We start from the raw sequence: 143,064 nt of genomic DNA on the forward strand, positions 1-143,064 counted from the left end.
AGATCAGACAGACGGTGGAAACATGCTGGAAGTAGCTCCTTTTTCATAGGCACATTATTTCCCTGCATTCTTTCTAAACCACATTTTCTACTAAAGCATCATGGCATCAGATAGAGGCAAATATTAAAAAATATCGTGAAAATTTGTAATTAAAAACAAAAAATATCTATTCAAAATGGTGGAATTACACAATCTAACTGAGAAAGCACACATATTGATGACTTGAAGAGCCACAACATGCCAAAGTCACAATATTACACTGGTAGTCATGACGAACAATCGCTTATTTACAATTTCTCTTTGAAAGAGAATACAAAATTATGATAAACAAGAGATTATGTATGATATATCATACATCAATCATGCTTTTATCATTCTTCTACCCCGCAACCCTGAACTGTATAAGCGGGATAGAAGATGGATGGAAGGATTATTCTACTATAGTATAATTATAAAACTAACGTGAAACCAGGCAATATTCAATAGAAAACACATTTAAAAAAAATTCCAAAACAGCAGAGCAGTTGCTTGTGTCAGCGCGAGTCTGAATTATAAAGAAACTGAATGTTGACTTGAAGATGAAATTACTCCATTTTAATATTTGCGAGTTTGGAGATGAGCGTGAGCTTTGTGTGTGTGTGTGTGTGTGTGTGTGTGTGTGTGTGTGTGTGTGTGTGTCAAGACGGCCGCTTTACAGAGGAGTGCTCTACAAGCTATAATTACATCACACATGATCAAACATCAGAAGGACTGTCATGTTAACGCAGGTGAAGAAGGATGAGCGATTTGACTTTATGTTGTAACTTACTAACATACCATTAAGAAGATCAGAGGAAACAGATATACCCAAATATTTAGTTTAGAAACCTGCTCTAGAGCTGTAGTGATAGGAGGGGAGGAACCATCTGAAAAATGTCTTAAATGTAGGAAAACATCCCCTCCCCATGGTGTTTATCTCTGTATTACATAACCGATTTAGGCTTGGTACTAAGTTATGTATCCTGTTCCCAAAACCGAGAGGACAGGATTTCCTTCACTGTCTGCACATTCTCCCACATTGTTTTTATTTTGGCAGAAAAAAGAAAAACATTAGGTGCTCAAAAATACTAAAATCAATCATGCCGTCATTGCAGACGCACACTTTCCTTCAGACAAGAACACACACCGATGCTACAGAGACCGTATATGCCCCCAGAGGTTTTCCCCTTTCTTGAAAGCGTTAATCTTATTGGCAGGCCACAACCATCATTTATAGTAATTATACAAATGGCTCCGTTTTCTCCCACTTAACCAGATTACTTAGTATTGGAAATGGCTCCGTGTGGAAACAGGAAAACTATGAATCCATTGTTTTGTAAGTCATATATTTAGCCTTTGACTCAGTATATCTAGTGAAGACGGAGATGCTGTAAACACCAGAGAAAGTTCCAGAATTTGAATCCACATCTGTTCCAGGTTTGTTAAGTGGTCTGAATGAAATGTATTCAATTGGATGCAATGAGTAAATAATACTGAACCATGTAGTAGTCCATCCTCTGACTGAAATTACTCAAGTTAAGCACTTCAGCTCTGACATAGTGTATTGGGCAAACATATTAACATGGGATTTAAAGTCATCTATTAATTTAAACACGTGTACTTTCTGAAAATCGAATCAGATTTGATTTTTCTCAAATAGTATTTGTATCACAAAGAAAATGACCAAAAATATGCAATCGTCACAGTTTTTGGGTGAAAAATGATCAATATTGGTCTTTGCATTGAAAACTCTAATTGAAAAATCACATTGTATTATGTTATCTGCTCCTTGACACCTTGAATAAAACCTCTTATGTAGGAGACGCAAACATTTCAAAACTGTGTGAACATAGTTAAGGCATAAGTGGGGCAGGAAATTCCTAGTAAGTGTGAAAGAAAAAACTAAGATAAACTAGTGACACTTTTAATGTTTAAAACTGCTAATTTTTTTCAACTGAGCAAACATTTTAAAAAAAAAATTGCACCTGCAGTGGTCCATCATGTTGCATTATGCATGTTTTCAGATTCATTGAGCAAAGTGGATGCTTCATCTAAAATTACAGTGAAATGTAACCCAGATCTTGAAACCTGCCTTACGTGAAAAATTATGTACAAAGTTCAAAGATGTTGTTGAGGTTATTTCTTACTCTGCAGAGCTATGGACACACACACAAACTAATCACTCCACCTTAATATAAGGGAGGGGGGAAAAGTAAAAGAAAAAAGAAAACAAGAAAAAGAAAGATAGCATGAAATACTTTAAAAAGAAAGCACAATTTGTAATGAATTCTGGGAAGTCATGATGGCCTCTTCCTCTAATTGATAGTAGTTAACGTGTTCAGCAATTAAACAGTCTTGATAACAAGTGATTCAGGATGAACACATTAATCGTGGCTGCAATTATTTACACTATGTTGCAATGACAGACGAGTAAAAACTAAACGGAAAGTAAATGGCACTCGTAAAACATACAAAATTGACTTCATTTTCCTTCTCTTTCTTTTTAGACTTTAGCAGTGTCAAAGCCCTGTAGGCCATGACCTGCGACAACAAGATGAACCACAACAGTCAAAACGAGGTAGTCAGTTAGCAACACAATGTTTAATTTCTTCTGTCTGCGCTCCTCTTTATGTTTTTACATGCCGTTTGACCCACAGCTCAGGATATGGTGTCATAGATGGATGGATGGATGGCTAGGTATCATGCAAACATAGTGGGTGTTTGGCAGTGTGCCCCCTGCCGCTTTTGATTTGCACTAACAATTCCAAACCTTCTCTCTCTCACATACACACACACACACACACACACACACACACACACACACACACACACACACACACACACACACACACACACACACACACACACACACACAAACAAACACACACACGCAGAGTCTTTCATCCCCACACAGTTGATGCTACAACTCAGTTAGGAGTAACTAAGCCGACTGATGTCGGGAGTTAATCCATCAGCTGTAACGAGCCCCGACTGAGCCTGGAGCAGCAGTTCCATTGATCCCGAGAGGTGAAAGCGTCACACAGTGACGCCTCATAGCGGCGAGCCTCCGGGGCCTACAGTCAGCGAGCAGGAGGGACATCAATACCACCACCAGCCAGCATGCACTGGAAAAATGTGTCCACCTAATCACAGGCTCATAGTCAACTTGCTGGACGTTGAAAAATCATCGACTCAAACTGTTTTTACCATCTGGGATTGTCTGCTGCGACTTTATGTTTGTATTTTGTAAATACTTCTCAGTTGCATGTGAAGAGTTTTAATCCTGGGGGTGAAATGTCGTGAGGAACATGGTTTCAAATCTGCCCATTAAACACTCCGTCCATACAAACTACAGCCACGTACAATGGAGATATTCACATCCACACTATAGTGGCCAATTTCAGTTTAGTCTTCTGAGCAATAAGCACGGTTTCTTTCCTCTTCTTTGTAATATGTGACAACCATACATTCATTCTAATCAATGTTTCCCATTCTCATATTCTTATGTTTAATTTCATCAAAATAATATGAATCTATGTGACGACTAAAGGTGCTTTATCACCTGCCATCGGTCCCGAATTATCTTTTTTTTTTCTTGACTTTATTTATATATGTGCTCTCACTCTAGAGTTCTGTACTGTACTTGCAGACTTCCCCGCGCAGCCTCGACGCGGTGCGACAAGTCGACCAGCTGCTTTGTGTACAAGTGGCATTAATGCAAAGCACTGACTCCTCTGGTGTGTTTCTCCTTCAGCACGAGAAGACTCTCACACTGCCGCTGCAGCACAGCTCACTGCAGTGGTGCCAAAGTTTACTGCATCACTCCCCGTTTCCTGTTCTCATGCAGACGCACTTTACTGCATTAAAGTCCCAACGACTGAGAAAACGGCAGCCGGAGACAAAACCACTGATCACACGTCGAAGATCCGGCAGAGCGGGTTTGATCCAATCGGTTTGTATATGAAGAAGAATGAAGCGTTCTCCTGGAAGGAATGTGACCCTGATGAAACAGTGTCATGTATTTTAGATAAATAAAATTAAGTGCAATGAACGGATGTTTAATGAGGTATAATGGCCACTCATTTCTTCACTTGACTAGAAAGTTAGATACTTCTACGTTGGGCACTATTTTAAGAGATGGATGAGAAAAGTCCATGATTTGTGAAACTGCGATTGGTCATTTCATTGAACTTAAAGCAAATTTCCTTCAAAGATACAAAACTGAAATAAAACCCCAATTGTACAGTATGTATTGATAGTATTTTCATAAACTGACCATTGATGATAATAAAACTGTCTGTGTGTTAAAGACGCAATGAAAGATTCATGTATAACAGACAATATATACAATAAAATGTATAAACAATATGAAATAAGTACAGATTCGTCCAAAAAATGCCATGCCATGCCAAAAATACCAAGCTTGACTTTGCGTACTCATGAAAGGTCTAAAATCAAAGTTAAACTTAAACTACAGCAGATGTTTACAACTCCAACTACTGCAGTCATTTCAAAGAATCTTGTATTAGGATATTGGATAAATTCAATGTGTCCAGTTTAGGTAAGACAACTTTATTTATCCCAAAAGGGGGAATTATTATGTGGTTTTCCAGTGTGTACATTTACATCCATGCATGCATTCAGGCAATACACAAATAGTAATTCAGTCATCAATCACCAATCTGTCAACCAGCAGGCGGCAAAGGGAAATGTCAGAATGGCCAAAAAAAACCCAACAAAGCTTTTGGTTTCACTGGAAGGTTTTGGCAAATCAGGAGCCTGTTAAGAGTTCATGCCAGAGGTCTGCAGGGAGAAAACAGATTGGGAAACATTGCACCAGTGTGCAACCCCTAACGTCCTCACACTTTACAGAATGTGAACCTGAAATGCATTCAAAGCTATATACCGTATGTGCCTATAGACATGAAATCCCCAATCGTGTGACACGTGAGATCCCAACTCCACACACATTTCACTGAAATGCAGGTCTGTTTCCAGTGCACGAATTAAAAATTCATTAAAGTGATCCTCATTCACAAATCAACGCACGTCATATGATTGACAAGGTAATTCACACGTTTAAATCTTGCTCAAGGTTTTTTTTTCGGGTTTTTTTCCGAGTCGGAAGCACAAGTCTCCAAAAAACGTGAAGCTGGCGTGTCCACTCACCGAAAGGTCGTTTTATCATCTGCGTGAAAACGAGGATGACGCACGATGACGCACGGTAATCCTTCACCGGGGGTTTTCCCCACTTTCATCGGTTGCGGCTCCGTTCGGTCCGCCGTCCGGTCTGCAACTACAACCAACTTCCACTTCACTTATTAAATAAAGGCATTCCACGGACAATAAAAGGGGAAGGCAACCGCAGCCGGATGCGCACTGAGCCAACCCAGTCCAACAATCCAACAAAAACTTCATCAATATTACATCCGTGCGTAAAAATAGCCGGGGGTAACCATGCGTTTCTATTTTTATTTATTTTGTTTTTTTTGTCGTGTGTCATACAAGCAGGTTTGTTGCAAGTGATTCACTGAGGACGGAGAATGGAAATAGTTCTATTTTTCATTATTCACGCACAGATCCAGAGCATGAATCACAAAATAGTTCCACTTTTCCTTTGAGAAATAGCACATTTAGACCATATAATCTAATTATGTAAAATGAAAGAAATTAATTTAAACAAAAACATGAATATATATATATATATATATATATGTATATATATATATATATATATATATATATATATATATATATATATATATATATATATATATATATATATGTATATATATATATATATATATATATATGTATGTATATATATATATATATATATATATATATATATATATATATATATATATATATATATATATATATATATATATATATATATATCTTTAACACTTAAATTGGTTGTTTGTGCGGCTCCAGCTTCTGATGGGACATCCCAGCTCTTAACTGTGGTTTCCAGGCAAACCCCTCCCTTCTCATGAGGGAGGCTGTTGCTGTGGCAACTCTGCATTATGCAGCGGCCCATGAAAGACTCTTTTCACATTAAAAAGAAAGAATCAAGTTATTTGCATTCCTCTTCCATTAATGATTTTGTGTGACACAAACAAAGGCCGCGTGAGGTTTATTGTCTGGTGTGTATCAGAGGCAGGCAAGTGGAGTGGGGCTCTATGCATGTGGAAGCTGCACAACTATTTGATACAACTCATGCACTGGGAGTCTGTGTGTGCATGTGTGTGCGTGTGCGTGCGTGCATGTGCCCCAGTGAATGGGCACCTGCTTAGCATGCTGTGCACAATCACAAGCTTGGTGCAAAGATTTCAGTTTGTTCCAGCATCTCACTTCTGCTTTCTGGTGTCTGACAGTAAGAGCCCATAATTTAACTTTAGTCAATTCCAAAGTGTTGTATAAAAACAACAAACAATTACAATTACAAAATCAAATATCTAACTACAAGCAGTTCAGTTCAACCACAAACTATCACAAGGGAAAATAAACAGCAATTTAAATGCTATGCTATAGTTCTTAAGCTAATTCCGAGCAAAATCTATGTGTTTTTTAAATTTTTTTAACCAAAGCAGGCTGGGATTGACCATCTGATGTTGATTTGATGTTGTACCAGTTTACAGCTGCCTGCTTCTGCTGCTGCCATTAGTTCAGTAGAGCATGCTGGGATTAACCGAGGCCTAGACTGCTGAATAATTAACCAACTCCTTTTGTCTCATTCAAGCTTTCTCCAATGTAACACATGTTTCAGACCAAACTGCAGTCAAAGATTGAAGCAAAATTGTGATTTAATATTTTTATATTCACTTTCAGACCCAGTAGAATAGTTGCTGCTAATCCAGAAAACCAATCAGGTTAAGATGAATCTGCCAAGAGATGGATGTGTATTGAGATTATATTCTAAGATGTGGAAAAACAGCAAATATACAGTTGTTTAAGACTGCCTGAAGATGCTTTATAATGCAGAAAACACTGTGTCGCACTTTCATAAAACTGTTGGTAAAAACTGAGATGATGTAGAATATTAAACAGAAAATCAGTGAGTGGATTTGAAGTGAGTTAGTGCCTTCACTTCTTTTTTTTAAACATTTTTAAAAAGAATGATTAGGTCAGTTTATTTAATGAAAGACTCAGAGTTGTTCAGAAAGGGAATTCTTGAGAGGGTATTTTCTATTGAGAGAGAACCTGTATTTATAAATAATAGATATTTAGTGATGGATTGGGTTCAATTCTTGACCATCAGGTGTGAGGGACTCTAAACTAATCAAATCTAAGGAGCAATTTCGAATGACTTTTTATGGCAAGCCCTGCAAAAAGGCAGTATTTGAAAAGCCACTTCTAAATAACATGATTTTCAAGAATGGAAGCGCCATTCAACTTTAAATCCCATTGCAGCAGGTCGTCACAGTGGATAACAAAATCCATTCTCAGTAATCATATTCACCCACAGCTTCTTCTCTCCAGTCGCCAGGGTTGCAGTTCCAAAGTGTCAAAGGAAACAATATGCAACACCTGAGGTCTGCTCAAACTGTCGGCTTGATTAAATCAGAGCTGAAAACATTACTGTTCACGGCAGCATTGCCACATGATTTAAATACATTTCTCCTTTCACTCGTTCAAATTTGTCACTATTCTAAATGCTTTTTGTTATTAGCTTCATTTTAATTTATTTTATATATTTGTTCTCCAATTTGAATGGCCTTTTGTGTTTTATGTTTTCTTTTCTTAAAAAGTTTTATTTCTGTGATTTTTGATGTAATTTGATGTATTTCAGTGCCTTTGTGAAGCACTTTGAATCGCCTTGCGTATGACTGATGCAGTGCAATTAAAGTTGTCTTGCTTAAAGAGTGTATGACACTAAAACATTTTGGGGAAAAAAGCAATACAAAATAAAAGTATTTTTATTCTGACCAGTTTCTATTTCTAATCAATCTGAAGTTTTCAGTCTGATGCTGTTGCACAAAACGTCAAATGCAGAGACCGAAACAACGGAGACACGTAGCACATTTGACCATTAAGAAAAATAAATAAATTCTCACTCCATGTTTCTGTGCTCCAGATTTCTCTCCAGCTTGCTTTTCTTTGCGTCGGCGAGGTCAGTCTTGCAGTCGTACCTTCACCAAGGATTCGCGTGACTCAGATCTGAGGACAGAAGGAAGAGGAGATTGTCAGCATCACTCGCATCAACACTCCACTGTCACTCAAAAGCTTCTCGCTGTCAGATAGATTCTGACATTGTGCTTTGTCCTTGACTTCACGTGGAAGCTGTACATCCTGTATTGTGTTGTTTTGTTTGTTTATTCAGAATCGATAACTGTTTGTTTGCTTTTCAGCCTGGTGTGACATGAGTGTCTCATAAGTGGCTGATAAAAAAACAGAACGCTCAAACATAAAGTAGACCTAAACGCATCTAAATGTGTATATTTATGTTTGTATGGTGCAAACTTGCACACGTTTGCAGACACACTCACACAGACTTATACATGAAGGAACCAAAGCGCAACATAATCAAAACAGAGCGTCGCCAATTAGCCTGAAATGCATGTTTTTGGACTGTCGTCATCCAGAGTAGCTGGAGAAAACCCACACAGGCACAGGGAAGATATGAACCCAGACTCGTACTAGGGATAGTCTTACCACATTCCAAAACAGACAGTAAAACAGGTCAGTAAAAAGTAATGTGAGCAGAATCACTGTGTGTGAACGGGCTGCTAATCCCGGTGGTCGGCTGTTGATCTCTCTCTGATAATCCCTCAGGCTGCAGCTGAATGGGAGCATGGATCTCTGGCATGTTGTTAAAGTGTGATCCAAGATGTGACACATTTACATGCATAAATCTGTTAAAGGTCAGGCAGTGATGCCGGGAGATGAATAGGAAGTGACATTATGTCCTTTAAGGAGGCAGGAAGTGAGGATCACCACCAGGGCAGTGGAGTAGACCTCTGTGCAGACTGTCAGGTGGAATTAAAATAGGCAGTAATATGTTTTTGTTTAAAAAAAATTTTTTAAAAAGCACCAAGTTGCATTGATATGAGAAAACATAGCAGTAAAAGGTTGTAGCATATGCCTATTTAACATTCTTGTTTTGCGGTTGTTGCTGCTCAGAAACTAGGGAAACTAAAAAAAACAACATCTGTCTGGCTTTTTTCCCCCCCTCCAAAACTACACTGACTGCAGTAAATATGCAATGAAATGTTTTCATGAAACAGGCAGAAGTGACTCACTGGGTTGCAGGGTGGTGTTGTTGCGACCTCCTCCCTGCACAGAAACACTGCAGTGGCTGTTTCTGATCCAGGAGGCCTGTTTCATGATGCTGCAGTCAAACGCAGAAGAACATCACAGAGCTGTTCATGAAAAAATCCTGCAAATGGCCCAAAAAAACGAGAAGGTCCTCCAGCGTTTCCTCCGGATGTGCAGCAGAGAGAAAGTGGAGATCCCGTCTCTTCAGGCGTTAGGTTGAGCTGCAGGATAAGGAGGGATTGGGAGGAACATAATCCCTCGCACATGGCGACAGCAACTTTGATCTCGAGATAAACGTGCCAAGTCACAAGCTGTTTGAGGTCTCACACTGTGCAGCAGTGTTGTCTACTCCTCATGTTGGAGAATCACGGACACAAAGCCCAGGTGAAGCCTGATGGAGACCTGACGGTGTGGACCAGGTCATGAGTGGTTCATCAGGGCTTATATGATATCACTTCATACAGGGGGGTGGACTTTAAGAGCCCTGAGACACATTTTTATAAAGTAAAATGGTATTCACACAGATGATTGTTTGTGTCAAAGTACAAGCCTTTGTTTGGACTGTGGAAACAAAACTGAGGATGTATGTCAGTTTGACATGATGACCTTCCTCACCTGTTGACATTAACAGTTTTAAAATCATACAACCACGATGTATTCCTCTGTCATTGTCAAACGGCTTTGAAACATTGTGACGTTTTCTGAAATATGGCCTTATCATTGAAAATAAAACATAAGAGAAAAGTGATTTTATATCAGTGTAACGTGGGTGACTTTGCAGAGCGCTAATAAAAGACTCTGCTGCCCTCTAACGGTCAGAGCAGGGAGCCACATCCACCCACTGTCTGTACCAGCTTCATCCTGCAGAGGGTCACACAGGTTGTTTGTTCCACGTCACTGAGAGGAGAGCCTGCTTGTTTATGACTTTGTCAGAACACGTGACATTTCTAGTCTCATCTAAACATCAACACATCATTTAAACCCTGTAATTACTCAGTCGAAGAAAAAAACATAAAAAGGGATGTGGAGTTTGCATGTAAATTAACCTAATTTCTGTTATTTGTGCTTTTAGTAAGCTTTATTTTGCAAAATACCCTTACGTTTTATGAAGTGCTTTATGAATAAAATGTATCATGAATAAACTTTTGTCTTTGTAAGACTTTGTGGTTTAGTGGCAGCACTGCCTCTGTTGGTAGTGACAAAACAAATGGTAAGACGTTAAACCATAGTTTACCATTTTCATTACTTATTGGCCAATAAATGGTGGCAATATAGCTTTTGTGAAAAATACAATGTCACATAAGCTGATGAAGTAAATAACAGCGCAGCTGTTATTATGACAGCTGTGCTGTTATTCAGAATATAAGCTCTCCCTGTCATCAATTAATGCTTCAATAACAATATTTTATATAAATTAGGCCTCCGTGGTCAATTTAAAAAATGAATTAGAGTGTTTTGATTTCCATCATATCAAACTGAAATCTATAAAATGGGCTTAACTTTTATTTTGTAAAGTAAAGCAACGTAAAAGAGATTTGCTATCGATCCAGTACACACTACAACTTCGTCCCACAACTCAAAGACATGTTTCATCAGTTTAACTGGGGAGTCCAGATTTACTTTGAACACATAATGTGTCTCTGTATGACCTCTGTGGAGGACCGGTGACCTTTTGCATCATCTTCACAACAAATCTTTTAAAAATCAGTGCTTCACTGTCGCGCCCTTCATTCAAACACACACACCAGGATCAGACATCCAGTTTACACAGCAACATGTGATTTTATTTATTTCCATGATGTCATCACCAGAAATATAAACTGCAACAAGAGTGACAACACAATTTGCGGCCCTGTACTCCAGAGATCAGATATGATCATTTGCTCCGTTTTTCTTTTGTATTTTCCGTCGTGGGGCTTGAAGATTTGCGACGACCAAGCAGAGCTGCTATTTGCTTCAACTAAGAAAGCAAGAAACAAGTTTGCATCACAAATAATCACAGCAGCATTTTAATAAAGAAAACCCAAACATATAGCATCTAGTCGGTCCTACCCAAAATCTTCGGGGTTATGCTGACATGTCAGATACATCGATGTCGACCCACAAGACGATGGTATGCGACGCGGAAAAGATTCACCACGTGAAACAAATGCCTTTCAAACTTTTACAAGAGGTTGTAATGTGACAGAGATTTGTGGACCGTATTGACCTTTCAGGTTTACACGGCCTTTAGTTCATGGGGGTAACTGATGTTTGGGCCGTTACCACGGTAACCATCCCCAAATAAGGAAGTTGTGGTGAAAAGGGACACAAAGTGAGTATTCAAATTCCACAGTGGCGCTGCCGCAGTAAGCCAGTCGCATGTAATGTAAAGGGCACCCATTGTAACCTGCGGGGCTGTGAATGGAGTGGCAGCAGGGGGCATTATGGGATATACAAAGGATATCCCAGTCAGTGTGCAGAGAAAAAAAAAACAACCTCTGGTGTAAATGGAGCAAATCTCCTTTAACGCTGATGAAAGTTTCAACTCTGAAGTTTATTTTGATAGAACATTTACTGATTTGTGTTCTTGAGTGTATGAATTGAATTAGTCTTTGTTATTTCAGAGGTCTTAGTGGAAAAAACTTCACTTTTCCATCTTATAAAACTGGTGAAAAGTCACAGTGATTTGCCATGAGTCATTATTTTAAAGCGGAAATGATTATGTAAATAAAGGACAAAGATATTCAGCGTTAGTTTGGATATTCTTGACATTCAGTTTGGGAAAAAATAAATGCTTAAAATGTTCTAAAATTACTTTAATCAATAGCTATTTAGCTCCTTATCAGAATTTCATTCTTCATATTTGGACATGTGACAGAGAAGCCACATGGTAAAGGACTCCAGTGTGACTTTTATTATCTGACACTCTGGGATATAAAGTTTCCGCGGGGAGTGGACCACACACAGTGATTCGTCACAGTGGACCTTTTGTCTCACTGCTTTCATTGGCTTCATTTGCATTGCAGGGAAGAGGAAGACACATGCTGCAGGTCAGCACTCGCTATCGTCTGAGGCAGATGTGGATTCTGTGACGGTTTAAATATTTGTGCTGACTCATGCTGTAAGCCTTGATATGTTTATGTAAACGTGAACATGGTGATAATCAGAAAATACTAAGTCTTCATGTACAAAGTGGAGTTACTGTCTCAGTTCAATGAGATGGAATGTATAAAAGGTTGTTGTTGTTTTTTTAACCCTCCTTTTAAAATCAAGGAGATTTTATGTGTTTTTTCATACTGGTGATGGATCGGCTACATTAGGCTTTAAGGCGATGCACTGGTGCGAGCGTTGTTACCATTAAGGTAATGGCACAATGCAATTTGAAAGGCAAGTGGCATGACGTGGTCTGGATTTGTGTCTCTTTATGGTTTGCATTGAAGTCACAAAGCTGCAAATACGTTTCTAAAAAAAGCCTCAGAAGCCCGGTTATTTTGTCTGCTACAGAATCGTACACTGCATATCGATTCAGTTTTCATTGGAAATTTTAGAATAGATAACTCTTTTACAAATGCATCATCCTTCAACTCATATTTTGAACAGTGACTCCAAAATCACAAACCAAACACAATCCTTGAATAAAGTATTTGACCGTTTCTGCAATTCTAAGGCTACTGTAGATAATCTGACGTGCTTAAGAGGATGCTCTCCTCACTTAATCCCACACACTGGACCTTTAACACATTTCTCCGGTTGCACCCATGTTTGCTATCCAGGGTGTCATCTTGTACAATAAGCGCAATGTAAATACATTTGAAATCAACTATGAAAAGATTTGTGGTCAAATGTAAGTGAGAACAAAACTTCCAATAGTCTCTCTGACAACTTTATAATCTTCACACTGAACACCACCACAATCTGACAATTTGTGCCAAGATAAACCAACTGGTGCAAACGAGACAGATGCTTTCAAAAGATTACCTAGAAATGTGTTTAGATCAGGGTGTTTCAACGAGTCTTTATGGAGAATTTATTGTTCTTTTTTTTTTTTTAAACTTCTTGTGCTCTTGTGACTGTAATGCAACCAACAGAAAAGCCAAATTATTTAAGATCATTAGACTTTTGTTCCCATGGGACCAGATCTGGTAAGGTGCAAGTCCAGAAATTAACCTTCACAGAAGAAAGGTTTGATTTTAATGTCAAAAATAACCCCATGAAAGATGAGATTTTGGTGTTATTTTATATACGTTTGATGGTCTTTTTTTTTCTTTTCTTCACAGTATTAACATTTATGGTGTTTTAGCCTAAACAGGAAACAGTTCCTATCTGCTACTCCACAATATAATGGAGGAGTTCAAACACACCCACTTACTACTGACACATAAAAAAAAAAAAAGGTACAAGAAGCACCACAGTTGGTGTACACCGACATAATATCTGTGACTTTATATATTGTGATTGCTCAAACGTATCATGTGTTTGTGAATAAAAAGTGACATTGCAGTTCTTTTAAAACTGGTCAGATTCTACATCTTCATCATGCAGAACCAAACAAGCTTTTTGAGCTGGAGTAAGGTCACTGCGATCTCACTGGAGGTATCGAGCGAAGGGAACCATGAAAGCCAACTAAGCATGGTTAATCTATGCCGGCGAGGGAACAAAGAACTAAAAGACACTAGAGCAGCAGCAAGATACGACCAATCTTGTAACCCTGAATGAAACAGACACTGAGACTCTGTCTTAAATTGTCAAGAGCTAATTAGCAGCATTATATAATAGGTTTCGACATTGTCACAGACGATGTACATACAGCGGATAGACAGCTAAGCAGGCAAAAAGGCATCTGTTTATTAAAAAAAAGAAAATAAAGGCCAGTTTGCCATTTGTCGGTTTACTTAATGCCCTCCTTTAAGAAAAAAGGAAGTTGTGAATTGTTGCTTATTTTTCTTTTTTTTTAACCAAAAAAAAAAAAAAAAAAAATGCAGATGTGTTAAAAAGTTCATTGCATCTTGGTCTCTTGCGGAACCTGATACAGCCTCTGCTACTGGAGGAACATTACAGGGTGAGAGCTTAAAGTCGACTTGAGATTCTTGTATTTTGCATGATATGACGGGATAACAGCACTCTCGATGGGCAAGAAGAGCAGATATCAATTTTACACCCACAGTCACTGTCTGTTTGTCTTCCTGCGTTCGGTTTGTTCTAATCGCCTTCACTTCCAGCTCGGCTTCGTGTTCCTGCCGGACGTTGCCATGTCTCTGGGCTGCGTGGACTTCTCAGAAAAGATGCTGTTTTTACGAGTGTCCTCACGTGCTGAAGGTGGAGGCGGGGTCTCACTGCGGTGGCTGCTGCGACTCGCCGCCCTCACGCTCTGCACCCGGCGCAGGCTTGTCCCCTGAGGCCGTTCCTCGCTGGTGTGCACCGGCGGTAAGACCCGATTCTGCTTCATGGACGCTTGTCGACCCACGAGCGAGGGGCTGCGGGACGGCGTGGACGGGACGGACATCGGGCCCAGCTCCCTCTTGGTTCTGGAAGAGGAAGCCACAGTGTTACGGGCAAAGCTGGGGATGTCGAAAGTGTTTTTTGCCGCGCTGTACGATTGCGAGGTGCTGTTCTCGGAAGAGGCTCCGGCTTGGCTCTGAGCCTGAGCCTGGGCCAGGGCTCTCATAGTGGAGCGGCACATCTTCTCCTCGGGCGCAGGCTTGGGAATGTTGCGCAGCGGTTTGGCGCTCGGCTTGTTGAGGGAGGCTTTGCGTGGCATGGAGTCACGCGCCCATCTTGTAATGCTCCCCGTGGCGCTACTCGCCCTCTGGGATTTGGACTCCTCGGGAGGCAGGCTGGAGTGACGAGGAGGTCTCGTCATCTTCTCGCTCCTTCCTCTTGCCGGAGTGCTCTGGTCTCGGAGGGGCCTGCACGTGTCTCCACCCTCAGACGCCGGGGGTCTCTCCGTTCGCTTGCTGCTGCCTGTCCTGGTGAGCTTGGTGATCGGGACAACTTTCCGCATGCCCTGGTTCTCACTACTGGTCAATGTCCGCACCACACGACCGCCATTGTTCTTTGTCACTTTGTTGGCTTTGCTCTTTGCGTTCGCTGGTTTTCTGCCGATCTTCTGGGCTTCGTTCTCCACTACCTGCTTTCCTTCTGCAGTGTCACAGCTCTCCGTGTCCCACCCCTCCAGGGTCGCAGATGGAGTCATGGATGCTGCGTCTACCGATTTTGGCGCTGAGAGATCACTGGTTGAAACAGACTGATCGTTGGGGGACATGGACTCTAGATTTGAGGATAGAGAGCTGGGATCTTGCCGACTCCCCTGATCTTTGCTGCAGTCTGTTGTTTTCAAGTGAAGCCCTGAGTCTGCTTCAGAGTAATCCAGAGTGACAGAGCAGTCCGTTTCTGTGCAGTCCATTATGTAAAACACTGGTTTCTTATTGGACGCGGAGGTATCTAGCGGGAGGGGAATATCACAAGACGTTGACGAAACTGTACTGTAGTCCTCTTCTTTCTCTCTCTCAGCGGAGAGCCTGGCCTCTGTGGGAGGTTCTACTTTACCTTCCAAGGATGCTTTTTGATCTGTTCCTCTCTCTAAAACTTGTTGAAGATATTCCAGATTCTTTGGAGGCGATCGGTGCTCTTCTTCTAAATCCGTCACCACAGCGTCCCCTTGGTTGACAAAGTGCATGTGATTACTGTTGTTGTTTGGACTAGGCAGGTCGAAAGCTTGCGGGCCTCGAACTAAAGTATGCTTCTCCACACTAACATTCATGTGGCTGGTAATTGATGGGTTGGTTGTATGGGCAGACTTCTGAAAGACACAATAGGGACGAGGCAGCACACTGCCCTCTGACACAGATGAGTAATTGTTGTTGTTGTTGTATGGGTCTTCATTATCATTCATCCCAGAAGAGGAAAACCTGGCCAGTGGGCTGATGGGTTCAGTCTCTGCATGCGGGGATGTGACCTGTCTGTCGCAGCCCAGCTCCCGGTTGTTGTCTTGGGCAAAGATCCAAGGGGTTGTCCTCCGCTGGGGAGGGCGGCCTGACCGAGGTAGGCTGTTAAACTTTGAATAGTCGGCGGGATTCCCGTTCCCAAATAGCTCGAGGTATCCTCGGAGCTCTCGGTCAGCGATGGAGGTCACGGTGTGACGGTGTCGGCGGGCGCTGGCAGAACGCCCCAGCGGGCTGTGTGGACTCTGAGACCTCGTCTGGAAGAAGTCCAGAAGACCTTCCTTGGTGAGCATGTCCACGTCGTTCTCGCTGCTGCTGCGCCCGAATCCTCCAGTCTGATCGGCCTCTGCCCAGGCAAAACGCTTCTCCTCCAGTTCTCTCAGACGGCGCTGTCTGGCTGCTTCCTTCAAATCGCGATCCATGTTATCCTGAGAGAAAAAGGAAAGGTGCTGGCTTATGTAAAGCAGGCTGAGACCGTGGTGAAAAAAATAATAATAATAATTCTTATATATATATATAAACATAAAGTCAATCTCCTATTATAACTTATTGAAATATTATTGAAACAGTAAGTGAGAAATTCATGAATTTCTACTTCACTTTTGTAATTTGCATGTCTCATACTGACAATAAAGCTGCACCATTAAGTTGGTCTGTTATGTCTGATAAATGTCTACATTGAAAAATTTGGTAAGAAATACAGAAATATAATTTCAATAAATCCTTTGGCACACTGACCTTAACAGCTTTCTTGAACTTTATGCAAAAGTCTTGAAAGATCCGGAAGCACTCGTCCAGTTTGAAAGTGTCCTTGTCTTCGCAGAAGAAGTCAATAAGAGTGTTGCCCTCTTTACGCAGGTCCAGCCTGCGTCTCTTCAAGTCCTGAAGTGTCCGTGCCGAACTCTGAGACAAGACATCAAACGCACCAGAGAATTTTCTTTAATTATAACGTGTTAGCCACTTTTATAGAAGTCATCATGGACAGCACTTGAGTCAGCAGTTTCAGGAATGTACGATGGCCCGGATCCAACTTGTGTCTGTCTGTATAATGTATTACACAACTGCTGCAGCTTCACCTGCAGGAACGGCTCCAGCTGCTGCAGCAGCTCCTGGTCTCCTTGAACTTTCTCCTCCAGAGATTTGATTCGGACGTACAGTGAGGAAAACTCCACCTCGATGCTCTCCACAGAAATCCTCCAAAAGCACAAACGTAAAACAATCTTTAATACACGCTTACAGGCAAATTTGGTTATCGCACACTACTAACAACCCGGCAGAGTGCAACGTCTCCACGGAGTACAGCTTAGTGTGATGATGTATGTCAGCATTTTGTTGAATGTTCTGTCAGCTTGTTAAAAAGCACTGCTGCTTCCCACACTGAGAGAGAAGGGGAGGAGGAGGAGGGGGGGGGGGGGGGGGGGGGGGGGTCCGGGGAGGGAGGGGTACATCTCGGCTCCGTGGTGCAGGAGCAGCACTCACAACAGGCAGAGAGATGACCTTGTGAAGCTGACAGAGCCTGACAGTCACCACAGTAACACTGCGCTGTGAGTGCCGTTCTCAAAGTACCACACTTAGGTTAGATGTCGACTTGGGTAATGAGGCTTGACTCGATTGTATCAATGAAGACGTAACACCTGCACTCTCTGAAAACACAACTTCGTCTAATCCTGCGGCCAGTGGGGCCTTCGACTATCCGGGAGGATGTAGCATTAACGTTCACTGAGAGTTGTGCTGTCGCCAGTGCAATGTCTCTGACAGCTGCTGGCTCCAGAAAAATCCAATTAACTCCTATTAGGAAAGCATCAGCTCCTCTGAAAACCTTATAAGTCTCTGATATCGTCACAATTGCTGAATTAATGCCCTTCATTAAGTGCACTGCCTCTTTTTTTCAGCTCTTACTGAGTATGTTGTCTGTTTGCCTACTACAGCTCTCCAATACTCTTAACTCATGCCACATTTTTTCTGCATCTAACTCTATCAGCACAATGTTGATGCATGTCAATTCAACCTATTCTGCAGCAGTGATTCAGGGTTTCTTTTTTCCCCCAGTTGTTTTAGAAGCCTTTGCAATAACACTTGATTGAACTCCCTTTACGTGCTGAATGCTTTGCCGTGTTCACCAGCTGGTTGCTACCTTTGTCCATCTCCCCTTTGTAGTGTCATCTGCTGGTAGGGTACGGTGGGTATTTCAGAGCTTCTCTCTTAAAAGCAGCTGCCTGCCGTGCTCATAAATAACACCACGAGAGCAATGAAACCAGTTCAACACAGCTAAAAACACAAAACAATGGGCCGAATACTGAATAGCCTCCTCCCTATTAATACATTTGCAGGTACAGGCCTGAATAAATGTGGAAATTAGAGTCCAAATCATCTCAACAGGCCTGCATCTATATATGATTTGGATTCAATATACGTCATTCTTTCTTTTACACCGATCTTGTTGAAAATGGAATTTAAGTCTCATTTTAGCAGTCACAGTTTTGTCTCAAACAGAGGTGTTCAAACTGCTGCCTGATGTCCATTTTTAATTGGCCTGCAGCAAATTCTAAAATTATACCAGAATATGACCCACATATGAAACCTGACTGTGTTGTACTGGGGATTTTGTGTTAAATAAAGCAGCTGCCCAACAATACAAGAGCACAATGTTCACCTCTACTGAGTGACCCTGTCACTAATGACTGTATGTGAAAGACTGAGTGTGAAAGGCTTGTTGATCTCGTTGATCGCTGTGGTTACCTGGCCGCACTCTGGACATCATGAAGTTTCTCTGGAAACTTGAGAAGCGTCTCGTCTTTCTTCTTTGCCTCCTGTTTGAGGAGAACATTTCACATTCAGATTCTGCTTCAATTCTTTTCCGACCTGCGAGTCACCTTCAAGCCGCCGTCCTTGTCCTGCATCCGATTGCTTTTGTGCTCCAAAAAACAAACTTAGCATGCAAAACGTGTGCATTAGTGTCTCCCATATGGTGCCGCCTCAGGCGCTCTCTAACTCTTTTTTTTAATCGAGCATTATTCTCGCCTTGGTATTTTCTGGAGTTACATGTTTTAGTAGTTTTTTCTAAACAATAGAAAATAGCAATTGTCTCTCATATCCTCGAATAAAGCAACTGGTAGAACTAGTGGATCGAGTCTGTTTCAGAAAATCACTTCAAGAAAAATGACTATAAATCTTACAAATCCTTCCAGTTTCTTTTTACTTTTTGTGTAACAATTGTCTCTTTACAATCCTCCGTCCACTTATACGTCGCTTCTTAGTTCACATACAAACTGTATTAGTCTGGAAAGAAGATCGCTATTATGAGACAATGTCCACTTTTACAAGGCTCATAATTAGAGAACCTTTTTTATTGTAAGATACAGGATATTAAGCAATAAAATAACAATAATAGGACACATACATGATCACGACTTTTCAGATGTTTCCTGGTGACATACAGTCTTATATACGGTCTACGGCGGTGTTGTCAAGCATAAGGCCCGTGGGCTTTAGAGACATGAATTCTCCGCAAGTTTAAGTTTAAGATGCTGTTAAACACGCAACAGTTCTTCTTTGCTGGTGATTTCTTGACGCTTCACTGCTTGATGGATGCATTATTGCGTACAGTTTGACTCACCATGGCCACAAAATGCAGCAGGTTCATCCCTGGCTTGTTGGCTTTGGTGTCAGCCAATGAGAGGAGGGACGACAGCTTGAATCCCACAGCGTTTCCTGCGTAACCACCCTGAGAATAAAAAGGACATACCATGAGATAAATAACCTCACGAAAACAAAGAAAGTCTACTACTGATGTGCTTTATAGTGCTTACAGCATTCATGATGTTTCCAGCCTGCAGCACCAGATGCAAGATCGCGTGAAGCTCCTCACAGTTCATCAGCTCTACAGGAAGACATCAATATCTACTCAGTTACAGCCTGCAGAGCTGATTCCAATGCCAGTGACTCCTTAAACACCATTTCGCTTTCGTTTTCAACTAAATGAAGTAATAATGTGTTAATTCACCAGTGAAATCCATTCCTTTATATTCCCAATCTGTCCTTCTAGTACTGCAACAATAATAGCAAACTTTTAATCAAAATGTGTGATAAAAGTTTCCTTTAAGGTCAACAGATTGCCCTGCAATGAATTAGACTCTGTACCAGATTCTGATTCTGTATAAGAACTTATTACAGACAGCTACAGACAACATCCATTACAATATTGTTGTATAATTATTTGCCTACACAAAAGACATACGGTTAAATTTCAGCAAAACATTGAGGTTAAAATCATCGTACTGTAATAAAAAAAATAACTGAAAATCAAAAGCGAACTAAAGTGTTCAACTTTAAACAGCATCACTTGAACAAGTCAGCATTCGGCCCAAACACTGCTGTGAGAAACTTGAGGTTTTGTACATCTGTTGAAACGACGGTGGAATCTCTGAATCTTAAACTGCAGAGAAAGCTTTTGATCAACACAGATCTAATTTTCCAGTCCAGCTGCCATGTTGCCATGCAGCCATGGACATTTCCAGTCCATGCTGCTCGAACTGCAAATGTACTGAATAACTAAAGCAAGTGCATAATAAATGTACTGTCCGTGTGTGTGCACATCTGTGCAACGTGTGACATGTTGTCAGGTGGATTGCGGTGCGTTGCCATCCTGCAGAAACAAAGCAACTGTCCTGTAAACTCCAAGGATTGTTTAGTGACCGTATTTGTAGACCGCTTTAAAGGCCGCACAATGAGGCAGTGATAATAATTCTTTCGCGTGAAGAGAAGATCAGAATGAATCTGACAGCAGGCCGTATAATTTCCTTTCTGCCCCTTAAGGGGGGGGTTTCACACAGAAAGCGTCGCTGTTGCAGCATATTACATCATAACATGCTGCAAGATGCAAGTGCTATTAAAGGGATTGGAACACACAAATGATATTGGTTTATCCGATGTTTTCGTTTATTTGTGATAACGAGTAGTACTCCAGTGTTTTTAATCACGAGATAAAAATAAACACAGAGACAGTAACGACAGCCTGGACGCATTTTAGTTGAGGGGGTCACATTCAGCACAGTTTCATTTCAAGTGGGGCAGATCGAGAACATTAGTACCATAATAACCTTTAAATTTAAAACTTTAAAGTTTTTCTGTGTTGTGGTGCAGAATGTACGTGACGAAGAGGTCTATATTTTCGCCAAAACCCGAAAATGACTATGATCTCAACATAAAGCCAATTTTAATGAAACCCTCTGTAAAATACAGTGAAATGTCCAAAAAAAAAGTTGCATCTTGCATTTCACTATGACAGCATGGCGTTGACGCTAATATGAGGTATTTAAGAAATAAAATGTTTTTGTTTGTTTTTAAAACAATCAGCATTACTTTAAAAACATTTTTTTTAATTTGTTTGATGGTTTTGCCAGATTAGAGCTTTTGCGTGCCAGTTTTGACTCACGGGCCTTATGTTTGAAACCCCTGCTTTAGACTCTATTAATTTTGATATTACATTTTTTTAAATATAAAACTTAAATGAAGATTAGAATGTTTCTTAAGTTTCAATGACGCAAGACACAATACGCTCATAGTTTATGGGGGGGGGGGGGGGGGGGTTGACATTGAAAATGTTTTATTCAAATTAAGAAACACACAATCTTGACACAACCATCTCTTTCCATTCTGTCCTCATGCCGCTTCATCTCAGGTGACACGTTCCTACTTCACCACGACTCACATTTCTGGGTCACCTGCACATGGTGTGTGTCTTTATTTGTGTGCTTCTTATACGCCTGTTTAGGAGGTTAAAATATGGTTTTATATGAGGCTGGAATAGCATCAAGCGGCGCTGAACATCTCGTTGTAATGGTTATATAATGGTGGAGCTTCGAGACACTGGTGAGGAAATGTATCGTGCCACAGACCAGGCCGCATTACTGCGGACTGTCTGTGTGTCTGAGAGGAAGTAGAGTTACTGTGTTCTCACCTTTCGTGGCGACACGGACGACATCAATCTCGTGGCCCATCAGCACACAACAAGGCGTGAACTCTTCACAGAGAACCATGGCCTCAATCCGAACCTCGAATCTGTTTGAGACAACAAGAGCCGACTGTTTCAGAGCAAGGTGGGAGTCCTGGAGTTGGAAGCAAATCTAAATCCAACTCCGACGACGGCATGTTTTCATGTGGAAATCCTCCCGAAATAAAAAAAAAAGCCCTGCTTATTTCAATCCACTTTCCCTTCGGCAGACTGTCAAACATCACCGCCATTGAAATGAACTTACCGTGGCACCTGGATCAAGAGAAACATGAAGGAATCAACCAGTGCCAGCTTGTCTGGATCACCTTTAAACGTCTGCAGCTTCTTGATCTGCAGAGATAAACAAGGAGAAAAGGGCAGCCCAGCAGGGCACATTGTCTTCAGTCCACAGACTGGCTTTCACCGTTGACTTGATTAAAAAAAAACAAAAAAAACGTATTCATGCTTTGCTAAAAGCTTCACAGACAGATGCACAAACACAAACCTCGTCTGCATCAGGAAGGAGCTTCAGTAGGTCCTTGAGCAGCTCGGCTCCGTAAATCTTTCCTTCTCCTTTTCGAATGTCTTCAACAATGGAGTGGTTGGACCTGAAAGACAAAAGGTTGGTTTTAGTTTATAAAAGGCACCAAACCCAACTTTTCTGGGTGATTCATGGGAATACGGGCTATTTTAGAGGCATTAAACCAGTCAATGAGACAAATCCGAGGGATCTCGATAGAAAACATCTAAATATAGAGATGCAACGAAACACTTTCAAGAATCTACTCTACTATTCTCTAGCCTTACTCCTTCTGAACAAATACATGACATTTACAGGCCTGAACCACTTGGTTGTACAAAATACATGTTTATTTAGCTCAAGAGGCTGCAGTTTGCTGTGTTGAATTATTTAATACTATAAGTATTACTGTGTCCACAATTCCTTCCAGAGTGAGATCAGAGTCTGTATTGTTTTGTCTTGCACTCACAGTATAACTGATCTTGTTTGTAAAGTGTTTGGATCTATTTGAATCAATCTGAATAAAAATGTCTGAGTAAACCCACTTCAGTTTGTTTTGGTTTTTTTTTAAACGAGAGAGAAACCATCAGCAACGCCGATTCCTGAAATTCGAAGGTTTATAAACACAAAAAATGTCATATTTTATTTAGTTTTCCATTGTACTTACCTTTTTAGCGGCACTGATCAATGAACCAAAATCAGTTTTGAGTTATCAATTCAGTGCCACCAGACATAATGTCACAATATTAAAGTGTTGACATAGTGTACTGATATTTTTGCAAAGATAGATCTAAGTGTCACTTGGAAAGCAACAAAAAATTAAAGTGAGCCTGAAATGAGGTCACTCTGCAGAAGTCAGTCTTCACTCATCACAGAGTAGCTCACAGTCAAATGCCATTAAAATACAGTGGGGAGCCATGCAAATACGCCATCACGCAAACAGACACACGTTGCTCGAGACAAGTTGTCCAACACAATCTGACTCTGATTGAACAAACCTCAAGACTTCCTGAACCAAATCACTTTCAATCACTGGGCGCGAAGAACGCCTCTTAGAACAACTGACACAGATTCTGACCCAAATCTCCCTCAATTATTTGGGATTTAAAAGATTGGACTCGGGCAAGAAAACACAGATATGAAACTGTGTTTATTTTCAATAAAGCACCATTGTTTTATACCTCTTAGACAAGTGAACGAGCAGTTAGAAAAGAAGGGCAAAGAGCCACAAGAAAGGACGAAAATAATCTATGAGACTTTGCCTGCAAATTTAAAATCCAACGAGTTCTCTTCTGGGTCCTAAATTAGTTTTGTAGAATCCAGTTAATGCTAATTTGAAATTCTATCAGGTGTAATTGTTGAAAGTTAAGTTTTGTCACGTGGGAAATAAATGCACACTTTGAGTAAAAGGATCATATTTTAGTGATATGTACAGATGTTTATTCTCTTTTTGCTTATTAAAGCACCCAGTATTTTTCTTTTCCTGGACACGTACATTAAAAACCAGTCTTCACATGTAAATGACAATAACAGAAATGAGAAAATCTTGTGTACACTTGCTGATTTCTACCTTAAGCCTTTTAACTTGGTCGCCCTGTCAGCACCAACTTTTGAATGATGCCGTCGTTTCAGCACTGATACGACTGACAAAATTCTTTTTCATTATTCACAGAAATACAGAAAGGGGTAATAATCAAACAATCATGACGCTACAATCCCACTTAGAAATTAAAAAACAAATGTATTTGTCTTTTTTCGCATAAAAATATCAGATCAATTCAAAAGTTAGTGAAATACTGGAACTTGTCTTTCGAGTCTGTATCTTCAATAACTTAACTTAAACACATGTGAAATTTCCTTTTCAGGTTTGCACTTTTTGAAGAACTTTTGTAAGAATTTTGGAAAAACAGGGCAGTTTGTTCAGATTTTGTAACACTAAGTAACAAACAACAAAGGGACAAACAAGATTTCTCGAGACTCAGACATCCAATCCAAGACGCAGTGAAGATAATCTGAGGGTTCATGTTGAAATGATAAAGTACAATTTACACTGAGCTGTTACACTTTATTTGTTCATTTTTTTAACATCTATTCATATTTCTGGCAACAGGTGAAATACTTACTTTTTAAACTGTTTGAGGAAAATTCCCACATTCATTCCTCTCTTTGAGTCAAGTATGCTGATCTGAAAAAGAAAAAAAAAAAAGGGTCAGACATGTTAAGTACTCGCAGGTTTGCACACGTCTATAAGCACGTCCCTCCTGACACGGCACTTCTGACTGCTGATTGTTGCTGCTCCACCTCCACCATTGGGACTCTGAAAAGTCCCCTGAGCCACACGTGTGTTTCACCGCTCCTTCATTAACAAAGGCATGTACAGGTGACTGCAATGTACGTACATATTTTTTTTCTTTAATCTCACAAGGACTAATTACAACATTAAAGAGTAAACAGGTGGTTTAAAGTCGGGCAGAACGCAGGGGAAAGTGAATCGGTCAAGACAATAAGCAAAAAGAACTTAATGAGTAAGAATATACTTTGCTATATATTTCATAGTTAAAGCATTTATTTTGTTATTAATGGAGCCAAAAAGTGAAAAGAAATCATTGGTTACAGCGTTCATCTATGTTTAAAATTAATTTAAATTCTTCATTTTGGGAAAAACAAAGCAAAAACACAGCTTTGTTTACAATGGAAATAAAAACAATATATAAAGTATTTAATTAATATAAGACTCGCAAACAAAATCTACAAAAGCGCATTACATAATCGGACAATTGCGTGCCGAGACTTTCTTTTGAATCTCCCACCGGAGCGTTTGTGTCACGACTCGTCCCTAAAAACCACTCAGGTTTTTTTTTTAGTGGTGGCCAGTTGGATCACTGTGGGACTCAAGTGTATTTCCCTGAGTCACAACAAGGTGTTGCTTTACACCTCACCATACTCCGGAGGACGACACAATGATGCAACCATGCTTTCATTCTGGGTATGAACACAAATCATTTTTCGTTACAAAGAACAACTGTAACTGAGACCGTTACCTAACTCGTCCCTGCAGGACATCTCCATACAGCAGAAGGAGTTTGTGTTGCAGCTTTCTGTTTACGAGTCTGGAACTTGACCATCTTTTGAGAGGTGTGTACCTGAGCTGAAGTGTCCAGCATGCATTGTATACGTTTCTCGGCATACGCAACTGCAATGACTGCAATGATCTCAGCAGGTTAACAATTTATTCACCTGAAATAATCTAGATTACTCAATCTGACCGACAGTTGCATATGAAATGAAGGACTAAAGGCCTATATATGCTTGATGCTAAATGCACGGACAGATACAAAATCTTCCGTCCATCTTTGGTACGTTTTCAGATAGCTAATGGACGCGTAGCAAACTGAGTAATACTACTGTTGACCTGTTGGGGCAGTATAGGTTATGTGCAACAAGTAAAAGGAATAGAGAAGACAGTGTAACCTGGAAAACAATAGAAACAATAAAGTAAGATTGCTCAGATGCACACATGGAAAAATTGCTTGGCCATTGGGAAGAATTAAACTTCCGATTGTTGTGAATAGTTTTTTACATATCTTAACTGGCAAAGTTAAAAATCTAAGACACTACATTTGAAATACTACTTGTGACAGGAATACTTATTCTAGTTACTTTAGTTTTGAACCTGTTTCATAGATGTTTGCATTAGAACTATCCCAAATGAAACCAAGACTGTACGGGATGTAGAGTGCCGTGCACGACCACGCCAACACAGGAAACAATCCACTGTGTGTAACAGGAACACATTTCTAACCTTAAGGGTGAAACCTTTTCCACATTTTCTAGACCCCGTCTCACCTCGTCTTTGCTGCTCTCCTTGAAGGACCGGGATCGGGATACATTAGTGGACGAGCCAGTTGGCCGCGTGGACCCACGTGGGCCGGTCCCCGCCTCCTCCTGCTGCCCGAACAACTCCTCCACCGAGCGCACGTCGATCTGGTACTGCTGCTGCCTCACCGCCATCGTCCAGATGTTCGGCTTCCCGCGCACCTTCTCCTCCGGGATGGGCTTCCAGAAGAAGCTGCGCACGCGGCGCTTTTTCCTGGCGCTGTGTCCGGCGGTCGTGGCGGCAGGAAGTGGCGGTGCACCCGGTGGCGGGGGTGGGAGTGGAGGGGGTGGAGGAGCATCGTTTTGGGAGCGAGTGTGTCCCGACATAGAGGACGGGTCTGAGGTAGTGATGGAGGACGCCGTGCAACTGCTCCCCTCGCTGCTGCAGCTCTCCGGCTCATTGGTTGTGGATGGACAACTCATAATAAGCATCACAGGGACCAACAGTCAGCATACGGGGTATATGCTGAGAGGGTGCACACACACTAATGTCTGATCTGTAACCTCCTGCTCTTCAAAAGTGACCTTCAAAGAACTACTTGGTGCTGTCGCGGCGCATCCGTTCAGTCCGAAGCTCGTCGACATGCGTCAGCGTGCGTCTCCTCACTACCGGAGGACGGTCGGCGTCCCTTCATCTAGTCACAGTGGAGGGAGCGTGTCCTTTGATTCTGTCCATCTCCGCCACTCAGCTGGTCGTCCATCGCACCGAGCAGAGCCTTTGAAGGTTCCCTCGCAGACGATGAGGGTGGGGGGCGACCATGGCCATGGAGCTACGTGAACAAGAAAAACAACATAGGACAGGATTATACAGAGGTAATCATGCATGCCGTCATGGGCGATGTGGAATTAGAGGAAATTAAGGGGTGCGGCAGATCAAAAGAGAAAGGGTACCTAGTTAAAGGGGCTCAGAATGAGCGACATGGCAGATCTTTTTTTTTTTTTTCTGGGCTTTGAAGTCGGCCTCTGGGGGGGATAAATAGTCAGAGACAGCTTAGCTTATGATTTTAAAAACCAGTCTGCTGTAGGTGCAATGATAACTAATGTGACAGCAGATCCAGTAGAAAAAAAAAAGAAATAAAAAAAAATACTCCATTCACAAAAAGTCCTTTTTAATGCTCTCAGGCAAAAATTCTGTCACTTTGAAAATCAATTTGTGTGCAACTCATGCAAACCAACACAGAAGCTAATATCTATCTTATATATACTGAAATATTTCTCCAGAGGGTAATTCAACACTTTTTATTTTTTCAATCACTGTTGATACAGAAGAAAATACTTGAAAAGACTTGTTGATGTGAGTCAGGATAGAGAGAGTGGAAAACAGCCCTCAGACTCTCGTGTATTCAGATCAGCATCACCTGTTGCCAGTGAGGAAATCGTAGCATAGCAACGCTGTGAACAACACACCAAATAAACCTAATTGAATCTACCAGTGAAGAAGAAAAAAATCTGGCCTCCAGATGAAAAACAGGAATAGATCCTAAAAAAAAACACATGTTTAAATTACATTCGCTCACCACAGCAAACAAAAAGCTTTCAAAAATTCAGCCTCATATTCACTTCCAGTCCACATTCAAGCTGAGTAAATAAGGCCTTTAGGTTTGATTTGTGTTTCAAATGACTAAATCAATAATCACAAACACTGTCATATTTAAAAACTGGAAATAGTACCACTGTTACATTGTAACTGTACTCAATTATAAGTGAGACTAGTATTACAAAATCTAAACACTAATGCAAAAGAGCAAAGTGCTCTTTTCAAAAACTACTACAAGTATAACTTACCTTGTGACATTTCAGTCAGCTGTATTGGGTTATTAGTTCAAATAGTATGTAGAGCGAGTAGCTGTTTGAATTATAAATGCAGCAATAGATTACATGGTGTAAATACATACTTGCAGCAAAAAGGAAGAACCTTTAAAAGGTACCACAAATACTGCGTAATTACTGTAATATAAGTATCATTGATGCTCCATCCCCGGTTTGATTTGTTAATTCCTTGAACACCTGCGTCTTTGAATATTGAAACCCGCCAAACAGGACAGAAGGAGAGGAAGTGAGTTCTTTGTTAAATCGAAGGCTGCAGCGCTCGGTTGGAGGTGAAACTGGTTGTGTTGCAGAAGAAGACATCACTCACTGCCAGAGCCGAGACGTCCAGGTGATCTGATACTCCAGAGAATAAAGAAAGGGATGAATAGAGGGTCTGACAGAAAACGGCAGATAAATCAGGGGCACTTTGAAGGCGTTATACCACACCCCTTAAAGAAAACTGTGTGTTTTCAGGATACATACCACAAACGTTTAATGAGAGCAGTAATATTGCATACTTGGGACTCAAACTCAAGTGATGTAGCTGCTGAATGGTGCGTTCTACAATCAACACTCCAGCTCTTACACAACAGTAACATCACTCTGAGTAATCTCCCATTGGTTCTCGGCCCGGTCCACCTGATACCCAGAGGTTATAACTAATTAATAAAGCGGACGTCACTAATGGCCTCATGTTGCCAACATCAGCCTGCACGTTCAGCTGTCCTGTCCTCTGAGCTGGACCTCACCGTCGGCCATGTTTAATTCATAACACTGGGAGAACGTCTGACCTCACGCTGAGTCAGCTTTCTGCCGAGACGTTGGCTGCTGCCAGCAGATGTTCCAGAGGAAACCGGAAGGCTGGCTGCCCTCTCATGTGTCGCTTTAATCTGTTTCTACTATGAACCGTCATCGTAGCCGCTTTGACGAAGCACTCGCTTAAGTTCTTTATCAAGTGCGGAGGATCGATAATGCTCTTGTCTGCTCAATATGAAGTCCAACAAGCTAAATACCTGTACGGAGATGATGGAGCCATCACAGTTCAAAGACAATCATTTACTGGAGGAAAGTCAAAAACTAAGCAGCAGGTAAACTGTCTGCAGGACTGCAAAAAGCACTTTAAAGGGAGGTTTTGAGTGACAATGGTTATTTAAAAAATGTTTTTAAAAAAAGAAAAAAGCTTCTGGAACCTGATTTCAATAAATAAGAATTACAATCACAAATGACCATTAACACTGTCCTATGACCAAAGACAGCCTGAGCTAATCCTCTCAGTCAAAGTCTGAACAACGGTTGTGTAAATGCATCGAGTGCCTTTCCCAAAACACTTTACATCACATTACGTCCCATTTCAAACTGTGTCCACTGTATCCTCAACATTGGGATGACGGCTTGTCCCAGGAAACCTTCACATGCAGATAGGAAGAAATGGGGATTGAACTGCCAACCCAGGGATTAGTAAATGACCTGCTCATCCACCAGAGCCACAACTGTTCTTATATGTAAAACAGAGCTCAAACTTTCTTCTCATGTTTATGTACACAGTGTACATTCATTCGTTAAAGGACTTTGCCCATTAGACAACATAAAACTAGAGGGCATATATATATATATATATATATATATATATATATATATATACATGGTGTCATTGTTGTTTTTGTTTTGTTTTTGACGAGTTACCCAAAAAAGTATTGTATGTGATGAAGTACATGTTAGATAAGGTCAAATAATGTCTCCTACAGCATTAAAGAGAGAAGTAAACAAATATTTGATAACCATTTATCCAAAGTTATCCAAATTTTGGCTTGACGGAAACTCTTGACTGTTGTTGATGATAATGACGAACCAGACCAGACAAGTTATTCCTGTATTTCTCACAAAATTGTTGCAGCAGCAAGTGGACAGAAAATAAAACAGCTTCTTTTAAAAGAACCAATAACCAGGGTTCGAATTACAACGTGGCTTTCAGGGGAGCCCTATTTTCCGATCAGACCTCTCAAGTTTGTAGAATAGGTATGCGTCAGTGTTTTTAGAGCTCCCCCTAAATTTTTCAAATCAGGCTTTCAGGGGAGCTCAGGTCCCTTTCAGGGGAGCCCAGCTCCCCTTAGCTCCCCCGTAATTCGAACTCTGCCAATAACTAATTATCAGCTAGCTAACTAACTAGCTAACTAACTATATTAAGTGACATAAAGAAGAAAAGCTATAAAAAGAGATGATGGAATTTGTCATTTTCTCCTGGTTTCACAAACAATAATCAGAATGATTAAAGAACACGTGAATGAAATCAGCACCGGCAATGTTGCGATTAATAATAGCAGGGTTGATCCTGCCTTCATGTGTGGTTTGATCAACTTCACAATGTTTCTCACTTTGTGAAGAGATAGCCAACAACTCAGTGGTAACAGACGTGATTTACTACGCAGGTGGAAACACACCTGTCAGTAATACAACACGCGGCAGCCTGAGGGAGAAGCAGAGAGTCCTCACATCCACCTGCTGCCCCAGCTGAACACAAAGCTTCACCCAGAGGTCCACCTGCTGAAGACCCCGAGGCGTTCCCGCTCCCATCAGTCTTCATGAGGGACAGGGAACGCCCGTCGTCTGTCACTGGTCTCCTGACATGTAACACAGCCCAAGTCAACAAAGGGAAAGGTTCTAACGAAGACAAAACAGACAAACCCGATTTGAATGGATTGTTATAAATCTTTTGCGCAGCTTGTGCGTGGGCCGATCTGTGCCAGGCTACTCCGAGCACAGCTCCTTCAAAAACAAACCTCCCAAATGCTAAAAAAAAAAAAAAAAAAAAAAGGTTGGAACCGGAGGTAACTGTCAACAAGTTTCCAGGGAGCCATCAAGTCCAAAACAAACACGATCCACTCTAACTCTCAAATAAGTGCTGATGAGGGTCAAGGCGCCGCTGCCTGCTATAATAATCCCCTGTTGCGAACTTCCAGTTCAATTTCCTGAGGGTCAGCGAGCCCCTGCAGAGCTCAAGTCATTCACTCGCACCGAGGGGGCAAAGAGGCGCGTTCACAGGGGATTTGGCCGATCCCGCTCCGTCATCGTAGCCATGGGAATGCTCGTTAGCAGGAAGGAGTTTGCGCGGAGCTTGGTGGGGCGCCGCTGTCGGACGCGTTTGTTTCCGACCACCTTGATCCTCACTTCTCCAAACAGCGACTGTGACAGGGCAGCATGAGACGGGATTTGCAGTCGCACCAGCAGTTGTTACCCACGACTGTGTCAAACCACAGGCCGAGCGGTCCGTGAATCATTCACACCCACAATAATGATGGAACTCACAATTCCTTTGTCATTTAAAGTTTGACTCCATTGCCGGCTCACAAATTGTTTTTCAAGCAAATTACAAATCTAACAAACTGAATTTTCCATATTTTGTTCTTTCCATTATTTACAGATTCAGCACATTCATTCATCTGAAAAAGTGTTGCTCGTGCGATGCATTAATAAACCTTGATAGTAAACTCCAAAACAGATGTTCCAAACCTTAGAAAATCACTTAAAATTGATGGAATATTTGTCACTTGGACACTCATGAATGTAACTTCACCTCTTTCTTCCAACGAAGAAGTGTGATATGTCATCAAACCAACTCACAGTCACTGTAACAACATTTTAATGGCACGAGCAGACACCATTTATTATACATTCAGGACTATACGGCGGTGTTTACATAACAATGGTTTTAAGTGAACCGGAAAACCTTCATTGTGTCCGTTTACACGACAACACGGAGCCACGGTTTTATTTCATATCAAACAACATAAAAACGACACTGTTTTCAGCATTTGTTATTTCTGTGTAAGCCAAAATCATTCTCGAAACATTGCCGTGTAAATGAGTAACTTTGCTGGAGAATTAATGCAAAAACAATGCATTTTCACGTGAAATGTTGTCATGTTAACGGGGTCTAAGTCACTTCTTTTATTATGTAACCAAAAAAACCCAAACATTATTATTACTGTATTTAAGTGGAAACTAAATTTCACTGAAAGGAAAAAAGACACACAGCAGAATGTAAACTAAAAATTACAAATTATCCACAAGATGAACTGTTACTGCAACACTAACATTAAATTACTGTTTATAGTTTCTTTAATGGACTTCCAAATGTTGGTTGTTTAATCTAAATAAATTAAACTCCATTAACTTCCATTAAAAATCATGTTTGGCCTGTTTGTATTTCATCCCCTTCATTGTGTGGTTCTGTTGATGTGCAGTGGTTCACTGAGCTTTCTGGGATTAAATGAAAAGGACTTCATGTGGGGCCTCTCCTCTCGTCGATGGCTTGTCTATCTGATTTCCATGTTTTGTTTACAATAGGTAGGGCGAGAGTTGACCATATTGTACACACACACACGCGCGCATGCATGCACGCACGCGCACACACACACACACGCCTTGTACAGGCCATTATTGCGCAGACATACAAACAAAGGAGCCAATAAAATGTCTCTTTTCACAAACAAACAATAGCAAATGAAGCCTTTTCAGAGGCGTGCAGCGGCGGGACTGCAGCTCAACATGCAGATGGTGACAGACTGCAGCAGCCTCACTAATGTATTCAAGTCATATAAATCTTCTCCCGTTACATAAATCACACCGAGCCACCAAGTGTCATCCTCAAACAAAGCGTACCTTAATCAAACAAAGTCAGGATCTCTCTCTGTCTTCTTATTGTTTGTGTGATCCGGACAGAAACGGCTTTAAATTACAGATAAATGATCAAATACCTGGTCATCTGTCGACTATTTATCACCTTGTGCCACTGGTTGTATAAGAGCACACGCACTAAAGCTGCAGATTAAAAAAAGGCAGTCTCGCCTACAAATACTGCTGACAAAGAAACGATTCTTGAGAAAATCCTGGATTTATCAAATACTTTAGAAGATCGGCTGCTTGTACAGTTATTTGGCATTTTCCAACTGAACCCTGGCAGAACCTGATGGTGAATGAGAATTTTCACGACCAAAAAAAAAAAAGTAAACTCTCTTTTCAACCTCAAGACAAGTCACCTGTGTGAATTTCTGGATCACAATGTTCATGACACAGGCAATATGCTAATCTAAAAAAAAAAGAAAAAAAAGAAATTCAGTTTAGTTTACGATGAATCGTGCACCGAACGGTGAGAGGGGCTCGGGCACATCTTATCATTCGACAAAAACACAGCCTGAGATAATTTTTCTGATATTATCACAAATTGCTACTGTCTTATTAAACTACAGTGCGTCTTCTGCCATGAGCGACTCACACGCAAGAGACAAAATTATGTAATAGTAGAAGTGGCTGCACCAAAACACCAAAACTACATTCTCCATATACTTCCATACTAAGCTTTGTGTCTGTACATACACGCTACTAACTGGAACCACGGGTCCAGTCTCCACTCCCTTCATTGATTCTTACCATTTTCAATAAAACCATGTCAGAACAGCAACAGCGGAAAGGAAAAGGTGTCGAGCAGAAGCAGACCCAGGTGGTGACCATGAGTCTGGACCGAATGGGATTAGATAAAGAAAAAGATGGAGGGCAAATGGAGACAGAACATAGAGGCGGCTGCTGGGACCAATGAGATCTTCTCGAAGATGGTCTTGGAAGCTTGTTTTTGACACAAAACTATTTAACAGGTCTGATTTTAATTTGCTCAAGCTAAATTAGCTTTGGTAATAATCACCTGCAGGATCGACGAGTTAAAACACCGAGCTCCCGCGACACGCAGTAATAAGGAGCTGGACTCCGGGTGAACAAACACATCAGGGCGCAAACTTGCCAGCAGTAAATCCTCGTCAGAGCCCCTCAGCTCACTCCGACACGCCAGCTTATGTTTTAACTTCTGTTCACAACATGCAACAATGGCACTTTTAGAAAATTAATTTAGTAAAAATGCTTCATTCAAGATCAAATAAGGAAAACTTGCAGAGTTGGTTAGGCAACAGTTATAATTTATTAAGTTGGGTCAATTAACACCAAAACAAACGACCTATGTGTGATACAGCAGGTTCTGTACGGAGGATTAATGTAGCAGAACTGTGCAGTTTCCTCAGTCTTAAACCTGCTAAATCAGTTTTGAGCAGCTTATTGCCTGCTGCTATTTGTCTAGGGAGAAAGGAATAAATCCCTAATAAGGCCAAGGTACAGCTGGGCACCTCGCACCATGTGAAACTCGAGCTGCCAGGCTGTCAGACATGAATCTCTCAGTCACAGATTCACTGGCCAACAGCGAGGAGGAAGAGGAGGAAGAGGAGGAGGAGGAAAAAGATGCTTTCTGCACCGCTGGTCACCAGGAGGTTACTATTCTCACTTTACACCATCCAGATCTAGTTATACAACAACGACACACACAAAGTGAAACGTCTCCGCAGTGTAAAGCACAAGTCCTGCTTGATACTCACCATGCTGGTGAAATCTTTCCCGGATGAATCTCAACTGGCTCGTCACTCACAAGTGTTAACAAAAACATGCTGCTCCCTGGTCCGTTTCTCTCTGAATCACAGCCGCACTCGACTCGGACGCAAAGCCGTCAGCTGCAAGTGACAGAAACCTCCTTTTAATTCAAGCAGACTCGACGCCTCCAACCATGACCTGTTAATTTTTCCTGTAATGGAGCGAGAAAAGCAGAGAATAGAGATTTCATGCATCCAAATGCCACTCGGTTTTAAACCGATTCGTTAATGAAAGATATCAACAAACTGGTCATCACCTCGCTGTGCCTAAGACTAGCTGTGTGTGAACCTGACATGACAGCAATGTAGGTTTCTGGGTTATTTAGTAGAAGAACAAAACACTCAGCGGGCTATTCAGGGCACTTTGATGATCCGATTCACCATCATGTCAAAGAATATTTACCTTGCGTGCTTCTCCCAGACAGTCCAGTTTAATAACTCCTCCCCCAAAAAGCTGCTTTACGCTAACAACTGATGGCAGAGTGGCTGAACTCAACATGAGTGGTTAATGCAAAAAAAAAAAAAAGAATTATCGATTGAATGCCACATTTCAAGTCTAAACCACTCCTGATTTATTCTTTAAGTCAAGACTGTAACTCCAGAAATACTGGAACGCAATTGAAAAGCAGCACAATACAGAAAAAGTCTAAATTAATGTGCGTCGGCAAACCCCTTTTAATGAAAAGCAAGAGACTGTGCGAAGGGCCGCACCGAGGAGATGTAGTGACGTCAAACAGGCGACACTATGATGGATGGATTATGAAAGAAAATGGGTCCCTGGGCACAGACGAATAAAAGGCTTCCACTCATCCGACTGAGCACATCCTGTCAGCACACCGAGAAACAATACGCGCATCCGTTTTTAGAAGGTTTCATACATTTGATCTAAAGGGTCGGAGGACGCTGGAGCCGGTTGTAGCAGAATATATCTCACATGACAGAAGAGTAAAAGTGGCTAATTTTCAACTCTTTATTGAAGTATGTCACATTTAACCCCGAGGCCACGCAATGGAATACTACAAAACCCATTTACACGACAGTTGTTGCATTTTGCGTGTCCGTTTACATTACAAGCCGCAGAAAACTCAACTTTTTTGAAGGTTGAGTTTTCTTTTTGCGGCCACCAGAGTGTCATGACTCCCATCGTTCCATGTTCTCCTGGGACTTGGTAGTTTTATAGTTGAGAGTCACCGGGAATAGCAATCCAACTCGGTCAACTGACCATACGCATGCCCGCGCACTCAGCTCGGTTAATGTTTATAGCATATTGTTCTCACTTCAAACAACAGCGCAAACTCATGGCCCATCATGGAAACGACATTGTTTTCAGCGTTTCTGCAATTCCCATGTATGTTTAACAACACGGTGCAGTGTAAATGTGGAACTTTTCTGAAATCAAAACGCAAAAAACAATGTGATTTCATTTGAACAGTTGGATAAACAGAGCCTAAAGGTTTCTACTCTTGACATTCCCGGGTTGTTGTTTTATTTCCAAGACTCAGATTTGTGACTTTTCAAACTCAGTAAAAAATAAAATGACAATTTTCAGCCGTGATGATGAAAATATAGACATTTACATCACATACGTATAGTCCGCGCCACAGCAAAGACAAACCTTGGTTCTGGTTTAAGTCTTGACCTTAAAAGTGGGGAACCGGGTTCAAATCCAGGAATGGTGTCCAACCTAAAGACAACCCACTTCTCCACTGCAGCTGTAAAAAAAAACGGAGCACGAGCTGGTAAGATTCCATTTCAGTGATAATGATGCTACATAATCAGAATTAAAAGTTGGAAACGGGACTGCTAATACCGCTGTTCAATTGCAGCGGGAACAGAAATCGCTGGCAAAACACGGTCAGAGCGCGTCGCAGTGCCTCGCTGACAGTCACACAATCAGAGAGGGAAGCACATTGTCAAGACTATGTTGTGGATACAGTCGCCCCCCCAACACCACATATCCCCCGAGCTTAAGCACAAGTCTGCTAATAGCAGCCCGTGACTGATACAAGGTTTTCAGATTTGAAAGATTAAAGCTGCCACTTTGCAGTGCACGCGATGCTGCTCTGTCAATGACTGTTTAAGCGGGATCCGGCTAAAGACTAATATGAACGTCTACCTTGCCCGAGGAACAGCCCCCCCCCCTTGTCCCGGCTCTCAGCTAAAATCAGGATCCAGGTCACGAAATAAACAGCAAGCAAAACCTGCCAAGCAAACAACAAGCAGAAGATTCTTTCAACTTCTCATCCGTTGAAACAGATAATTTAGTACGATATGATGTAAAGATAGATGCAGTAATGATGCATAAATGACAGATTTGCTCCGGAGCTATGGTACGGTATTAATCCTATATAAACAGGTTCAGGGTTTGTGTGATCGGTTGTCACATGTGAAATGGAATTTTCATACTTATTGGTGAACGATCCTCACGCCAACCATGCCACGTCTCATTTCAAGTGTTCATTTCTGGTTAGACACTGGACTTCCTAAAGGTTTCTGATTATATGATGAAACTGTTGAGTTGTTGGGATCCAAAGGAAACAGAGAGTAGAACTTAACTCCTACTACATGCTTTTAGTTCAAATTGTCTGGAAACTTTTTATATAAAACGGCGACAGTTATGGGTTTGCAATAAAGCAAATAATGCAATTTCATCATTTTAATTAGTCCCTACTACTTAGAAAGAAGCAAACTAGTTTTGATAAGCAAATTTGGTTTCAACTAATAAATTACTATAATTTTCTGTGACTGGACATAAAGCTGATTTTACACACACACACATACACAGGTCTTGTGTGAGCAATTCTAAAATACTACACCTGCACATAGAAATAAACTATAAGAGCTCACTGAATGTGTTATATAAAATGTAGATGTTTAAAAAACATGGAATTTGGAAGAAAAAAAAGATCAAATTCCTTGTTACTTCTGCATTTTAGTGTCCATTTTTTATTTTTTTTTGCCAACAAATAGCTTATTTAACACTTACGCACAGGTACATTAAAATAATTATTATTAGAAATAAAATTCTCACTCCTCACTCCTACACAATGCCATGATTTGTGAGGCTTCTCTCTGTTCTTTGGCATCGACGCTAATTCATTAAGTACAGAAGCACAACACTGAACTGTGTTTCTAATCGTATGCCCTCTCTGTCAACAAGGGTGGTCCAAATATTTGAGGATTTCATCTGCACAGCATTAATACACCGAGTTAGACTTATTAATTGCAGTGTCAAGTTCAGGTTTTCGACCAGAGGCACGTCACACATCAAATTACTAAACGCGCCTCGAACCTCCCGCTAAGAAACACTGAGTGGGGGGGAGATGGAGCGGTGAAACAAAACCCGGCGAGGCGAGGTAATGACAAGAGGGGTGGGATGAGGAGACTTTGTCTGCCAGGCGACAGATCCAAAACGGAGCCATCGAATCTTCCCCCGTTTGTTCTTTTGTGACCAGGCGATCGGTGTCTGGCCCGCAGCAGACCACTGCGCCTGCATCACCTCCGGCTCCCAGCTTCAATTGTTAATGCAGCAATCTGAGCTCCCGTGCCAAGATCACTTTTAACTCAAATCCCATCAGCTTCCAGCCGACACCTGGCAGGAACTTATAAACGCACGTCGTCGTAGCACATCCAGCAGTAACCCGACTCAACAACTTTTCGTCGACACAACAGGTCTGGACAGAGAGGCCGTTACAGTCGTAGTACGCAGGTGACAAATGCAGCAGGTGTCCAGGTCTCCATGACGACAAGGAGCGGATAACAAGGAGGGAATGCAAACATGTTTACATGGAGAAAAGTGTTTGCCCAAAGGCACCGAGACACAGCAGGCCTCATTAGGAGAGACTTTAATTCCTGTGAAACACGACCTGCAGGCAAGATAACGTGACCCACTGAGCAGTGGAAATTTGTGAAGATGTTGACCTTTATCCTTCACTTTTTTCCCCCCTTTATCTGTGAAATTCCCATTGAAAAGCACCGATTTCCACTCAATAAAGAACATTGCGTCGACCCAAGTTTGCCAACAACTATTCAGATCCTACCCGCTCCCACACAAATAAATCAAGACCCCCCCCCCTTAAATATCTTCCTCCTCCGGGTGACGTCAGAGAATTGAGTTTTTCGTGTTACTCTCAGCCTCCACAGCAACCAGGGAGGTGACACCACCACCACCACCACCACATCACCCCACCCGCGACCTGACCTGGGAAGAAGCCCTTCTTCTTCTTCTTTTTTTTCCCACTGGGGTATTGTTCCCCACACTTGAATGGATTACCCTCTAATTCATCCTCGCAGTGTACAAAAGCCAAGGAAACCAGGGGCCAAGGTGCAGAACAAAACCAGCGAGGGGCAGGGCTTTAAAGACAGACATGAAGAAGTAAAAAAAAAAAAAAAAAAGGGGGGGGGGGGGTGCATTAAAGCCTGTTAGTGACACCACAACACTAAAACATTGTTTCACACTGAGGTAATAACTCATGGGGAGAAAAAAGTACAATGGGATGCAACTAGCTGTCAAACACTGGTCTGGTTATACTTTAATGCTTGTTGAGAAACTAATTAATAAGGTCATGGCTAATGTATTAATCTTGCAATGTTTCAGACATTGTTACAAAGTTGTACAATTTTAAGGCGAAGCATTTAGAGCTAAAAAAAAAATTTTTAATCCTAAAGTTCTGTATCTTCCACATCACCTGCTGTCTTTTTCTGCCCATCAATATTAGCTGCTGTTGCAAAAGTGCCACTATATCAACAACTTATCCTTATTTACAATGTATTGCCACGTATTTATAGGTCCATACTACTAGATGCAACAAACTTCAAAAGGGAAATGATAATAAGCTGTTATCATAATATAAAAAAAAACAAACTCAGTCAGTTTCCATTATGATGTAATTTTGGATGTGGGCTGCATTGCAGGACGGCTCACAGAGGTGAAGAGAGGAGAAGGAAGGAGCAGGAGAGGAGGAGAGGTGATCATAAGCTGAGATGTGACAGAGGTGAGTATCATTCTTGCACGGCGTGACGCGGCGGCTCGTCCTGCTTCACCTACCGGGCGGAGGAGAGGTTGCTGGCCGGGACGCGTAATCCGCTCCGACGCCGTTGCAATTCGTACTTTTCAAAGCAGAAGAACGTGTCTCGTTTACCGTGTTCCCTCTGCAGCACTGGCCGAGCAGGGAGACACACTGCAGCGGCAGCAGCGGCTGCAGACGGCGGCGCTGTGTTGTGGGCTTCCTGCTACGTGATTGGCTCAGGTGGACCGGGCGCGTTCACGCGTCACTCCAGCGCGCAGTGTGTGACCGCTGGTGCAATCACAAGGCTGGGGCTGCGTGCACGTGAGCAGGTAAATCGCCTCAGATATTCACGCATTCAGTAGAACTTTAAGCCTCTATCAAACAACAAACAACCAATTATAACAATAAACATAAAATGATGCCAGGAAGCGGCATCACCCAGACCCTTCACGAGAAAAACCCAACCTATAACTATTTATTATATTCCTAACAATGATAATTTCATGCATAGAGTTAAATGTCCTTTAAATTCGTCCCCACTTTAATTAAATATGGCAAATTTGCATTACAGAAGTGTGTCCAGACCACTTTACCGATTTTTACTTTCAATTGCACTGTCACCCATGCATCCATCACCTCCATCCATCCATCCATCCATCCATCCACCCTTCATCTTTATCCTGTTCAGAGATACCGGGTGCTTCTCACTATGGGGGAGGGCAGGACACACACTCAACAGGTCACCAGTCCATCACAGACTACCACACCCTCACATTCATGCTTTTGCACCGTGGGAGGAAACCTGAGAACCTGGAGTGAAGTTTGCCATAAAAGGAGCTGTTTCTGTCACTTTCTATCAAATAGAATTCTCCCGGAGTCACAAAGTCATAAAAGATGACACAGCTTATCAATGTATTTATGTGGTTTTGTTCGGCGTACTGCAAATTCATGATGGTTTCATGACTACACTTTAGAACAGATTTGGGTGTTTTAGCCTTGGAAGCCATTTCAACATATTTAGCCTACTTTAACGGATTCTGCCAGTTTGGTTGTTTTGGCCATTTTGACTTCTGACAATTTTTTTTCTTGTCATGTTAGCCATTTCAGATCTGTTTCTATTCCATATCTTGGTCGTTTCAAACATTTCAACAACTTTTGTTACGTTGCTTTTCTGTCAGTCCTCCCTTTAACACCTTGTTAAGGCCCTTGGTGGCATGCAAATGAGTCTGTGCAGGTGCCTTCCTCGGATTGGCTGAAGAGTCATCACCCCGCCCCTGAAGTCATTAATATGCTGATTAGCCTGCACAGGTGCCTTTCTGGGATTGGCTTGGCGTGCAGAGGACCTGGTCTGGAGTCCATAATGTCCAGAAGACGCGTCGCGCTGGGCGGCTGTTTGTGTGTTAAGATGGTGCTTTTGTGCTGTAATTCCCTTGGTTTTGAATATTTGTAGTGCCTATGCTTTTGGTAATTTTTGTCAATTAGACACCGGGAATTGCTAATTCAGTCGATTGGGTTTCTTTTGAGTTTTGTCTGATTTTATTTACTAAAATAAATCCTAATTTTCCCTGGCTAAGGACTGTTTCCATCTGTCTTATGTTACACCCCGATCCCGAGCCGGCCAGGTCGTAACACACCTTTTCCTGGTTATTATCAATTTGAGCAGTTTTTTTGCTTTTCGGTATCTCACGATGAGGCACGAGCGAGCATTAACTACTAGTCCACCATATGGCCATAAAAAGTCCTTTTCATGTCAAAACAAAGCCGAGTATAGTTTAGAAACATGCGCTTTTATGATCAGTGATTTATGAATATTATTAAGAAAAACGTGTTTGCACTAAACTTTCCTCGTTTTGGTGATATGTCTTTGGCCTGTCAAATCACAAGGTCAGGTTACCTCTGGATTTTTTTGTATTTAAAGCATCTCATGTGTGCAAGAAGAGTTTTAGTTTTCATCGCTAATGGATTTCAATATAACATTTTTAAATAAGCATGTGGAGTGGGGAAGGGGCAATGAGGGGCTCATCCTCCAACACTTCGATTACTAATTAAAACCAGTGGAACTGTATATTTGACATCTTTTTTGGTTCAAAATTAGGCTTGTATTTCTTTTCTTCATAGAAGTACCTGTATCACCAAATAATCCTTCTTCAAATAGTATTGTCGATCCTATAATGACCTAAAGGATATTTACATACTGGATATTCTGCCATTATATGTTTTGTTTTACTTTCTTTACAATGCTGGTACTAGTAAATTATCGACAAAACATAAAACAACAAAAAAAACTGGACGTGTTGAACAAACTTTGCTCAAGAGTGGTACAGCTAAAATGAAATTATTATTTTTTTACTCAATATCTTCAGCATTTTTCAACTGATGATGTTGATAATCGAAGCTTGTTTATTGAAAACAAACGTGAAACTGATGAGACAACTGGAATTACAGTCACTGGCAATATTATACTATATTAATCAGAACTTAACATGTACTTGAAAATTAACTAACTACAGCTTTTAAGATTACTTTGCAGATACTTCTTCTGGAGTTTGAACACATTGCTGCAGATTGAACCAGTTAAATTCTCACAAAGGCTTATTTTTAAAAATAAATATTAAGAAAATTTGAATTAAAGTAATACATGATAGTGAATCACTTCAGTACATTGTGTGTGTATTTCCAAGCTTTTTATTTACACATCTAAACTCTCTGCTTTTATTCAGCTATCCACCTCCAGTGTGTGTGTGTGTGTGTGTGTACTAGTTACAATATAAGCATCTCTACAGAAAGAACATGTGATCAGAGTCCTCAAAGCTTTCCTGGGGATTAGGCAGATCCTGCCAAATGTGTGCCTGTGGGTGTGGTGGACCTGTGATTGTCAAGTCCTAAAAAAGGAAGCAGAAAGCACCTGTACTTAAGTAAACTCAGGCTTCACATTCAATGGGGGGAAAAAAAAAAAGTCAGAAGTCCCAGTCAACATTGAATCTACATGTCGACAGGATAAAACAAATAGGTGTATAGCAGGAAGTTGAAAAGCACAGGGCGAGTAAACATTGTGTTACTCAACCATGTAACTGTACATCTTGTTCTTCAGATCCTAAATACCTTCCTTCACATTCGTTTGATGGCCCCTGGTGGCGACTTCCCATATAACCCAACCTTGAATGGAAAATAAACCAACGAAAACGCTGAAGAAACTTAAAGAAAAAGAAAGTTTTATTTCTCCCCACAAAAAGTCACAATATTCAGAATCCGTTTAACTCAACGTGTGTTAATGTTTTATGATTATAAAAAGGTGGATCTCCACCAGTACACAGCAGTACCAGCATGTCATCCTGTTTACCTTCAGGAAAACAGCCGAACGGCAGCATTTGTCATACCAACAGCAAAATAGAAGATTACAAATATATATCCATCTATTTCAAAGAAAACAATAGATTGTTGTACAAGAGCTGAAGTTTGCGTTTAGGAACACTTCGAATGCACGAAAGTGAAAGACGTGGCAGCCGGTTATCCAAATGCAGAGGGTCCCCTTTGAAAAATAGATCTTTACTTTAGCCCGACGTAGGAAACCGAGAGCAGCCCTGGCAAAGCATGCTGCGCATTCAAATTTACAAAAAAAGACAGTATCACTCAAGTTAACCGCGTTTTGGTTTACATCTTACATATTATACAGTTCTTACAAGCTTTTTTTTTTCCGTAATTAGTCTCAAATGCATAAATGTGCATATGTGCAATGTGGATAAATATCTTTGAGAACAGCGTATTTTCAAGCAGATTTTGACTTTCTGGAGTATTTCATCTTTCTTTAAAAAAAAAACAAAAAAAACATAGCTTCTATTCTGCATTTTTAACATGTTGCAACAAGCTCTATCTGTACTCGTGAGCGTGGGAGGGTTTGGTCCATCGCCGTCCATCAAAAGTCAAGCCCTGAAACAGCGGCGGCGAGAGCGCCTGCGTTCAAACATTGACACCAGATCGCCGAGCGGGGAAAGGGCGGAGGAAACCCCGACACATCAAGGCACAAGGAAGTCACATAAAGGCTGGTCCTTCATTTCTCTGAGAATCGACACATTCAGTCGCTAAAAAAGCAGCGAGACGTGTCGACCTCACGTAAGCACTGGGCTAATGCTGGGTTCGCAAAAGAATGAAAGGTTTAATTTTTTTTTTTAGCAAGTGTTTTAAACATCTGGGGGTGGAGGGGGGGGTACTTTGGTTTTGCAATAGTTAGAGGATAGACGGCGTCTGAAGTTGGAACCAAAAGCTGGTTAAAATGAAGTATAAGATGTGGGAACCTCAACTCTGCCCACCGGCACCTAAAAATAAAAATAAAAATCACAACTTGATTTCATTCACTTTTGGCTTCTTGTATTGGTCAGCTTCAGGGGTGCCGGCCGGCGAGATGTGGTTGCAACCAGTAGACTTTGAGTCCAAACAATCCAGTTTCGAGCATTTAACAAGACAATGTAGCAGAATTCTCCTCAACCCCTCTCGATTAATGAATACATGCATTTCCCCAAGTTCGCTGGTGAAAAGTACCCAACGTGTACGTTTCCTTACATTTTCAATCACAGAAAGCCTCGTGAAAATTCATCGTTACAAATCATTAATTCTAATTTCATTCATGTTTAATCCCAGTGTCAGTCAAGTGAATGTAAATGTGATAAAAAAAAAAAATGGCAGCAATTCTGATCCCACAGCTGCCTGTACAAAAATAACATCCAATGTGCTGGGATGCAACATTCACATGCTCCGATACAAAAAGGCGTTTTGAGTTTCCAAATGTGTTTCCTGCAGCAGCTCCAGTTCAACCGCTCTGTCAAACGTGGTGAAAGTGCGTTTACAATGATTCGAATTCACTACATCGATGAAAAACTGGTCTCATACTGAGACTTAAACGGAGTGTGGGAATGTTTTAGTTTTTAGTTTTTTTTGTTTTTTAAAGAAAGGAACATTCTGACAGTTTGAAAAGAAGCAACGACAGTTTTAGTGGGAAGCAGTTTCCTGCAGTGACATTTGCCGTCAAACTGAGCCAGTAAGACCTCGGGGGGGGGGGGGGGGGGGGAGGAGTTGATTAGTGCTCTTCCAGCCAAGACGGAGTTTCTCCTCCGGGCATTTTCAACTTGATGTGGAACTGCTTCAGTGTCTCTTCCAGCTGCTGCTGGTTTCCAGCGTAGTACGCAGCGATTGCATTGTGGAACAGGATGAGCTGATTATGCAGCACCTTCACCTGAGAGGATCAGGAACGGAAGAGAGAGAGAGAGAGAGGGAGGGAGAGACGTCATGACGACGGCCCGAGACTGGCAGGAGGCCGAGTGGAAGACGGCGTCAAAGTCTCCGGCTCACCTTGTTCTCCTCCAGGAACTTCAGCTTGACCGAGACGTCGTTTCGCATCCTCTCGTACTTCTCGCGGTGGATCTGGAACTGCTGCTGGGACAGCTCGATCTTCGGCATGGTGGTGGCGTCGCGCGGCCCCAGATTCAGCTCCTCCAAGTCGGTACGGTACGCGTCATACTCAACCCTACGAGGGGGGGGGGTTGATGAAGCGTACAGTAGAAACACGAAGCAGAGGAAGATTACTGTGACAAAGATGATGTGATCCGATCATGTGCACGAATTGCACAAAAACCTACAAAAAAAAAAGCTTTTGTTTCTTTTATAGTCTTATTAGTTTACATTGGAATTTTTCTCATGTTACTGCAATCATATAAAAGGTGATTACAAAGATATGATCTTGAAAATGGATTAAAAATCATTCGATACACTTTTCACTGTGGAGTTTACATGTTCTCCCTGCTTCAGTTATCTTTCTACCACAGTCCAAAAACATGCATTTGAGGCTAATGAGTGATTTTAAATGATGGTTTCAGAACCCCGGTGTTCAACAAAGTGGCATAAAAGAAGGATTAAATATTAGTTTAAAGGTAAGACCTGTAGGACGCCACATTTAGATTTTAACCAGCGGTTGTTTCAATCAAATTAAAATGCATTCACAGCAAGCATTTAGAGCCAACAACTGTAATATATTTTTACGATGATTATGTTGCATATGAGCACAATATTTGAATTGAAATAGAACTGCAGGAAAGAAGAAAGAAAGAAAGAAACATCTGTAGTGGAGAATACATTTGCATCAGGTGAAATCCCTCTGAAATTAAATCCTCCATGGGTTTGTAGTTGTCATCTATTGATGAGAGACAATAATTGTCACTATTCTCGTCGTCTCATTTCAGTTCAGGAGACACACAATAGAAGCTATTTTCCTTTTTGTAAATTCAGAAAAAGCTCACGTCATACACTTTAAAACTCATCGAAAGCCTAAAACGTCTTCTGAAAAAGTCAAACGCCTCAAGGCCACCGTGATTCCTTGCTTCATTAAGCTGGACCCACGGTGACGCAGTCTTACCTGGCGACTTCATACTGCTTGATGTTAATCATGGTGTCCTCGATTGTTTTGTCGACAAGCGTGTTCACACTGGCGATGAAGAAGTTGATGGCTCCCAGCAGCGTCTCGCCGTTTTTGGACAACAGCTTTTGGGTATCGGCGTTGTAGCCGAACTCCTCCTGGGGAACAAGAAGCAAAACAGAAACGGCTGCTGGTGAACTGTACCAGACGGGCTGGAAACTATAAAAGACTATAAAAAACACAACTTATTTTGCAGATAAACCGGACTGATGCCAAAGCGTGGACTCACGTGGAGTTCTGGTGACTTGAGGCTGAGGTCGGCGAAGGCGTCGCCCAGCTGCCTCTGCGTCTGCATGATCTGAGACAGCTGAGTGGCCAGCGTCTGGGCCAGCCGGATCACGTTCTGGTACTTCCTCTTGTTGTCGCGCAGCACCTCGATTTGGGCCTCCAGTTCCAGGTCGACGGTCCGGGAGCCCCGGCCCAGCTTCTCCGACAGGATCTGCCTGGTACACTGCGGAGGACAGCACAACAAATGACATCTGGGAGAATCGACTGGTCAGGGGAAAAAAATTAAAACATTGTGAAAGAAGCACACTAATGAATAAAGTAAAAATATGCAGTGTGAAGCTATAGGCGATCACAATCATTTGCTTTTCGTCAGTTTTCTGCTCACATCCCAATTGATTCCAAGGAGGTGAAGAATCACGCTCAACGCTTCAAGAAGAAACAAGACGTTCACGTAAATCAACGACGGAGGGGGTTTACTTTATAAGTGTTGATGCTCCACTTTCTCACGAGCTCCAGTTTTTCCATGGCCGGGTTCTTTAAGTCGTCGGAGAGGACCACCGCTCCACTCTGCGGCTGAGCCTTCGTCGCGCCTGGACAATTCAAAGTCATTCACTCAGTAGCTGATTGAGTCGTTAGAATTGTGTGGAAAAGAAGCTGTGATGGGGAGTGGAGGGGTTAAAATTGAGGCAATACACTTATTCGGTTAATCGGGTTGTCGTTTGCCAACACGGCGGCTTCAGCACAGACGTCAAAACAGACAAACGCAAATCAAAGTGACGAGAGGGACTTCAATTTGTGTGGCTGTTGCAGGAAACACCGGCGGGTGTGAAGGTTTGAAACTGACAGTATGTCGAAAAAACATCATCAGACAAGTATGGCTGAATGAAATGATTCAGAAATTAACCCTTTCAGCCATCCAGGTACAGAACTTTCTGTTCTTGGCACTACCGTGAGGTGGTGAAGCCCCATAACAGATAAATCAAATAAAACTGAGCAGCTTGAATGACTTTTCTATAAAACAGCTCGGCATGTCCCAGAAAACACACCTTAACAATACTAGCCTTCAAAACAACAATTAAAACTTGAGAATTCAAGGGAAATTTTGCGTGCCTGCCTCCCTCTCCTTTGACCTCAGCGTCTCCATGGCAACAGACTGATCTCCCGTCTCTCCCGTCCGCTTTGTATGGCACATTCTTTCCCCTGTTTTTTGTGATTTTTTTGTGATTTGACATATTCTCGAACGTTCCGACGTGCCTTTTGTGTCTGTGCTCCCAACGGTGTGGCACAAAAGATAAAAAAAATAAAAGGTAATTCCCAAAAACACACACTACATGTAAGCGGAACAAACGGGCCGAAGGTTGTAGCAACAGTCATGATTGCCCCAAATATCTGACACCGTCAGAATTTCACTGCAGGTTGCCTGTGGTTGTAAGACCACGACCACAGCCATCCTCGACCCGGTGTCACAGGCCAACCGAGGAGTTTGGACCGTCCGATCTGAACATCATCTGATCATGTTTTCAAGTGCTGCCTACATTTGTTTTTAACAATCGCTAATTTATGGAGAAAAGATTACATATTAACCAACGAGAACCAGCTATCAGAGGGAAGTGAGGTGTCGGCGATCCTAATTTATTAGGATCATTCAAGTGTTCCCCTTGTCTGACCGCCTTCTCAAACATAGTGTCAGTTTTCAGGCCCCATAAAAAGTCGACAGCTGCCAGCTTCTACAAGGACAAAGATTGCAAGCATTAAAACCCACCGCCAAGCCAAGCAAACATTTATTTTCCCCATCAGGTCGAGGAATGAGAAATTCTCCATCCTTCGGTAATCTATGCGAGTCCGCAAAGACTCTTACAACCTCCACCGCGAAGCAGAAAAAAAAACAACCCGGTAAAGTTTGGAGAGCCAACAAAGAAAAGGGCAAAGAGAGGTTTGATTGTGAGCAGAGTGCGGGAACCAGGTGCAGGATAGAAACGTGATCAAGGACGTTAGAGGGGATCTTGGTTAAGATGGTGCGCGGAAAGTGGCGATTCGGTGCCGCTGGTGTTCAGACGCCATTGCTTCGGGGGAGGGGGGAGGTACCTTGCTCGGCCTGGCTACAGCTGGAAGAGCGTGCCAGGCGACTAGCGACAGCCGAGCTGGGAGATACGGGTGTCACGGGAGATGTGGGCAGGCTTGCTGAACCTGGGAGATATTCAGAGTTATCATTCATTAGTAAGTCCTGACGTACAAGCAAAAGGGGGGGGGGGGGGGATTTGTCATTGGTGTCGACTTGATGCGTTCCCTTGTTTTGTACTGTGGGTGTTGTAGAATGGACGTGAAAATAAACAAAACCTCTCCAACCACTGGAAACAACATGGAAAACCGCCATGGCAACTCTGTAGTGAACAGGCTAACGCAGCTTCCTGCTCTGTGGGGAGGTTTTCATTTGCATTCTAACAAGAAGGGGATGATAAAAAGGAAAGGAGGGCAATGACCAGGAGATCAGAGCACACTCATTAAATTCAATGGGATTCCCTCCTTTACAAATTCAAATGTCTCGCTTTGGAATATAGTATTGAAGATGTGGCGCGGAGCGCTGGGAAGGCACAAGAGGCCATTTGTGAACACGTACGGCTGAAAACCAAATTAGATAACAAGATGACGACGACTGTTAAGGGTTTGACGTGCTGCTTATTAGCAAAAGGAGAAAGGGTCGAAGGAGCGAAAGGGTGCTCACCTTTATATGGTCCGGATTCAATAATGCCCTCCGTTGTCGAAGCAAAGTTGCTGGAAGTGGCACGAGAGTCGGACAGATTCAGGGCCCCTGGGCCACCTGGGTAAGGATCCTGTGAAAAGAAAGGACGACACATTCACAGTTTTAGTGGAAACTGTGGTAGAGATAAAAAAAAAAAAAAAACAACAACAACAACAACGTGACACTAAACCTTTTCCTTTACCAGCTTCAACTCCAATACATCTAAATAAACAATGGTAACTTCAAGACGCGTTTCAGCTTGAACTGACTGCACAAAGTGTCAGTTATTAAAATCTATTGGATTTATATGGCCAAATGTAAACGCTGCCAAATTACAATCAGACAAGTGAGAAAGAGAGGTCAGCCTGAGGTCAGTGAAAATTAATTCACCAAAGCAAATATCTGAAATCAACACCAATTCTTAAGCAATTAGACAGTTAGTGAATGGAACAGACGTCTGCCACCTCTGACACCAAAACACCCCCCCCCCCTACAAAAAGGGCCAAAGAGTCACATGTGGCTGCAAAATATCCTCATTTTACATCATCTCATATCAGCGGCATCGATACTTTTCTTCATTACATTTGATACTGAAGAATACTGTACTTCACAAGTAAAATGAAGAGCGCAAACTAGATGTGTGCCATCTTTTGACCAGAGGTTATATCCGATTAGCCAGGAAAACCTATTACAATTTGATGTAAAACATGAAGAGTGCTTAAAAGGGCCCCTTACCCTCTGGAACACTGACTCAGGACTCTGATCCAGGTCTCCATTACTAGTGACTGAGATCTCAGCAGCTGAGCTTCTCTGAGCCTCCTCAGCCATGGTGCTGTCCTGCAATGAGGAGGGTGAAATGACATTATGTGAGGAAAAGGGGTGAGAGTCTCCCCTGGGGGAGGGAACAGTAGTGCACTGCCATCTTGTGGACACTGCCGAAGTGTAAAGATTGAGTGCGGACACTTGAAATCAAGGTTATTAATACAATGATGATCAGATGAGGTCTGAAACAACAGCGGGATACAAAGGCAGGGCAGATTTACTTCTCATTTAACCCCGTATGAGGCAAGTGACCACTTCTGCATTTGTCCCACGCATGTGTGCGTTTGTGGGCTTTCAAACATCCAGGAAGTCATTATCATTACAATTATAACGACTTGTTTTTGGTCCAAACTGAAATCAGTCAATACCCACTTGTCTCCAAACTCGTGTCATCTGTTGCCCTGGCAGTGTGAAACATTTCATCAGCTTAATGACTTCATTTTATATTTATTTCAACACGTAACGGGATCAGTTATTGTGCCACAAAAACCTCAGATTTAGTTCAAACACTCCCACTTTTACAACATCCTACTGTGTGATGTGATAAAGGTTCTGCTACGGTGGGATACAAATATAGGGAGAAGCAGTTATCTCCTACACGGACGGACTCCATAGAGATACTTTAAACGGGCTTTTATGGCCACCTTGTCAGTGTTTCCTGGCATAAAAAGCAAGTGTGGGCTTCATGGTGACGTTGCACAGTCATTCCACGCCACGTCGGTCCTTGCGCGTCACCGCTTGTTTAAGAAAATGTCAATATATGAGGAGAAGAGACAACAGTCAAACTTTCAATCGGATTGAGAAAACCTCGTATGAACGCACATCATCGCTCAGTCATGATACTACGACACTTTGGCCCGTTTGGCTGAATGTTTATACTTTGGCTTTAAAGCAAGCCACAGGGTGGAGACAACAGTCTGTGGCCACTTCAGACTTGCACAGCGAGGCTGGCTTTTGCTGGAGAAATGAAGGTACAGCTGTGCTAGTTTTATTGCGTTTTTATGGCCTGATCACAGTGGACTAAGAAACTAGGACACTTGGCTCATCACTAAGCGAGCTCCTTAAGGCGTCAAGATTTAATGCAGTGGCCGAAAGGACCCATGACGAGCCTCTTTATCGTCTATAAATTTGACATTTGCATGTCTGAGCAAGATCGTCTCCACGTTATGGACTAAATAATGCAAATAGCTGCACGATCAATAGGTAACAAGATCTGGGTGGAGTTTAAATTGTGAGTGGTTTCACTCCGAGAACAATGCAGGGAGTTCAATTCCTGGATTCAGGAGAGAAACATATGTAGGATCCTGAAGCAGACATGTTTCCTTTGAAAAGTACACCTTTACTAATTAACAGGCGCATATCCCTGTATTAATAATTACAAAAAATAGAAGAAACACTGCACATAAATCTATTTTAAATGGAGTAATGTGCCTGAAGAGAAAGCAGCACTCCCATTGACGTTTAACAAGTTAGATAACTTAAAATGTATAAATCAGGACTATAAAATATATGGCTATAATCTGAAAACAACTATACAGACGCGGGAGAACGACTTCTAATAGCCTTTCCTGATGAAAACTAAATGTGGGATAAAAATCCAAGAGGGGTAGTAAAATGAATATAATGTTGATGTGCTTGTTTGTTTTTTTCTCCAGGTGCAACAACTAAGAACTGATTAAATGGAGGCATAATCAAACTCGAGAAACAGGAACACTTAAACAGATTTCCTTCGTGCCATGTGGAACAAAGGCTTCACTCCGTCTGTTGCGTCATGTGACACACATGAATACTTAAAGGCAACGGGACACCAGCATGCAGGCAGCGCAGATGCACACGGCTCTGCTTGTCTAACCGCGCCGATCTGATAAGAGCGGCTCCAGTGTGGCAGTCCGCCTCGACATCAGGTTTGTCTGGATGTCGTATAGCTCTGATTACAACCATTTCAAATTTGTTAATATTGACCGGGTGTGACTACATTTGAAGGCCAGCACTGGTGCGAGAGCTCGGTAGTGTAACAACCGTCGACATATTGTTGATGAAAATGTTGTAATGGGAATAAGACCAATTCAGGCGCAGATCTTAAGATGATCACGTGTCTCGGAGCCAAAGTGGACACGCCCAACAGCTGCAAAAGCCCTGGACAAGCTGGCGAACAGTGTGAAGCCACTATAGCACGCAGTGGCTGCAAATTCACCAGGCAGGGTATGGCAGGTCAGTTTGCCATTCCCTATGGCTCAGTATCCTGGATACACGCTAGCAGAACGTGGGAAGGAGGAACAGATAATGTCAACAAGCTTAGCGTCCAATCAGCCGTGCGAGCTCGAAGGGGAAAGAATCAGGTCCTGCCTCGGTACGAGACAATAAACGGCACGGTGGGTTCAAATTTCAAGGACAGCTTTATGACAACTGTTGTGCATTAGGTCGCACTGAACGAAGAAGCCCAAGAGAAGATTCTCTAACGGGCAAAGCGTTGCAAAGACGCTGGCGCCGAGCCAGACCCAGAGCGCGAATCAGCACTCTGCAAAGTCGTGCATTCCAGCGGCACAAGAAATGTGTCGCTGCCCAAGAATGTGCAGCCAAGAGAGCCAAATCTGTCTCACTTAACTGGCCATGTGATCAACACATGTAGGATTCATTAGTTGTATGCACCCCACGCTTCCAAAACAATAGCAAACTAACATTTCTGCATTATACAACAGTGACGGTAGCAGTGTCAGCAAGGGTAAACCTGCAGACACTAACAGGGATAAGAACAGTTTCCACTTATACAATGCTAAACACATAATACATGCAATGAACAGCAAGGAAAAAAATGCCTCTTTAGTTATTTTGCCATCAGCGAGAGAACAAAATGAAGCCATCACACAGCAATGAGCAAAGGAGAGCAACAGGTCCATTTCCGAAAACTCCCGCAAAGCGTCTTGAAGCTACTTGATAAGGCAAAAGTAGATGAAAGAAGTGAACCCAAACTCAGTAAGCGAGGTTAATTCAACCGGTTACTTCAAGGAAAAAAAAAAAACTCCCCACCACAACCTGATCAGAGAAAGGAGACCTTCACCATCAGCACCAAAGCAAATCAGGGTCAGAACAGCAACAGGAGTAAGATTACAAGCGAGGAAGAGCCAGAGCAGGCCGATTGTTCAAATCGAAGATAAACATCACCTTTGTTTCATGGTGAAAATCTCCACTTTCGTCTGGTGTCTCAACACGGTGGTTTGTCTCATGCTCCCCATTGTCTACACAGCTACTTAGCGCATTCTCATGCCGAGTGTCCTTCCCATTCTCCTCCTGATCACTGGCTTTGCTTTCTGCTTCTTCTTCGTCACTCGCAAAATCGACGTCATACAGCACGTCGGCCGTGTCGTCTATCTCCCTGCCGTCGTCTACACTCTCCTGATTTAAGTCTTCACTCAGACTACCCTCTGATTTGTCATCATCCTGACAATCCGTCTGAAGGTCCTCGGCTGAGGTCTTCCCCGGCTCGGCCTCAAGACTAACTTCAGACATACCTGTAAACAGACAGATGAGAGAGCATGAGGCGGTCCGACGAAGCTGGCCGACTGCCGACAGCACACCGCTGCACAACATTGACAGTTTAAAACAGATCCATGGCTTTTGCGTACCCGATAGCTTCGCAACCTTTGATCAGTCTTAAAGTTCCGAAGCGTTGAGAAAAAGTAAAATAGCAATCTTGGATCCTTCACTTAGAAGGCAGCATAAGGATGTGCTATTGAGCGTTCAACATTGATACATGTGGCAGCATGGGACACAGCCAGACACACCTACGCAAAATATTTGAGTGCTGTGCATGATTAAATAACTACACACAAACACAACGCATATCTTCGGTTTAGTCGAGTGCAGCGAGCAAAATTGGAGATGAACTCGTTGTCAGTGTTGAAATGAGATCATAATACCAGGCATTTTACGCTGTGACTGACAGCACTTGCAATGTGAAGGACCTAAATTGTTTCCCTTGTAACCAAAGCAAGTCAGAAGTGCTCAAACAATTCGATGCTTGTAGGCTGTAGAGCAAGGGGTGTCAAACGTTATGGCCCGCGGGCTAAAACTGGCCTACGAGAGGCTCCAATCCGGCCGGTTAAACCACTGGGCAGATTGTTAAATTATTATTAAAAATAGATTTAAAAAAAAACATTTCTTAAGAGTAGCAGACACAACAGAACACAGAGACCTGAGTTATCAGTGATGTTGCCATCGAACGAGCCACAAAGCCATGCTGTCGGGGTGAGTTTGTGAAAACATGCTGAACATAGCAATTCTGGGGGGACAACATTCCACTGCATTTCGCACCAGAAAGCATCATTAAAATAGGCTTTATGTTCAGACTGTAGTCATTTTCCATAGTAATGGTTTGGTTTCTTTAAAGTTAAAATTTAAGTTAATTTGGCTCTCACCCACTCAAGATAAAACTGGGCTCCATGTGACCCCCCTGAACTGTGACACCCCTGCCGCAGAGTAAAAATGTGCTTATAAATGTGGACTCTAAAGAAATGATGATGGGTTGATGTTGCTGACAGAACACATTCGTCTATTAGCATGTAAAGCAGGCTGGATCGCTTCTACAACCTATAAATAAACTGGAAAAGCATGTTGGTTTGCAGGTATCCACTGAGTGAGTGCCAGCATTGAACACTTCGGCTTAACACCTCACGAGGACATCAGAAGTCACTTAGACAAACAAGCTGGTGGGAAATTAATATAGTGGGAAGCATCTCGATTAGTTTCAAGCATTTTCCTGAGCGTGCCATCTTTTACCGAAGCAGAGACATTTACCTGTTGCAGCGATGTCACGTGACTAGCGAGGGCGTCCAAGTGGGATCAAATGAAGTTTTAATGCTCGTCACAATATAAATGACACTTTGTGAAGGCTAAAATGTGTTCAGACATCTTGACGTCTGTTAGCATGAAGGGTTTGACGTTTTAACTTAGCTTCTCTCCATCGACAACAGTCATGAAAAAAACTTGAAAAAAAAAACAAACTCATCTTGAATGTGCTTTCTTACGCTTTCACTCGACGTGCAGTGGAGTTAGCAGAATAAAATGACGGTACTGAAAACTTTTAGTGAGCGTTACCTGTCCGTGGCGGAGGCTAACTGTGTAGCAGTGAACGGCTAGCCGCTGTAGAGAGGCAAACGCTCGGATCCTGAACTCAGCGTCGCACCGGGAGCTTTCTCTTTACAGGCTACTGCACTCGCTTTCAATGCAAACCCTGCATAGATAATGTACGAATTTGTCCTCGGTGGAGCTTCACCATCCACACGCAGGCTTGAATCCCGGAAAGACTGATCCGGTGCACCCAGCGGGCCCTCCACTGTCATCTGGAGCCTCATGTGTGGGATGAGCGCGCCCCCTGCTGGTCAAATACGGTTTTCGTAACTTCATGGCACACTTGTGTTATACATTGTACATGCAGGGATATATTGTATTGGATATTGGACATTTCGGGGTATATGGCACATTCCTGTGTTTTAATCTCTATTTGAAAATGTTGTTGCACTGTTTTTTTTGAGTGTGTAAATATTATCTATCTTTTTCCTTATTTATATTCTATGCGTTCCATATATCTTTCAATGGCAATGGCTGCGTGTACTGGATAGGAGCATTTGTGGCTTTTTTAAATAAAAGGAGAGTTTCAAAAAACAAACATGAGCAAAAACACTCACATTAAACCATTAAAAGCCTTCAAAATTGATTATGTTTATTTTTCCGTCTGCGGCTTTGAGAGAATAAACTACGTTTCCCATCGGCCCCCGCACGTACGACGCAGGCTAACGCCTGGCTGAGCTGTTGAGGCCATCCAGCCAGAGGCCATATTGGAACCTGTGAAGTCGGCTTGCACTCAGATGGAACTGTGTCTCTGTCGTTTTGGGACTCTCTAAATCGCTATCCCGGATTCCTACCTGAGTGCTCTGCACTTGGCATTCCGTTCGACACTCTGCCACGTCTGGACGGCAAGTTGTCTCGCCTCTCCAGTGGGAAAAATGAGTCCAACCGATGCTAAACGAGGGGCTAAACGCAGGAAGAACAAGCGGGGCGGTGGCAGTAGCTGCAGTGCTGTCTGCAACACCAGCGGCGGCAAGGCCGGGGTCGCCTCGGCCCTGGGCTGTGCGGGAGCAGCGACACCTGCCCCCGTGGTCAACTTCTTGACAGCTGGCAGCGTGAACGCGGGCTCCATGGCGGGTTTGAACGGAGAGGTGAGGACTGTCAGGCGGGGTAAAGGTGTGGATGTCAAAGCTAGCTGTGTGTGTTATCAACGACACATCTTGAGCCGGGCCCGATGCTGATGCGATGAAGGGAAGCGAGCTAAACTCAGAAACGCAACGGAGTTGGTAATTAACCGGCTTAATTGCAGCAAATGGTGGCTGCCGGGCATCCAGAAGATCCGTGTCGGATCGCTGGCTGTACGGTTTCGTGGGGGAAGTGGCACTACTGTTGGTCTTAACAAATGGCCGTGAACAGCAAGCTAACTCACTGAGGCTTTGACACCTACCATCCTGAGCTGGACTTAAAAGATCGTAGTACAGTCGCTATAAACGTAAACACACTCAGGCATTATTCCCCCGCCAATTAAAGCCCATGCGTTTACGTTAATCAAGCTCGGATTATGCGAGGGGACCTTTATGTGCAGGTCCGTACATTCAGATAAACATTACAGCTAGCTAATGCTAACAGGGCGCCCAACTTTAGCCTCCTATGTGTGTGTGTGTGTGTTTATAACTTGATCTTCCGCCTTTTTCGTTTGTATTAGTTGGAGCATACGTTTGCTGTGTTTAGTAGAAAAACAGACAAACCATCCGGCCACCTTTTAATGATCAACATTACCTTACTTAACCTGATGTCAGCGCTTCAAAGCTGCCAGAAGATGTTGGCCGGTTTATTTGGAGCAGGCTTATGTTTCACAGCTTGGTTGTGCACTTTACATTTACTTCCGAGGATAACTGATGTTTTTTTGCTCTGTATATAACACACCGAGTTGTTTTGCTAACAATACTAATTACAGATATGTGTGTAGATCACGATTTTCTCGAGTTTACTGGGAAGGCCATCACTCTGCCTTTACATCCATTTACATTGTTTTGGTCTCAATGAAACGATATTGATGTGACATGTATATTAATTTCTAATCTTTATGCAGATCGTACACATGTGGTAGATGTTGTATTTTGATTATTTTGATCGTGTCTCACTAAATGGCATGCATACTTGTACAACAAAGCAATACAAAAGAGGGCATTTTGACAGTTGCCTTTCTTTTTTACCTGTCTCCATTAGATAGGCCACATATGGTGCCACTGGTCAGTTTTTCCATGTGAAAACTGAGTTGTTCGTTTCCCTCAGGTCAAAGCAAACACAAGTAACAGTGTGACGCCACAGTTTACGGAAGGACCAGTGAATGCTGACTTCTCCGGAGTCCTTCAGGTAACTTGATGTTGACTCCACATTGAGCACCACTTTAACATTCTTATCTTTTAAGCCACATCTCATTTCCTCATGTAAATCAACCCTCTGTGCCTGATCTTGAGATGGATAAGCATAATGATAGTTTGTGCTTTGAGTTTTATTCATGATATAACCTTTTGGTTTGTCTGGGATTCGATCCAAATGCAGTTACCCTTTCCACAACACAGTGAGAGGTTTGAACAGCTGCTTGTTTTCGCCCATATTTGCAGCGATGATCATCAACATGTGTCCATATAACGAAAGAAACGGGGAACTTTATTGCTCTTATGAAATAGTTCTTGTTCTCAATAAACTGTGCATACTCACACATGTGTGACACATCTGTCAAATACTGTAAAACTGATGTGCATAACTAAACATGTCCAGGATACGCATTGTAAAATATATTAACTGTTTACATATTATTCAATTCAGAGATTTTTTTACACGGTGAGCAATAAGGTTCATTTCAAGCTCGTTGAAAATATCTCATCTCGTCACCACAACTGGTTGCTTTTCAGTTTACTATTATTATTATTACTACTATTTTTTATCTTGTTTAATCCTAGAGCTTAACTGTTTCGGACTGTTACTGGTTTGGTCTCTGCACCATGGCGAAATAAAGACGCAAACATTTTTCCCGCATTTTCATTTTCATTTGATCCAATTTTATTGCAGCAATTTTTCAGGCAGAAATGATGATGCTCCAATTAAACATCTGCTTCTGAAGTTTGTTGAGAATCACAAATCCGTCTTACTCACTTCTTCTCACTGTCATTGTGGTCATTGAAATTCTGGTTGGTAATCAGGTGTTCGTACCGCTCTGAGATTCACTCACTGTTTTAGCATTATGAGACTCTCCCTATGCTTTAATGTTTAATCAGCTGCTCTACCTGCCGTATAATGGGTCAGCAGTAGAAGTGGACCGAGGTTGATTTGTAGAAGAACTGAAAAATCAGTGTTGGAAATGTTAGATTTTTTTTTATTTTTTTTTACCCGATTTGTTGTGATCATCTGTACTTTGCCATTCAAAAAAAAAACTAAACTGTATTTGACACTGTATTTTTCTTTTCGAAACTGTGATTTCTGCAGACGCTACAGTGTGTTTTGTCTTTCTTCCCTCAACTAGACCCCATTCACGTTCGGCCTGAACCAGCGGGCGCCCTACACAGCTGGCGACCGTTGCCTCTTGTGCCGATGTGAACGCAAAGACATTGTTGTGCCTTCTGAGGCAAGCATTTCAGGCCAGAACGGTACGCCGCAGCCCGCCAAGGCGCCCAGCACTCTCCAGCTGCCTCTCTGGGTGTGCTCCGACTGCCGGCGCACGGTGGAGAAGGAGGATCGGCATACGACTCTGGAGCAGTCGTTAGGGGTGAGTCACCAGTACCGGGAGGATTAAAGCTGTTCTCGGCGGCCGTATTGACACGGTTGTCTCTTCCCGTGCTTTGTTTTTGTGCTGAGGCCACGTATCTGCAGCTTGGGCTCGGGCAGCTGTGGTCAGTCTCCCCGTGTGTGTTCACATGGCACCACTGGTTCTTTGCCAGAACGGCCAAAACAGATGCAGCCGTCATGAGCAGCTGCTGTTGCTATTAAAACAATATCGCAGCGGAATTCAAATAAATCAATTTTACGACTTGAGATAACGAGATAACATCTTTTAGCACCTCCAGATTCAAAGGCCCCGGTTTCTATTGCAGTCTTTTTTATTGGAGGATGTACTGCAGACGACTTAATAATTAGAGCTTAGCCACTGCTGGGAAGTTGTAATGCTTGATTGGCATTGAAGTAAAATAACTGATGTATTGAGCATTTAAACGATGGCCTTTCCTCGAACATCTTGGTTTTAGACTTTTTGTAGTAATTGCAGTTTCCCCACACACCATCAGTGCTGTAGCTACCATGCTGGGTGTGAAAGCTAACACTGTTTACATGAAGAGCCTCTTCATGTCAGACAGCCCGTGAGCTTGTGTCGCTGCCGGGACGACACTCATTTAGCTGTGGGGGGGGACCCTCGTCATCCAACACTTATTATCAAGCATATTTTCGAAAAGCTGTTGACTCCAGACCCTTTTGTTTCAGTTGGCCGGATTTTGCATTCAGGAGTTTGTCATTGGAGTCAAAAGCACACAGTAAATTTAAATATGGCACATATTGAAAGTTGAAGTTATTTTGGAAACATGGGCAGGCAGAGTCATTGTGAGTTTTTCTCACAATTCTCCAACCATGAAATCGAAATACTCTGCAAGCAAAAACGGTGAGGCTTTCAGACTCGAGCTCGATCTGCTCAAAATTACTGTTGCCTTGTGTCTTCAGCCACGTCATGAGTTTTTAACAGCTTGATGTCATCAGGACTAATCCATTTGCTGTATGTGGCTCATCTGGCTCTATAATCAACCGAAAACTTCTTGAAAAATGTAGAAATGACAATAGTAAGATGATGGTATTCGAGCAGTTTAACTAGAGGTTTCATATAATTTGTTTCTTTGGTGCAAGTGTTTGTGTCTTGGCTCTGGTGAAGGTGACTACACACTGTGATTTTGACCAATTTCGGGTATGATGGTAGCTTAAAGTCTGATGTTTGAAAGTGAGACGGGTGGATGAAGCAATGAGGTGAGCACAGACCATATCAGGGTCATATTCACATCTCCGCCTGTTTATCGCATCAAGCTTTTTACCAGCACAAGAATGCTACTAGAACAGCTGTTCCATTCTTTTAGCTTCATGTATCTATTTATCGAAGGCCCGAGCACCAAACATACATCACGTATAGTATAATGACGTTATTCTTGCTCATTAAAGTCCATCACCACTGTTCGTTTCAACTCGGCGACATTTTATTAAGAGTTTACATATTGTTGTGTTCATCAGTGCTATTTTTGTGCATCAAAGCTAACGTCTGCTAACTGACCCCAAAGCTTTTACACTGATCATTTGTGTCTATACACATTTTTTTTTTTGGGGGGGGGGGGGGGGGGGGGGGATTGCAGAGGAAGAAAACCGGGGCTGAATTCATTGTCATTGTTCAAGAGCAATGCAAAAATGTTGATGTTATTCTGGAGCTTCCAAGCAATACAAATAGATAATGTACAAGCAAACTTCCGCACCTTCAATAAAAGGTGTGTGGGTGTGTGTATCGTGCTACTTGGAAGCGAGAAGCTGTTTTTAAGCCTGTTTGTTGATGTTGGTCGGAGTCTGTATCGTATTTCTGTTTGCAGGAAGGAGAAATAGGTGATGTCCAGTGAGGAAGGTCCTTTAGGAGACGGCGAGTCTGCTTTTGTAGTCAGTCAGTGTAAATGATTCAAGAGAGGATGCAGTGGCCTGTTTATGCACATTTGTGTCAACGTTGGCCCTCCCAAATTCACTTTGAGTCACGTCTGCTCCATGTATGCTATTCCCTGTTTTCTGTTATCCAAGTATGTTTACTATTTTTAATTTGTAATGGTTGCAACATTATTATTGTTATTGACAATATGTAACAGTGTCCAGACCTCTGTGACAAGCAGATCTGCTGTTACTTAAAGGATCCTCGGCTCCCTGGGGCAAGCAAAGATGGGAATCGGTTAAAATAATATTTGATACTTCAGATATTTCTTAAAGAAGCACTGTACAGTTTGGCTGACTGAACACTTGCAACATGCTCATTGTTTTACCACTCCAGAGATGCATTGAAATGCTTTCACTTTGATGTAAAATCGGTACAAATATAACAAGCGTGTGACAGAAAGATATTTTATTTAACAGCTCCTCGTGTAGTTTTTAGACAAGATGCCTCTCAACCTGGGTCCATACACTCACGGTCAAGTGTGGGTTATATGCATAACATAAATGAAAATCTAGAATTCACCCAAAAGAATTCTGATGATTTATTGCTGGAGGTAGTAGTAAAAATTTGGTCTGTGTTTCCTATAGAGTCAGGACTTTCTTTTGCACATGCCTGTGGGCAATGGAAACCTGGGCCAGGAGGCCGCCACGGGGGACAGACTCGCCACCACCGCGCCAACATTACCCATGCTCCCTGCCCCGGACCTCGCCACGCCCATGCCCGCTGAAACGGTGTGCAGCTGTGAAGCCTGCAACGAGAGACGGTCAGTCCGCTGTCCATCACCCCGTCGAGCATGTACTGGTTTTTACGGAGCGTTTCAATTGAATCTCTATGGATTCCCGGGAATTCCAGAGCGATCTCTGCTGAGTCGGAGCGGGAGTCGCAGCAGCTGCAGAACCATTGGTCTGAGGTTCGGTATCTGGTGCGCTGCATCTACCGTCAGACGGGGACGCCGCTCGCAGACGACCACGACCAGCCTCTTGAGAGGGACAAGGAGGGCATGAAAGAGCTGGTAGACAGGTACAATGAACACGGCTGCGCCGCCATTTGTCTTCTCTTGAAGGAGTTGCGTCCACTAGAGGTCTCTAGAGAGTTGTAAAAGCCTCTGCAGGAAACTGAAGCAGGAAGCTGGTCTCTTTTGATTCAACGGAGAGGTATGAGGGCTCTTTAAAGCAATGACGTCAACAACCGGGAACAAAAGTGTTGAATCTGAGTCACTGATGGAGAGATTAATTAGAAAAACATGAATGGCAGTTTAATTTTGGAACGTTTTGTTTTGATTTGTGTCTCCTTCAGACTATGCGAGAAAGATCCCTATCAACTCTACCAACGACTGGAGCAGCAGGCTCGAGAGTACGTTTTAGAGATGAAGGTGCGGCTACTAAAGCACCTTTCTGTGGGTTCCAAGACCCCTGGGCCTCCGGGGTCCGTGGCTGCAGCCCAGGGTCCCCCTCAGGCCCACCAGTTCGTTTCCCTGCTGCTAGAGGAATACAGTGCCCTCTGCCAAGCTGCACGCACCATCAGTAGCTTCCTGCTCACCCTGGTCAGTTCATGTGTCACGCAACGCTTTATGAATCTGTTGCACTCTTGGAAACTGTCTCAAGTCTGACTGCAAGTCGAATGCTTCCCCTTCCAGGAGAATGAGCACCTCCAGAAATTTCAGGTGACGTGGGAGCTGCACAACAAGCACCTTTTTGAGAATCTGGTTTTCTCTGAACCAATCTTACACAGCAGTTTACCGGCATTAATTGCACAACTGAAGTAAGACCTTTTAACAATATTCTAGTTTGTTTTTTTTCAGTGTGGCTTCATCCTCGTCTAAATAAATGGATTGCTGTCTTTATTCTTGCATCATTCCAACTGTCCACTGTGCAGAGCCAGTAGAGCTTACGCATAATCCTCTGTTTTGTTTTTTTCTCTCTAGACATGGCACGGCATCCCATGATTCATACAATGAAGACATGTACAGGACCTTGTTGGAGAGCTATCAGCAGCTGCAGCAGGAAATGGCTTCAGTGGCTGGCGAATGGCAGGAGTGTGAGAAGAGGATCGACGACTACGTAGATGAACAGGTGCATGGCGGAACAGAAGAAGTCATCTTTCCATGTTTTAATCAGTAGAGGTGATGAAGGAGTGCTTGCGCTGTCGGTTGTGTGTAAATGAGTACACGTGTTTCTTTCGCAGCTGCTTTTTAAGGTGGACGGTCAAAGTGTCACCAACCAAAGAACAGAGCCACACAAGTCCTTGATTAGTAAAAATGTAAGCGTTTCAAATTCTGCCTCGACACTTAATCACACGATAAACCAAAGACAAACCAATAAGTATGCTTATATTGCTTTGGTTATCTGCTTCGTCGAAGACTTTAAAGACCAAGCAGCGGATGCTGAAGGAGGACTGGGAGTTCTTTAAGCAGAGGAGATTCATAGAAGAACAGGTACATCTAGATAATATGTTGTTAATTTGAAGTGATTTTTTTTTTTTTTTTTTTTTTATATCTTCAAATATTTTCTTTTTTTGTTTTTATAGATACCGAACAATAAGAAGTCCTCCACGGGAGATAACAACTTCACAGACACTATGAGGATGCTCTCTTCTCGTCTGAGCATTCCAGACTGTCCAAACTGCAATTACAGAAGAAGGTGAATTTATCTGAAGCTTGTTTTCACTACAGTAAACTCTTAAGTGCACCCCAGGTTGTCTCTGGGGAAAAAAATTGTAAAAAAAAAGAAGTTTTGAATAAATTCAATGTTGTGTCATAAAGTCAGTTGTATTGATGTTGATAATATAAGTCCTTCTTCCAACAGGTGCACATGTGACGACTGTAGTCTGTCACACATCCTCACGTGTGGCATCATGGACTCTCCCATTGCGGAGGACCTCCACATCAAGCTACCCTCGCAGGGGGAGCCGCCCAGGGACTACTTGGCCGAGGTGCACCCTCCCAGCTTGTCTTCTGGCAGTTCCGCGTCCGGCTCCAACTCCAGTTCTCCCATTACCATTCAGCAGCACCCGAGGCTCATCCTGCCTGAAGGAGATACCAACACTTTGTAAGTGTACTGGCTTAATGACTGCTTTGTGTATTCCTTGTTTTGTCGGAAGAGACACACACCCGGGAATTCATAGAAATGAAACGATAATGTAGTCGGATAGTAACTGCCGTGTGCCACGGGGCTCAAGTTTATAAGGTAAACGGACATAACGGCAGATAGACGAGAGCATTTGTTTTTTTCAATTATCCCTGATGGAGGTTCCTGCAAAATACATTCACATTAAATCAAAGTGGAATTTCTTCAAGGAAGTGGGAAACGTTTCAGAGTATTTGCGTTCACCTTTTGTCATATAAATCAGAGATTCTACTCCAATAGCCACAATTTTTAGGCCACAAAGCGGGGACCTGTCAGAGGAGCGATATAATAGAGAACAGCTTATAAAGCCAATGTGCTGGAATCAGAAAGATGAGGCCAATTTCAGGAGAACTGACTCTGGTTCAAAGTGAGATGACTAATTAACCAGCCGAAAGCATTTTAGCTGGTTGCCGAAACAAATTTGGTTGAGTGGATTAGAACCTAGATTCCACACACAAAAATGTTACACAAGCAATTGTGACGCAGTCGGGATTTGAGTGAAATCCATACAACATTCAACATATTTTCCTTCATCACTGTAACTACAAAACATTTGAACAAAACCATTATAGACATGCGTCCCATTATTTTTGGTTTTAAGACGGGGCTACTTTATGCATGGGGGAACTGGCTCTTTAAAATGTGAAACACTGCAGATGACATATTGACAAATATTCAATCACATCAGTTTTACAGTAACAGTAATTCTTTGTCTATTGCCCTATGAAGTAAAAAAAAAAAGGGGGGGGGGGAAATTTGCCTTTATTAAATTTCCTGTAATCGGACTACTCATGTCTGTCCTGTTGTAGTATCAGTGATGATGACGAAGTGCCTCCGTTGTCCAGTAAGTTCGAGGACATCTTCTCCATGAGCAGCTATGAGGACAACGGCGTTGTGACTGCTTCTGTGAACGGCCTCCACAAAGACATCAACGGGGACGGCGAAAATGTGACACTGAAGGCGGGGGTATGTTTTTCGCTCAAAAAGAGAGGGAGAGAGAGAGAGAGAGAAAAAAAAAGTCTGAGATTACATCATCATTTCACTGAATTTCCCAGACCAGTTTCTGGATGATTAAACTGGTCTTCAGTATAAGTAGGTCATTGTGCAGTTTGGGAAATGTTTTGAGTACCAAGCCGCTCGCATTTCCTTATTCTGTCTGCTTTTGTTTTGCATATTCCTGTCTCAGTCTCCTCACATTACCAGCAGCAGCAGTTCATCTGAGGGTGATGAGGAGGAAGCCAATGGTGAGGTTGGTGGGGAGCCGCCGGGGCAGCAGGAAGAACTTTCCTCAGGAAATACTAACAGCCCTCCACCCTCGTACAACCACCAACAGGTATTCCCCCGCCCCCGCATCACTGAGCTTCTTTCGTCATTCCTTTTTGAAAATCCACTATGAATGTTGCCACTCTCAGACAGAACAGGTCCAGCATGCCTGCGAGTGCCACGTGTGCAACCAGGACCCCAGCACCTCATCCACCCTGGGCCCCGCCACGTGCCTGCCCCCGAGCCGGCTCCACGCCGGGCCTCCCCCCGCTGTCGGACACCAGTTCTTCACAGACAGCAAGACTCCCTCTGCACACCCCGCCCTCCACCTCTACCCACACATCCACGGTCACCTGCCCTTGCACAACTTTCCCCGGCCCTTGCTCCACCCCACGCTCTACCCACCCAGTCCTCCTCTCACACACAAGGTGAGGATCAACTAGCCAATACATTTGAAGGTTGTTGGGTTTTTTTTTTTCAATTATTGTCCAGCTTTCTGTTTGTAGTAGTGTTTTGGGGTTTTTTTTAACAAAAAAATCTTACTTTCCTTGCCAATGGGGATTTTTTTTCTTTTCATGAGCTTCCTGGAACAATGCTGTGCTTGGTTGTGTTCCAGTTTCACTTAGTCACTGTAATGTTTCAGTCGGCCACAAGGGGACACACTGAACTTAATGTAGGAAAAGACAAAACTTAACTGTGTACAAGCCCAAACATTTCCATTTTTATATGTCCCCAAAAAAATGCAAGTTTTTTTTCTTTTCTTTTTTTCTCTCTCTTTCAGCCTCTTCCCCCGAACCCCACATCACACCACTCGTCAGCCAAGCAGCCGGCCTTCGGCACGTCGTTACCGGAGCATGTGTACCAGAACTGCTTCGGTGGCACAGGCGGCTCAGGTGACTGGAACAGCTCGCTGCAGTGTCTCTCGCTCAAGTTCGAGAACCTGTGGGATGCTGCTGTGATGAAAAGCTGGAATCCGTCTATGCTGCTGCCTGAATCCCTGCCAGGTGAGGCTGGTCATGAACAGAAACATGGAAAAAAGAACAACAAATCTGTGACTTACTTTACTTCTCGGTTACTTCTCATTCGTAGGCGACATGCTTGGACCACCCCTCGCAGACGTCCCCCTCCCTCCAACGTCATCCATCGGCCTCCAGGGGGAATATCCCTCCCTTCCCACTCCCGTCCCTCCTTCCTCTTCCTCATCGCTGTCATCCTCTCTGTCATCCTCATCGTCGTCATCATGCTCCTCTTCAGAAGCCAAAGAGCAAAAGAAAACTGGCGCCAAGAAGAAGTGTCTCTACAATTTCCAGGATGCCTTCATGGAGACCAACCGGGTGGTGATGGCCACCTCGGCCTCCACGTCCTCTGTGTCCTGCACTGCCACCACTGTCCAGTCAAGTAATAACCCACCCATCCATCTAGCATCTAAAAGACCCAACTCATTAGGTAATCTAGGAAGTAGTGGCAACCTTTAGCTTGGTACTGATGGTGGGGCCTTTGTGTGATGAACTTATTGAGCACACAGACCGTTGTTATTCGCACATTATGTTGCGTTTCACCAGGCTAGAAATAAGATGCTGATGATATATCGAGAACTGTTTCCAAATAAGTCGCAAAGAACTACGAAAACGTGTCCCATACAAAGCGGATGGGAGAGGAACCTCGGGGAGATCAAAGCAAGAGAACGTTTTTCATTTTAGCATCTTTCTCCATGATAATAGTTGATCAGTTTTTACATTTTCACCTCAGTCTAATCCTCGAGGGTTTCAGTGTGATGGTCGCAGTTTTCAGTCAAGGCCCATCTGTGATCTTCTCTGTTTATGCTCTTTAAGTGGTATTTAGGGTCTAATCCTGTGCGTTGTGTCCTCCACCAGACGACGTATTTCACAGTCTAGGTAAAGAGGACCACAGGCAACCCCCTCCAGCTACCCCGAGAAATGGTTCCGCGGGACTGACCTCCTTGCCGCCGCTCTCGGGCCCGACCCTGCCCCCGCCGTCCCCGGCACACCTCTCCACGATTGGAACGCAGCCCTTCCCAAAGATGGCCACCCCAGCCCCCGACTTTGCGGAGTCGAATCAAGGTCTGTGCCTCCCGCCTGCGGAGCCTTCGGCCTCCTCGATGGACGGCCCCGTCAGCACTCCGCCCAGTGTCTGCAGGTGAGCCCGCCCCCCCATCACTCGGGGCCATTTCTCCGCGGGAATCATCCACATGGAAGGCGAGTCTTCACACGGGCTGGTTTTATCTTTCCCAGTGATCCCGACTGCGAAGGCCATCGCTGTGAAGGGAACAGCGCTTACGAGCACCAGCCGTACGACGGAGAGGAGAGCCAGGACGAGGACAGCTGCTCCGAGCACAGCTCCTCCACCTCCACCTCCACCAACCAGAAAGAGGGAAAGTACTGTGACTGCTGCTACTGCGAATTCTTCGGTCATGGCGGGGTAAGACTTGGGCCGCCGTTTGTCACTGATGGGCGCACTTCAGACAGGGCGTCGGTGGATTGTGGTTGCTGATTTGATAGCGCTGCGCTTTCCTCAGCCTCCAGCCGCTCCGACCAGTCGAAACTATGCAGAGATGCGGGAGAAGCTGCGTTTACGTCTCACGAAGCGCAAGGAGGAGCAGCAGCCAAAACGGGAGGAGCAACAGCCGGTGATCGAAAGGGACGGAGGGGTGGAGGACCACCGGCGGGTCGAGGACCTGCTGCAGTTTATTAACAGCGCCGACAGCAAACCTGTGTCTAGTTCCAAGGCAGCCAAACGAGCCAGGCATAAACAAAAGAAGGTATTTGTCTCGTCTCGTCACTTTAAGTGGGCCATTTTCAACGCTCACGTGTAATGTCTTATCTCGTCTCAATCACGTCTCGTAAGAACTCTGCAAGGAGCTCATGCAGTGCATTTGTCTTTTTGTGTCTCAGATGGAGGAAAAGGCCCGTCTGGAGGCAGAGGCCCGTGAAAGGGGGGAGCAGCAGTTGCTGGAGGAGCAGCAGCAGCGACAGCGGCAGGAAGAGGAGGAGGCGGCGCTTCAGAAAGAGCTGCTCCGGCTGCAGGAGCTGCAGCGACACCGCGCCGCGAAGAAGAAGAGGAAAGAGAAAGCGAAGGAAAACACGGCTCCTCCTCAGAACAACCCACAGCCCCTCAGACAGACGGCCCAGAATGTCCTCGATAATCTCCACAATGGAAAGTCGCAGCTGCTTCAGTCCCTCATCGGCCTGCCCGACCAGAAGGAGGCCCGGTTCATCCCTGCGCCCCAGCTCAACCGACAGCACAGCCCCAATCACGCCACCGAAAAAGGGTTTTCACCCGAGACCAACACCCCCGACCCCACGGCGCCCTTGCACAACGGCACTTCCGCATCTTCAGTCGACGTCGGCGGCAAAGTGAAAACCACGCACTCTGCCAAGGCGGCTCCGTGCCAGGCTGCTGTGAAGAGAGCCCCAGAGTTACCCAGAGGCTCTGACGTACCTCCAAAGCTGGCCAACGGCACCGCGCCCACCACCACCACCACAGCGGACACCAAAGCGCTGCGGGTCCGGCCTGCCGAGCCCCTGGCCGCTATCCCCGCCTTTGAGGTGCAGCAGGAGGAGCGGGGCAGTAACCGAAGCGCCAGTGGCAAAAGGCAGCAGCAGCAGCAGCAGCAGCAGCCTCCTCTTACCCAAATAAAGGAAGACAGGAGAAGCCCTCCGGTGTCGAACCCTTCCCCGTCTCCCCCGCCCGCCTGCCCTTGCGAGCCGAGCCAGCAGAACGGCAAGCCTCCCGGTGCAGAGTCCCCGCAGCCCAAGGGCAAGAACAAGAAGAGCAAGAAGAAGAAGGGAGACAAGACGAACAACTCGATAGGTTTGTGTGCTCAGGAACCACATTTACATGTTGCCACTTCTTCTCTTACTGTCACCAAGTCAATCCCGCTGATGAAATCGGTGGCTTCACAATGAATCCCCCCCACCCCCGACACAGAAGAACACACCTTAGAACATCACGTTTATAGTGTCGTAACCAGTGTGTCACCACGTGGAGAGAGAACAAATTGTTCTCTTTTTATGAGGGCAAGTAAAAGAGAAATACTTGAATTCAGCTTTAGTTTGTGCTTTTAACGTTTTTCTTTTGACCATGCAGTCCTGAGCGCTGGGAAAAAGTTTCAACTCCCACACAGAGTCCTTTAATCCCGCTGGAGTCGACCAAGGAAATCCAATCTCACATGATCGACATGCACATTAGATTACCTTTTTTTTTTTTTTTTTCTCCTAGTTTATTTCGGACATGTGGGTACATAACAGACACAAACAAACACTAAACATAGAGCAAAGCAAACTCACAAAAAATATATATATATATATTCTTTACAAGAAAAAAACAAAACAACAAAAACAAACCAGTAAATATAGATAAATAAGCAATAATCCTTACACCCGTGTCTCCTGCCCATCCTTCCTGTACTCTGTAAACACCATTGCTTTGTACTGTTTAGTTTGTTTGATTCACGCTTGGACACTAAGCTCTACCCCCAAACTCTTCCACGACCTCACTCCACATATAGAAATACAAAAGGACTTTAGTGTTGTGCGAAACCTTCCATGTTTTAACTTTAAATTAAAAAAAGTTGTAACCTCTGTCTCTGCTATAAAAAAAAAAAAAGGTTTTGAATATTTGAATGCCCCATGGATAAATATGCTGATTCTGTCGCGTTTCAGATGACGTGTTCTTGCCCAAAGACATCGACTTGGACAGCACTGAGATGGACGAAACGGAGAGGGAGGTGGAGTATTTCAAAAGGTGTGTGATGAATTAATTACTAATGCCGTCAAGAGGTATTGGATTGCTTTTTGAATCTAACGAGAACATATGAGAAGGTCCATTTTGTGACCCAGTTGGTAATGTTTTCAAACAGTTCAGACACTGTTGTGTTTATTACTCAACCAAGCAAACGTCCAGGCGATTTCCACTTCATCAGACTTCAATGCGGCGCTAATATCCTTGTTTTTTTGTTTTTTTTTAATAAATCGAATGCTGTTTTTGTTTCCCCGCCTCTTTCTCCAGATTCTGCTTGGACTCGGCTCGGCAGACCCGCCAGCGGCTCTCCATCAACTGGTCCAACTTTAGCTTGAAGAAAGCCACGTTTGCTGCACATTGAGGGTGTTAGTGAGTGACTGTCAGAACACAATCAGTACCTTAAACAGCTATACAACACCCATCCCTTTACCTCCACCCGACTGTCCTCCCAGAACCTCTGTCCCGCTGTGCCCAAATCACACCCACGCTGCCTTGCTTTGTTCCCGTCGCTGTGTGGTTCCAACACAGACCCATCCGGATCGATTCCTCCCGCAGATCTTTAAAAAACAAAAACAAAACAAAAACCCTGAAACGACACAAGAAAGAATCACAAAATGCTACCTTCACATCTGATTATTTTCCTCGCGTGCTTGTGTGCTTTTTAGTCCCCGAGTCGGGCGTCTCTCTCAACAGAAGAAGCCAAATGGTCTGAAAATATTATTTTTTTTCTTATATTGGCTTATCTGGAGTCAAAAATGCTCATTTTGTCCTGGATGGTTTCCTCCTAAAAAAAAAATAAATAATAATAATAATAATGAGAGAGACAAAAAAAAAACTAAGGAAGAGACTATGAAAAGTATATTTAAAAAAAAGAGAGAGAGAGAAATGTAAAGAATTAAAAGCTGTATTTGAGATATTGTGGCTTACTATCCCATTGTTTCCCGTTCCGAGCACGGCATTTCATCTACACCATTGACGAGGGAATGGGCTTCACTAGCTGGTTTCCCCCATCACCACCCCCCCCCCCCCCCCCCCCTCCTATCCTCCCCCCTCCACCACCTCCACCCTATTTCACTGAAAGGAGGAAGGCGTAATACTTGACAATATTCTTTTTTTGTTTTGTTTTGTTTGGTTTTTGTTTTTTTTTGTTTGTTTTTTGTTTTTAAGTTCTGTTATAACAAAACTGTTGAGTAAAAGTGTACCAGTTACAGTTTTTTGTTTTCTTTATTTTTCGACCTGTAGCCAGCTTGTATCAGAATACTTTCCGAAAGAAATTGAAGAAAAGAAGAAGAAAAAAAACAAAACAAGGAACAATACTCACACTATCAAATCTGTTATAGAGTGTATATTGTATTAACACTGAAGCCAAACTGGCTACTTTTTAACATATTGTTAAGTAATATTAAATCTTGTCTTTCTTTTTTGAAAGATGGAATACAGTAGTATGGCAGGATTTCGTGTCTTGTGTCGAATCTTGTTTCTTACGGGGGGAGAAGACAGTTGTCGCACAAACATTCGGAGGAGTCCAATCGAGTGAAGCTGCTCTTGCACACTACTTTTGCTCTGCTTGCATTTAAAAGTCTCCTTTGGCACGGTACGTTGATTTATAGAGCAGCGGTTCACAGGGCTTTACAAAGAAAATAAAAGAAACGCATTGAAGCAAGCAATTAGGACTCTTCATCTCAAGTGATTAAGAGTATGAAATACTTTAAAACGGCTCACAACGCTCATCCTTTTTCATGAGATCAACTTTAATCTGCGCTTTTCCCATATTGGTACTTGCCGTTTTTTTTTTTTTGTTTTTTTTTAATCTAGAAACGGTGCGTTCTCTCGCCACGGAACCCCTCCAGGTCACCTTCACAAACAACGGACTCGCTCTGCGCATTAAACACAGAAATAATACATTTCTACATGAGCGGAGGAAGCGCTTCACTTGCGCCGCTTCAAAAATTAAATCTGATGATTTCAAAGCAAAAAAAAAAAAAATGACCGGCACGTGACTTCAGAATGTTTTCCTTCACAAAACATGTTTTAAAAACCGCTTACAGGAAGTCATTGATCTCAGAGAGGGGCTTTCTTTTGTCGTCATTTGGTAGAATCTTACGTTTTCGGTTCTGTTTATGAGAGTCACATTGTAAGATCAAGCATGCAAGTATCTATTTTTTTATTAATTTGTTTCTCCTCAACCAAGCATCTTGAAACAAGATCTGCCACCATCCTTTGGGGCCACATTGTGAAACAACCAGGCAGAATTCAGTGATTTCAATGTGTTTTTTGTGGTTTTTTTATCATTAACATATTCCGTTTTAAGTTAAATGCTTTTACTGCGGTGCACCGCAGTAACTTTTTGGGGTCGAACTGGAGCAGATTAAATCCGAAAGACGTCGTCCTTCATCAAACGACAGAGTGGTGCTGAGCGACTGATGAAGGATATTCCTCAAAGCAAAATGCCTCAACATGATGCCGTTCTTCTACGAGACAGGTGTATTATCTGTACGTGTCGCACGGTTGGCAGGAATTTTTTTTTTTTTTTTTACACCTTTGTCGTCCCTCTGCACGTCTGCGGCTTTGTCATGTGAGTCACCGCCTCATCTGCAAGTTCCTTACGGGAAGTCCACAAATCGACAGTCATAATCAACTGAGTCAAGTAGATCCTGAGGTTTAGTTTCAATTGTGAGAGGTACTTTTTTTTTTAAGTGTTTTAATGTATCTGCCATCTTTAGGCTGCTTCAGGCATTTGCATGCGGCTCTATTTCGTGTACACTCAACCAGGGGACGTGGAGAGAAATCTGATGCAGTTATGAAATCAAGTACATTCCCTCAAGGTGAAAGCGAGCGCAGAATGAGGTCACGCTTTGGCTTATCGACACGTAGAGGAGTTCCTGCATACCTTTCAGTGAGCGGTACGGATAAGAGAGAGTGCGACGTGCCACCGTGTCAGGTGATTTTCCACCACATTGTTCCTTAAATGGACGCACAACTTTCACTTCATCTAAGTTACTAATTTCACATCTTTAAACACAAGAGTGAAAAATGAACCACGTTATTGGATGCGGGGGCATCGTGACTTCGGTGGTTCAATCCCACCCTCACCTTTCACTGCAGTTATCTGATTTTTTTTTTTTTTTACGGCTTGATGGGGCAGATCTCGTAAGATATGTGGAGACTGTGCAGCATGTAAACAGCTCGTGTATGAAGCTCAGTGGATGTCGTAGAAGAGGAAGTGACCTTCAGTTACACAAATCACTCACGACTTCATCTTTACTTTTGTCAGCACGACTGTTTTTCTTAATGGGATTTTCACTGTGAACTCTTGAATGAGAACCCGACTTCGTACAAGGAGTGACGAATAGTCTTGGTTCAGGCGATGTGCTAGATATGACTCAAAAAGTGACTTCAGGTGTGTGTGTGTGTGTGTGTGTGTACTCTTTCGCCAGTGATGTAAGATCAAATCTACCACAATGAGGCAAATGCAGATGAATCAAAAACACCTTAAAAAAAATGTCTTTAGGTCCAATTGAAATGAAAACAAAACAGAACGCACGGTTCGTCTTGCTGGAAAGCAGGAGATGACCTCCAAACCATGTCACGACACCAAAGACATTTCCAACTTGTGTCACTTTAAAATGCCCCTTTTTTTTCCCTTTGGATGACCCAAAAAAAAAAAAAAAGCAAGGCGACGCAAAGCCGCGGCGGCAGCAATGACAGGGTCGAGCAGCAATAGTCTCATCAAAAGGCATCGGAGCCGCCTTGTAGCTAGTAATCAGAACGCTGTTTTCTTTGTTTGAACGCCTGGAGCACTTCAGGATCACATACATTTCCAAGGAGGGGGGAGATTCCCTCCTGGCTGGCAACAGTTCTGCTTTCAATGGCCAAAAACAACTTTACTCAGAAGAGAGAAGCGCACACACACACACACACACACACACACAAAGCAGGCAGCATTAAAGCCAATTACCCCCACCAATAAACGGCAAATTAAAATGATCTACCCAAATCTGCAGCACTCCATTGCAAATAAACTTCAGGTTTTTTGGAGTGGATGGGGGGGGGTTCCCTCACAATGGTGGGAAATTCCCATTCTTTTGGGATATGTGGAAGATTAAAGGTTGTATCTATCCATTTTGTGCTGGATGAATTTCAGGCTGGCGCCCCCCCACCTCCACCTCCACCTCTTCCACACCCCCCCCAGTCTGTTAAAGTATATGACAGCTGCACGGCTACATCCTGACGCTTTGATACCCGTTTCCAACAGGAAACTGCTCGACCACTATAACCTTTCTCATTGAGCCTTTTGTTTCTTAGAAGAAGTTCCCAGACAGTCAGGTGGGGACTTGTGACCTATTTTTTTTTTTTGTTCCCCCACTCAGAGTGGTGGGCGGAACGCTGGTGTGTGGAAGTTCTGTCACATTTAGACCCTTTTTATAAATGCGTAGACGTGTGCGCTGGGGACGGGGGGGGGGAGAATCCCCGGCAGACAGCTTGTGGCTTTTTCGGGTCCTGTGTGTATTTCTACCAGGATGCGTGCGGTCTGCACACGGAGAATTTACCCTTTAAGGCCCAAATTGGAACCAGTCAGTCTGTGGGCTGATGGATTAAGAGTCAGTGTTATGTAAATGACATAAATGTGTTGGAAACCGTTTCAGGCATAAGTATCTTCCAAAAGGTTAGTTGATTAGCGAGTGATGGATGAACTCAGGTAACCTCATTGTGGAGTGGGTTTTTTTTTTTTTTTGGGGGGGGGGGGTTCCAAAGAATATTTAGAAGTGTTTTGGCAACTATGTATATAACAATGGTGCCATAAGAGCTCAAGAATGTATAGCTTGGGAGAAGCAGACAGCTGTATAACCCAAAGGAAAAATGTTTTTGAAAATGACAATTGTATAGTTGCCAAAGAAGTGAAGCCGGAAAACAAATCATGTGCATTGACGTAGACACTATTCCAAATTTCATACCAAAAATCATGGCAGCTACTATAGATATATATATTCTTGTCCTTTTGGTTTCATTGCTTGCCTCAACCTTTTGAAGGCTGCTTCTGTTTCATTTATTATTTACTCTTGTTTTGTATTCAAATATTTACTAAACAACCACCATTATTGTATAAATATGAAAGAAATATTCTTATCCCTCGCGACCCTGTGGTTAATAACCAGACTTCAAACTTGAGTGACACTGTAAGCTTTTAAGAAAATACCCTTCAGTTTCTATCAACATTTACTGTTTTTTTTTTTTTTTTTTAATAATTAGCAGGACTTCAGGTTCAGTTCTTTCTTCTTTTTGTGTTGAGCAGGTACGCCCTTTGTTCAGACAGAAATACCACACTAGCCTAAGTCTCCTCGATGTTCTGCAACTGCCTACTTCCTTTTTAAAAGAGGGGATGTCCAGCTTCCTGTGCGTACTGCACCAAAACCATGACAACTGATTCACCAGACGCCTCTGTGGGCGTGTTCGTGTCATCTCGATACTTTTGCAGTGGCCGACTGATCCGCGGGCGGCCGTCGAGGGTTCGGTTTGTAACCCAAGCCGCCGTCTTTTGCCGGTCCTCTCGGTACCCCTGGTAGTGTTTTGCCTCAGTCGTACAACAACAGCTGGGAATCTGGCCGTCACAGTACAGCGTGCCCATTCAGGCACCACTGGGAAGGGGTTTTCCACCACACACTGAACACACACGTGACGCGCTAAAAAACACATGCACTACAGGCTCAGGGTTATTCGGCGCCAACATTTTCGCGGTTAGGCTGCGATCTGTGGTTACAGCTCAAGGCTGCAGAGTTTAAAAAACAAAACAAACATATATATATATATATATATATCATATTTGAAGATATGCAAATCACCATGTGACAAGAGGGAACGTGGATAATCAAGTCTTTTATTACAAAAATAATGTGCCGCCTCCAGGAAAATGGTACATCTCCAAAAATAAGCACGTTGTCAGTTAAGAGGTTGTTAGACATTGTCTCTCAAGAGGATTTCCTGGTTTTAATATGTGCAACGTGTTTGATCCCAAATCAATATATAAAATCTGTCAGAACAAGTTGTTACAAATATTAGCCTTTTCCAGTTGCATACATACAGAATAAATATAACAATATAGTTATATATATATATATTGAAAATCTTATTATGAATAGATATTTATAGAGATATATTTTACAAGATAGAAAATGAACGATAGCACCACGTCAACAAGATGCCGAGATCCAAAATAAGAAGCTTATGCATCATGACTCTCTCAAATCGTACGCGCCTACGATTAGTTTTTGGCTTAATGACAAGAAAGTGCAACAGGTTTGCAATCTGACTCCCTGAGGTATATGATATCCGATATATTGCGTTAACATCCTCTTCCTCACACCAGTATAATCTCCCACAGTGCCACAGGAAAGCGCTCGGAATCGGACACTGGACTAATTTGTCTTAACTAGGCAGACTCATGATGGCCTGCTGAGCTAATGTCTTTCGCAATATTGGAACTTTGGTTTGTACAGTTTCGCCTCGCTGCATTTTGGGGGGGGGGCAAAACAAAATCGTCTTAAGTCACTTTGTTTCCTTTGCAGTCACTCTCCACTCAGGTGGCGCTCTGCAGTGTAGTGCGGATCTTCAGTGTTCAGACACGAGTGTATCCAGTTTACAGCTGGGCACACTCTTCGCAGTGTCTCAGGTATGCTGCAGCGTCCGTGTCGTTGAATCTGGCGAAGCACTGCGGGCACTGCAGCTCCGACAGGCCCGGGGAGTCGTTCCAGGCCGAGTTCGTCAAGTTCGCCGCCGAAGCCACGGGCTGCTGCTTCCTCTCGGCGGCGCTCCTCGGCAGCGGCTCCGACGTGTCTATGCCTCGCCTCGAGGTGATCCGGTGTCCTATGTGCACGCGACACATGGGTACCAGCTCTCTGCTCTCTCGGCTCGCGCCCTGCTAAAGAGACATGGACATGGTCAGGAACCGCCGAGACCTCGGGAGCGTCCGCTTTGGTAGAAGCTCTTGGCCTCCTCACCTGCTTGTGCAGCTGCTGTTTTAATTGAGAAACCTGCTCCTTCAGCTCCTCGATCTTGCCCTGCGCTCGCTCTCTGTCGGCACGCTCCGAATTAAAGTCATCAGTGTAGATGAGTACCTGGAAAAGGGAGAAAAAAAAGAAAAAAAAACCCCTAAGTGTTTGTTTCCCCGCCTCCTCCTCACACGGTCAAAGCAGGACACAATCTCAAGACGAAGCACCAACCTGCTGTTCCAGTGTCTGGATTCGCTCTTTGTCCTTCCTCCGGGTCCCCTCCACTTCTCTGTTCAGCCGCGCACACTCGCTTATTTTCTCTTCCAGCAAGTCATTGAGCCTGGAAATCTCCTGATTGAGCAGCCCCGTGCTGATGGACCTGGTCGGGGGCATCAGGCCCGGTCCCGTGCTCTCCTTCAGCCTCTGGCACAAACCCCGAATGTAGTCCTCCCTGCTGGAGTCGTACTTCTGCCACTGAGAGTTCAGGCTCTGGACCTAGGAGGCAGGATGAGGGTGGAAACGGCACACCTATTAATAATGTGCTGTGAAGAAAGATTTCTGGTGATGCCAGAAAAGTCTTCGGCTTGTCACTGACTTGCACAGAGACACTCACATATGCCACACGCTGCTTTAGCTGCTGGTTCTCTTCCTGAAGCTGTCGCACTTGAGAATTCACAGCACCGGCGTCGGAAGACTCCGACGTCTGAAGAAAATCATGGGAACCGAGTCAGAACAAGTCTCGCACAAACAGTAACAGTCCAAACAGTAAACACTAAATAACCCCTGAATCCACCACCACCACCACCACCACTCCCCTCCCTCCCTCCATCCCTTGCCTTTTGCTGCTGGGCCTGGTCCTCCACCTCCGTGCCCCCCTTCTTCTCCTTCTCCAGTCTGGACAGCAGCTCCTGGCACACCCTCACGGTCGCTCCGAGCTGGCCACGCAGCTGCTCGGCCTCCTCGGCCAGGGATGTGCAGAGGACGGTCCTGGTGGCCTCCATCCGCTCCCTCTCATCCAGGGTGGCCCGCAGCCGGTGCATCTCCTGGTCCTTCTCGTGGTCCGGCTGGCACCTGACGCTCTCCAGCTCCAGCTCCTTCTCTCTGAGCTGCAGGTTCAGCCTCTGGATCTCCTGGAGGAGAGGAACGCATCATGTCAAAAGCAATCCTAACCACCAGTCTTGTGATTGCTCACACTACAAGACTTATGAGTGTTAAAAAAAACAAAACAAAACAAAGAAAAATAAATTCCGCAGTTTCCCCCACTACACGATCAGTGTTGCTGAGAGTGTTTACCTCTGCTTGTCTTGCAGCCTTGAACTCCACATCGTCCCTCCTCTGTTTGAGTTTGCACATTTCCTTCAGCAGGCTCTCCAACAGGGAGTTGGAGGGACCGACCACCACGGAGTCCCCGGGCTCCCCCAACGTCAAGTAGATCCTCTCGTGCCTGCCGAGCCGGGCTTTCAGGTCGGCGATGATGTTGTCCTTCACGGTGATCTGCTTGTTGAGCAGCTCGATCTCCTCCCGCGTCTCGTGGTACAAAGTATTGAGCACGTTGTAACTCCGCATTTTGTCCGAGTTCAGGCTGACGCTGTCCATCGCGGAGTTAAAAAAAAAAAAAAAAATTATTTTAATGTGGCTTTATTCACACCAGTCTGGCTGACGCTAATCCAGCATGTGGCGCCTCTTGCCTCCGCGTCGTTTTAGAAACAAACCGAGGAGGTCAATTGTTTGAGGATAATATACACCAGTGTCTTTGGGGGATTTCCTAGGGAACTTCCCCGCGGACTTTTTCAGCTTAGTCAAAACGGAGCCGAGCCTCCTTTCAAAGCTTCACTGTTGATCAGCCACTGCTAGAAAAAAAGAAGGTTTTATAGCCTGTTAGCACAGACGGATAAACACAGAAACATAAATCTTATATGAAAAGTAAAGTTTGATCCAGGTCGCTGCAGCGGCGGAGTGACGCATGAAAGGGTGCTGCCTTCACGAGCAGTCGTAAACTCCACCGATCTTCAAAGCACTCTAACTTTTTTCTTTTTCTTTTTTCTTACACCCCTTTGCAGATGTTGTCCTTGCATTTATCATAAAACCTTATCTAATATACCCCAACAGGCCGAGGTGGGCTTCAAACATTAATTTCCCATCGGTAGTTTACAAAGTTTCCACATATCCACGCCCCATTAAACGTCATGTCAGGACATTTAAAGTGTCATAAGCGAATTCCCCATTCGGAGTGTCATTTTTCCGACTGCGATGAATGCGTCTTAGGCGAGGGTCTTTTTGATTATGTAATTCAGTGTTTTTGGTTTGTCTCACCGATGACGGCCATAACAGAAACACTAAAAACATATATCACAAGGGGCAAAGATCGTCCCTCTGACTCATGTATGTGTTCAAGCACAACAATCACAAGTACAAAGTGGTCTGTAGTATAAGTCCACCTTATGAATTGCATTGTTAATTCGAGATATTTGAGCAACAATGTCGATTCAATTTTGAAAGTAGCAAAGCAGATTCAACGGTGTCCATTTCAAGCAAGTACAATTACAATTATGAGGATGTCCCAAAAATGTTACTTATTTAGGAATTGATTTGTATTTTTTTGCATCCACAGCTTGAATGTGATTAATTGATCGAGATTGACCTCTTTTAGATTATAACCTTAATATAACTCTGCATCATATTATAGTTCAAACTATTTTCGTCTTAAATTCACTTGGGGGGACATATAAAGTTGCAGAAAGCAGCTCACAACTGCACTGACCGCTTTGACTAAATAAGTAGCCGGAGCTATATGCACTTGATAAACAGTAAAAACGCTATGCGCTGGGGTTGCACAGTGACAACAGTGACTAATATCAGAGCAAAAATTAAACTACTGTCTAGACAGTAGGAGTGGGGTTACAGAAGGATCTCAATCAACATTCATGGGTCGTACTGGCCAGTGGGGAGTCCCACTTATTTCTGGGTCAAACACACCAGTGACATGATGGCTGTGGGTGTGAGTCATCCAGGTCACATGGCAGTCATGTGATAGTTGAGAGAGCCATGAAACAAGGTGTACCCAGTGACTACACAAGGCTGAAAGGAATAAAGGGTGTCTCGTGACTTTGATTTTATTCGAATAAGCAGACACTTTGTAAATAAACTGTCATTGGTGTGTCCGTTGTAATACATGATGCACTTGGTGTGTCATGTCTGAATATGTCCACATAGGCAGGTGTTTTACGATGACACATCACTGACACCACAGATTACTGTGCTGACCACTTCCAGTGGGGATGCACTGGTGATACCACTTCCCCCATGAGAGGACATCCTGAACAGGTAGCGTAGGTGTGTCAACACCCCTTCTGGTTTCACATGACCTGACACTTTGATTCATATGACTCTCAATGGCTCATGTGAAATAAGTGAAAAGGCCTGAAAGTCCCTGTCAGTCATCAGAAGGGATGAAGTCTTGTGATCAGGTGGTGACTCACCTTAAACCAGGTCCAAAGGACTGTTTATGGGTGTCACAAGACCCAAATGAATGGAAATATACCAAACCCCCTCTGGCAAAAAAAACAAAAACGAATATACATGTGTATCAGTGCTGTGCAGCTAATGGTTGGTGAGGCACTGACTCCATCAGATTCAGATTTAATGACATAATGTTGACATATGTTGTATAATTGCTGCTTCCTGACATAGTTGTTACTGGTGGAACACACTGGGTATCTCTCAGCATGGAACTGGACTTCTCTTGATATTTGGCTTTTTGCTCTTTTGACATGAACGTTCAGTGTTGAACGAGGTCAACAAAGTTTCAGCACACACACTGACGCTCAATTACAAGCCAGCTTGTTAATATCAGAATTGTAAAATTCTCATTGTTGCTGCCCGCTGACAGAGGAGATAAGACACTTATTAGTCCCTCTCCCAGAACTTTATTCACTCTGGTTGAGTTCAGCCTGCGTGGTTTCCTCCTCGAGAAAGAGCGTGGCGGCTGCTCTTCGTCCTGCTCGTCTTCATCCTCACTGTTACAGTGTTACACTGGAAACACACAGAGCGTGGCGTGAGACGACATGTAACGGTATCGTCAGACCACCAAGTGGCAGGATTTACTGTGTGAGGATAATGTACTTCACAGCAGTGATGCGTTGATGAAAAGCTATAGTGTGCTGCATATTGACATCTTTGTGTAATATGAGGGGTTAACGAGAATAATTAAATAGTGTCCGTTTGTTTCTGTCAACTTATCAACTTTAATAGAGGATGTTCATACTCACATATTCAATATAGACATCACCATGACAACGAGCACTGGAATTAGACAAATTCTGTCGTAACTAATACCATTTAATTCTATAAGAGAGACCAGTCCTGGGCAGCTTCATCTTTTAGACACTAGAGGGCAGCAGAAGTCACATTTAAACAAGGATTGAGGTCCTTTTTTTCTTTTTTTCTTTTTTTTCTACTTCAAATCATAGTGAACAATCATTTTGAGGTGATAACTTTCTGCTCTCCAATACATTTGCATGTAAAAGGTTATTCCAGGGTTGCTGCAAGTTATCGAGCGCTTTTTCAATGACTTTTGCATATTGGTCTTGGGCTTTCATTTCATGTTCTTCTGATGTCAGGCAAACGAGTTCAAAAAAACTTTAGCGAAATGAATGCATTTTAAATATGTGACTGAGTTTCACGAGAGGTCAAAGTGGAAGTTGCTTCGGAGTTCTGTCTTTCGCGTGACCTTTTTCAGTACTTTTCTTGAAATGAAATAATCACAAAAATGGAAATGTGGAGGATAAAACACACGTTTTTAAAACAGAATTTATTAAAAGAGAGAAAAATGAAAGCATGAGAAAAAAGATATTTGACGCAGCTTTGCATGTGCTGCTATAAGTAACAAACTAAGGAGTAATGAATTATTTAATTGAAACACATCTAACTACAACAGAGTTGATCAACATGAAAGAGTTATATTTGTTGACTGTTAACCATAATATCTTATAATGTGAAAACATTACGGAGAAGGCTGGGTGGTGGGGAATGTTCACATTACTGTCCAATATTTAAAAACCCTCCTACTTTTTTTTTGTTTTGGTGTAAACCACAAAACATATAAATTCATACACAGTTTTAATCAGGACAAGGACAATGTTTCACCAAAGATTTCTGCCTGGCATGCAAGATCACAATCTTCCCTGCAACTAATGACCGAGCCTTCCCATTTTCTTTCGTCTCTTTGATGCCCTGCTTTGTTTCCTTGTCTGCTTACTCTTCACTTTTTCCACTGCACTGCCACATTAGCGTTTTCTGGCAGGCACATTTGGCCCAGCGCCGGCATGTTCTCTTTTATAGACTTTAGGCAAAGCGGTGCAACTGTAAAGGAGTGTCGTACTGTAACATTGTGAGCACAGTGAATGCTCCATTTCATTTGGGGAGCATCACATGTCAGAGCTCATGCAGGAGGAAGTCTGCCGTCACATATCGCAAACAAGCTGCAATTATTAGACTGTTTGACTTTTACTGTCCTGTTGCGTTTTGAAAATATTGATCTGCCTGTGTCTTTTCCATTTCTGAACACCCACCTCAAGCCCCATTCTGCCATTACACGTTACCATGGAAACACAGAAAAATCCGGCTGGGCAAAGATTGAAGGATGCTTGAGCGTGTGTCCTTGTATATGATTATAAATCGACGTCCATGTAAAGTTGAGGTAAAGAAGAGGATGTCTGGAAGTGCCACACGCAGGATTTCTTTCACATAATGGAAGAAAGTAGAGTAGGTTACCTCCCTCTCCACCACGTCTTCCTTTCAGTCGTACGGTTTTGGCTCAGGGAAGTCTCAGGGGACGTGATGCAGCCTCTGTTCTTTCCTCTCCCACACAAAAAAAGCATTTGCAAAACCACGATAATGATTTTTTATTTTTTTTTCCTTAGCAGAACAGGAAGGTGACTGCAGAAAGACAATGTGAACAAATATGCACCAAATCTCAGTTTTCAAACATAGAACATGGTTTGTAAAGTGGCTTTCTTTTCGAATTCATAATATTTAAGACGGGGTGTGTTGTTAAGGTGGAATCAAAATTCGATAGCATTCAGTGGAGTCAAGCAACCTGATCATGTGGTTTATAATATCGAGAGATACAGTGCAGTTTTTGGTCCCATTTTTTACCATTTAAATGACAAAACATTGCATGTCCTCCTGATATTTTATGTCCATTATTGGGTTTAATTGATTCTCTTTAAAGAAATCCTGCATCCTTTAGGTGCCACTCCTGGAAGATTTGACATGTTTTTCCAAGTCATTTTATGTCTTTTTCCTCCTTTAACATTTGATTTAAGCTATTTTGTCTTTGTTGATGGACATCGAGTGTCACCACTACCAAAATTGAAGTTGAATTACTTGTTTGAACTTCAGATCTGAACTAATCAATCACCTGAATCAAATGAATGGATATAAATAGTATTTTGGAGTAGTCAGTAAGGCATGGCGACTGGTTCTCCAAAGTTTGGAGTCAGAGATCATGTCTCTCCATAAACTTGGCACAACCTGAACAAATGAAACCCACCTGTAAATAAAAATCAATCAAAACAGACGCCAGTCAAGAGGGAAAAACTTTATTCATGTTTTGTGTCAGTTCCATTAAAATGCAGGAGCATGACAGAGAGACCGCTGAAATGCTTCATGGAAGGCACAGAAACACCGATGGAGAGGGAAACGACTCCTCCAATGCGTTTACACACCAGCAGTCTTAAGGCCAACATTTCCTTACACCAAGCGTGTGAGTTGAACATTATTCCTCTGTATACAATGTCATTGTGCTCATTTTCTTTCAGCTTTTTCCACAGATGAAAGCAATGTCTTTGTAACTGCTTATAATATGAATTCACACCAATCGGGATTGACATTATGCTTTTCTACCACAAGCTAAAAGTTGCGTTAAAAAAAAAAAAAATCTGATCTGGCATGACTTCAAGATATGAACTGCTTTTCCAAAATTAAGCTCCGACAAAGTGCTCAATGTCGGCCTGACATATCTCACCCATTGACATACTGCATGATCAAAAGTCAACAGCTGGTCAGACTGGTTCGTTCTCATGCCACATGCATGAGCCGACATCATCTGGGAGCAATTAAAAATTGAGAGCTGATTTAATTGCAGTTCCTTCTGAGATGCATCCAGGTTTGCTCTGTCGGCACAGTCACATCTGTGCACAAGCAAAAAACAAGCACATTAACTCAACCATTAACATCCCAATATCGACGTTTTGGATTATTACATTTCGTATCGCTTTGTGACAAAGAAAGCAATATTTACAGCAGCAGCAAGTAAATGAGAAACCTCCCTTCAGCTGATGTGCATTAATGCAGTAGAGTTTGAAAGAGGACATGACAGGAGACCAGAGAGCCACCATGCAACAGGAGGAAAGTAGATATTTGAAGTTATGAGTTATAATGTTCTACAAGTCCATTACACCAGGAGTCACTACAAATAGGCACAACTTATAAAAGGAATTGTCCTGACAACGATGTGTCAATGTGACTGGAAGTGAATCAAATACACTATATGGAACAATATTGAAAACCCAAAAGTCCAGTAAAAAGCCCAGGAAGAAAAAAAAATCCAAAACGTATTGTGCTTTGGTGCCAAAACTTTTACTTTGTCCATTTTATTTTCCACCACACATCCATTCACACCGATTCACAACTACACGCACACACACACACACACAGGCACACACTGAAAAAAGAAAAAGAAAAAGAAAAAGAAAAGCTACCTATAATTATCAATAGTTTGAAGCCTTGTGCCAGATAGTGGCAGAAGTCCAGGTGTGCTTTCTCAGTATTCCCAGAGGGTGGCGTTGTCCAGGGAGTCTGCACTGGCCTTGAGCCCTCCAGCGTGGTCTCCTTTCAGGTACTTCCCCCCGAGAGCACGGATGGCCACCTTGTTGAGGTCACAGAACTGCAGCAGGAACTGGACGGGCGAGGAGCTGCTGCAGGCGACCGCGGTGTCGTCGCCAACACTCCAGTACTTCCCCTGACCGTCTGAGCACATATGACACACCGTGAGGAATTGTTCATTCAATTCAGAGGCTAAAGGTCTTTTCTGCAGAGATTGAGATCTGGGCTGGTTTTTATTGAGGTGGGTTGGTTTCATGTTGTGTTTGGGCAGGAAACAGTAATCTGTCTGAATGTGTTACTTAGTTTGGTCTTATGTGTTGTTAGAATTACTACCAAGTACGTCACGCTAGCTCCTGCTAACTGTAAGGGTAACTGTTGGGGTCTTTGTAAGTTTTTATCTGCCTGTGGGAGGGTCAAAGTGAGTATCCACTACCAGAGGGTGTGGTTATTTCCCCGCATGATGTCATGAAGGGAAAATCTTTGATTCGCCTGTATGAACACATATCCAGTAAAAAGTGGAGCACACAGCTGTAGGAGACGACAGACTTTCGTCACCTCTGGAGCTTCATACACAAGCTATAGGGACACATATTATTATAAGAAAAACAGTAGAAAGTAAAATACTTAGAGTATGGGTTCTTTGGCAAAACCTCGGCTAATGATTTGATTGTTCTGTGTCTAACTGTGGATAGTTATTTGAAACTTTGCTGTTTTTCCTTTCTTTTCTGAAATACGATTAAGGTTGATGAAAGGAGGAGTCACGCAACATAAGAGACAATACAAAGACAACAGACGACAGACCAAACTCAACACAAAGCCAGGGCCATGAAACCCTCCTTTCAACCAAGAGATTAAAATCAATACACCACGTTGACCCACTGATCAGTCCTAAGTAGCTCCACGAGCTCGACTGATAAAAGGTTTCAAATGACTTATCTATTGGCCATAATGGTATTCCCATTAGACATTTCAAATATTGACTTTCCCTTGAGGCCAGGGTTGTGGTGAGAGCTATTTCAGGACGAGCCCCAATGAGCGTAAGCAGATTTGAGGGAAAATCAAACTCGCTGCACAACTAACAAAGGGGACATCACGCAGAGGAAAACAAGCTTCAACAACATTTTCCTAGAATGCATTGCAAGGACAACATCCTCTTCTGTCTTTCACTCACCTTTGATAGAGTAAGCGCCGTTATGGAACTCCAGTTGGAAAACGTCGTAGGACGCCCGGTTGGAGTCGAGGGTGGGCATGCCGGCTTTACGAGCTCCGATGAAGCCATGCTCCCCGCGGAGGACGATGATTGGACGGTTGATGAGCTTCATCAGGAACTGTTCGGCCTCACCTGAGGAAAGCGGGTCAAATGAAGCTGGATCTGATTGCTTGCCACATGTGCTATTTAAACTACTTTCGACTGCAGACTTTGACAACGACGTGTATTCATTGTGACTGACCTGCACTGTCCACAGTTGCAGCCAGCTGCCCGTTCTTCTTGGCAATTACGTACTTGCCGTTCGCTGCACGAACACACACACGGCCGTCACGCCAGTCCAGCTCAAAATAACTATCGGTAGACCTGAAACACATCGATTCGACAACCAACTCAGTTGGCAGACATTGAAGGATGGGTGAGTGACGGCATTGTGCAGAGTGTGTGTCTGTGTTTTGGGTACTTGGAGGAGGCAGTGCACTGCAGTCCTCCGGACGCTGTCAGAGTCCAGTATTTCCCAGCAGCAGTCCTGAAGGCACACTTCCTGTCCTCACGGCTCATCTCCAACTGGAAGACTTCCTGGTCCCCTTCCTCATCCTGATTGGCTGACAGGTCCATGCCTAGAAAAGTGGGGCAATCTGTCAGTTTTCATTTTGTCTCTGGAGGCCTGAAACTCTCCTACCCTCTAATTCACAATGCCCCCCCCCCCCCCCCCCCCCCCCCCATACACTCTTAAAGTCACAGAGAGTCCTGAACTCCATGAACTCAGCTGTGAAAACTGTGGCTGAATCACTTTCTATAATATTACCGTGTGTTAGCAGACACTTAAGGTATGCTAATGGGGTAAACAGCGAGGAAGCAAGTTGGAGCTCTTCATTTCTGAAGGAGCATCTGCAAGTTCACCATTAAAAGTAGCACATTTGTGAAAGTTATCAGTCAACAAAAAAGCCCCCCCCAAAAAAACAGTATTAAACAGGAAAACAGGAGCTCAAAAGCACAAATGGCCACAGAGTAACACAAACACCTTCGGAGACAAATAAAAGAACTTGACATAGATTCAAACACAATTACCACAAAGCCATGCAAAATTAACTACATAGTTTCAAAACAACCAGAAAAGGACAAATATTATTCCAAAAAATTACCAGACAATACTCACAAAAAAAACCTTACATAGAAAATAAACCATTATAAAGATATATAAAATTGTCAGGTAAACATCAGAAAAGAACCACAATTCCACTCAAAATGACACAGTGGCTACAAAGAGAAAATATAATTACAGACTGAATTACAAAAAACTCCAAAACACATAAATAGAAACAAAACCAACAAACGCAAAATAATTACAGAAACAAAAACTAAACAAGACGTAAAAGACGTGCAAATGCCACATCAAGACAAGATTACAGCAAACTGATTCAAAATGGTCACAGAAATCATGTGATGTTCATGTAACATTTTGAAATTAAGATTAAAACTGATGACAGAGATATGAAATGACCACAACAAAACAAGAAACCACTTTGAGGGGCTCAAAAAGGTGCTTGTAACAACAAGAAGACCAAAAAAAAGTGACCAAAAGGACACGACAGTGTCATCCTGCAGACTCTTTTCTCATCATTCACACTTGATCTTACCATAAATTAGACTTTTAACTGTAATGAAATTCAACAAAAAACGCTAATGAGTGGCCCATGAACAGAAGGTTTTGGTTATTCTTCAGGGAGAAAAAAAAAAAAAAGAAACCGTGATAAGTGTGCAGTCCCTCAGTGTTGCCATTGTGGTCCCAAATCAGGTCACAAGCTACCGCTCAACAGTGAACCCATTCAGACAAAGACTCCTCTTTCATCTCTCTTCCTGGAATGTCTTTTTTGTTTTTATCAGTCACACAAATGTAATCACACACACACACACACATTATGTCTTCACCACACATCCTCAATCTCCATGTTGGTCCCCAGAGGGTCTGCAAAACGGTTTACTTCACCACAAGTCACACACACACTTGCGCACACACACATTTATACTGGGCATTAATGGGTATTGACATGATCCAGTGAGCAGGATTGGTCCCATGAGCATGGCACCAGAGTCGAACAGAGGCTGAGAGGCGACCAGACAAAGAGATCCACATTCAGCAGGACTGCGATTCTCCTCCATTTTCTCTCTGTCTCTCCAAAGCATATCTATATTTCTTACTGTCGGTCTATTCTGGAAGGAAAAGTGATGAATAAATGTAGGGCAAAGCTAAACCTGGATCAGCAACCACAGTGCAGGGGTAGTATTACTGCAGAAAAAAAATGTTGAGCCTGGCAGGGAGCGAGGCCAGGGGGAGGGATGGAGGGATGGAGTGATGGAGGGAGAGAGCATGGTAATGAAAAACACATGTTTGAGGGGGGGGGGGGGGGGATGAACTCACAGGAGTCTCTAATTCTGCTCTACTTTCTCCCTCTCACGCACTTAAATCATGCAACAGCTGGCTTTGCCGTGCGCACAGTAATGCGGTGACTTCATCGTGTGGAGGACGTGTGAGTCCTCATCCTCTCCGGGGCTCCGGGTCTCTGCAGAGCCTCACCTTGCCTCGTGGAGACGTTCCTCTCGTTGCCCGCGGTCAGCACGACCTGCGCGTGGCTGCGCTCCAGGCCGAACAGCTCGTCCTTGCCCACGCGGCCGCTCTTCCCAGACTTCATGGTGCCGGTGGGCCCCGCCGGGGCCAGGTAGCGGCCGTTACAGTCGCGGAACGCCACCTTCCCGGAGCGGAACTCCAACATGAAGCCCGTGTCCTTGTCCGTCCCGGCGGACAGGCTGCCGTCGTTACGCAGGAAGCGGTTGTCGGAGGTCTCCAGGTGGTAGCGCTGGTCCCGGTAGACCAGGGTCACGAGCGAGTCGACCCCCCAGGGCACGTCCCGGGCTATGGAGACCTCCTCCCCTCGCGCGCTCAGGTGGGCGAAGCGCTTCCGCGCGAAGCTGTAGAGGTTGACCTGCGGGTGCACGGCCAGGTGCACGCTCCATCTCTCCTGGGGCGAGGCGCTCTGCGCAAAGCAGGTGATGCGGTCCTCGCTGCCGCCCAGGAACCGGCCGTGCGGCTCGGACTGCAGCGACCACCGCCCGTCCTCGTGCGCCGTGATGACGAAGCGACAGTCCGTGCCGCGACTCTCGCTGTCTGCGGTCACGTTGCCGTCTTTGTCCGTGGCGAGGTAGCGGCCCAGGTGGGAGAGCAGGAACACGGCGCTGCCGTCCTCCCCGGTCTGCTCCAGGGTCCAGGTCTGCTTCTTCTTCAGGCTGCTGGCCGAGGCGTTGATCTTGAAGCCGAACGTCTCCGCCGTCAGATACTTGCCCTCCATGTTGATGAGTCCCAGGGGGATCCGCAGCAGGTCCCCGTCCGCACCGCAGGACGACATGATGGCCAGAGAGACGAGATGCTGCTGCTGCTGCTGCTGCTGCTGACAGAGACTGACTGACACAGGGAGGGAGACTGGGTGTATGTGAGGGAGGGAGACTGACTGATGATGAGGATGATGATGAAGAAGGAGAGTGTCCCCTGACTGAAAATACTGACTGACTGCTTCTCTGGAGCTGCTGGGAGGTTTTTTTTCTTCTTTTTTTCCTAACGGTACACGCCCCAGATACATGCAGTGGAGCTGCAGAGAGATAGATGACTGCAAATTCTGTGAGCCGACCCACCCTGCACCACACCAAAGAAAACTTAAAATTATATAATTACTGGAAAAGCATTTGAGCCAATGTTGTAGGCAAAGATGACCAAGAGAAACGAACTGTCACGTCTCCATCTCAAGCTGATGCCCCCATATGACGCTCTCTGCAGCTTTGACAACATTTATTAATAACTGCAGGTTCTGTGTATCCAGGCATTCCAATTTCCTCCCACAGAGGATTCAAAAGGGTGTGTGTGTGTGTGTGTGTGTGTGTGTGTGGGTGAGATGGACTGGTGGCCTGTCCAGGATGTAAGCCACCTCCACCCATTATTAGTTGGGATCAGCTCCAGCACCTGCAACCCTGAACTGAATAAAGTGAAGATGGATGGTTGGGTGGACATTACTCACTTCTCTCACCTCAGTAGTCGCTCTACATCCGTCCCACATTGTATATCTAAAACAGATGCATATTATTTGCCTGGCTTGTGTGAAGGAATGGCTCATCTCAGATACACAAAGGCCAGTCTGTTAGTTTTCCACTCCGTCCTTTACATAGATCCGACTACAGCAAACGAACTAGCAGCCCCTCCCTGACCCAGACCTCTTTTCTCTATTTATCTCATCATCTGCTGTAATTGCCCCTGGTGACATCTTGTCATGGTAACGTATGTGCTGTAGGGTGAAGAGGTTATATATCTGTCACAACGTTCTTCTCTCCCGCACCCGTCTGCACAAACTCTTGTGTTGTACAGATCAACATCACAACGATATTCACTGGTGGAGATGCAAAACTCGAAAGAATTATACTGGACTGCACATGTAAACCTGCAAAGCCTGTATGACTGGTGGAACGTATGTGTCTCTCTATTGAAGTACCTTGTTGAGTCAGTCAATCATCCATAAAGTCAACAAAACACCACTGCTATCTGGTCATTTTATGAACGTCTGGAGGTTTTACTGCTATTGGTGTGAGTAACTATCAGTTCTTCAAAAACGTATGGATGTGCATTTGTTCATCTGTTAGTAACTGAATTTTTCATATCAATAATATGCTTCTATCCCTCCTTCCATCCATCTTCTATACAAGCTATATAACATATGGTTGCAGGAAGCTGGACACAATCCCAACTGGCAATGGCCCTTTGTCAGAGCATCATCGGGTGAAGACAGAGATACACAATCATGCACACATCATCGATGGCCCATCGAGGATCTATTGTGAGATGACGCAAAAGTACCTAGAAAAAGTTGTGTACGCACAGGACGAGCATGCAAGCAGTGATGTGAACATCTGTAAGCTGTAGGCACAAGAGATTTTACATAGTTGACATGTGTTCTATATTTAACGCTTCAGTGTTTCAATTGAGCTCAGACATTGGTCACGTATAATCAAAATAATATGGTCTTTGCCATTTAATCAGGCGTGGCTCAGGTTTGAGACAGTATGGAGGAGGTCATGATGTGTTGTTGTGCTCCCGTAAGGCGGTTAGCACAGAGCAGGTCAAGTGGAGACTCGGTGCCAACAAAGAGAAAGAGACAAGGACACAGGACATGTTGTAAGAGCAGTGTATGGACGTGTACTGCTCCAGTTTACAGCTCAGACAACATCGCCCCCGTCTGGGCTTTTTAAGAAAAAGCAACAAGAAAAGGGGTTGGATGTGGATGGATGGATTATCTGTTATGAGTCTTTGTAACAGTGAGCCAGCTTGTTAATCAAAAGTGCCTGAGACGACCATTAATGTAACTATGTCCTCTTTATACCATATTGTCTGAAAATAGAAACAGAAATGTGACAGGATGTCTATATCAAGACTCTAACATTTGGGCATGAGGGATTTAAAAAAAAATATACCTTCAAAACCTTAATGTTATATACAATCAGCATATCTCAGCAAGATGCTGTCATAGTTTGACACTCGAAACCAAAAGAGAATTGTCACTTGTGTTTTGTGAGGCGCCACAGTCTGACATTGTTTGGAATTGATTGTAAGGAGTGGCTCTGATGAGAATGACACATTTAGTACTTCTGAAAGCACCAGACATATCACAGCGGTAATTCAGGACCGGGAGTTCCCAGCGTCTCTCTCTGCTCTAGCTAACAAACTACTTGTTATGACTAAAGTTATAAGCAGCTACACATTATGCAAAGCTTCAAATATAGACCAGAAGAACGACTCCAGCCTCCATATACTAGATTGTGATATGATAGGTGGAAAAAAAAACCAAATCAACCTAATGTGCCACATGAGGCCTGAAATGTGTATTATTTTTTATTTAAAAAAAAAATCTTGTTTAGGAGTCTTTGATGACTTGTTAAAATGAATAAAGTTTGTATAATTCACGTTTAATATGTGTCTGAATGTCATTACTTTACCGAGTGTTGCTTGAACAGTGACACAATTGTTAAAGTGTTGTTTTCTCACTAACACCGCTGATGCAGGCGTTCCTCAATAGTTGGTAATCTGAATAAAACAAGCGTGTTCAAATGAAAAGGATTTTTTTGTTGCTCAAATTCGTAGTATGATTTATTTCCTCATTGCACATGACAAAGAATGAGTCAATTAAAGACTCATAAATAAACCATAAGATGAAATCTGAAACACACAGAGAAATAGAAGTTCATATTATTCCCACAGATGACACAGATGAGAAGTCACAATCAGAAAAAAAAATCCCTAAATAAAAGTGGTCCGAGCATCACTCTGTGCTGTATTGTTTATCAGCAGTAAAGATGGCACGAGATTAGCTTTTGTTATACCGTGACAATAACAACTTTTATCCAATAAATAAACAAACCCCACTGCTGCTGCAGTAAAGTGGCCACAACTGTTTTGTTTGCCCTGAACTAAAGTATGCCGGTCTGCCTGCCTGCGTGACTCTGGGGGTCCACCACCTGTGAAAACATTGTGCATGCGAATATGATACAGAAACAAGAGGCCACCGTGTTCTCTCCAGACTTCCACGTGAAGGGGAGTATGAAGAGTAAGACAAAAGCAGCAGTGGAAAGTGAACAAATAACGCTCAAGTTTTTGTGTCTTTTCTATGAGTGGACACAGGAGCGGCAAACGCACGGTGTTGAAGTGGTTCACACTGTCACTTGATTCTGAAGTTCTGCATCTGTGTATGGAGTTTGCATGTTCTGTTTCTATCTGAGTGAGTCACACGGCATTCCTCCATGTGAATGTGTGTGTGGGTGATTGTCTCCCTGGGTTTGCCCTGTGATGGACAGCAGATGTGTCCAGGGTGTTTACGTTGCCCACAGTCAGCTGGGATTGATTCCAGTCATCTGTGGTCTTAAACTGCATGAAGTATGATTGGTGATGACAGGTGAAGGAGCAACAAGTTCACAAAACCCAAATGGTCAGATTGAATGACAACCCCCCCCCCCCAAAAAAAAAAAAAAAAAAAACTATGTGCCAAATGGAACACCTTTTAATGGACATGACACTAAAGCACTATGAAAAGACACAAAACATAACAATATATGACATAAGAATATATGGTAAATGCAATGATGACCGCCTATTCCGAGACTTAGTCCAGCCCAAGACCAGAGCATCTAAGACCAGAACAAGACCAGGACAAAACCAAAACTTTGAGGAGCTGGGACCCAGTGAAGACCTCGACCAGAGCAATCCAAGACAAGATCAAGATTTTAAGGGGCTGCTCCAAAGTACGACAACACAACTAACCCAAAACCCAAAACAAAACAAAACAAAACAAAACACCAGTAACACATATTTTCACTCTCTTATTACCTCGTTGGCAGGATACTTGTTTTGGGCAAAAACTGGGTTCCTGCATTATACTGCAAATTAAACTTGCTTCAAAGGCAGTTGCTGCAAAAACGTAGTGATTTAACGTGCAGGATGTTACAACCTGAAACTCCAGCTGTATTTAGTTGTGATGTGGTCACATGATGCAGGAGGTCTCCTTCTTTTCCCTTCATCCGTTTCCTTGCATGTGATTGGACCGGAATTATGGAAAACCCTCCTTCTCGCTACACCCAAGACAGGAAACATGCGACGAGAAGTACTTGCATTCTCAGTCCAGGACGGGATGGGTAGACCCGTGAGGATAAACAAAGCTTGAACATTCAGACTTTTTGAGAATTTTCTGATCATTTGTTGGACTTAGTTTGTTTTTAAAGGACTTGGTGATGTGTTCAGGTACCCTCGGACTTTCCCACCCCCCCGTGACTTTGCTGCTCATCAACTGCTGCCTGGTTGCTAGACGACTCTATCTGCAACACTGATGTGAAAACAGCAACCACCTCCCACAGCCACGGCGATTCCTGCGGCTTTCAGCGGCTCCCCCTGAAGCAATGCTTATCCGTTTATATCACCGCGCCGACGGATCGTTACCTGGAAACATCTGCAGTGTTGTGGACGCATTGAGACGAGTTGTAGCATAGCTAGCGTCTCTTTTGTCAGTCGCCTCATGTTTTTACTATTTGCAACTCGGGCCAACCTGAAGTGGAGCATTTCTGCATGCAGGGGGTGAAAATGAGAGGATTACATGCGGGGAAAGTCGAGTTTTTCCTCTTAACATAGCGCCCGCCGGCTCGGTATGTTCAGTTCCAGTGCTAAGATGTCGCTGGAGGGGAGCGACGTCCAGACGGATGAAGACTGTGAGGAGCTCGTGAGTTTGAGACACACCGACATCCAGGAGTCGAGTCTGTTATTCAGTTGATCTTCCTAACCCAGTGGTCTCTTCCCGAAAACCTTCAAAGTTGGTCTCGTTGCTACAGTTTCATATATTAGGCACATAAGACAGTTGTTCCCAGCAGGGGCGGATTCAATGTTTTTTGGTGTGCACCAGGGGCTGAATCTAGGCACTCTCAAGTTATTTTAATGGTGTTACTTATTTATTTATTTATTTATAACAAATACATTAATCCATTCAGCCTAATTGGAAATGAACTGAAAATTTAAAATAAAGCAGAAAAGGTTTCCCATGCAATGCGGGTGAGAGAGGCACCTCATGGAGGAGATCAGCGGCTATCTCGAAATGTTGCCCGTTCTGGGTTTGTAAATACAATGACAAGTGGCATTTCTAATTAAGGATTGTTGTCATTTTGAAGCAGTAAAAAAAATGGTGAGATTACATGAGGGAGGACATGTTTTCCACTCTATTCCACGATTAGTGCTCCTGCATTCATTTTTTTTTTTTTTTTTATAAGGGCAGGAAGACTACTCTTTGGACAGGTCGGCGGTCCATCACAGGGCAAACACAGAGTGATAGAGTGACAACCACATGCATTCAACTTCACACGTGTGTGCATTTTAAGGTCACCAGTTAACCTTGCATTCATGTTTTTGAACTGTGGGATGTACTTGGCGGAACCCACACACATCTGATGAGGACATGCAAACTCCACACAGGAAGTCCCACGTGCTGTTTGAACCCATGATCATCTCGCTCTTAGGCCAGAGCACTAACCTAACCTTTCCAACTCCTTTTACTTAAAAAATGAAGTGGTTCTGGCTTCTGATTCTTTATTTGTGTGTTCGCTGAGCACACATAAACAATTACGATTTTTCAGCTTCTAAAGTGATTTGAGATTTAGTTTTAGTTTTATTGTCCACTTTAGTTGTTTCAGGTTGTCAACACTGGCAGTCTGTTGCTGTTTTATACAATGTAAGAACACAATGCATTAGTTTTGAAACCCCAGTCAAAAAGTGGGTATGCCACAGTTTAAAAAAAAAAAAGTCATGTTTTTCTGAGACCAAGTAAGTTCTATAAACCAACTCTTTGTTTTATTGCTGATTCTGCAAACCATCTGACTGATATGTTCTCCTGTCTCACTCCTAGGGAGAGGATGGCTTTTCTCTCCCTGCTGATATTTCAGAAAGGGTAAGCAAACCCACAGCTGAACTTAAATCTTTGTATTTTGGACTTTGTATTTCATTTAATTTAATTTAATTTCTTTCTTCTTTTTTTTTACACCCCTCAATTAAATAACATTTTAAAATAAGTCGGTCTTTGCCGCTTTAAACGCCTTGTGTTCGTGTCTCGCCAGAGAACCGAGAGGAAGAAATCCTCCGGAAAGTCCGCTCCCTCTCCAAGTAAGACTCGCCTCGGCTATCTCTGTGGGAAATGTTTGCACGCGTTGTAACAAAACCCACGTGTGCAAATCTCCTATTTGTTTATGCACAGAGTCTCCATACCTCTCCAGCCTGAACGTTAACCCGAGGAGAGCAGCGATGGGAGCCTGGAGACTGCCGAAGGCTTCCAGCCAGAGGGACAGCAGAGGGGACACACCTGGAGAGACTGGCTCTGCTCGCATCTCTTCACTTCTCAGCAACGGCCACGGTGGGCACCCCGACAACAGCTGCTTTCTGCTGGAGGCAGGGCACTTTATGTTGTGCTGTACCACTAATGCTGCATTTTAAGTGTTTTTAAGCAGCAAAGTTGTTACATCAGAGATGATAAAAGAGTATGAGGCAGAGCTGTAATCATGAATCATTGAAATAGTTTATAATCGATATAAAACAACAGTGAAACAATGTTTACAAAATGTCCGTTTGTAAACCATCTGTAGCGTCATTACATCTGAACTTAAATACAATATGCATCTCAGTCGGTGACCGAAACTTTGAACAGAAAGCAAATGGATGTGTTTGATTTCTTACTTTCAACAATCGATCGAGCTTTTGATAAGTGGAGCCGACACACGCTCAACTCTGCGGCCCACCGCACAAATTTGGCAAACAACAGGCTTTCCAATAGTAGATTTATTATCATGAGGTGAGAGGGTTCATGTGATTACTGTGCAACATGTTTGGGATCCTGAGTTCGGTAATTCAGGCCGGAAAAATCCATTCTGTCCAAATGAAACTCTCACATGCCATGTCTGACTGTTCGCAGATGTGACCCTGAGATCCGAGTGTGAGGTCACGCCGGAGCTCCTCAAACAGAACCTGAGCATGAAGAAATTCAGACATCTTCACTCTGCATCCAATGGTGAGAACACGCAACAGCTGAAGGAAGCAGTTTGCCGAGTTGTCCAGACAGCAGCAGGCAGACGAAGGAATAGATGTGAGAGAATGTGTGTGAATGTCAGCAGATTTCCGCTCCGTGTTGGTTTGTCTAACTGTGTCCGGCCTCCATGTTGGTCCTTGTGCTTTGCAGGTTTTACATTGGGTGCATGTGACTACAGAGAGAAAGAGGACATGTATGATGAAATCATTCGTCTCAAGAAGGTAAAGAGGATCCTGTTTGGGGTTATCTAATTGAGTTTGTTGTAAGAAAGTGAGAACCTTTTATAGGCAATTTGTTGGATGTATTGTGCAAATTCTGTCTCAAATTTTGATGTCTCACTGTTTTGTTTTGTTTTTTCTCATCATATAAACCTATTTTACCTGGTTTCTCAATTGCATAATGCCGGGTGTTTGAGGTTTCAGCCAGGAGGATGTTAGTCTGTGTGCTGCAGAAATATCACTTTGATGGGAAGATATGGAGAAGCAGAGGCACTCAAAACAGCATGTATCTACATCCACAAATAGAATCTGGCGGTATGAAGCCTGTTAACTGGTAAAAATCCAGCTTCGTGTTCTAAGCTGATTGGTTCAAAGCGTGTGAAAAAAGTAGCAGCTTATAGTCCGGAAATTACGGTATCTACAGTGGATCATCCATCTCTATTCCCACAGTTTTCCTTATTTCCTTTTGCACGTTTTTTTTTTTTTCCCAAAAGTCCTCTTATTTTTGGGCAATCCCAGAATATATGACTGAAGTCGATTACTTTCCCACAATTCCTCCCAGATAAATTACAAGTATTCTTATATTTTGACAATTGGCGTGTAAAAATAGAGCATCTTCACTTTCCAATCGACCTCCCTCCATGTTTCCTCGTGTTCTCCACCTGTTGTCACTATATTTGCTTCCAAATCCAATTTTTCTCTTGCCTCCAGTTTTTGACACATTTTTATGAAGTTTTATTTCATGAGATACTTTCTTTTACAGAGTGTCCAGGCGCAGAAGTCTGACAACCATCAAATGAAAGTCAAACTACGGCGCCTAGAGGAGGATAATGCCAAACGAGAGAAACAGATCGAAGAGCTACTGGATCCTACTAAGGTGGGAAAAAACCCCCCAATTGCCTTAGATTTTTGCCATAAATGTTAATGTAAAAAAAATAAAATAAAAAAACAACCACCGTGGGATGCTTTTCCATAGGGATCTGAATACACTCGCAGTTTGGTGGATAAGAAAAAAGAAGGCAGTGTGGTGAGTATGTTTGAGACGTTGGTGAAATCTTTTATACTGGACAAGCTAATTCGACCCACTTTTTTTCCCTCTCAAGGTTCTAAATGGGCTGAAGCAGAGGATCCTGAAGCTGGAGCAGCAGTGTCGAGAGAAAGAAAACGCTCTGAGGCAAATCACTCCTCCACCTTTCTGTCTGTGCATCTGGTTTATACATGACGTGTCTTCAAGGTCTGCGTCCTCCTTTATTGCAGTAAATTGCAAAGTGAGCTGAGGACCACCAACCTGGAGGAGCTCAAGATCACAGTGGAAACCTATTTTCAAGAGGTAACATCTGGATCGACAGGATCCTAAATTCAACGTGGCGTAGGTGGCGACAACCACGAGCGACGCAGGTTTACACAAATCTATCCCGGAGTGATTTGGGGAACAGTGCTGTCTTGGTCCTGCAATTCTCCTCACGTCTACTCTGAGCTCAGCTTTGCAGAACAAAAGTGTTTTTGGGTGCATCTTGTGTTTCAGATCCAGAGACTGAGGATCCTTCTGGAAGCTGCAGAGAAAAGGTGAGCGCGACCGAAACGCATAGGATGTATGACATTTGTGTTGTTCTCTAGTTCACTAATAATTTGTATGGGATCACGCATGAGTTGCTAAAAAGCAAAGGGATTTCTTTCCTGTCCAGCGTCCCATCCATTGATTTTCTATGTGTGAAGGCAGGGTATAACCTGGATAGGCCACTCCCCCATCATTAAGCAAACTGGATTTTCAGTTGGTAGCACATACACAAAAAGCACATCAAAACCTGCGGGAAATTCAGGGACGGTGTGCTATGACTTCGCTTTAATGATTCCGCAAATCTGTTCCGCACAAAACTGTGAAAAACTGGCCACTCAAAGAGGAGTAGGATCTCGTCAGCAGAGAGCGGCAGGCACACACAAAATGTATTGTTGTGTGTATATTGTTGCGGTGACATATTGGTTAGTTTGGTGGCCACATCACTCATTACGTTGAGTTGAAGTTACAGTGGTTCGTTTGACAAAGATGCTTTAGGATCTGGATCCTGATGCTTCTCTAAAAATAACAGACTTAGTGAGACAAAGCAGCAGCAACAAAATGGCTGAAATCCATCATGCCGACTTGTTAATGTGACCCTTTAATAATGCTGTTAATGTTGCTTTTTGGTGACAGACTAATGTTGGCATTACTTACAATTGAGGCAGTAAGTAATCTTTTTTATTTATACAGCACTTTTCACAGATGAGACATAACAAAACGCATTATTCCACAATGAAAAAAAATTACGTGAAAAGTAGTCTTATTTACCGTCATTTACAATGTAAAAGACTGCGGTAAATAAGCCCTTCTCTGGAAGCAAATGTCTTCAGCTTGCTTTTTAAAAGAGTCACTGCAGTCTGTGCTGCGAAGAGTTAGTGGGAGAGACCGTCTAAGATGTGCGACGGCATTGCTGGATTTGGGATGAACGTTACTCCCATCGTTCCTGCATTTCTTCATTCTGTCTGTCTGCTTGTGTCTGTCTGCAGCAGTCGAGCGGAGAGTAAATGTTCCCAGCGGCAGCAGAAAGCTTTGAGCTCCACCGTCCGCCGTCTGTCTGAGAAGCTGAAAGAACTTCAACAGGAGAACGCAGCGCTGAGGGAAGAACTCGACACCGACAGTCCCGCTGGAGGAATTAAAGGTATCCACTTCAAACGAATGCATTCCCCCACGATGCAATCAAACCTGAACGAGTGAGGGGCCTTCACTGACAAAATGCTCTCATAAATAAATCATGACACATTTGACTCCATCCATCCCTCCAAGTTAAGTTAGCCTGGTTTTTAATGTAGTATAGATTGGAAGAGAATGTTTTCTTTTCATTTAAATGTGTTATTTAGTTTGATATTACAAAGACAAGCCTATCGCATATATTGGACCTAAAACGAGGGCTATGGGTGGGATGGTGATGATAATAGTGTGACTTATATTCTATAGGTGTGACCCTAACTACCACAATATTCACACATTCACACATACACTGATTCCTCTGCATTTTCCCCAAAAAGTCAAAGCGCTTTACACATTTTGAACACAAAATAAACTGGATGTGAAACGTTGAATCAAGTAACAAATGTTTGATCGTAAGTGAGAGAGGAGGGGAATATATTGTGTTTGCTGTATACTGTCCATAACAATTGTATAGGATTGATTAGAATGATTATAAGAAACACAAATTCAAATTAATATATAAAGACTAAATAATTGCTGCAATGTAGAACTATAGGCTCAATGAAGAATATTAAAATTGGAGGGAATGAAATGAAGAAGAAAGTGAAATAAGTAAGAAAAGGAGTATACGAGTTCAAATAAAGCTTATAATATGTTCCAACCGACTAAAAACTGTACAAATTACATGGTAGAGCTTTGCAAGCTTTCATTATATTAGCATATTTTAAATAATTGTAGTTAGTGACACCAAAAAGCTTTACAAACACAATGCTATTTCACAAGGTTGACAACTGCAGTATGTGATTTTGCGTCCCAGGTTACAGAGAGTGGAGTAAACAGAGACTGTTGAGAAGGCTGCTGGAGGTGGAGAAGGTGAGAGGAAACTTGACGACACCCGTGTCGCTTCAGCGGCTTCCTCACTGACGGACTTCTCTCTCCTCCAATCAGAGGCTGGAGGACAGCAGGAGACACGCCCAGCCAGCAAAGAGCTGCAGCCGATTGGATCAGGGGGTCCAGGCCACACTGGGGGAGATTCCAGGGTTCACCATGGCAACAGAGGCAGTGGTCTCCGTGGGAACAATCACAGAGAAATGGGAGGAGGAGGAGGAGGAGGTGGTGTTGGATCTGAGAAAACGTCTCGGCCAATTGGAGAAGGAAAAGGAGGAGCTTCACGTGCGCCTGACGAGTAGAGAGTGAGTCAACAGCAGCTTGACCTCCGCCTCTACTGTTTACATTTACCGTGCAGTGTGTCTGTCCACCGAGACATAATTAATGTCAATAATCTGAAAGGACGCTTTGAACCTGAAAGAACAATTTATCGTGGTTTGCCTCACTGTGTCTGATGATGCAATTACGTTATTACGCCCATTTGCAACCTCTATCAAGAAAAAGGCTTGTTTATTGTCTTGGGACTCTTGTCCGGTCTTTCTTGTGTTTTCAGCGATGAACTAAAACAATTGAGGACAGAAAATGAGGAGCTGCAGAGAGAGCGATGGCAAGGCAACGCAAGGCAAGGCAAATTTATTTCTAGAGCACCATTCAAACACTGGGCAATTCACAGTGCTTTACAAAGAAATTAAAGAAATAAAGAAAAGCTTTTCAAAGAAATGTATTAATAGAATAAAGACAGACGACAACATCAGTGGGTTTTACTTTTTAGATAGAATTTTATGCACACTACCGAGAAACAACAAAGCGAGTCTTGTCAACTTTCACTTTAACTGAAATAAGGCCGACATGTTCCAGAGTGCATCATTAAGAAATACCATTTCCCATATAGTCGTGCAAATACTACTGCGTGAAGCAAAGGGTGTCGATCTCATTTTAGTTCTGGGGCCACAAAGCCAGATTTCATCTCGAGCTGGTCAGACAGGTAAAATGGTGTCATAATAACCTTTAAGTTTAAAAAAAAAAAATATATATTTCTTTGTTGTGGTGCAGAGTATACGTGATGAAAATGTCTATATTTTCACAAAACCAATGACTGATGACCAAAAATTACGACAATCTCCACATAAAGCCAATTTTAATGAAACCTTTCCTCATTTAGAAGGCGAAAGTTCACACTTGTCAGTAACTTATTAATGTACTCTATTCACAATCAACCAAATGAGCTCATATTCCAACAAAACCAAAAAATAGATGGGTTGAAACTTCATACGTGTTTTTCTTTTTGTGTGTATGTGCGCATGCTCCTGTTAAATCGTGAAATGTATGTGTGGATGACTGTTTTGATGAGTAACATTGAAGGAAAAGTTGTGTCTCTGTGTTTCCCCAGAAAGGAGTTGGAGCAGTTGCGGGTGAGGATTCAAACCCTGGAGGACGTCAGAGGCGAGCCTGAGCCGTCCCATGTCTCTCCCACGCCGGAGCGGACTCCTGAGACCTCCGAGGGCCGAGCAGGTCTGGAGGAGGGAGAGGAGAGGGACGTCGGATGTAAGGAGGAGGTGGCGGGAGGAGACGAAGAACGAGGTGCCGCCGATCCACTGACGCGTAAACGCGAGAATGCAGCATTGGTCATTCAGACCCACTGGAGGGAGCACAGAAATAGGGTATGCAATATAGCACTCTTATGTAATGGGAGCTATAGATGTGGGAGAGAAATGTTCTACAAAAGAGTGCCGAGTCCTTGTGTCAGACTCGTTCTCTCTGCAGGACGTGGTGATGCTGCAATCGGCTTTACGAGGCCATCTTCTCAGAGAGTCGCAGCTCAACGACCAGCTGAAATCTGCACAGAACAAGGTTTCTATTCTTATACTGCACCCTTACGATTGTCGGGAGAAAAAAGGTCCAAACATGACTTCTATTTTGACCTGCCGTCATCATCTTCATCTTCAACCAGTCAATCCTTTTTTTTAGTTTTCAGGATTGTGAACACAACAAAGAGCATTCAACTGATGATTGACATCAGAAACTGATTTCTTGCCAGGTGTAGTTTTCACAATAAGAGCAATGTGTTGGTTTTTCTTAATTCTCGTGGTGGTTATGTGGTTTGGTTTTTAAATATCCATCCATTTTTAACTTATTATTAAAGCTTATTTTACCGGTAAATGAATTCAGCTCTAAATATTTGTATTTTAATAATAAAAAGTCTTTGTCATATTTCTTCTCATCTCAATGAGAGCATTTTTATCAGAAAGGAGACAATCTGGGAATTCAGACTGATTGTTACTTTTCTATAGAACTGACTTTATATTCAGTCTTAACTATATATGATCAAACTGAACTTGCAGTTGGGGAACATTTTCACATGCGTTATAGAAGAGGTGTGACGTTTATGCACGTCTTGTCTTTCGAGTTGAACACACAATGTGGTTTTACTTTCCTCCATATGTGCTTCTGACAGTCATAATGGGTTAATCAGGGAAATGATGGCGGAACAAATTGAACCAGAAACTGCTTTTGTTGGCTTGTGTGCCTTGGGCGGCAGTACATTGGCTCATTATGGGTGTCGATGAGCTGCAGCCTGCTTAAGTAACCACTAGATGGCTCTGAAAAGCTTTCTTTGTGTTTTTTTTTAATTTTTTTATTGTGTTCGTGTGTTTTTCCTGATCTTTTCTGAAGTCCCCTCTGCTCTTCGTCTCCTGTTTTCAGGCTGCGGACTCCTCCTCTCTGGATGCGGTTGCCTTGACGATGATCCAGTCTGCATTCAGGGGACATCTGGCTCGTTGTCGTCTTGCAGTGGCGAGGTGAGTCATCAAAACACACTAAAACTCTAGATTGATACAGAGTGCAGCAGGATCACGTGTGTGTGTGTGTTCTTGCTTCAGCTCCGGGGTCTCGGTGCCTTCCCCGGGGGGCTACAGGTTGCCGTCGCAGGCTTCAAGGAAAACGCGCTCAAAACACAAAAGCAGAACAGGTGAGCTTCGCACATTTCCTGCTGACTGAACAAACTACTTCCCGCCGTCAAAGTCGACATTTCTCTGCTCGATTCCCCTGCCTCTGAATATGAAGTGTGGTGGGTTCTGGACCGAACTATCTTGGCTTGTATTCAAACTAAAGAAATACTGAGCGCTGCAAGGTACTTCTGTAGAGTCACTTGTGTTGTTGTGCTATAAAGTTTCTCTTAACCGTGAGTGGACAGGTTTCATGCACTCAAATTCACTCCGTAAAAATTGGAATCCTTTTGGTTTTGAACGCGCAAATGGTAAAAATCTGACCGATTACTGTTTTTGTTGGCAAGGTGTTGCATCCAGCAGTAATGATGGTGAAGAGTGGGGCACACAGGAAAACCTCAACACGGTCCCTCGCACTTATGAGTCCACGCTGACGCCCACTAAAGGTGAGACCAAAAGAGGACACGTCGACTCCGTCTTCTTTGTTTTGTGTCAAAGTTGCCGAAATGTTGGAATTTCTGACTTAACGCAGTTTTACTTGTGCTTCGTTTCACCTGCAGGCCAAACGGAGCTTCATTTTGACGAGTGTGGCGAAGCCGCTGCAGTCGAGTCGGATGATTCGGATGACATCATTGTGTCTCCGTCACGTCCTCTTAGAAGCAGAGAGGTCTTAATCTTGTAGGCCTGCGCGCGTGCGCGCGTGTGTGTGTGTATATGTATGTGTGTGTGAGAGAGCGAGAGAGAGATTGTCGCAAGACCGAGCTCCTCTTCAAAGCCCTGTACATTTGAGTTTACTCAGATTAGATCTGTTTGTTTCAGAGGTTTCTTGCTGAACCTCAGTTGCACCAACTTTTACTGTGTAGGATCTTCTCCCACACTTTGAATATTCCCGGAGGTCGAACCTTTTCTAACGTGGACACATTTGGGCACTGAAACACAGTCCAGTGATCCAATGTTGACACGAGGCAATAAGCGAGTGTTTCACAGTGAATATAAAGTGAAACATCCCCGCCCCCGTCAGTTTAATCCGTCTCTCTTTGAGCCAGGTAGCCCTGTTTAATTAGCCTCGTTCATTCTCAGTGGTTGTTGTCCTCTGCCAAAGTGCCTGCTGCATAGGGATTCAAATTAAATCCACACTCATAAATGTATTAACCCCTGTCAACCCGACCGGCCCGTTGAGCCACATCACTGTAAATCCCCCCCGACTTCACTGACTGATAGAATTAATAAATCCCCTCTTGACGTGGCCAGCTGGTACCATGTACACGTCAGTGCACTGATGTATAATGTATGCTTTAACAAATCAGAGCTGATTCCTGAGGTGCGATGGAGGAACGATTTTTAACTGATGCACTATTGAGCCAAACTGTGAATAAATTATGGATTAGTTTGCTGCAATACTACACCGTCAGTGCGGCGGAGGACAGACGGGGAGTATGTCCAACATCATTAGCACGTCTGCTTTACGACGGACAGATAAAAGCCTGTCAGGAGGTGAACAGAAACAATGGGATCGGTTCCGTTTCCTTCATTTAATGCGTATAACTTAATTTGTATTCAATAAAATGTTCATTTTGTTACACATTTTCCAATTTCTGAAGTCATTATTGTGGGGAGATTGTTTGCTCACGTGGAGTGGTGTAAAATGATGAAAGGTTCTCTTATGTTATTTTTCCTGTGGGTTTGCATTTTTTTGCTTCCCATCGTCATCCTTGCATATCTCTCGATCCATGTTCTATGCCTGCTATATCCAAGTCAGCATTGCAAGGGGCTGCAGCCAATCCCAGCTGACATCGGCTGGATAGACTGTCGGGTCCAATTCACACAAAGAGACAGGAAGGTCACGACCACACACTCACATCTATGGGCGAGTTAAGAGTTCCCGACGACGAGGTGTGTGTTTGGGAGCGTGGGAGGAAACTGGAGTAACTCGACAAAAAAGAATCCCCACCGACTCAGGGAGAACATGTACGATCTTCTCACTGCGAGGGAACGGTGCAATTTGGGAGCGTCGTCACAGTCTGTGCAAGACTGTTGAAAGTAAAAGCATGAAGCGGGTAACCACTGGCTATTGACTGGCATTAGAGCAACTTTAATAAAAAAAAACCCAATAGGGAGTTGGTGGTTTCTTTCTGAAAATTCTGAACGTGTGTGATTTAGTATCCAGCTAATTTGAATATTCCAGCACTTATACACTGTCAATATTTTCTATGTGGTGAACATTTCTTTGGGAGAAAAAAATCAAACATCTGTAGGGACTCTTTAATTGAAAGTCCAACCCCACTGTTGGAGCATGAGTCTTTAAAGAGGTCATATTATGCAAAATTCACTTTCTATTTGTTTTAACTCCCAGAATCTGTGCGTCGGTCGTGTCCTTTTGTCTCCTCTTATGCCCTACATTCACTCAGAACAGCAGACAGTCTCCACCTCCAGTGTGGTTCAGCAGGTTTTTTTTTCTGCTTTTCATCCTTGCTTATGGTTGCTCTTGTGGAATTGTCGGGTTTTTCTCTGTAAAAGTGCCCTGAAATGACGATGTCGTCGTATATGGCATATTTAGAAATAATATTGAATTGGAAAAATGTAATAAAGCAAGGGCAAACAGAGAAAGACAGACACTCAGGACTAAAATTATCAATTAACTTGAAATGCATGTTTTTGAACTGTGAACACACAGAAATGTGTAGCCTAGAGTTGAACCCATTTTCACTATAACGTAAGGTACTAACCGCTACACCGCTATGCAGCCACATACATGGAATTCTTGTTAAAAAAAAATGTCAATTAATTAAAAAAGATTATTCAACATTTCCTTTTTGATATGATCAGGGGATATTAAGGATTCTTTATGGTCATACCAGTAGGTGTTGCATAACATTGTACAAAATTCCATACTACACTAAAACATAAATAAGTAGATGTAAAGTAGACTTTATATAAAACAGGCACAGTAAAAACAAAATATAGTGTTTATAATAGTAAACAGATAAATAGGCGTATATTGGATACATCTTGTGCCAGTAGGAAGTACGTCGAATTGTTTAGTAAAGCCACAACTGAAAGAAACGACAGCAAATCGAACATTAAATTGGCATTATCGTTTAGCACTGTGGTAAAAAATGTCAGAATTTAGGATGGCGCAGGTGATGGTCATAAATCAACCGCGCACTGTGGCGCGAAGTACTGTCATTTCACCGGCAGGGGGAGACATGTTTGCGCATTTGGTGTCAGAGAGAGAGAGAGAGAGCGAGAGAGAGAGAGAGAGAGCGAGAGAGAGAGAGAGAGAGAGAGAGAGAGAGAGAGAGAGAGCTGCCGCAAAGCCCCGTCCTCCGTCCTGAGTCCTGCGGGTTTTTTTTTTTTTTTAAAACACTGTTTTCTTTACGCTCCGACAACAACGTCGTCCAACCGAAGCTCCGCGGCGCTGAACGCACCGACGCGGCCGCCATCGCTGGAGACAGGCGGAGGAGACGACGGACCCGAACCGCGCGGTCAGACTGGGAACGGAAAATTGATAGCGGGTTGCTGCGGGTCAACGAGTTTAACCCCTAATCTGCCGACGAGGGCAGTCGGAACGGGAAAGGGCGTCCTGGAGATGTGAGCGGACCGGCTCGGTGGTTCTCTGGTCGGCGCTGCATCCGGACCCGCCGCGTTGATGCCGCAGCGCTCGGCTGCCGGATCCTGGAAGACAAAAGGCGAACGCGACGCCGGTCTGGACTGCACCGAACCACAGTCTACATCCGCTCGGGCTTCACAAGGTAGGTGTTTATATATTTATTGTGTTTATTTATTTATTTAAAATTTTTTTCTCTTAAACATCGTTGCTCTCGTCTCGGATGCCCGTTGGCACGCGCTCCGGTCCCGCCGCCTCTCAGTCCTCCCGGTTGCCTTGACGACTCTGCTCGGGACTGCGGTAGTTTTTTTTTAACGGACAAAGCGGGGATGAAGCCCCGTTAAGCTGCTGCTAACGACGTTTCCTCGACCTACATGTTGTCGGTACAGTAAAAAAAAAAAAAAAAAAAAAAGCGAGCACAATGGAAGGATCGGACGAGCCTGGTGGTGCTGCTTGCTTGAATCTAGACAAGATTCATTTATGTTATTGGTTTTAATCCTCCTCTTTACAAAAAACAAACAAACCAAAAAAAACAACAACATTCACATGGGTGAAACAATACCCCCATTTACACCCAGTCAGTGCTTTATATTGCATGATGCCAATAATGATCTTATTTCCCTGCATGGCATTCCCACCCCCCCCCCCCCCCCCCTGCAACACACCACAAGGATGCAGCATCTAGACAACAAAACAATCAGAAACTGTTCAGTTCATGTTGGGTGGCTTTCGCTGAAATTATGTCATATTGCAGTGTTTCTGCCTTTGTTGAGTACACACACACACACACACACACACACTCACACACACGCACACACACACACACACACACACACACACACACACACACACACACACACACACACACACACACACACACACACACACACACACACACACACTACCTTGGACAGGTGTGTCAGCAAAGGGCTTTTTTTTCATCCCTGAAAACTGATTTAAAAGCGTGATTGTTCTATAATGCGTTAGATGAAGGCTTAATGAAAGGTGTATTTTGTGCAAGGTTTTTCGCATGTGTATACAATGGGATGGAATGTTGATTTGCATGTTTGTGCTGCCACTTTTTTCTCAAAACACATTAGTCAATGCATCTGTCGTTGATGGTTGAAGGAATCACAGTGGACAGTGGACAGCACCACAATCATCCAGCGTTTGTTTTGTTTTTTGTTGTTGTGTTGAAACAACATCATAAATTGTTTTCCAGCCATGACGGCGATTAATTTTCTCCACAGCGTCCGCGTGAGGAATCTGGGGTTATAAGGGAACGAGACGACAGCCGACAGGCAGCTTGCATCAGGATGGCGGCCGTCGTGAATTACTCTCCGCCCTGGTGGGTGAATCTGCTCCACCGGTTGCCTCATTTCAACATTGAATTTCAACTTGTGAGCAGCGACTTCAGGCCGGAGGACTCCGAATACCAGAAGGTGAGACGAGTGGAGGGAAGAGAAATAATTGCCTCCCACTCGGCATTCATCATCCACCCTTCATCGTCATCATCACCGCGCGGCGTCACCTTATCATCCCACCTCCTGCCACCTGCCCACACTGTAATTTCACAGCAGAGTGGCCAAGTGGTGACTGAGGCGGCCCCGTAGTCACAGAGTTGTGGCTTCTCTCACTGCATCGATCAATTCCTTCAAGAGTGTGTGTCATAGAGAGACAGACACAGAGCGAGAGAGAGAGAGAGAGAGAGGGGGAGAGGGGGAGAGAGAGACAGAGAGATGTCCTTAATGCCTGCTCCGGCTCCACCACCGCTCAAGGTGTTTAAAAAGTGAAGAAACTACTACAAGTCTTTACTTTTACCCCCTTGAAATATTAACACTCCTTCACTTTTTTGGAAGAGTTCAAATTATACTGTCTGCTACCTGGTGACAATTATGTAATTTGTGATGTCGGATAGTGAGTAGGCAATGATTACGTGACACAATCGGAAGTGTCGGATCAGAATTTAAATGACATCCTTTTTTTTTTTTTTCAATTTCATAGGTACCCCTGAATCATTAAAATGGTAATGTACCATTTACTAGAATGGACATACTCTTAAAAACACATAAATAAAGCAATGACACAGACAAACAGTACAAACGGAACACATTTCGGTGTTCGCATATATTTATTGTTTTGTTTTACAACGTTCGAGGGTTTGAATCCCACTGCTGGCAGGTTACTGTTGTGGCTCCCCGGGCAAGGCTCTTGACCACTGCACTGCGGCGGACCACCACTCCCAGTTTCTGTAATTAAGATTAACTTTGGAATGGGATGGGTTCAGTGCAGACAAGTCATTTCCTCCCCACAGGGATCAAGAAGAATTCCATCACTGGATCACTGGATTTCACCATGTGTTGCTTTTACATTGTACATGCCTCCTTACGCAATCTTTTGACCGAGGTGCCGCCAGGTTGTTGTTACAGATAAGGTAGATAGACTGTAGTAAAATGAAGAGCGCTGATGTACACCGACAATATACCAAACATTACAGGACAGGCAATCTTTCAAGATAAAGAAAACGCTCATTTGGTCATTTGTGTCCAAATAGACATAAATAATCTAGTTCCAGGAAGTAATAATGGTGAAATTTTCTTTTTGTCTAGTACTTTAAAATTGATGCCTTCAGGCTCAGAGGGGTTGTAATAATACTAAGAAAATAATGAAGAAAAAGAACGAGTCTTTGTTATTAGTTAAAAGGTCACAGTAATTGCGGTAATTCTTCGATTTAACACCGACTAAGTTGGCAGTACTTGCCTTGGAGAGCAGCTCCAGCTCAAAAAAAACAACAAAAAAAAGAGCCTTTGGCCCAGTTTTCTGCTGCATTTCATTCCACTCCTCAAACAAGGTGACTTCCAGGTTTTTCTGCGCCACAAGACGCTGAAAGCCTCTCGAGCGCACACAAAAGCTCGAGACGCATCATTTAGGAGGTCGCATTTCATGCACCGCGGTCTCCCCTCAATGTAGTTTGCTGACATGTATGGTGATGGTGGGGGTGGGAGGAGGAGGGGGGTGGGGGGGGGGGGGTGGTGCAAGTTCAAGAGCCGAGCGTGGGAAGGCACCCACGGCCATGAAACAAGGGAGGGAGATGAGAACTGAGGAGGGAAGCAAAGAGAGAAGGGGGGGGGGGGGGGGGGGGGGGGGGGGTGTCGGGAGTGAAAGATAAAAAAGAGACTGATTGGAGGCAAGAGAGGAGAGAGAAGGCTCCATGAGCCATGGGAGGTGCTTCTAAATTGCCAAATAGCCACTTCCTGCGAGCCATTCAGCATTTAACTAAGGGCCTTTGTGCATGTGTGTGTCAATGTGTGTGCCCACTGGAATTTTAAGGACCCCCTTTTTAGACTAATTACATCCTGACATATTTGAGCAGATGAGGCTGTTTCTATGTCGGTGAGCATTCTGCCCGGTGCGCTCGCGTGTTTTGTCGTTTGCACACCCGTGCGATCTCACACACCCTTGCTGTACGTACAGTGTTATATGTGCTGCATGTACATGTACAGTATGCCCACTTTCTGTGTCAGCGCGTATTTAGCGCTCGGTGTTGTTTGTTGACGTGAGGTCACAAATCTGCCTCAGGAGGGGTGGGGGGGGGGGGCGTTGTGTGTGTGTTATTGTGTGTGTGTCAGTGAATATAGAAGTTCTATTCAGGGCGAAATCGTTAATTCTGGCTAGACGAGGGGGGGGCAGAGGGTGAGAAGAGCATGAAGGAGGAGGTTGAATTGGAGTTGGAGGGAGGGAGAGAGGGGGATGGCGGGGGGGGGGGGGGTGTGGGTGGGAGGGAATTGGAGGGGCTGTAGTCTGTTGTGAAAGAATGCTCTCTTTCTTCCCTTCTTTCATTCTTTCACTCTTTCACTGGATCCCGTCTTCAGATTGGCTCACAGTATATCTGTCTCAAAGGCTTTCATGCATCCACTCATCCAGCTGAGAACCACACGCGCGCGCACACACACACACACACACACACACACACACACACACACACACACACACACACACACACACACACACACACACACACACACACACACACACACACACACACACACACACACACACACACACACACACACACACACACACACACACTTGAGAAAGAGAGAGAGAGATTCTTCTGTGCAGTGTTTTTCTGTCTGATGTGATTTGGCTCGGATTCATCTGCATTCAACTCCCGAGCTCTGAAACCGCTCTAAACCTTCCACTCACTCACTCACTCACTCACTCACTCACTCACTCACTCACTCACTGATGACTTTGACTTTCTTGGGGGATGCTGACTCTGCGGCTTTTTCACCCCCCCCCCCCCCCCCCCCCTCTTTTTTTTTTAAATCCTGGAGGGATGAAATGGGAGCTCTTATTCCGGCCGAGGTTTTGCAAAGCCTTGGAATACTGTGTGTGTGTGTGTGCGTGCGTGCGTGCGTGTGTGTCTTATGGTAGAATCGCAGCGTCAGCTACCAACCAGAGTGAAACAGCTGCAGAACATTACAGTAGAATCATGTGACCTGCAATAACACATACATGCATATTCCCAGCTGTGGAAAAGTAAATGGGTATTTTGGATCGTTTGCTTCAGTTTGCACAGTGGAAGACATTATCTCATAGCATGCAAGGAAAGGGATCAAAGCAGTGGTGTGTGAGATTTAAAAACTCACTTCCCTGCTCCACAAAGGTCTCAGATTGTTGCCGTTGTTGCCCGAGTTGCTCTTTGACCCTGTGGTGCAGGTGAATTCTGGCCGATAGAACACAAGGTCAGCCGGTGCTCCCGGGGAAAAAGGAGCTGAGAGGATCGTAGCAGGCAAGGCCAGACTACTCAGTGACACACAGGCAGGGAGAGTGCAAGGACAAGTCGCCCAACTGGAAGTGATTGATCCTGTCAGCTCAAAACACGTGCGCACGCGCAGGTGCGCAGGCGTGCACACACACACACACACACACACACACACACACACACACACACACACACACACACACACACACACACACACACACACACACATGCGCGCTCTTTAACAGACGGATTGAAAGTAGATCAGTGTGCCTGGGTGTTTAACGTTCAGCCCCTCCTCCAGCCTGCAAGCCGATCTCCAGTAGGGTAGATGTACGCGCGCACACACACACACACACACACACACACACACACACACACACACACACACACACACACACACACACACACACACACACACACACACACACACACACACACACACACACACACACACACACACACACACACACACACACACACACACACACACACACACACACACACACACACACACACACACACACACACACAGCCAAGCTCACCACGGTTATTAGTAGCTAATTGATCCACACTTAATCTGCTCTGATGGTTTGTCAGCCTGACAGTTAATCTAGCGGGCATCATACACACCAGGAGGAGGGCGAGGTGGTTGCGGAGCGCTGATGAGTTTAAAATTAAGCCCTTACGCCAGATATAAAGAGTCCTGGGTCAGTTACTGCTGCTTTTGTGTGTCGAACTGGCAGCTCATTCAAATCAGGCAAAAAAAAAAAAAAAAGAAAAGCTCATCGCCTCCATTTTCTTAAACGTAAACTACAGTTTTTCTTTGATACCATATCGCATCGTTTTCAAGCCTAAGGCAGGGCGAGGCAGTTTATTTTCCCAGAGGCCCTCAGGCAGGGCCATAAGTTGACTTCTGTTGTGCATAATCTAAATATATCTCCAGGTGGAGAGCAGCTTGTTACATGGTTGTTTTAAGTTATGGTTCCACATCAATTCTGGATGCGTCTTGACTGGTAATGATGATTTAAAATGTAATCTTTGACCACAGCGATTTCGGGTGTCCTGCATGCTTTTGGTCTATCCACGTTAAAACACACCTGAATGCAATAAAGGGCTCCTTATTGGGATTGTTACAGGCTTGATGGGGACATCAACATTGGATTGAGGTGTGTTGAAGCTGGAAGAGAGCTAAAGTGTGCAGGACATCGGGCCTGAGGTCCGGATTTGAGGACTCCCAAGTGCTAGAGTGTTCCATATGGATGACCTTTCAAGATATGATATTGACTAACATGACATGAATCCAATATTTCCAACTGGTGTGTCTATTTTTTTACTGGGGACAATAGCCGATGATGAAACAACTATAGCATCAAAGATCATGGTTCATGTGCAGAAAATAAGCTAAACCAAATCATGCATGCTGGATGCAGCAAAAGGCCAATGATAAATTGTTTTTTTGGACAGTTTCGTGTATTTTGTATGAGGAGCCATTGTTTTCTCAGATTGTGGCGCTCCACGGGTCCTGCTTCGTCACGTTTCACAGTCCTTGTTGCCGTTTAAGGGGCGTTTACACAGCACTTGTTTCGTCTTATGCCTGAAGCAAGCAAGTGTCCTCGAATTTGCTTTTCAAATGACATTGTCAGCTGCAAACATGCTGCTTCAAGTGCCTGTAATTTGACAACAGCTTCATCATCTGGTCTGCTGCTCTGGCTGCAGCAGGTAGCATTAATGCTCCTGTAATAACCTTATTATTACCGTCAAACATTCACAGCCTGTTGCCAGTGTTTCTGACTCACTAAAACGGAAATTAGTCTCCTCCGTGAACACTTTGACGATATTATCAAATGAATTCAGTACCAGAACACTTTGAAGTATTAAAAAAAACCCCAACATAATCTCAATTTACCATTATGTAATATAAACAGAACAATGTCTTATGTTTGTTTTGGTGGCCAGTGTTTGCCTCATCACTGTATTGTTTTGATTGTAATTCACGAAGCGTGAATATTGACGGATGGCATGACAGCGTGAGGTTCCCCGCTTGGCAAAGCTTAATGCATTTTATTGCATATGGTATTAGTCCCTGTTGTCAGTTGTAAAGGCACAAGAGAGTTGACAATGCATTAGTACTGCACGTTAGGGCTTTACCACAGCGCAACTCCTCCAGCACTAAGCTTGTAGATAATAATGTAGGATAATACCAGAGGCCAGGAATCTGCCCAGCTTATCTCCCCCTCCTCTTCCTCCCGTCGTCCCCGGCTCCTCTTCTTTAACCTGTTACAGAAAAGCAATCGACCGATTTCCTCTCGGAGCGAGTCAAATCAGCTGCTTTCCCGTGAGCATATAATCAAGGATTGAAGACAACACAGTCCGCACAGTCGTCTCCCCATAGCCGGCAACCTTGTGAGTCTGTAATGTATCTCCTACTGAGATACGACCCGGGCTAACCTTCCGACAGGCCGCGGAAACACAAGGGACAGCTCAGACAATAGAAGTGCGTCGGGCAGCTGAGAGCTTGTGGTTTACAGCTCCGTTTGATTATCTCTCCACAGTAGGTCACATCTTACCCGGGCTCATATTAAATCGATTGCAGCATTCTCGTGACCCCGTAGCCTGGTTAGATGGAGCGGTTCACATGCCTGACAGGTCTGCCACACTGAGGTTCTCATTTTTTTTAAAACAGTGTGATGTGGCAGGCATGATCTCTGGAGAAGACTCGGAGACGTGTACCTCTTAGTGTGACTGCTTATTGTGAGTGACTGTTGAAGATTGTCCTGCATTTCTTTCCACCCGTCGGCTGATTTGTAATGATCATCAATCATAGGTTCTATGCGGTGCCGATGAGCCAAATGGTGCATTGAAAAGGTCGGCGCGGCAGAGATTTGATCCTGCAACAAGTGTTCGGCTCGGCTGCGGATCTCCCTCGAGATTAGATTAGATTAGTTGGATTGTAGTTTCATTTTTATTTCGTTTTTAAAAAGTATAGTCTGTCAAAAGAATTCCATCAGGCTTTCCTTTTTATGCTTTTCTGGTGTTCAATGATGATATCCATGAAAAAAGGTTTGGAGAATGGGTCATGCTGGGAGCGGACATGAACGTGTCTTTGTCACAACATTGAGGAAACAGATTGTTTAACCAGCTGTTTGCATTTCCCCATTGTGACGCTTTGGACTGTAAAATACACTTAACAAAACAGTACAATAGTTTGATTGACCGAAATCAGCCTCGAGTGGCATAGAAATCCATTTGAGGTGAGGAAGTGAGCATCTGACATTGAGAAAAGATGGCAGCCAGCACATAAAGCAGCTCCTGTTTCAGTTTCTGACTCGTCACGTCTTCTGCAGTGCAGTAAATACTTTAGCAGGTGGAGATTTTGTTGGTTTTTTTGTTGTTGTTGTTTTTTCCCAGAAATGTGCCTTTGTCTCAGCATGACCCTGCAGCACAATGACTTCTCCAGACAACCCCGGAGAGGATAGAAAAGACAACCTCTCAGCATGTGTGATTTAAAAAAAAAAAAAGATTTCATCAGCTCTCGCCAAATTGCTGCAACAGCCCTCATCTCTGTCTGTAGCCACTTCTCTTTTTGTTCAGTGTTCAGTTCAGACATTGTCTTTCACATCTTTTTCCTGTGTCTCTCCTGCGTGCCCCCCCCCCTCCCCACACACACACACACACTCCTCGTTCTGTCTACCCCCACCACCGACTCTTCCTTCGTTTACACTTCAAAGCTTTTAGAGGGTGTGTGATCTGTGTGGTGGGTCTCTAGCGAATGCCGCTCCCCGACAGCAGTGCTTCTGCTCGCTCTGTGTGTTTGTGTGTGTGATTGGTGTGCACATACAATGCAGTGCATGTTTTTTGTTTTTTTAATGGCATCCATCAAACTCCATTTTACAGCCAATGTTTTCAGGCCTTAAATAGCAAGAGAGTGGAAGAGACAGTGCATGTGTGTGCATCTGTCTGCTGAATCATGTACTCTGTGTGTGTGTGTGTGTGTGTGTGTGTGTGTGTGTGTGTGTGTGTGTGTGTGTGTGTGTGTGTGTGTGTGTGTGTGTGTGTGTGTGTGTGTGTGTGTGTGTGTGTGTGTGTGTGTGTGTGTGTGTGTGTGTGTGTGTGTGTGTGTGTGTGTGTGTGTGTGTGTGAGGGTGTGTGTGTGTGTGTGGTTTGTGCTCATATCAGCGACTTTGCTTCCTGTATCATGTGCTCGCATCCTAAATTGCCCCCTTCCCCGTGATAAGAGCAACTCTCATGATACATTTGTGCACTAAGGCTTAGTTGTTGTTGTTGTTGTTTTTTATCCCCAAACCCTCACAATGTACAATAAAAATCACAAACGTCTGGTTGCCTCTAACTGTTTCATTCCCTTCAATCTCCCCTGCAGTCTGTGCTCCTCCTGGCCTCTGTGGCCTTGTTGTGCTTGGGCCTGGATCTCCTCTTCCTCCTCTTCTACTCCTTCTGGCTCTGCTGCCGGAGACGCAAGAGCGACGACTCCTCGCACTCCCATACGCACTCCCAGCAGCCGAGCGCCGACTGCTGCTGCACCGCTTGGTGCGTCATCATCGCCACACTCGTCTGCAGGTGAGAGGTTTTCCTATTAGCAGTAATGCTCCCGTGCACTGAAATAGAGTCGGATGTGTCTGAGCTCCTCTTCCTTTGAGATCGCTCCTCTCAGATTGGAGGATATGCTGCATGTGGAACACTTAATGCAATTAATCCTTTGTTTTTTTTTTTTTTTTACTTTTGTTTTGGGGTGGCTGAAGTCAGCGGGAATTTGCTGGCTCAGCATAATAGACATCCATTGGTTTCTAGGGGGGCTTAAGAAATTTACAATTTACTTAGGCTTCCTCTGCACCCTGTAAAGCAGGCGTTTCAAACTTAAGGCCCGTGGGCCACAACTGGCCCACAAGAGGTACAGTCAGGCCAAACCACCAAGGAGAGGGAAAGAAATTCAAAGAAAAAAAATGTATAATTTTTTTTAATACATTTCTTATGAGTAGTGAAAACAACACAAAGCCAACAAAACCATGCTGCTTGGGTGAGTCTGTGAAAACACGCATAATGCAGCAGCTATAGGAGAAGACTTTTGGACATTTCACTGTATTTTTCACGAGTAAATGTTTAATTTAGTGAAAAATAATGACATTTTCATCATGTATCCTCTTCGCCCCAACAAAGCTTTCAAGTTTAAATTCAAGGGTTATTATAGCATTATTTTACTTGTCCGCAAAACTCAAGATGAAATTGGGCTGAATGTGACCGCTGAACTAAAACACGTTTGCTGTAGCGACGCCCAAGATGTTTTCGGACCAAATATTCAAAACCAGTAGAGTTTTCACTGATTGACACACCATTTTAGTTTGTTTTTTTCAACCAGGATCACTGTTAATCAGCATAAATGCATGTCTGCACCTTGAGTTTGTGCAGCCCCACTCTGCCGCAGCGTGACACCGACTCATTTCAGAGCGCTGCCGCTTTTTTCCCGGAGTCTCCTGTGTTTTCGTCCTGCCCACATTTCCAGCCACTTGTGTATGCAGAGTTTGTACAGCTGCAATCACCGGCTGCTGCCGGGGGAAATTATTGTCCAGAAAAGCCTGTTGCCACTAAATTTTTCTCGATGTAGCAGGGAAGGTTTTTGTGTGTGTGTGTGTGTGTGTGTGTGTGTGTGTGTGTGTGTGTGTGTGTGTGTGTGTGTGTGTGTGTGTGTGTGTGTGTGTGTGTGTGTGTGTGTGTGTGTAATTTGAGCCACACACCCAGACACAAAGAAATACAAATGAAGCACAAAGAAGAAGTGGGGGAAAAAAATGACTGTCTAGCACAACCTGTCTGCATCTGTAGACAAACACACTGCTTCATAATCACTTCATTAAAAAAATAAAATAAAAATGGATCATTCCCTGACCTTATAAGATGCTGTTTTGGCTCACATAGTTACCATAGCAACCCTAAAGACACCGGGTTGTGCTGTTTTGTTAAATTAAAAGCTATTTTGGGGGGTATAACTGGTGTGAAGTGCTATATTCTTCAATACAAGTCAGGATTTTGTTGAAATTCAAAACTCTTTATTTATTTGGAGGCATTAAAATCGACACAAAACAAGCAACATAAAGCAAAACAAATAGTGCTGCTAAAAGAGCATGCTGCATCCACACACGCACGCACGTACGCACACACACACACACGCACACACACACACGTCCTCAGGGAAGAATCACCATCCTGAGGGATCGTGTCTCAACGCTCATCAGAAATGACTCAAAGTACCATAATGGAAAGTATCCTGCTGTCGTTCCAAACTGCGGTATCTCATCTTCTACCCCCCTTCATGTCTCTTACTGTAGAGTTGGATTAAAACGCCGATTTGTTTGAACGTCGACGTATTCGAGGGTGACTCTAAGCATATAGAGATAACAGCGGCGCATTGTAATCAAAGCACATGTTTATCTAGTGAGCAGAAGACAAAGCTGTGCTTCTCAACAGCGGCTGCATTCGGCATCGTGAATGTGAGTCTGCAGCAGTATTCACTCAGCCTTGTTTGAAGCCCAGAGCCCATGTTGCGGGAGCTGGGAGCGGGCCAGGTGGTTACACTCCACACTGTGTGTTTATCTGGCTCTCTCTGCAGGCTTTGTGTACACTATGAGGTCTTTCACCCAGCGGTTGAGGAGGCCGCGCTCTGACCGCAGACGCTGGAGCTTTGTGGACTTTGTGGACTCTGCTCATTACGGCTCACAAATGCACATACGAGCACATTTGTCTGCTAATCGAAGTACAAACGAGTCTGCTTCCTTTCTCTGGGCCCGACTTCTCCTCCCATCTCTCCCCATTTCTACATCCCAGCTCGTCTCCCCCTCTCCTTTATTTATCATTTCTCTCTGCTCGGCCTTCTTGCTGGCCTAGAAAGGTTGCCATGGAGACAGAAGCAGATTTGATGCAGAGACGAGAAATGAATTATACAGTCAGGGCGAAGCTGTGTGTGTGTGTGTGTGTGTGTGTGTGTGTGTGTGTGTGTGTGTGTGTGTGTGTGTGTGTGTGTGTGTGTGTGTGTGTGTGTGTGTGTGTGTGTGTGTGTGTGTGTGTGTGTGTGTGTGTGTGTGTGCGTGTGCGTGTGTGCGTGCGTGTGTGTGTGCGTGTGTGTGATTTTGCGTGACTCAGGCCTAAAGAGTGTGTGTGTGTGTGTGTGCTTTTTGCATGTTTTAATATTTCATGATTAGCTCCGATATTTCTTTGTGAATATTTGATGGATTCAAACGCACGAGCTGGCGGCCGTGTGTGTGATTGCTTGCGCTTTTGTGTGCTCGTCATCTTTTGTCCAGTTAAGGATGACATCATGTCATATTTTTGGCCCTGCGCCGACACAGAGGCTTCCTCCATTTATGTGCAGGAGGAGTGTGTTTGGTGGGCTCCAGCATTGGTTTTCCACAGCTGGATTAGATGATCAACAACAGCAAAAAAGTCATACACATTGTGATTTATTGTTAAGTCACTGATGAAATGGCTGATTGTTTTTTTTTTTTTTTTGTCATTATCATCATGGTTGGGATCCCTGATATTGTCTTCATGTCATCTCAGGTTCGGGCTGCATAGAACATGTCAATTAATGTTTCTTATTCAATGCATTTGACTTTTAAAATGACATAATGTTGAGCGGTCCTTTGTTTTTCGCACACAGTCTACACAATTTTTCTTATGATGCTGTGATGAAAAAAATTAATATAAAAAAATCCATTTGAAGAAGCTGCAATCAGAAAATGAAAGCATTAATTCAAACAATATGAGTCCGAGCAGTGAATTATTGAAGTGTGTGTGATTAAATCTTCAAATCCCATCGACTTATTGTTGGAGCCGATAAAATTCAAAACTGAATAGCACCGTGCGAGGAAATCATTACCGCCTCAGTCAGAGGTAACCTGAGGCCAGGGACGCTGCTGCATCAATGCTGTCTGTGTCTGAATGGAAGTAGCTGGGCAGGTCTCATATTGAATTTGATTGTTTCACAGATAAAGAAGCTATTTAAAGCAGCAGTATCCGGAGGGCAACGTTTTCTTATTTCCTTTTTTCTTTCTCGTTGAATGGAAATGAACAGAATTTTGTTAGTTTTTAAAGAAAGCATGTTTTTTTTGGGTTTTTTTCAAAGGCTTTAGCTAAACTCCCCACCATGGAAACCAAGATGTAGGAGAGCAGTGTCTGTTTATTTGAAACTCTATGTCAGAAAGAAGCGAGACGACAAAGCAGATCGGCCAGACAGTTAAAGTGACTGCTGGCGGGTGTTTTGGGTGCAATAAGCCGACGTGTCACATGCCTGTTGTTTGCTGTGTCTGTCAACCTTTTGGTAACTTAGCTGATATAACAAAACAACACAAGGAGCATTTATTTCTACTGTTGCACAATTACCTCATTCAAGAGTTTTGACACAGGAAAACAGCGATGTCAGTTGATTTCAGCTGGAAATGGAATTGAAGACAAGACTGAAACGTATCCTCCCGCCTCTCTCGGCGAGCGTCATTCACTGCAGCTTCCTCTTCCTCAAAGGCAAATGATGTGTTAGTGGTGTGTGTTTGGCTATATTTTAATCCAAACTGCCCCGTGTTTGCTTGTCACTGTGTGATTCCTGAACTATGGCCTCACTTCTGTAGATCTCCTATCGAAAGCTGTTGGTTCATAAAGCCATGAACCCCCCCACCCCCCACCCCCCACCCCCCCAGACTGGAGCAGCAGGTATTAAATCCAGCAAGATAAATATCATGGAGAGAGAAAAGGAGGGATGAGAGGAGCTGCAAAGATGAAAAGATGAAGGAGTGCTGGTGGATGAGTAAAAGTAAACAGCGGTCGAGGAAGTACGGTTTTACATTCAAACTCAGGCTCACACATACCTGGATATTTAAAAAAAAAAAAAAAAACCGAGGTATTTCTCTGTGTCTGGGCCACGTATTTACACATAAACGCAAATCCGACTCACCACAAACGATGATTCTTTAAAATTCCGGCCATAGTGGAGTTTTAGATTTAGATTAAACTTTGTGTCTCCAGTTGCATCTTAAGACGGGAAAGGCGGACTTTTATGTCACAATTCGTGACGTCATATTTTTTTTCTCTCCAGGATTCTGATTGGCTGTCATGGCTTCATGCTTCTCGTTCCACTGCCCCCTACTGGTTTGGCATGCTCATAGTAGCTCTGAACCAGCTGGATATCCGGGTCCGGGTCAATGAAGGCATTTTTGTAAACGTAGAAGGGGAAAATGTCAATTTTTGTAAATACCCAAGTACGCGTAAACGTAGCCTCAAATGGAGGATGTGGTGAGGAGGTCAGAGGCGGGGAGGGGCGGGGCTGGGTGGAGAACTCAAAGGATGAAGGTAAACAATGTGTGCATCAACATACAAAGCACAGTAAAGTGCCTCAACATCTCTGTGCTGCTTCCCTTCTGTGTTTGTTGTTTTATCACACACACACACACACACACACACACACACACACACACACACACACACACACACACACACACACACACACACACACACACACACACACACACACACACACACACACACTACATCACTGCATCTTCACTGTCCTGTACGCCTTGTTGTAACATGGGGCTACTCAAGCTCTAATGGGCGAGAATGAATTGTCTTAACAACGGCCATAAATTTCTCTCTACAAATCTGTCCAGAGCGAGCGTGCAGACGGGGACAGCATCAATACAGAGTCGTCATACACGCACAGAGAGGGCAGAAAGGGCATGAAGGCTTTTACAGGCTGAGAGAGAGAGAGAGAGAGAGAGAGAGAAGGGGGGGGGGGGTGTAAAAGCAGAGAAAGGAGGGAGGGAGGGATATGGGTGAAACGGAGGCTAGATGTGATATAAACACCAGAGTGTGAGAATAAGACTGCCTCAGTGGCGCTCCGGGTTGAGCGAGGGTTTGGTTGCGGTGTGAACATGGTCACGGAACACTTTGGGTTTGGAAGACGGAGTGTTGGGGTCATAAACCCCAGATATTGTTGCATGTGCAATGTGTGAATGTGGGTGCAGAGCTGCAGAAGGATCATATTATTTGCGGTCTGGTGACCCAATTATTGCTCTCTCTCTCTCTCTCTCTCTCTCTCTCTCTCTCTCTCTCTCTCTCTCTCCCCCCCTCTTCCTGGTCATGCTACCCTTGCTTGCCTGAGGCTTTGGGTGACACCATATCACCATATCGTACATGGTGCCACTATCTGTCCAGTGGTGGTACTACATGCATGTTTATGTTTGATTTGCTGAGCAAATAGAATAGAAATATTTTGTTTTTCTTACACTGTTGCTCCACACAATTAATCGGAAAAAAAAAAATAGAATATCAAATAAGAAAAGAAAAAAATTATTACATCCACCAAGGAGGATATAAACTCATCAGTGTTTATTTGTTTGTGTCTGTTAACAAGATATCTCAAAAAGTTATTTGCGGAACTTGATATAAATTGGTACACGGGAGCATTTTGATCAGAGAAAGCACACATTAAATTGCGGTGGTGATCCAGATCAAAACAATTGTTACAATAGACCATTTTCATTTTGCAATATATTGTATCATCTTGTGTGCTGTGAAATTATGAAATATAATCATGTGATCATCAAACTAAATAAATGAATATAGGCAGTTGATCTGGATGTGGAATATATGGAATTTCTCTTTTATCCTTGTCGACCCTTAGCAGAGATCAGAAATATGTGATTGCGCTTGTTAATAAGATAAAATATTAATATGCACAGGCTTTGCAGTGACTCCGATAAGCATAGAAAGGATGAAGTAAAATAGAAAACACAGGAAACACGATTTACAAAGAAGAGATGTAGAAAGCACGCAACAGCATAGAGGATAGCAATAGATGTGGGGATTTATGCCCCTCAGGTCCATGTAACCCTCTTCTGCACATTTATTTTAATTGTAGATGAAAATTAAATGCATTCTTTCTACCTCATTGTGATTTGCACTCCATCAACATTCCCTTCAAAACAAACAAAACCCTCGTATTTAAAAACAATAAGTGAAACGCAGCCCCTTTGGTTGAAACTAATTTAAAATGTATTTTCTATATTTTTACAGGACCTCATGTCACTAAAAGGATTAGTGATCAGTACCGTGATCATTGTGATTTTTCAATTAGCCTGAGCTGGTCTCAAATGAACTCTGGGGTACAGTATTCTTAAAAGCCTGTAATCACGTTCTTGTTTACTCGCTGAATAATGCTTTGTTGAAAGTGTAGAATTCAGTATAGCCACAAGAAGGCTGCAGAATTACCAGAAACCCGCTGAAAAAATGAGCACTCAATCCCGTTTTGTGTTTTTCCACAGATCACACCCTGATGGTATGGGCCTGGGTGTATGTGTGTAGCAACTAGTCATTGAATTAGTCATTGTGCTAACACTTGGCTCTCCCCATTTTCTGCCTCCCAGCGCTGGCATCGCTGTAGGATTCTATGGAAACGGAGAGTCGAGCGATGGAGCCAACCGCTTGGCGTACTCCCTCCGTCATGCCAACCGCACCGTGTCCGGGGTGGAGAAACTTGTGAGTTATCGCCTGAGTGGCTTCCCTATCTTTTTTTTTTTTTTTTTTTTCCTTCTTAAAGATGCAAACAAAACTCATCTAAACGAGTCTGTTTTTTTGTCCAGGTGTCAGACAGCGCCCTCGCCTTAAACCAGACCGTGGAGGAAAGCTTAGTCCAGTTAGAGACGGCCTTCCAGGATCAGACGGACTACGTGTCTATCGTCCAGAAGCTGCAGGGACAGCTGGACGAGCTGGTGAGGCTGATGGTTGACGTTCCCTTCTGGTCCAATAGTGAAGTCTCCCTGGAGGACTTGGCCCGCAAGACCGAAGCGTTTGACTTCTACAGGTCAGTCGTTACCTGGAGTTGTATTCTTCTGTCCTCACAAGACGATTAACCATTTTATCTAGAATAGACTTTCAGATCTCATGTGTGGATTTTCACCAGACAATTTGGCTTTGGATATAGCATGCATGGATGGATGCAGTGTAGACCCTCTCAGAACAAAGAACACACTTTTGAGAGTCTTTCTACCACATTTCAACTCATTCCACATTGGCAGCTATGACCTTCTGTGTGGATCGGCGTATAATTCCTCTCCATGGTGTGCTGTAAGTGTCTTCTGGGCGTCCGCAGGTGGTTGGGATACCTCGGCCTGCTGCTGTTTGACGTCCTCATTTGCCTTCTGGTGCTTTTTGGACTGATACGTAACTCCCGAGGCACTTTGATTGGGTACGTATTGTCGCGTCACACCGCAAATTCTGCTCGATTGGCTTTGCATGAATCCAATCAAAAGCTGTGTTTTCATCCTTCAGAGTGTGTCTGCTGGGCGTCCTGACTCTCATCATCAGCTGGGGGTCTCTGGGCCTGGAACTGGCTGTCGCTGCCGTAAGTGTAACCATGGCAACCTCTCCGAGCTCCCTGGCTCCGCAGTGATGTAATCTCTACCCACTCGCTCCAGCGAGCGCGTTGAGGGTGGATGCTACTGTAGGCTGATGGGTCATGTGTGCTCTCCCTCTTACAGTCGGCCAGCGACTTCTGCGTCTCTCCTGATACTTACATCACCCGGGTGACCAAGGAAAACGCAGTCATCAACCAAGGTGTGCGGACTGGAGCAACACAGGATTGAAGAAGAGGCTGCACTTTCATATAGACATGAAGTTTATATACATTATAGGATATATGGATTTATAATGTTTTACATGGTTAAGTGATGAGGTGGTGACTGCAAAGGTCACAGTCAGTTGACCTCTTGTAGGTGATGGTCGTACATGAAGAAATGGGCAGAAACATTGAGTTGACACACTGAGTTGTATCTCATCCTGCGCCTATTTTAAGAAAATAGTGTGTTTGCGAGTGTGTATCCAATGGGATTGTGTTTGATTGACACTCTGGTATCTTAAAGCCTCCATGCACTCTCCCCCTCTCTCGCTCTCTCTCTCTCTCTCTCTCTCTCTCCCCCCCTCTCTCACAGACTGCAATGCATCAACAGCCCTGCACTTCCCATTCACTATTCTTCTCACTTGTCCCACGTGCCCCCCCCCCAAAAAAACGAAGCTAATTTTTGACACTTAATTTAGAATAAGTTAGCGATTTGTCCTCTCGTCATTGTTTTTACATCCCTCACCGGCTTTTGTTGTTTCCCTTTCCCCCTCTGGCTCTCATTACATCCCTCTTTTCACTCATCTAATGAGTTCTGCTGTCTGTCAGTTGTTTCCGCTCTATCTGCTTGCTGTGGAGAGCACAGATGTTGCCTCCGAAACACATAAAAACACACGCACATGCACACACAGACTCAATTAAGCCTTGAGTCATACTGGCAGTGTGCCTCATAGGAGACGATCTGCAGCTTTCAGCTCCGTCTAATTCAAGATCGTATTGTACACGCGTGCGGCATTGTATTGATCTCTATTTGCTGGCACGTTCACAGATATCCTGCAGTACTACCTGAGATGCAACACTGGACAAATCAACCCCTTCCAGCAGGTGAGGTCAATGTCTCACCAAAGATCGTGGCGTTGACATTTGGGCCACATGAAGATATATTGTTGTTATGTGTGTTTTGTGGTGCGTCTCGCTGTGTTGTGTAGAGACTGTCAGGGAGTCACAAAGCACTGGTGGAGATGCAGGATGACGTGGCAGAGCTACTGAGGTCGGCGACGCGCGACTACGCCAACACCAAGGTGTGTATTTGTATGGCTTGTGTGTTTATGTGTCTTTGGTAGTGTGTCCCATGTATAGACAGACGCACATAAAGTTGGATGCCCGTGGTTTACGTATACTCATATATAACTTGAGTTTTGTGTTTGCAGGGGAGTCTCGAGCAAATCCAGTCGGTGCTGAATTCCACAGAGGTCGGCCTCCACCAGCTGACTGCTCTGGTCGACTGCCGCAGCCTCCACATGGTGACTCATTTTTGTTTGAGTTGTGGATGGGAAGATTCTTCCTTTTAGAACATTTGTCAACCCTGGAATGCCTGAATGATGTGTACAAAATGGGCTTGCCATGGGCTAAGTTAAAACATAATTGAAGTTGTATTAAAATTCGTTGGTAGATGTTTGAGCAAGTTTCTCAACAAGAATCAAATGTGTTTCCATTTAAAAGTCTTTGTTTAAAACCAAAAGTATTTACTCTTATCCTTGCAACTTATGGCTTTTTTTTCTTTTACATTTATTCATTCCTATATTTTTTGTTCTGATTCTCTGAGAGGGCAGACTTTTATACTGGGGTTGGGGCGACTAATAAAAATCACGAGTCAACTAGTTGGGTACCATTAGTTGTTGACTAATTCTGATAGTAAATAAAGTTTAAATCTAAGTGGTGAAGCTCTAAAAGTGACTTTAAGGAACACAGTTGCAATTAGAGAACATGGTATTAACACAGTGAACAATATGGCAGAGTTTGTGACAAACTAGATGTCATGCAAGACAAGGAAATCAATTTGTTACAATTTGTTATTAGATTTGTTTCATTAATTACTTGACCTTAAATTGTAGAAAAACCAGGTTAATGAAATCACCCGAATAGTAGAAAATTACTCGACTGATTGGATACTAGCTCGTTGTAGTAGACGAGCATGACTCGTTGTCCAAACCCGAGTATTTACAGTTGTTTAGAATGTATAAAGGAGTATTATAATCATTAATACCACTCTATTGTAAAGCTTTATCGTTCACACAATAAATGCTGTTAATTTAGGGGCTATCAATATCAAGGTTTCAGTGTGCATGTCAGTGTTTTTTTACACTTTCACAGCACATTTGAACAAAATCACTTTAAAATTTCCCTCAAGAATTAATAAAGCATTTTTATTCTATTCCCTCATGGGGATTTCTGTTGGCATGATAAATGTGATATATATTGTTCATTATCCACAGGGATCTGTAGTGGTGTAGTGGTTAGCGCTCTCACCTCACAATGAGCAAATCCCCGGGTTTGATTAGGATGTTCCTGCTTCGCATTTAAGGTTAATTGGTGTCTGTAAATAATCCGCTGCTGTGAATGTGAGTGGTCTTGATTGTCCGTGTCTTTGTGATCCCATTACTCTGTCCTCTCCTTCTCCTCCCAGGACTACGTCCAGGCATTGACCGGGCTGTGTTACGACGGGGTGGAGGGTCTCATCTATCTGGTTCTCTTCTCATTTGTTACTGCTCTGATGTTCTCCTCTATTGTGTGCAGTGTGCCACACACCTGGCCTGGCAAGAGGTAACACACACACACACATACATACATACACACACACGCACACACACGCACACGCACAGTGTGTCTCATAACTGTAGCTGAGCTGCACATGTAAGACTTCACCTCCATATATCTTTGTGCACTAACTGACATGTTACCAGCTCTAACTCCTTCCTGAACTAATTCAGCCGTTGGACTTGAGAACAGTGGAAAGACCCTTAAAGCCGATCAACTCGGCGCCCATGCATGTCATTCTTTTCAGTGTATTTGCCTCACAAACTGCAGTATACGTCCTCCGACCTGTCTCTGCATCCATCCACTCTTCTCTGCCAGTTTCTCTTATTGTTTGCCGTTCGCGCTGCCAGTCTGGCTGATTGTTTGTTCCTTGTGTTTGTACATATCTCTCATTTTATTTTCTTCTCTGTGGACTCGGAGCACCAGTGTTGTGTTGGACTGTATATCACCACCATATTTTTTATTTTTTATTTTTTTCCATCCATGCCCCACTTCCTCCTTCTGTTCCTTCCCCCGCTCCTCTCCTCCCTGTCCTGATTTGGAAATGCTTTGGGCTTCAGCGAATGATGGTGGATACTGAGGAGACCGACCAACCTCACACATAGCCACTGGAATGACCAGGAAAACATAGTTTAAAAGGATTGCAAAAGCAGTGATGGTGATGAATTGAAGCACAGCTATGCCATAAGTGGTGTCATAATGCTTGTTCTTTTTTTTTTTTTTTTTTTTTGAGAGGGGGGGGGGGGGGGGGTTGGGTTATGGGCAATGACCCAGCAGGAATTAAACAGTACTACCCTTCAATTGAACGCATTCACATTCGACCAACCCTGCTGCAACTGCTGGATCTTGTTTTTTTGATGGCCTGCTCAGTTTAACTCCATTTTGGTTGAATGAGTGAACAATCGCCTCCTGGTGGCCAGTCAGGGTAGTAACCTCTCCTTGTGCCCTTTTGTCTGTTAAATCAGGGCCAGGATCAAACGTTCCCAGACACAGCTTTCCCCGCCTTTGTTTATATGAAACATTTCCACTCTGATGTGGTGCTGTTGGCGTGTGGACAGCCAATGTCTCCTGGCGGAAAGCCACAAATATGAAAATCACCGTCATACTTCACAAGGTCCACGTACGCACATGTACTTGAGCTTTGAGAACAAGATTGTTGCATCCAGTGCATTTCTGTAGCCAGAGATCCAACTTCCAAATCAGCACATAAATTATTCGATGGCTCATTCTCTTACGTTACTGGCAGTGGTTTTTTTCTTCTTCTCTTTTTTTTCCGTTTACATTTTTGACCATTTTATGTCTAAAAATGGTTTTAAACCAGCCATATTATCTCTTCTTCTTTTTTTTTTTTCCTGGTGTTTTTTGCTTTAGTTTTCATGGAGCACACAGAGATGCATGAATGATGTCAGAAAACAAGGTTTTGTAATCAAAGGGTGAAAGCAAAGAGCTAATCCTCAGGGGATGACTGCATGAGGGAAATTACTGCATGTTTCTGTCCATTTAAAATGCTTTGAGTGTATCAAGGGGGTTTAAGTTCATAATAATATGCACAAGAGAAAGTGGGAAAACTGCTTCGCGTGTCCACGGAATGCAAGCATACCTGCAGTGGATCTGTCATGTAGATGAATGCTGCCCTTGTACTTTCTCTTCTTGTTCAGCTGCTTTGGGGCTGGACGCATGGCCTGACCCAGTCTTTTGTTTCTCAGAGGGGCAAGGTCGGGAGGGGGGGGAAACGCCTGATAGTACAAGCACACCTTCCCTCCTCCTAACCTCCTCTTCAACCACTTGTTTACACTCTGTTGTCTCTCTTGGATCTCCCTCCCCTCTACCTCCCCCTTCCTCCTACCCCCCCCCCCCCCCCCCCCCAACCCCACCCCCCCCCCACCCCCACCCCCCCTGTCCAATGTGCCCTCTCGTGCCCTGCCCTCACCCTGACCAATTGAAGGACGGATGAGGAAGATGGAGAGGACGAGTCGGGCGCCTCGCGAGGCGGCGTGCACGATAACCTGTACCGCGTTCACATGCCCAGTCTCTACAGCTGTGGCTCCAGCTACGGTAGCGAAGCTAGCCTGCCCGCTACAGCCCACACTGTCAGCAATGCCCCCGTCACTGAATACATGTGAGTTAGCACCCACCGCTGGCTAGAGGCGAGCAGGATCAATACCCTGCCTGCCGTAAGTAGCTGATGCTTGCCCCCCTTGTGACCCCGACTAGAAGCTCTGAAGTGCCTGCCATATGATGAATTAGTTTAATAGTTTAAAAAAAATATATATATTTATATGTATGGCTCGCATATCCCTTGTGAGTGTCAGCTAAATTTATCACTCTATTAGTTAGAACCCATCATTAGGTTCCCCTCTTGCCTGTTTCAGCCCACGACGTAATCAACAGTCTCATTTAAAAATCATGTTTGCACTTGCATAGGATAAGTAGATAAGTTCACCCTGCTTGCTACATGTTATTGCTTGCACTGAGTCCAACTCAAAATAGCAAAACCAGATAAGTCTAGAGCTTTTCTCCAGCTGCTTGTTACACTGCTAACAAATGAAGTGTATGAAAAGCCATGAATGAGAAAGTCATATTTTTGTCTCGTAAATATATTTATTGTTGAGACCAATAAGCGTAAGTTTTATCACCTTATTGTTTTAGACCAGTGTTTTGTTTATTTTTTCCAGTGCTGTGTCAGCAATTAAATGAATGGGTCACTTATGAAGACAGTGGCAGAGAATCACTCATTTGAATAGAGTGTGTTGGAACAGGAAGCTTTCAGAGTAAAGAAACAAGGTTTCCATCCTTTATGAAAGCCTGTATGCTTTCCAACATGGCCAATTAGTTTTTTTTTCTTTTACATAACTGGCTGAAGTCGATCTGTTAATGATGTGAAACTGGTGAAGCTTGACACTTAAAGTCAAACTATCACAGCATATTAGTATTTGTTGATTTTCACCTTCAGAAACGACATTTTAGCTGCGAAAAGATGTGATTGACATATTATTAGGAATTAAGTTATATAACTTGCAGTTACACAATCTCAAAGCTAGTTTAATAATACATATACATTTGTATCCAGAAAAACAAAACATACTAAAAACCATGAAATAGTCTGATACTCAACAAAGAACGATAAACAGGTGTTTTTATTCCCTTTATAGCTTTGTGGTTTATCCATACACACTGTTAACTTGACATTAATCGCAGGAACTATATTTCTCTTTCAAATGAGACATTTATTGCACCATTTTCTAGGTTGTAGGTGTCTTTGCAGACAGAGATAAAGTAAAAGCTACAATAAAAATACTTTATGTTAAAGTGTGCTCACAATGAACATGGAGCTTAATCTATGAATATTTAATGTTTAGTGCCAATTGGAATGATTTAATGACTCAGACGCTGACCTATAAATGATCCACGTACAGTTCTTTGAGAATGTAGGCCAGTTTAATGTACCCATCACTTCATTGGGCCAGCGTCCCATTGCAGGCTTGATTTTTCTTTTTGCAATAAGGCTGAACTCGGAGCTGTTTTTACTCCCGGCCGCCTGTTACCGAGCCGACGTACCTCATCTTTTCATCGGGAAGGCTGTTTGTGAGAGAGTCTCTATTGTGTTGTGATGACGAGCAGGCCACAGACGAGCAACACGTCAGGAGCTCAGCGGCAGGGTGACCACATTCAGTAACCTCTTATTCTATAACGCAGGAGCCAGAACGCAAACTTTCAGAACCCTCGGTGTGAGAACACCCCCCTGATTGGCAGGGAGTCCCCTCCACCCTCTGTAAGTGCACACTTTCTAGAACACACTCTCCCTCAGCTACCTTCCAATACCCACATGCAACTTGGAGATGTTTGGATGCCTAAATAGATGAGGGTTTTATTTTTTTCTTTCTTTTTTCATTCGAATTGCAGTAAAGTACAAATGATACAAATGACTGACTCTCCTGTCTCTGCTGGTGCGCTGTGTGGATATTGGAAGGTAGTCCCCTGTCCTTACACCACTGCAAGTGTCCTCTGTGCTCAAACTAGACCGTGATCATGGATCGCCTTCATGAAGGTCATTTTGGCAGCCTGGGATTACTGGAAGCTTGAAAAGAAGTCTGTTGTTTGCTGGATTTGCACCAAAATAGCAGTGCAAGAGTTTTGATGTAACCGTTGGGTCACGATAGACACAAAGTTGTCCTCTATTTCTGATGTCAAACGTCTGGTTGGTTTCACCATGGCTGTCAGTGCTGTGAGAGGAGAACTTGCACACCACATCATTTTTTTGGGGTTTTACCAGCATGTTGAAGCTCAAACTTAAAAAACAAACAAAAAAAAAAACATACAGATTGTGGACTGTTTGTGGCTTTTTGACCAAGTGCTGCTGGGTCAGGAGTTGTGGATGTTGTTCCATGCAGTATCAACTGCTGACTGTGGAGTTTACAACATTTAATCAATGAATCGAGGATTCCATTGCTCCGTGCCACCTGACTGATCCCCCACGGTCAAGCAGCAATTCTGCTCGCCTCGAGGAGAAAAAAACAAAAAAGCAAAACTCAAGCCCAAGCCTCTAAAGTTCCTGCTCCCCCCCCTCCTCCCCCCCCCCCTCCTCTGTCCCCACACTGTGTCTTATGTGTGCATTTTCTGGTCGAGGTGTATGTGTCCTCTGTTTCTGTGCCCCCTCCTCACCCTTCACCATTGACCAGCCACCGGAGCACTTACTCCCCCGCCTCCGCTGTTAAATCGTAACATCAAGCCACCAGATATGGCCGCCATCCCTCGCTGTTTAGACAGGGCCGACGGCGGGGGCCGTCACCCTGCGCAGAGCCGCTCGTCCGTCTTCTGCAGCGATGTGGAAACCAGAGACCTCCCGACTGTAACTGGCTAGACGCCCTCAGGAGACCACTAACTCATACCAGGCTAACCTACCACATCAGAAGTAGAGCACTAACTACCAATGAACCACATCTGCTAATTTACAAATAACATCATCTGGACGTAATCAGCTCTTTTACAATGAATGACTGTTGTAATCAAACCCCGGCTGTCCAAATGACTAGTGTCAGTATCTCTGCTGTATCTGTGTGTTTGTGTTTGCCACCATTCTATCTGTCTGTCTGTCTATCTATCTATCTATCTATCTATCTATCTATCTATCTATCTATCTATCTATCTATCTATCTATCTATCTATCTATCTATCTATCTATCTATCTATCTATCTATCTATCTATCTATCTATCTATCTATCTATCTATCTATCTATCTATCTATCTATCTATCTATCTATCTATCTATCTATCTATCTATCTATCTATCTATCTATCTATCTATATCTATTGTTTCTGATTTACAATCCTGTTTTTCAAAAAAGGTGAGATGCTGTGTGATATTAATATATAATCCGAATGCCAATCATTCCGATTCAATACATCAAACTTCATAATTTTACTGTTTGTGTTTCAATATTACGTTTTAATGACTTTTCCATGCATGTAATTGCTGGGTACTTTGTATTTCCTCAGGTTGTTTTTTTTTTCTCTTTACATTTTTGAGCCGTTTTTATTTGTGACTTGACTTCCGCCAAGCTGGAACCCTCCCCAGCTGACACTGAGCCAAATGTGGCATTTATGTCTGAGCCGACGGTTTCTGATTCACAAGCATGACACTGACAGACCGTTACCCACACACACACACACACACACACACACACACACACACACACACACACACACACACACACACACACACACACACACACACACACACACACACACACACACACACACACACACACACACACACACACACACACACATTTCAGCCATATTCATTTAGGTCAACATGCACATCTCAGGGACTCCAGGCTGCCCTGCATAAAACAACAGTAAAATAATGTATGAGTCCAGGATAACTTCTAAAAACCATGACCATTGAATGGTTTCATACAAACAACAGAATAGTAAGATGCAGCTTTCCCTCCAGCTAACTCATTTCAGAAAGACATAGGTGAAGTAGAAGTTCAAAAGTTCAATTTTAGCATAATTCATTGATCCTTGCAACATTTTTAATGCAAAAGACCGACTGAACTGGAATTTCCGGGCACTACTTCATGATCTAAATATCAACATATTTGGCCAATCAGCACTAGATGGCGTTGACAACAGATCGTATTTCACTTTTCACTATTTCACCAGGAGGCAACAGGTCGTCAAACTTCTGAAACCCTGCTGAAACTGAGACGCAGTTACATCTGGTTAAAATTGAGTCCAAGCAGGGAAAGAATCGCCAAACCGCAAAGACCGTCACATCATAAACACGAGTGTTAATTATTAGGGGAAGTTATAGCTTGACTGTGGTACTTAATTAAAATGATAAATTGCATTGATCAGATGTAGGCCTGCTGAATAATTATAATTTTTTTTAGATTTACAGTTTCCTTGTCCTCTAAATCCAAGAGGGACCATCCACTTTATCAAGTAATTGGTATAGTAGTTTTTCTATTCAACGCGCCACCTCTCAAAGCGTCTCAGTGATTTTCTCTGAGGCCAAATCAGATTGTGTAGATCTTCCGACAGCATGGCTCTGCAATGCAAACCGTCTGCACACCTAAAAGCTTTGTCGTGAAACAATAGCTTTATTATTGCAGTTTGTTGGTCTTTCCATATTCTGATGCATCTCAACTCTTTTGGAGACAAGATTATGTCTGTCGACTGTCCTGGTCGAATGTGTGTAACACAAATATGAGACAGCTTCGACACTGTTCAAGAAAACGTTAAGCAAAGTCCTTCTTTGGCATCCAATGTCTTCCATTCACCCCTTCACCCCGCTTCCACGTCTTTCCCCCCCGTTTCTTATTGTTCCACACTGTTCTTTCTGTGCCTCCTCTCGTCCTCTGTGACCTCCGTGTCTGCAGTACACCTCCAGTATGAGAGCCAAGTACCTGGCCACCAACCGACCGGACCAGAACCGACGCTCCGTTCCCAATGACCAACTGGACCCCGCCAGCCGGCCCCACCCCACCGCTCGACCTCAGTCTTCGGTCCACTAGAGGCCGCCTCCACCCAGCACTGCCTGAATCCAGTTCTCACATCCGACACGGAGGAACCCCGCACGGCGCTCACATCAGTGCCGAGTGCCGCCAAAGCACCGGCGGCACGCGCTCCAGTCTTCAATAAGAATCACACATTGCCTGGTTCATCAGAAAATAACACAGCGCAGCAAGCCAGAGGTCATCAACCAGCACATCCAAGGTCAAACTCCCACTCTTCATCTGCAGTTACCCAGCATCCTCCAGGATCTCTACATCGCCACTCGAGCTGCTCATTCTCTCACACACGCACGCACACACACACGCACACACGCACGCACACACGCAGCAACCTCCACTGGAATCTGTACACTGCCCTCTAGTGGAGGATTCTACAAAACATACACACACGCACGCACACACACTGTATAGAGCTGTAAATAGTGAACATTACTCTGATTCCATGAACAGTAGACTGTTGAATCCTAACTGGTTATGTGGTGTGCTGTGTGTTTGTCATGGAAGTTTTTGCTGTTTCCCTCATTACGAAACACCCCCAGCGCACACACAGACATTACAAGTAGGCTGATAGTCGTGACTAAAATCTCAACTGTATAAATAATGAGCCGGTGAATCAGAAAGCCATGTTTTAAGTCTACCGCCTCATTTGTGTGCACGTGGCGCGCACGCCTCCATCCTCCATGCATTTTTTTCTTTTTTCTTTTTTGGACAAGAGCCAGGTATTTTGTGAAGCTTTGGATTCTGGGTAGACGAGAGAGACGGTGGACATAAGAAGGCTCAACCTGTGCCAAAAAAACTGAATCATAAAATGAGGGATGCCTGATTCTGTCCTCGTCCTGCACTGCCTCCCAGGGGGATTTCAACCCTCCTGATATGTTTCCAGCACCAGGAAGGACACTTGAAAAAGGGAAGCAATGGACTGGTAATTGCGACCGCACATTTTCCAGGTGCTCTGTGAAGCAGCCGAGGTCCAAGAGGACGACGGGGACTGAGGAGACACACAAGTTTTATTGTTACATTAATCCTTTTTTTTTTTTTTTTTAATCAGGGTTGTGATCAAGATTATAAGAAGCAGTACAAATATGTGTCTCGAAACCTGACAGGAATCCCTGATGCTTAATGTTACATGAAGGTGTTGTAAAGGACAGTGGGTGTTTGTTTGTTTTTTTTTAACCATTCAGGATGTGATACTGTGACCAACTGTAGTTTTCTTTTATTACAGTTCTTTCTTTTTATTTGATCCACCTGTAGCCATCAGTGAAGGTTTTCTTTCTCTCCTTGGTTTTTTTCTTTTTTCTTTTTAAAAAGCACAAATGTCTCTTTGAAGGTGACTCTGTAAGACGGAGAAGTAGAACTCACTGCCTGGGACACTGCCAGTGGCTTTTCCTCTTAGTGTACAGTGTATAGAGACGATGTCGTGATCCAGTGTGTGTGTGTGTGTGTGTGTGTGTGTGTGTGTGTGTGTGTGTGTGTGTGTGTGTGTGTGTGTGTGTGTGTGAGACATCACTGCATTGCTGCAGCGCGATTGGCTGTCGCTCTGTCTTGACGTGACTCAGTGTGTGTACAGTGATCGTTGTGAGCAGCAAGCGAAGGCCGGCACATCCAGCCCCAGTCATTTGTACATTGATGACACACACACACACACACACACACACACACACACACACACACACACACACACACACACACACACACACACACACACACACACACACACACACACACACACACACACACACACACACACACACACACACTATACACTTCTACACAACAGTATGATACAAACCCAATTCTTACCCTCCCTGTTGTCCTGTTTACGTCCACATCTAGTTCAGTAGTGACTGCACGCCCTCCACCACTCATGCCCATTTGCATCATGGGTGATGTAGTCGGTTGTAACTGAAAGAAACCCAGAATCTCGTATAGTTAGCCGAGTGCGCAGAGCCCTAACATCATCCCAGCACCATTCCTGTACAGCATTTTAATATTGTAATATTAATCAATGACCACTTCTCGTATTAGCGAGACAATCTTACATGTGTGATTTTACTAGAAAGGAAAATGTCCATGTTATGGTAACAATGCTACCTATGGTCTAGTACTTTACAGTGTTGTTTCTTTTTTGCACCATCGATGCAAACAGTGTTAAGATCTGTGGGACTAGTCACTGATTAATGGCCTTTCATAATGTTTTTAAACTCTTACAACACTTCATATCACAACATGTTTTTTTTGTTGTTTTTTTTTTTCTCTGTCTTGTAAAGAAAAAAAAATCAGACTTTCAAGATGAAATAATAGCTAGCTGTTTTGTAGGAGAATAAAGGCAAGAGCAGTGTTTTTCCTCTCTTATTAATGGTGAATGACTCTCTGTCTTGCAATGTTTTAATAAGACTATTCCAGTGTGGTCTGCACACCTGACCTCAGGTTGTATTTGAAGTTCTGCACACTGCCCTCTTAAGTATCGACTGACCCGCTACGGCCATGTCCGTTTGGGGAAAGGGGAATAAAACAACAACAACAACAACAACAAAGCCAAACTCGAGTTAAACGTGTTGGTATGTACATGTGTGGACTTCAAATCCAGCTGTGTCCAGATGTGACAGGCAAAACAATGTTTTTTATGGCTGTTTTTATTTTCTGATGGTTTAACTAAGATATTAATGAAATACATGTCAAAACTGTGGTAATGATATCATTCAGCCTGGAATAAATGTTAAAAAAAGAAAAAAGAAAAAATGAAATTAAAGCAACTTTAACGTATTGATCAAGGCTCTGACTTCTTTCTGGCCTCACTGCACTGCACATTATTTGGTCATGATTTAAAATCTTATTTTTACACGAAGTTATTTACTTATTTCATAATGATTCTAATTTTAGATAATTTAAGATTTTACTGTCATGTATTAAACACGATTGTACAATATAATCTTAAATCTTGATTTAAAAATCTTATTTCAAGATATTTACTTTTGTTTTTAAGTAAAATTTCTTCTCAGATTTTGTATTTGTATCTTGTATTTGGGATTTATTTATTTATTTTTGCAGTGTAAAACAAGTTCAACCTCTGGGACTGGAACAGGAAGTGAGGTTGTGATTTCCCGTCATTAAATCATATGGTTTTACAGTTTTACAACCAGTGTAGCAGCTTTTCCATCTTTATTGTATTTCTTAGATGTGTTACACAGGTGTGGTGTGGCGAATAAATAAAATGTTTTAAAAGTCTTGAAACATTTAATCTAATATAATGTGTTAGTAAACTTTATAGCCAAAGTTTCATTCTGTCCTTATCATTTTGGCTTCTTTCAGGTTTTATTGATTTGTTATTGATGTGGTTCAAGTCAAAGTAAAAGTGGTAGGATTACATCAAGAATAAAATAACAAAAGTAATGAAATGAAAGAAAGACCTTGAGTGACTGAAATTCCGTTCTGACGTTTTATTTGGAAATGTAGTTTTAAAGGAGCAGTGGTTCAGATTTTAGTGCCATCTAGTGGTGAAGTTGCTTAATGCCTCACACTGACTAAACTTCCCTGAAAGTATAGACTTCTCTTTGACAGGTTTTACTTTGCTCTTCCTTGGAAACTGGAAAATCTGCCATCTTATAAATCAACCCATCGGTTATGCTGCTCTATCCAACCGAGGTTTGTAGTGCGCTGGAGGTGAGTGAAGGCAGGTTATCACCATGAACAGCTCATCAGTCCATCATCAGACAAACTTGGGAAAAAAAACCCAACAGAAGCTATCAGAGGCAGAATAATGACGTGAACATTTAAGACCTTTGTAGATGTTTTTAGTTCATTTCAGGCAATTTAAAGCACGACAAGCACAAGCAGCAAGATGTATGTGACTGTTACCGGACAATGTTAAAGCCATTCACATTCCTCAATCCAGAATAATTAAGACCACATTGTTTACCCAAGGTGGTGACAGCAATTCATTTTTCACCTTCTCTGAATCATGACACACGCTTATAAACAAACAACACAGAAACCACAACATGTTTAGGATTTTCTGTCATTGGTTGGACTATTTATAGCAGATGGAACAAAGATATTGTATGTTTGTTATTTTTTACCCTCTCTGAGTCGGTCTAGAGTTTGGTTTTAGTTCGTCTGTGATGTTATCCCGCAAGGTCGGGGAATTACCGAGAGTAAAGCCATATTCTGTTTCATCTGTTTCCTGTTGTAGTTTGAAGTCTTGTGCTGCCTCTTGTTTCAGACTCCTTGACCTCCCCTCCTCCTGTCTGATTGCTGCCCTGATGTGTTTCACCTGTTCCTGAGTGTGTGATCGTCTGCACATGATGGCTGCACTGGTTGGGCTTCACTTCTATGCCTTGCTGTTGCCAGTCTGTGTTGTTGTTTGTTTGATTTTTGCTCTCCCTGAGTCTCTGGTGTTTTTTCTCTGTGGCCATTTATTTACCTGTCTTCACCGCAAACTACTGTGCTGGGTTGAACTCAATTCTGTTCAACATTCAAAAAAAAAAAAAAAGAATCTTATAAGAAAGTAGTATGTTACATGATGTTGAGAAGCCTGCATCAGTCAAGTTCTTATTTGTGAGTTTTGTCTGATGCTGGTGCCTGATGGTGGAGCTGCGAGGATAACCACTCTTCCATGTTTACAGGTGATTATGCACAGAGATATTTTCATTTCTTTTCTGCATCTTCCCAAATGGAGTTTTGCACAGTTATATTTCTCTGATTCATTGTGTCGGTTGGGTGTTAGAAAAAAAATAAATACCTTGCTTTAGGAATCTGTTGTACATATTCAATGCACAATAATGTAAAGGGTGAGTATCATATTGAATATTGAGTCTTTGCTGAGATTATAAAATCCACAAAACGTGTTACTTTTGTGAGATTATTCTAATGAGTGTGTTTGTTTTGTTCAGGTTCATCATGATGGGACAGCTGTCTATCAGGCTGTGATTGCTTCAGACTGAAACACCTTCAGCTGGATGAAGAGGTAACTCTTTGAGAAAGATGGATAAAAGTACTCAGTGAAATACTCTCACCATATCAAAAAAAAATAAATAAATATTCCGGTGAAATTCACACAATATATGACGTATAACTATAAAACACAACTAAAACAGGAATATAAAAAGACTAAAAAATAGCATAAAATAAGAAAGACAATCAAAGGTGTTGAAAGCTTTGCATAAGCCGGTAAATGGAGTGACTCCAGCTTCATATGCAGCCAACATGTCCCGATGTGTCCAACAACTCACAGCATCACAGCAGCTGTGTGAAGAAAACTTCCCTGCTTCAATCCTCAGTTGGTTTCCTCGCGCACCGTGAGTCAGCAGACAAAACCCATCACAGATGTCTGTGCAGCTATTTCTGGTGGAGCTAACCTACTTCTGAAAGGCAGAATCAATGCAATGAAAAGAAGACAGCAGGACAAAATTGAATGTCCTCTGGTGAATTTGATTAAATTGATCCACTACCAATTTGTTGGACTGTATTCAAAGTGTCTTGATGAAATAGAACCAGTCAAGACTGAAAAAGTAAACAGATTTAGTTCCTCTCTTGCTTCCACCAAAACCCAAACCCATTCAGATCATTTTGGAATAAACATCTTTATGTTGTGAGTGGCAAAAGATAAAGACATATACTGAAACTTAAGTAAGGGCTTTCCTTCAAGGTGGGCTTTGAGTTACATGAAGTCCATAAAAAGGGATTTAGTTTACAATTAGAACAATGTACAGATACACGTTGAAAAGGTATTAAAAATTATAGTACAGTTTTCATTGGATTTATTAAGCCTATCCAAAAGTTATCTATTACACCACACCTTGTATACGATTGGGAAACAAACTTGAACAAATCACTGGTTTAGATGTCTTTTGAAATCTATGAACTATAACAGCAAAATGATTTTGTTGTAAAATGTAATAATCCAAACTTATTTCCATGTTGAATTGTGTTATTTTGATCAGATTGTTAGTTATATATATATATATATATATATCTTTTTTGTTTTCTATTTTGCACTACCTTGATCAGCGTATCATGTATGGTTTTCTTTTACATATTTTATTACATATTATTTTACTGTTTGCATTATCTGTGGATAGCAGAGTGGGGATTTTTTATTTTTTTACAGGGGAAACATGTTTTTCTGCTGCGCATTGCACAATAAATCTTGAAACAAGAAAAACACTAACATGAAAAGCCACATGTATCCAGTAGATGTCGCTGTTCACTCAGTATCTTGAAAAACAAAAAACAAGCGAATAAAGATTTCTTTGGTGTGAAAGAGCCTCTGTGAAAACAGTCAGACTGTCTGAACATTGGTAATCTCTGCAGGCTCTCCTTCTTGGTTCAATCAGATGTGATTACTGCTGGTGTCCCTGTGTGTGTTAAACAAATAAACACACACACACTCCTCAGGAGAGGTGGGAGCCGTGTCCATTGTACCTTGACGCCCTCTGCAATCCCCTGGTGTGGTGTGGCACAACAACAACAAAAAAAGAATCACCCTCAACACGTCTGATTGAAAAACTGTTTTTATTCACCGTAACGTCTGCACACAGTCCAGATACTGGAGAGAGTGTCAGAAGCAACGGTTCATCAAATACATTCGAAAGAGGAACAGCGTCTCACCAGTCGGCCTTCAGTAACTTCAACATAACAGCGAGACAACTGCTCACGGGAAGATAGAAGACGACTCAACGTGAGTCATTTCTCAATTAAAACCTCAAAGTAGATACCGTTATGTTTACACTGCTACTGTTTACATAAACGCTTCTGATCACAATTTGTCCATTCAAACATGCATTACAAACTAAAATACCCTTCAGGTAGGAGGACCACTTATGTCGAACATGTCCAGGGATAAACGGATTATCAGACACTTTGGGAAATCTGGCGTGGTTCCCAAAGGATCGAACGCTTTTAACCTCTTGTTATCAAATGAAAATGGCGAGAGGCAAAACAAAAAGCCAAAAGTGGGAAAAGTGCTGCGTCATGATATATACTGCATAGAGCGGGTGAATACTGAACGTTGATTTTCTTTGTGCATCAGGATGCTGAAAAGTGACCGATCCTTCCTACTGACCAACAGTGTTATGCGCGGAATCCCGACACTCTGTTGCGCCACCTAACAAAGTAAGGCACTGAAAGAGCTGCGTGGGCCACAGGGAATGTACAAGACGAACAAGCGACAATAGAAACACTTCAAGGTGATTTGTCTGGCACACCTGTTGGAATTGTATATTAAAACATGATGACAGAAGCACATAATAAAATCAGGTGACGGCATTGACATAGCAGGAAAAAAACCCAACAAAAAACAAATAAAGAAGATGTGACGATCGGATCATTAAAACCACAGTGGGATGCAGCCATGAATCTACATTTCATTCATCCTTCACCATGATACAAGAAAATGCATTTAGCTGACTAAATCTCCTCATGTGGGTCCAACACTTCATATGGAAAGGTTGCTACAACTTCACTGCAAAGGAACTGGCTCATTTACTCGGAATTTACTAAAGGATACATGCTGCATGAACCATCTGAATGACATTGTCCTCACTGACCTGACAGTGAAGTTCTGCATCTTCTCAGCTCATTGTGCGACTCAAACTGTGTTGGCTTATAAAGGTAAAGGTGTAGGACCTTGCTCATGTTAAATAGTCTAATTTGTTTAAAACTGAAAGATGTCACCACTTCAGTTTTGTAGCATTTTGCATCGTTTCCTCAGGCATGTCTGAAAGCAGGGGTGTCGAACATGAGGCCGGTTAACCTGGCCTGGAACAGGTTCCAATCTGGTGTAGGGAAAAGACCAAGCAAATTGAAAAAAATATCAAAGAAGGCATAGACCTTTTAACTGTTTAAGAGAAGATTGTTGGACGTTTCACTGTATTTGTATGATTATATGGTGCCGGGAAAGGCGCCTTCATTAAGATGTATTATTATTATTATTATTGTTGTTGTACTAAGCAGCAGAAAGTATCATTAAAACTGGCTTAATGTTGAGATTGTAACCATGTACTAAAACATAAACCTTTTCCATACTTGCACTTGGTGCCACAACAAATAAAAACTTTAAAGGTTAAATCAAAGTGTTACTACGACACTATATTACCAGTCCGGCCCGCTGAGGATATAACCCTGCAATGTGTTTGACACCCCTGTGTTCACTATGAGGAGAATCAAGGATACTTTCCAGCCAGCATTATAGAAATAATGGACAAAAATACTAAGTTAAGTACTGCTACAATTTGAATTCCTGAAGAATTTGTAGTTTTGTAGCCAATTTATCGACAAAATGACATAAATTTCACATACTATTGTGCATGTGCTTTAAATTCACTTCAAGATCTGCTATTAACACTGCACTAAACACCCTTTAAAAGTAAGTAATATTTTGTGTTTGTTCTGCACATTACTTTTACTTGTAATCGATTACAATGTTCAACAGTAGCCAAATATCTCATCTTTAGCGTGCAGCCTGGAAACCGGCGGGAACAGACCCAGTGACAGTCCAACACCCAGAAATCCAGATTATTGTGGGTGAGTCCAATGCTGATGAAACCAGACAGCCTGTTGGAAGTTTTTGGCCTTTCTGTGGCGAGCGCCAGCTCAGCTGACGACAATGTTCCTCCCCTCGGGACTCGGTCTGCCGTGAAACATGTGGGAAGGGGGGGGGGACATTTCCGACGTTCTCCAGCAGACAGCGGAGGGCCGTGTTGAGTCTCTGCGGAGCGTCTTCTCCAGCCGTTTGCCTTTCTCCCCCTCCTCCCCTCTTTTGTCTCTGGGCGGGTGTTAAAGCCGCCGGGGGCTGGGGCACCACGGGGTGTCTGGGTACAGCAGACAATGGACAGACCTGAATCTGCGGAGGAGAGGGAAACCGCTGTTACAATGCCTGGAAGCTGCCAGCTGCGCATTGCAAAGT

At 43.3% G+C, this 143,064-nt stretch overlaps 8 protein-coding genes across 14 annotated transcripts in view; 3 read left to right on the forward strand and 5 right to left on the reverse strand.

Annotated features, from left to right (window-relative positions):
- Window positions 1-14,470: 14,470 nt before the first annotated feature.
- On the reverse strand, window positions 14,471-27,022 carry fhdc1 (FH2 domain containing 1; the record flags this gene model as incomplete). The annotated part of the gene is made up of 11 exons (XM_080517731.1): window positions 14,471-16,630; window positions 16,941-17,105; window positions 17,279-17,396; window positions 18,942-19,012; window positions 19,819-19,926; window positions 20,012-20,082; window positions 22,162-22,262; window positions 22,460-22,545; window positions 22,700-22,802; window positions 24,838-24,899; window positions 26,561-27,022. 11 exons carry the CDS (start codon window positions 27,020-27,022, stop codon window positions 14,471-14,473), a joined length of 3,507 nt encoding a protein of 1,168 aa, XP_080373857.1.
- A 16,040-nt stretch (window positions 27,023-43,062) lies between these two features.
- On the reverse strand, window positions 43,063-55,450 carry arfip1 (ADP-ribosylation factor interacting protein 1 (arfaptin 1)). 4 transcript variants are annotated; one of them, XM_080520260.1, is made up of 10 exons: window positions 55,220-55,450; window positions 53,288-53,634; window positions 50,039-50,140; window positions 49,286-49,394; window positions 48,649-48,750; window positions 47,041-47,153; window positions 46,565-46,786; window positions 46,276-46,433; window positions 45,216-45,390; window positions 43,063-45,099 (listed from the first exon to the last, which is right to left on the reverse strand). In XM_080520260.1, exons 2-10 carry the CDS (start codon window positions 53,630-53,632, stop codon window positions 44,944-44,946), a joined length of 1,482 nt encoding a protein of 493 aa, XP_080376386.1. In that variant the 5' UTR covers window positions 53,633-53,634; window positions 55,220-55,450; the 3' UTR covers window positions 43,063-44,943. The 4 variants fall into 4 exon arrangements, with proteins under 4 accessions (XP_080376386.1, XP_080376387.1, XP_080376389.1 ...); XM_080520261.1 differs by lacking the exon at window positions 55,220-55,450 and adding an exon at window positions 54,920-54,937; XM_080520263.1 differs by lacking the exon at window positions 53,288-53,634.
- A 526-nt stretch (window positions 55,451-55,976) lies between these two features.
- Window positions 55,977-71,499, forward strand: fam193a (family with sequence similarity 193 member A). Of its 3 annotated transcripts, none has more exons than XM_080494300.1 (23): window positions 55,977-56,340; window positions 57,485-57,565; window positions 58,716-58,958; window positions 61,496-61,671; window positions 61,761-61,928; window positions 62,205-62,451; window positions 62,545-62,669; window positions 62,833-62,980; window positions 63,093-63,167; window positions 63,268-63,342; window positions 63,435-63,547; window positions 63,713-63,955; window positions 64,843-64,999; window positions 65,220-65,366; window positions 65,446-65,724; window positions 66,078-66,300; window positions 66,386-66,742; window positions 67,171-67,453; window positions 67,549-67,735; window positions 67,833-68,075; window positions 68,209-69,127; window positions 69,979-70,060; window positions 70,325-71,499. In XM_080494300.1, exons 1-23 carry the CDS (start codon window positions 56,128-56,130, stop codon window positions 70,416-70,418), a joined length of 4,878 nt encoding a protein of 1,625 aa, XP_080350426.1. In that variant the 5' UTR covers window positions 55,977-56,127; the 3' UTR covers window positions 70,419-71,499. The 3 variants fall into 3 exon arrangements, with proteins under 3 accessions (XP_080350426.1, XP_080350428.1, XP_080350427.1); XM_080494302.1 differs by having other exon boundaries at window positions 66,386-66,694; XM_080494301.1 differs by having other exon boundaries at window positions 64,879-64,999.
- A 4,419-nt stretch (window positions 71,500-75,918) lies between these two features.
- Window positions 75,919-78,639, reverse strand: tnip2 (TNFAIP3 interacting protein 2; the record flags this gene model as incomplete). Its single annotated transcript, XM_080520307.1, has 6 exons — window positions 75,919-76,973; window positions 77,053-77,169; window positions 77,275-77,538; window positions 77,657-77,746; window positions 77,880-78,173; window positions 78,337-78,639. 6 exons carry the CDS (start codon window positions 78,637-78,639, stop codon window positions 76,692-76,694), a joined length of 1,350 nt encoding a protein of 449 aa, XP_080376433.1. The 3' UTR covers window positions 75,919-76,691.
- Window positions 78,640-83,629: 4,990 nt separating this feature from the next.
- Window positions 83,630-89,578, reverse strand: LOC308149041 (fascin-like). The gene is made up of 5 exons (XM_080520677.1): window positions 88,716-89,578; window positions 86,601-86,757; window positions 86,382-86,503; window positions 86,102-86,272; window positions 83,630-85,074 (listed from the first exon to the last, which is right to left on the reverse strand). Exons 1-5 carry the CDS (start codon window positions 89,539-89,541, stop codon window positions 84,869-84,871), a joined length of 1,482 nt encoding a protein of 493 aa, XP_080376803.1. The 5' UTR covers window positions 89,542-89,578; the 3' UTR covers window positions 83,630-84,868.
- A 4,251-nt stretch (window positions 89,579-93,829) lies between these two features.
- iqce (IQ motif containing E) lies at window positions 93,830-105,143 on the forward strand. Of its 2 annotated transcripts, XM_080521192.1 has the most exons (21): window positions 93,830-94,437; window positions 95,611-95,652; window positions 95,819-95,864; window positions 95,956-96,111; window positions 96,667-96,762; window positions 96,931-97,001; window positions 97,762-97,875; window positions 97,975-98,025; window positions 98,102-98,172; window positions 98,256-98,328; window positions 98,524-98,564; window positions 99,543-99,694; window positions 100,541-100,596; window positions 100,672-100,916; window positions 101,165-101,233; window positions 102,002-102,272; window positions 102,376-102,462; window positions 103,315-103,409; window positions 103,491-103,579; window positions 103,904-104,002; window positions 104,117-105,143. In XM_080521192.1, the coding sequence occupies exons 1-21, from the start codon at window positions 94,366-94,368 to the stop codon at window positions 104,236-104,238; spliced, it is 2,118 nt and encodes a 705-aa protein (XP_080377318.1). In that variant the 5' UTR covers window positions 93,830-94,365; the 3' UTR covers window positions 104,239-105,143. The 2 variants fall into 2 exon arrangements, with proteins under 2 accessions (XP_080377318.1, XP_080377319.1); XM_080521193.1 differs by lacking the exon at window positions 101,165-101,233.
- Window positions 105,144-107,191: 2,048 nt separating this feature from the next.
- ttyh3b (tweety family member 3b) lies at window positions 107,192-135,576 on the forward strand. Its single transcript, XM_080517761.1, has 15 exons — window positions 107,192-107,308; window positions 108,414-108,605; window positions 116,310-116,506; window positions 123,352-123,463; window positions 123,568-123,788; window positions 124,077-124,172; window positions 124,256-124,328; window positions 124,465-124,540; window positions 125,371-125,426; window positions 125,531-125,623; window positions 125,753-125,845; window positions 127,009-127,145; window positions 129,085-129,258; window positions 130,836-130,911; window positions 134,028-135,576. The coding sequence occupies exons 2-15, from the start codon at window positions 108,480-108,482 to the stop codon at window positions 134,160-134,162; spliced, it is 1,665 nt and encodes a 554-aa protein (XP_080373887.1). The 5' UTR covers window positions 107,192-107,308; window positions 108,414-108,479; the 3' UTR covers window positions 134,163-135,576.
- Window positions 135,577-140,655: 5,079 nt separating this feature from the next.
- LOC308146115 (beta-1,3-N-acetylglucosaminyltransferase lunatic fringe-like) overlaps window positions 140,656-143,064 on the reverse strand; it is an 11,429-nt gene continuing 9,020 nt past the window's right edge. The window contains exon 8 of the mRNA XM_080517774.1: window positions 140,656-143,001. Within this exon, the coding sequence (XP_080373900.1) occupies window positions 142,935-143,001 (67 nt within the window). The 3' untranslated portion in view covers window positions 140,656-142,934. The remainder of the gene's footprint in view (window positions 143,002-143,064) is intronic.

Source organism: Blennius ocellaris, assembly GCF_963422515.1.
Source record: "Blennius ocellaris genome assembly, chromosome: 3".
NCBI classification, from domain to species: domain Eukaryota; kingdom Metazoa; phylum Chordata; class Actinopteri; order Blenniiformes; family Blenniidae; genus Blennius; species Blennius ocellaris.

What these genes read in the sequence shown, in the direction of transcription:
- fam193a (XM_080494300.1), top strand. Translation starts at nt 56,128, where the DNA reads ATGAGTCCAACCGATGCTAAACGAGGGGCTAAACGCAGGAAGAACAAG. An exon ending in CTCTGGAGCAGTCGTTAGGG is followed by an intron (nt 58,959 to 61,495) that starts GTGAGTCACCAG and finishes TGTTTCCTATAG; the next exon opens with AGTCAGGACTTTCTTTTGCA. An exon ending in AATTCTTCGGTCATGGCGGG is followed by an intron (nt 67,736 to 67,832) that starts GTAAGACTTGGG and finishes CGCTTTCCTCAG; the next exon opens with CCTCCAGCCGCTCCGACCAG.
- ttyh3b (XM_080517761.1), top strand. Translation starts at nt 108,480, where the DNA reads ATGGCGGCCGTCGTGAATTACTCTCCGCCCTGGTGGGTGAATCTGCTC. An exon ending in ATCGCCACACTCGTCTGCAG is followed by an intron (nt 116,507 to 123,351) that starts GTGAGAGGTTTT and finishes TCTGCCTCCCAG; the next exon opens with CGCTGGCATCGCTGTAGGAT. An exon ending in GAAGCGTTTGACTTCTACAG is followed by an intron (nt 123,789 to 124,076) that starts GTCAGTCGTTAC and finishes GGGCGTCCGCAG; the next exon opens with GTGGTTGGGATACCTCGGCC.
- arfip1 (XM_080520260.1), bottom strand. Translation starts at nt 53,632, where the DNA reads ATGTCTGAAGTTAGTCTTGAGGCCGAGCCGGGGAAGACCTCAGCCGAG. An exon ending in ATTTTCACCATGAAACAAAG is followed by an intron (nt 50,141 to 53,287) that starts GTGATGTTTATC and finishes TCCTCATTGCAG; the next exon opens with GACAGCACCATGGCTGAGGA. An exon ending in GGAGCATCAACACTTATAAA is followed by an intron (nt 46,787 to 47,040) that starts GTAAACCCCCTC and finishes TGTCCTCCGCAG; the next exon opens with TGTACCAGGCAGATCCTGTC.
- LOC308149041 (XM_080520677.1), bottom strand. Translation starts at nt 89,541, where the DNA reads ATGTCGTCCTGCGGTGCGGACGGGGACCTGCTGCGGATCCCCCTGGGA. An exon ending in GAACGTCTCCACGAGGCAAG is followed by an intron (nt 86,758 to 88,715) that starts GTGAGGCTCTGC and finishes CCACTTTTCTAG; the next exon opens with GCATGGACCTGTCAGCCAAT. An exon ending in CAGTGCACTGCCTCCTCCAA is followed by an intron (nt 86,504 to 86,600) that starts GTACCCAAAACA and finishes GATGTGTTTCAG; the next exon opens with GTCTACCGATAGTTATTTTG.
- iqce (XM_080521192.1), top strand. Translation starts at nt 94,366, where the DNA reads ATGTTCAGTTCCAGTGCTAAGATGTCGCTGGAGGGGAGCGACGTCCAG. An exon ending in CTGGAAGCTGCAGAGAAAAG is followed by an intron (nt 98,565 to 99,542) that starts GTGAGCGCGACC and finishes GTCTGTCTGCAG; the next exon opens with CAGTCGAGCGGAGAGTAAAT. An exon ending in GGAGGGAGCACAGAAATAGG is followed by an intron (nt 102,273 to 102,375) that starts GTATGCAATATA and finishes TTCTCTCTGCAG; the next exon opens with GACGTGGTGATGCTGCAATC.